Raw genomic sequence first — 130,011 nt, 5'->3', positions numbered from 1 at the left:
CATAAAGCGCATTATGGACAGAATTTGGCTTGGATATTTATGCATGCACTGACACGTATTAACAATTGATACATTTGAAACACTTTAATACACTTTTGTATGTCTTTTATAATAACCATTTTTAAATGGGCCATGAATTAGGAAGGTTACATAAATGAAGGTAGGCCTGAGTGGGCTATACAAATATGAACTGATGAAATTTCACTCTAATATTTCTTCACAGTAAAATCACCAGTGTCAATTCAATCGAATATTTGTCTAATAATATAATGTTTGAGAACATATTTTCAGCTTAACAAGCATGTGAATAGAAGTCATTTATGCAACGGCATGTATTATATAGCCTATACTGTAGACTAAAATGAATTATTTCACCCGCCTGTCTTTCCCGTAGCATATGTTGTATATAGGCTACGAGTAATGAATTAATGAGGGAAATACGTTTATATTTATCTAAAAGCAAAGTGGCCTGTTTTACATTATTATTATTATTATTATTATTATTATATTTTGACATTGATAATTTGTTACATTTTGTTGCATTTATATGTCATATTTCCAGACCATCTACGCACTCGTATGAACCTTGTATGAAGATGTCTATGAATGATGATCATTTTTGAATGATATACGAGGTGTGTGTGTGTGTGCGCACATGTGTGAAACAAGCCGATATTATTATTATTATTATTATTATTATTATTATTATTATTATTATTATTATTATTATTATTATCCTATACAAGTTTAACAACCAGCGGGATTTCAGTCGCTAAAATTACTGGGACAAGAGCAACGGCTGTATATTATGCAAATAAATAAATGAATAAACGTGTAATATAAGGTAATTGTTGCAGTATTGTCTAATCCATATAGGCTGCTGTTTTCTTTTACTTTTTTCTACTATTGAGTTAAATGTAAGCTAAAGGTATTTGTTATTTATCCGACGGTAGAAGCCTTCTTGTCCCTATTAGGCCACTACTACTACAACTACAACTACTAGCCTACTACTACTACTACTACTAATAATAATAATAATAATAATTATTATTATTATTATTATTATTATTTATTGTTGTTATTATTATTATTATTATTATTATTATTATTATAACTGCTGTCATACTGCTGCTGAAACTACCATAGCAACCCAATTTCGGATTTTGTATACCTACCATGTGCAGCACAAGTGTATATAGGCAAATGGACAACAATATTCGCACAATGCTCTAAAAAATATATTTTTATTGGATTAAAGCATATCTTACGAGTGACCTATTTGGATATTGTGCCATCTAGCGGTCATATAGTAGAACGTTATTTTATATATATAATTTAAAATGAGGTATAATATCTCGTTTCTTTATTACTTACATTCTTCCAAAATGCAGGTACAACAGTTGGAGGTCAGCCACTTTGTGGGAATCAAACGTATCCATTCCAACGACACCGAAGCAACGTTATCCATTTTCTTGATTGCAAACTTTGGACTTTGGATGACTGAAAAAATGTATAGAAAAACATTAACTATCCGTTAAGACCGTCGTGCATGTTTATTTATAATCAGCAGTACTTTATGTGATTTATTAAGTGAATACTTGTGATATTTGTACTTGTGAAGGAGTAGGTATCCAGAAGTTATACAATCCATGTGTTTTCATTTTTCACTTCACGTGTAGGCTACTTCGGGCGACGATTCTACGTTTCAGATTTCCAGTCACTGAAATTTTCAGCTGAACGTTTTGTAAATTTGTATTTAAATCACACGAATCACTCACTGGTCGCCACATCATACTATTACTGTATGCTATGAACTGGTAACCCAGATGACCTAATTTGCCCAATGAAACGCCTTAAAATTATTATTATTATTATTATTATTATTATTATTATGCATTAGAAGTACAAGATTACAATTAGAGTCACTAATTGTAATCACATTCTATCACATTCTATTGCTCATTGTTTCAATATGAGTGTATGAAACTGAAAGTACAGCCTTTATAAGGTACATAATATGTGCATTATATGTATAGTATTAAAATGCACAGCGTGTAAGAGATCTGAACTGGATTTGAATGTGTCAAGTGTGCATTGGGAGTGTATTCTTTTCTGCGTGAATCACCTCAGGCGGGTACTTAAGCTGTTCACAAAGATATATATCAGCTCCACATCTGAAGACTCACTGATGTATTTCTCAAATGCTCTTTGGTCTTCGAGCGCTGAACTGATTGCTTCTTGCCGACACCTGTGCGAGCTGGAGGGTAATCCATCTTTTGTGTAAACGTGAGATGGCTGATTTACAAGAGCAACACATTTGCCGTGGAGGGAGCGCGGAGGGAGGGAGAGAAAGGGAGAGCGAAGATTGAAATTCGGGGGCGTTCTTTCAGTACAGAACATCCCTGAATGTGTTCCATCCTCATGGACATGCTGATGAACAACACCTCGGGACTGGAAACTAAGCGTGTCGGTGCATAACATTTTACAGTCAGGGAAGCATTGTTTACCGCTAAAATGTTTTAATGACTTTGACAGTCCTGTTAGCATACATCAATCCAGAGAGAGAAAGACGGTGAGAAGTGAAAGAGAGAGAGACAGAGACAAATAGAAATCAGTGACTAACAGTGTGGTTTTGATAACCACACTCATGATGACAAACAAAAGATAAGCAGTTGGGTTTTGCTGGAAAAGTAAAGGACATCTTAAATAAGTAAATTTGTCAAATTTGACGCTTACTAAAACAATCCCGTATAAGTGCCTTACTCAAAGGAAGTTACTCTAGAATGGTCCTACTGTCTGGTGTCAAATCCGGACTGTACCAATGATGACTCAGGGGGGCAGGCTTGCGGGGTGATTGGCTCAAGTGTCACCCACGAATGGGAAAGTTTCAGTCTGCTGAGTTGACTATGTCCCATCCTGCACCACCGACCCCCACTGGTTGATTCGGGTGCTTGCAGTTCGACTGTTGAGTTGCACACAAAATGTCTTCCTCTGACTAGTGTATGTGTGAGCTCAACTTGACGACTACGGTCTGAACAGCAGCGTTGAGATCACATGCTTTTACTGCTTTTTAGAGGACATGTCTGTCTTTGGCCCCTCTGCAGCATGAGTAGAATTGGGCAGTCCAAATTTGGAATAAAAGGCGGAAAAGCTCCAGTACCGCCATGTCACACTGATGCCGCCCACGCTCACTCCTACACTCTCTCATGTGGCTACACCCAAATACGCTCTCCACATTAAACGTGGACCTGCTGCGGCTTGGAGGAAAGGGACGTACAACAGGACTTTTGTCAAGTGTACAACTGGCTCTATCATTGCCCTGAGTTGGGAAGGTTTCAGCTGGGTGGGCTGGTCATGTCTCCTCGCGCACCAGCGCCCCCTACCGGTTGATTGGGTGCTCGCGGTTCAAAAGAACTGCGTTGGAGTCATCCCAGGTAAGGGTGTTTATGAAGAGGCTAAGAATGCTGCATTGTGGTGCTCTTTTCACTTGTGAAATTTAATGCCGGTGATTTAATGCTTCTCAAGGACTAATGGCTGGCTCTCCCAAATGAAGACTTGCATTGGCGGCCACGCCCTGGCTTTAAACCATGACAACGGATCCGTATTTCCCTCTGGTTTCCCTTTGTGTTTTAACCTCTATGGGGAGAAGTGGTTTTTATGGCGGGGAGAGAGAGAGAGCGAGTGTGTGTGTGTGTGTGTGTGTGTGTGTGTTGAGCATATTGTGTTCAGATGGAAAAATGCACGACAGCGTTTCCAACTGTGTCAATTCTGCTCATTCTGAAATCTTCTGTTGTATAAGGCACTTTTGTAATGCCCTCAGACAAGTTCCACAGCGCGTGCAGTATATGCTTTTAGTTTCCTAAGAGCTCGGCGCTGCTAGCCTTTTGAAGAGAAATGATCTTCGCATGCAGTGCAATGCTAAAGAGAGCAGTGCATTTGGGCAGTGCCCTAACACTTTAATCTGAACCTCGCGAAGGAGGAGAAAAGCAGGCTGACTGCTCCTTGGAACCCGTTCAAAAGTGCTCAAAAGTGCTGGCTACATTACCAACAGCCATTCAGCAGAAAGGAGGCCCCTGCCTAAAACCGGGGACTGTCTCAGTCCAGTTCATTTGTGTAGATAGCGGGGGAATGATTTATGGCTGATTTCACAAAGCCGCTCTCCTGACAAATTATTCCTCGTCTGCCTCCTGGCACGCACAGGCTAACGCTCCCCACTAGAATGCACTTATAAACGCTTCCATTTCTCGTGTCTCGCTCTCTGACCGGTGTTGTTTTATGCTGGTTCATCAATAAAAATAAAAAAAAAGTACGGGATCCAAAGGAAATCTGGTGCATCACTTACGCGGCTGTTGATTCGGGGAGACGTTGCGGCTCTCCGAGTCCAGGTATTTTAAGGCGCTGGCATTATGCAAACGATCGCTTGGACGCCGCTCTGTGAGCTGACTGGCCGAGCGTGATTCAAGCTGAAGTACATTTACTGCTCAAAGCAACTCATCACCACAGGACCAGAAATGGAAGGTGACACTTAAATTTCTCATTTAGAGGCGGATTTATGATGGCACACATTCAAGTACTCTGAATTTACACACACACACACACACACACACACACGCATACTCAAACACACATAGACACACACACACACGCACACACGCGCACACACATACACATATGTTCTTGTGTACTCAAACAGATATAGACACACAAATACTTCAGCATGCAGGAACAAAAACATGCACACACACACACACTGCACATGTAGAATGTTCTGAATGTTTCTGCCTTTTGCATAAAAGCAGTGCACACGCTCAACCTTTACAAATACCTGTGGAGAGATCAGTGTATTGAGGCATAGACTGTCTCCAAGTCTTTTCCTTTTCATGTTTGAGCTTTCCTGAGCCACAGACAGTGTAGCAGAGAGGGGGTTGGTATAGAGAGAAGAGAGTATGATCAGAAGTCCTGCTATGTGTTTCTTCCACCCATGAACTCAGCCAGCTGATTTCACTAATTAGTTCCACCCCCTGGCTTAAGAATTGTGTCAATTATCAAAACTCCGGGCGATTGGAACAAAACACTGAGATGGACTTTTACCTTCTGAACCTGGATTTTCCTCCTCTGCATTTGAGACAGCGTAACAGAGAGAGGTTCAGTACGACACAGAGGTGAACGTGACCATGCGAGACAGTGTAACAGAGAGGTTCAGTATGGCACAGAGGTGAACATGACCATGCGAGACAGTGTAACAGAGAGAGGTTCAGTACGGCACAGAGGTGAACGTGACCATGCGAGACAGTGTAACAGAGAGAGGTTCAGTACGACACAGAGGTGAACGTGACCATGCGAGACAGTGTAACAGAGAGAGGTTCAGTATGGCACAGAGGTGAACGTGACCATGCGAGACAGTGTAACAGAGAGAGGTTCAGTATGGCACAGAGGTGAACATGACCATGCGAGACAGTGTAACAGAGAGAGGTTCAGTATGGCACAGAGGTGAACATGACCATGCGAGACAGTGTAACAGAGAGAGGTTCAGTATGGCATAGAGGTGAACATGACCATTTGAGACAGTGTAACAGAGAGAGGTTCAGTACGGCACAGAGGTGAACATGACCATGCGAGACAGTGTAACAGAGAGAGGTTCAGTATGGCACAGAGGTGAACATGACCATATGAGACAGCGTAACAGAGAGAGGTTCGCTATGGCACAGAGGTGAACATGACCATGCGAGACAGTGTAACAGAGAGAGGTTCAGTACGGCACAGAGGTGAACGTGACCATGCGAGACAGTGTAACAGAGAGAGGTTCAGTACGGCACAGAGGTGAACATGACCATGCGAGACAGTGTAACAGAGAGAGGTTCGCTATGGCACAGAGGTGAACATGACCATGCGAGACAGTGTAACAGAGAGAGGTTCAGTACGGCACAGAGGTGAACATGACCATGCGAGACAGTGTAACAGAGAGAGGTTCAGTACGGCACAGAGGTGAACATGACCATGCGAGACAGTGTAACAGAGAGAGGTTCAGTACGACACAGAGGTGAACATGACCATATGAGACAGTGTAACAGAGAGAGGTTCAGTACGACACAGAGGTGAACATGACCATGCGAGACAGTGTAACAGAGAGAGGTTCAGTATGGCACAGAGGTGAACATGACCATGCGAGACAGTGTAACAGAGAGAGGTTCAGTATGGCACAGAGGTGAACATGACCATGCGAGACAGTGTAACAGAGAGAGGTTCAGTACGGCATAGAGGTGAACATGACCATGCGAGACAGTGTAACAGACAGGTTTGGTATGGCACAGAGGTGAACATGACCATGCGAGACAGTGTAACAGAGAGGTTCAGTACGACATAGAGGTGAACATGACCATGTGAGACAGTGTAACAGAGAGAGGTTCAGTACGGCATAGAGGTGAACGTGACCATGCGAGACAGTGCAACAGAGAGGTTCAGTACGGCACAGAGGTGAACGTGACCATGCGAGACAGAGTAACAGAGAGCGGTTCAGTACGGCACAGAGGTGAACGTGACCATGCGAGACAGCGTAACAGAGAACGTGGTAGAGACGGGCGCGGAACACGAAGGCAACCCGCCTCGCCCTCCAGGCGCGGTTTTTCCGTCTCTCAGTCCGGTGCGCTCCGGTGAGCGGTGTGGACAGCGGCGCTAAACCCGAGCGGCCCTGTTCACAAAGCATAAGAGCTAACAGGTGTTTAACGTCAGAAGCGTTCTATTTGAGAAGCGGCGAAATAGAAACAGGCAGCGCTGGGGTTTTTTTTTTTTTCATCTCTCCCCCACCAGCAGATTACAGGAAAATAGCCCAAGGAAGTGGAGACACTGAAACTGCATTCTTCTGGTAAGTGTTCTTTCAAATATCACAGACCAGAAGAGGGACCAAAATGCAGGCTTTTGGGGGGGGGGGGGGGGTGGGGGATAGGGGGATGGGGGCTTTAAAAAAGACTAAAATAATGGATGCTTTCATGGAAATAAGCGCGGAGAAAAGGAAAGGAGTCAGTGGTAATGTAGATCAGACATGTATGAAGTTCTGTCTCAGCGCGGTTAGTTAAATATCCTTTAGCGTTTATCAAGGGAAGGCACTCTCCAGGAACCTAACAAGAGTCCCAATACGGCTATCTAAGAATACCCTGCTGTAATGGAGTAAAGATGTGCAAGCACCATACTGCTTTTTTAATCTTTTTTAATCCAGGACTGTGCATCTGGTATTTGGAGAACTGTAGATATTAGTGCAGTCCATTGTGTGTATACTGTTATACAATTTGTGATATTAAACTGGCTTTCTCTCTATTTAGTCACCCCTCTAGGATCAACAGACAGAACAAAATAGAATAGAATAGAAGAAACTATTTTCCCAGTGGGAACTTCAGGGGAAGTAGCCAGCATACAATAAATTAAATAAAATACAAACGCGAACACAAACGGCTGAAATGGGGTTTCTCCGTGGGGTGGCAGGGCTTACTCTCCTTGATAGGGTGAGGAGCTCAGCTGTCCGAGAGGACCTCAAAGTAGAACCGCTGCTCCTCCGCATTGAAAGGTGGTTGAGGGCATCTGATAAGGATGCCTCCTGGGCGCATCCCTCTGGAGGTGTTCCGGGCTCGGCCACCGGGGAGGAGACCCAGGGACAGACCTATGACACGCTGGAGGGATTATATCCAAAGGCTGGTCTGGGATCCCCTGGGAATCCACCTGGATGAGTTAGCGGAAGTCGCTGGGGAGAGGGACGTCTGGACTGTTCTGCTTGCCCCTTTGCCACCGCGACCTCTGACCTGGACTAAGCGGTTAGAGAATGGATGGATAGATGGACAACAAAATAATCATCTATTTTATGTCACTCCCTGGCCACCATACATAGCGAGCGGCAATAGCGCTTGTGCAGTGGCTACCATGTACCACCCACTTATGGGCTACAGTTTTATGGTATCTGAAGTGAGCCAGTACTATACACTATATACACTACCAACAGCTGGGAGAACCATGGATGATGCTATACAATGATGCCACAATCCGTGATTGGAGATAGGCATTGATGGGGCATGGATACTTACTCTTTTAACCCTTTAAGGTGTTAAAATCACAAATATGATATTAGAATGTTCTCAACTGAGCATTCAAATGCCAATGTAACAATCACTACTGGCTATTGAAAGAAATGGAGTTCTAGAACACACACAGAATTTTGAAAAAAGCATTCCAAAAAACCCACTTGAGGCTAGAGCCAAATGTTCTTTCCAATGGTCAGTTACAAGAAGATGAGATTCCTCTGAGTGGCCCACGGCTATCAACAACTGAAAGGCCTGCTGTTCAGCGGCCTGGTTCACATGGCAAGAGAAAATCAACCAAAATAACCTTCAGAAAGGTGTTAAAATAATATTTGGGATTTGATTCCTGCACCAGGAAATACCACTGGGTTGTCCCCAAAAGGACTACAGCTGGCTTTCTGCCCCAATCCTAGGTAAAGCTCGACCTTTGCTATATATAACACACACACACACACACTCACACACACACGCACACACACACAGACCCTTGTATATAAAGGAATTGCGATGCGGAGATTATATGAAACCCCTGGCTCCGAACTGCTTCGCGTGTAAATGACCTTGGTGTTCCGTTCCTGTCACTTTCGTCCACCATTAGGAGTCTGGAATGTTCTCTCCTTTTCCCTCCGGATACAGAAAAATCTGTTTCCACAATGCACAAAAGGATCCATTTGGTCTCTCCTTAAACGAGGCCAAGCCGGTGCGGCAGAAACACGTGAAGAAACAGAGTGAAGCAGGGTACACCGAGGCTCAGATAAACCCGTTAACACAGTTCAGACAATGCTCCATTCAGTTTATCCTTAAATACCTGCGTTGACCTACGCTGGTACGCTATAAACCAAAATAAACTGCATGAATTGCAGAAAAGTGTCTGCATGTTCCTCCCTGGAATTTTACTAGTTGTGTCTCTGCATGCTGTTGGACTGTTGCATGCTGTGGAAGAGTAAAGTTGTGCGCCCATTGTGTCCCGTTCCACCTCATCCCTAACGCGCTCTATCGGATTGAGATCTAGGCACTGTGCCCGCCATTGGAGTAACCTGAAGTCACAGTCACGTGAGTGGAACTAGCTTACGATTAAGTGTGCTTTGTGACATGACACATTATCCAGCTGGAAGTATCCATTTGAAAAAGGGTAGACTGTGGCTATAAAGGGATGTACATGGTCAGAAACAATGCTTAGGTATGCTGTGGAAATTAAATGCTCAATTGATATTAAGGGGCAACTGTGTGCCAAGAAAACATTCCCTACACCATTTTACACCAATCCCACCCTGCACCACTGACACAAGGCAGGATGGGTCCAAGAATTTGTGCTTTCTACCCCAAACTCTGACTCTAACATCTGCATATTGCATATTGCATCCGATCTTCAATCGTCCAGTTTTGGTGATCACATGTCCACTGCAGCCTCATCTTCCTGTTCTTAGCTGACAGGATTAGACCCTGGCATGGACTTTGGCTGCTGTAGCCCATCTGATACAAGGTTGGATTGGATTATACATTCAGAGATGCCCTTCTGCACACCATTGTTGTAAATAGCAGTTATTTGTGCATCTGTGGTCTTTACGTTAGGTTGAACTATTCTGCTCATTCTTCTCTGACATCTCTCATTAACAAGGTGTTTTCACCCACAGAACTGCTGACTGGATGAGTTTTGTTTATTGTACCATTCTCTAAAGTCTAGAGACAGCAGTGTGTGAAAATCTCAGGAGGGCAGCCGAGTTTCTGAGATGCTGGAACCACCACGTCTGGCACCCACAATCATTCCACGTTCAAAGTCGCTTAGATCACGTGACTTGCCCATTCCAACTGTTACGTTCCAGAGTTTTTTGCGCTTACTGTTTTGTTGCTGCTATGTTTCTTTCTGTTTCCCCTACAGGTTGAGATAATCACATCATGCCGTAACACTAATGTTTGGTCTAACAACTAAAACTCTTTACCGTGTCCGGATGCTTTATGCATTGAGTTTCAGCCACATGATTTGCTGTTTGAAGGAGCAGACCACAATATTTGCATTAACAAGCAGGTAAACCTAATAAAGTGGCCACTGCGTGTATGTGGTTTCTCCGTGGCATACTAAGAGCCAAGTCATTTGCCTATTTGCCGTCAGTGACACATTGTCAACTTTGAAAAGACTTGTGAAGGTGCTATTTAATTTAACGAGTTTACCTTATAGCTCTTATGAAGAACGATTCATAAATATTACAGACAAGCTGCAGTAATACTGTACATTCAGCCCAAGAATAGGCCCTGGTTTTATCAATAATCAAGAGCCAATTATAACAGTGCAGAACACCTGCAGAGGCAGAGGAACACCAGACCCAGTCACTTAAATCAACAAATCAACAAAGCCAGACTAGGAAAAGACAGATTTAATGACCTAAACAAACTGCAGTTTGTAACACTGGCGTCGCCGAGTCCCCTCCGCTGTGCGTACAGTCGCAAAAGGGAACTCGGAAAGAGCGGCGATAACGAGCGGAGACGGAAAACGAGCGCTACCTTCGGAACGTCGACAGAGACACCGGACACCTGGGAAGACCTACGGCTACTTCACATTCACAGAATGAGTACGTCCCCATGGGAACCTCAGGGTAAATATGAAACTGCATTTATATTTTTTTAAAAAACAAAAAAAACTACAAAACATAAAAGCACTCTGGGTAGTCAAATGGGAGGAGTTTACAACCTGAAACCTGCCCCATAGTGGTTCTTACATTTTGTGTATTGCTTGAACGAGCCGGTAAACATAAGCACATGATAAAACGGTAAGAAAGGGCTCCGAAAATCTACGCACGGATACGTCGAAATAAATCCTCTCTGATTGGCCCAGATGTTACATCACTCCAGAATAAGTACTGTACCTCTGATGGCCCAAAGGATCAGAGGTGGATCTGCAGTTCATTCACTCTCACTCAACACTGTCACCAAGGTTCTGTTTCCATAGTAATGCCATACCATATAAAAAAACAAAATAATAAAAATAAAAAAAATGTACACAACTTCATTAAAAGACAGTCGTCCTGAAGAGTGGACGCAATCAGAACCAAGCAAATAAACTTCACACATCCAACCAAACACTTCTCAAACACTTCACTACTGATTACATTCTGACATTTGTATGGAATAAAAAATAAAAAGTCTAAATACACAGTTCAAATTGAAAGTACTCGCGAAATGTTAATGTTGTATATTTTTCCATCGATAGAAAAACACTCAAGGCCCACTGTTCCTATGACAGCACTGGTACAGTTAGGAGAGTAAGAATGGATCCCGTGAAAGCCATGCTCCACGGTTTGGTCCTCTGGGGTTCTGGGTGGGGTCCTCTCCCCCCCCCACACGGTGCAACCTCAGCGCTTGCCCCTCTTGGCCGGCGGCTCCTCTGATTTCTGGGCCCCCCGGGTGCGTGGTGCGGGGGGGCTGGGCTCGCGCTTCCGACCCCCTTTCCCTGCCTGGGACACCTGCCCTCGCCCCCCACTAGAAAGAAAGAAAGAAAGACAGAAAGAAAGATCATTTAAATTGAGAGAGCATTATACACCTCAAACAGAAAGTGCGAAACATCTCACACACAAACGCACACACACTCACATGCGCGCGCGCACACACACACACACACACACACACACACCATACCGTGTGCTTGTAGCGGTCTCCTCTCTACCACTGAGTTTACTCAAGGCGCGAGTAGAGGGTTTACTGGGTTTATTCCTGGAGAAAAACAAAATGAAATCAGAAAAAAAGTTACTCCACAGCCAGGTATAGCAGTCATACTGATGATAAATCATAAGAAATCACACCGAATTGTTTCAAATTCCGTCATCAAAGGATGACTTGTACTTAGTGTGTCATAGTATAATTGCTTGTCTTCCAGTTCACTTTATGTTGCATCGGTTACAAGTATGGATTACCTACTACACACACACACACGCATATATATATAAATAAGTAAATAAAGGTTTTTTTGGTTGTCAGCGTGACATTTTCAGCTCTACCTCTCGGCCTCCAGACGTGCGGCGGAACGCGTTGTGGCCCTCGTCGCAGTCGCCTCCTCCCCCTCCTCTTCCTCACCCTCCTCTCCCTCCGCCGGCTCCTCCTCCGTGTCCTCGGACTTCTGGTCTTTCTTCTCAGACGCTGTCTTTCCTGATAAAACACGCAGTCAAGGACAGCCTAAGCAATGTCACTCCGAACACCAGTCGATCTTGATTTTCTCCGCTGCCATTTTGAAAAGAAATTGTGATGTGCCAACGTGTACAGAACTGAAAAATGATTCCCAGGCTTCTCAAACCCTCATTCTCTTCTCACAACTCCTACACTCCCAATATCCCCATCCTCTGGCCTTGTCCACCACGCTCAACTCCACCTACTGTCCAGTTATAGGCTCCTCCCATAAAATCCCTCCTGCCTGACTCCTCCCACACATCTTCCAGCAGCCACTCCCCTCATACCTGACTCCTCCCCTGTGGCCCCGCCCCCTTTGGAAGGCCTTCCCCTCCGTGTGACCTTGTTCTTCTGAGGCTGATTCCTGTCCTCGTCCTGAGACACACAAACCAAAAACACCATTTCCCACCATTCACCAGTCTCAACCTCCTGCGCAGCAGTTCTATTCAGGGAGATATGTTCTTAAGTGAAAAGTAGGACTTACATTATCATTGGAGCTCTCTTCCTTTACATCCTCCTGGCCATCGGACTGACTGGCTGCAGAGAGAGAGAGGGAGAGGGAGAGAGACAGAGAGGAAGGGACAGAGGGAGAGAGAGAGACCAACACAGTAGGATTCACCAATTACCATTTACCAATATTGTTTTTACCAACATCATAAAAAAAATTACTTTGAAATTATGGAGCGAGAGAGAGAGTGTGAGTCAAACATATACAAAACAGTACAAGCAAAGCGATACTGTGATAGGGGACAAGGAAAGAGATTTTGTGTTCGGGGATAAATGAAGTGATACTGTGATAGGGGACAAGGAAAGAGATTTTGTGATGAGGACAAGCGAAGCAATACTGCGATAGAGGACAAGCAAAGCAATATTGTGATAGGGGACAAGTGGAGCGATATTGTGATAGGGGACAAGTGGAGCGATATTGTGATAGGGGAAAAGTGAAGTGATATTGTGATAGGGGACAAGCAAAGCAATACTGTGATAGGGGACGAGCAAAGCAATACTGTGATAGGGGACGAGCAAAGCAATACTGTGATAGGGGACGAGCAAAGCAATACTGTGATAGGGGACGAGCAAAGCAATACTGTGATAGGGGACGAGCAAAGCACTACTGTGATAGGGGACAAGTGAAGCGATATTGTGATAGGGGACAAGTGAAGTGATATTGTGATAGGGGACAAGTGAAGTGATATTGTGATAGGGGACAAGTGAAGTGATATTGTGATAGGGGACAAGTAAAGTGATATTGTGATAGGGGACAAGTGAAGTGATATTGTGATAGGGGACAAGTGAAGCGATATTGTGATAGGGGAAAAGTAAAGTGATATTGTAATAGGGAAAAGTGGAGCGATACTGTGATAGGGGAAAAGTAAAGTGATATTGTGATAGGGGACAAGTGGAGCGATACTGTGATAGGGGACAAGCGAAGCGATATTGTGATAGGGGACAAGTGGAGCGATATTGTGATAGGGGACAAGCAAAGCAATACTGTGATAGGGGACAAGTGGAGCGATACTGTGATAGGGGAAAAGTAAAGTGATATTGTGATAGGGAAAAGTGGAGCGATACTGTGATAGGGGAAAAGTAAAGTGATATTGTGATAGGGGACAAGTGGAGCGATATTGTGATAGGGGAAAAGTAAAGTGATATTGTGATAGGGGACAAGTGGAGCGATACTGTGATAGGGGACAAGCGAAGTGATATTGTGATAGGGGACAAGTGAAGCGATATTGCGATAGGGGACAAGTGAAGTGATATTGTGATAGGGGACAAGTGGAGCGATATTGCGATAGGGGACAAGCGGAGCAATATTGTGATAGGGGACAAGTGAAGTGACACTGCTGTAAGGACAGATGAATCTCTCCTGTGTGTACTGTGAACAGGTAAAAGGGCGCTGCTCTTACTGCTGTCGTCCTGTGGGAGACCCATCCTCCTCTTCGCTCCATCGTCCTTCCCCTCCGCCTCCTCGGGCCGGACCTTACCGGAAACAAACGGCACACAAGCAATCATGAGCACCGGTGGGGCTGACACAGTATCTAAACTGAGAGAGAGAGCTGAGCAGCACAGAGTCGTCACCTCCACAGAGTCCTCCCCTTCCTCACTCCTCTTCCTCTTCAGTGCAGGCTTACCTGAGAGAAAAGCATAGTTAGAAAACTGCACCTTTCCCACAGCTTAGTGTATCCATGCTTCATACTCCCACAGCAGAATGTCAGAATAAATAATTACGCACAGGTGGGAGAAACAGTCACGGAACTTTGCACACCTGTTGGCTTGCATGATCTGGATATACTGCTATATATCAGTGTCACCTGATGACTGAGTGATAATGCTGTGTGTGTGTGTGCGTGTGTGTGTGTGTGTAACTCACGAGTGCTACTGGTTTCTTTGGAGTCAGAGCTTTCTCCATCCTCCTTTTCGCCACTCTGCTCCAAGGTCTCCTCTGCAGAGAACAGAAAATAGCGCACACTCTATTTCACAGCAGATCTCTCCCTCCCTCTCTCCCTCTTCAGTGAGCATGCTGAATGGGGTTATCTCAGTGTGCCTGAGGTTTGAGTATGTATGCTACAAACTGAATAACAATATTGGGTATGTTTTTTCAGAACTTGGTGTACTGGGGGTGCCATTTGTGTAGCTGATGAGGATGGTTGTGAGATCACCATGATGCGGGGGCAGGGGATTTCCTTTTTGATACTGTTTTTGGTTTGCTATTGTGTGCACTGATGGCTTTTATTCGGTTGTTCTTTATTTTTATTTTATCTTTTATTCTTGTGTAATGAATTGACAATGATGTTCTAATAAAGGGGCATGAAAGTCAAGTCTCTCCCTCCCTCCTTCTCTCCCTCTCCCTCTCTCTTTCTCTCTCTCCTCTCTCCTGTCTCTCTTCCCCTTGGCGCTTTGCAGGCCTCCCTCGGGCGGCCCGGCCGTTTCTTCTGATCGCTCTTCTCGTCTTCCTCTTTCTGAGGCAGAGGAAGGAAGGATGTGTGCTATGAAGGTTAGGTGTGAAAAGAGCTAAATACACACAGCGCTTCAGGCACACAGACAGCATGCAGGGTGTGTCTCTGCACACAGGAGACCATGCCACTCCAGGGCCACACTGTAAAATCCAACAGTTCACTTCCCTCAAATACTTTGAGAAAACCAACTACCCTGAAGATTTGAGTAGGGCAATGTGATCTGTTATGCAGTCACTGGTCTTAGCTTTGCACCCTTTTTAATTGCGTGATCATTTGCTCAATTTTTCACCTTGAGGATATTAAATTGATTTAGTTAAATTACACCAGGCGATTTATTGGGTTTTACAGAGCGATGAGAGCTGTCAAAGTGCTCTGCTTACCTCCTCTCGTTTTTCCTCGGAGCCACTTCCTGTTCTAGGCTCCTCCTCCTCCTCTTTCTTCTGCTGGCCACCTGCTTATGACAATGAAATCCATTGTGCAGGCAGAAAGGGGAGGATTCCACACACAGATAGACTGGACCACAGGCTTCTCTAGAGCAAGACCTCCTGGCGTGTTTTAAGGTGGGGGGGGGGGGCAGAACCATTGGCTGTGACCTCCCCTCTGCCATTTCCCCATACACCCAGAGCACCATCAAAAGCGCACATAAAATCATCAACGATCGTCATCCAGCCCATCGCCTCTCATAGCTACTCCCGTCTGGCAGAAGGCACGGGCCCATATGCACCAAAACCAACGGCTTTAAGGACAGCTTCTTCTCAACGGCGGTCAGATCACTGAACTCTCCTGACTAGCCCCTACTCGCCCCCTCAGGGCTCTGTGCTAACATTTTTTTCCAAAAAGCTCATGTGCTCCTAAGTTGGAAAATTCAGAAGCACACGAATGCATCCTAATTAGTAGTTGCGCTCCTAAGTTGTTTTTCCAACACACAGTAACATTCAAGAGCAAATGCTCCTAAAATGAGAACTGTAGAGCCCTCTTCCCCCCCCTCCCCAGCTATGTTTCATACGGAATACATGTAGCATACAGACTGTTGATCGACTGTGCTGATGGTACTGCAAGCTTGATTTTGTCCTGTGTTATATATAGGGTGTGTCTAAGTTGCTGTCTTATGGACTGTTCTGTAAGTTAGTGTTGTAACTACTTAAGCTACCTTCAAATACCACCAATCTTCTTGTGTGGCAACAAAGGATCTTGAATGTCACAGGGTCAGGCACTCACCTTCGCTGACCTCTTTGACCTGGCCAGCAGAACTTCGTCCTCTACGAATGGGAGCATCCTCGGGCTTCTCCTTCTCAGGCTGTTTCCACAAAACAAAAAAATGGAAAGTGAGACCAAGCTCTCCTGGAGAAGCAGGGTGCCTTCTGCACAAACGGGGGGAGAGCACTCTGTGGCTTCACTTTGAGAAAACCTAAATTTACTTTGCAATCATCAAACTGTTTGGAGTTCAACAGTAATGGCAGTGACATCAGAATGGGAGTCAGTGAGGTTAGTAGACGAGAATCACAGAATCACACAGAGGCTTAAAGAAACTGCTTCCCCAAATGGACAGAGTTCTCAGGTGCTGTCAGTGATACACGGATATCAACCACTTACAGCATCACTGCTATGGAGAGTGAATTCTATTGGTTCAGAGTCTGTAACTGACAGCACGTGAAGCCTCAGTTTTAAATTATTGATGGAAGAGATGACTTAACGAGGTTCACCTGTCTATTTGAAACAAAGGGTCTCAGAAGAAGATTTGGGGAAACTGACCTGTTCTTGCTCCTTCACCTCTTCCTCCTCCAGCTCTTGGGATGAGGATCCTACCACAGGAACAGAGGTCACATGACACACATTCCCACATTTTCACCGCTCTGATTGGGCCTCACCAAATTCAGTCCCTAGTCACACGACATCATCCCCACAGACAATAATTATAATGACTTTTCCCATTAAGAAATGCTCAGTACTTAAACATTGTCCCAGAAATAACATGTACCATGAAAAAGGCAGAAACACTTGAAACTCAATCTTAAAACAGTACAACCTATCTGAATTGACACAGGTCACATGACCCCGGGGGAGGGGCAGAGGGGGCAGAGGGGTACATACGCGTTTCCCTGAGCGACGGAGTCGTGCCCTTGGACCACCTCCCCCTGCGTGGAACTTTTGTCTCCACGGCCTTCTCGCCTTCATCATCCTGTACGCACACACACAGCAAAGCCAGGAAGACAGACGATAATGTACATCTTATATTCATATACTTTACACTTACAAAGTCCTGAGAAAAGTCTGGACTGAATCTGAAAAAGTTTGAGTGAAGTTGATAGTGCTGGGGTGTAGCTGATAGTGTTTGGGTGTCGCAGACAGAGTTGGATGTGATAGAGCTGATGGGCTGATAACCGTTTGGGATTAGGTTGGGGTAACCTGTAGCTTGGGTGGAGCAGATAGAATTTTGGGTGTGTCTGATTAAGTTTGGGGTTTAGCTGATAAGAGTTTGGGTGTAGCCATTGAGAGTTTGGGTCTAGCTGATAAGAGTTTGGGTGTAGCCATTAAGAGTTTGGGGTTTAGCTGATAGAGTTTGGGTGTCTGATAAGTCCATAGTGATAAGCTTGGGGTTAGCTGATGAGAGTTTGGGTGTAGCCATTAAGAGTTTGGGGTTTAGCTGATAGAGTTCGGGGTGTCCCTGATAAAGTTCTGGCATAGCTGATAAGAGTTTGGGGTGTAGCTGATGAGAATTTTGGTGTAGCTCACAGAGTTTGGGAGTAGTTTAAGCCCATTCTACTCACACTTTTAAGTGGCTGCCCCGTGCCTGGACCTGTAGACTCCTCACTGTCCTCCTTCCTGGTCTTGCCTGGAGGCGCACAAACACACACACACACACAGACACACAGACACAAGTACACACACGCGCACGTATACGTCAGTGGGCTGGCCTCTACCACCAGACACAGGACATTACAGGATGTGAGGTAGCTGCCCCTTACTTGTGTCCCTCTGGGGAGTGGCACTCTGAGAGCTCCGCCCCCTCCGGCTCCTGGTGTCCTTCACCTCCTCCGCCTCTCTGTCCTGCACAGTACGGAGGGAGGAGAGAAAGCTGGCCATCCACACGCTACACAAGCCTGCTGCAGTCAGTCCATTAAACATCTACCCCTTAACAGTACACCTCTCACAAAGATCAAGCCACTCAGATTGCTCCTTCTTCTTAATAATAATAACAATAATAATAATAATAATATTTAAGAAATCCTTTGCATACAGTCGTACTGTCATACATACTTGGTTTTGGGTCCTATACAGAAATGGCTTGGTCACCCTATGTTTTTAAGCAGCCAGTGGGACTTAACTCAGTAATAAATACAGCTCATACAGCATGTGAGAGCACAGTCAGTACCACACACAGCACGCACAAGCCTGTGATAGTCACTCACGTCTGCAGAAGGTTCCGGGCTCCGCTCCAGACTGTCTCCGTCGCTCTTCGAACCTCTGCCTATGGAGAGAGGGAGAGAGAAATACATGGTGTGATGAGCACTTTTCAGTGTCCTTCATTAAAACAGAGCACCTTTCCAGATAGGTTCACTGCAGATGTGTGAACAACATGAAATTTGCTAAATTCTTTTTGTAATCAAAGGTATGCACATGTGCAGAGTACTGCACACAAGCAAAGACACACACGTGCATGTACACACACACACACACTCACACACACTACACTCACACTCCACTCCTGCATCTACTCCACTCACCTACTCACCACCTCACACGTCCCACACACACACCAGCACATCAGACTCAACTCCCTCGATCACTCACACTCACACTCACCCACACTCACACCACACACACACACCACACACGTTGTTGACAGTCGACTGTCGCCGCTCTCGCGTCTCCTTGACCTCCAGCCGTCAGACTGCTCCCGATTTACACACCACACACCACACACACACACACACACACACACACAAACATCAGCTTCCTCATCATATAACAACAGCAAACATACTGTCCATTTCTGGAATGAAACGAAGATGAGATAAAGGCACTAAGTTGACATTTACATCTATATTTCTGAGCTTAGAGGATTACAGTTATAACTATAAGCAAGAAAAATAATTAAATAATGTCCTTAATTTTATTTTTAACATAAAAATCTTCATTGTCATGTTCTACTGTTACACGACATATTAAAAACTTCCACAACACAAACAATGCATAAAGTGAGCTCCATAAAGTTTTGGACTTTTTTTTTTTCTTCTTCTTGACTTGTCTCTGTACTCTGTACAATTAAAATGGTTGAGTAAAGAATAAAAAAATGTCTTTGTCCTAAACATTATGGAGCTCACTGTAAGTTTCAATACCACTGCAGACAAAACCAAACAATTCATCTCATTTATATGAAGTAGTCTGGAACAATCATCTTTTTTATACAAATACATGGAAACGAAAAGACAAGCTTGCAACCTCGGACTCTCCCTTCTCTTGCATCTTCTTCTCTTTACCTAGAAAAGAACATCAAAACATAAGATATTTGCATAAATTAAAAACCAGAAAAAATGCTAGGCCTGAAAAAACTACTACAACAAAGACTGCACATCTCTTTCTACATAAAATGCATTTAAAAGGCCAAACTACAGGCAAGAGGCCCATCATTGTTATAAATTGCAACCAATAAGAGACATAAAGAAACATAGGACCTCACAAACAGCTGTCTCACAATTCTCTTTTTAAAACAGAGAACCATCAGCCCTGGTGTACTGTCACCGTGGTAACGCAGGACTGACCGGTCTCCTTGGTAGCAGCTTTAGCCCGTCGTCCTTTGCGTTCGGTGACCGCCTCTTCTGTCTTTTCTCCTTCCTCCTGAAATCCAATGCATGGGAACTACTAAAGTTTCGTTTAACACCGTTTTGTACAAGCGCTAGCAGTCATCGCTCATCCTGAGCCACTTAACGCAGCACATGCAGCTGATATATATGTGGTTCTTTAACACGTGCAAAGATGTTAGCACATACAAAACCAATAACACGACCAATGATTCGTCATGGTACTTGTTTTGCACCAATCACTGGTTGCGTTATTCATTCTGCATGTGCTAAAAGTACGTGTGAAAGCGTTCAACAAATGAGTCCCTAAATGTGTAAAACGTTTTCACTCAAAGATGTTCAGGTAGTCTTCAGCACTTTGCGAAAGTAAGAAGCCTCTGTCCTTCAGTAATTAGTAAGGTAAGACAGTAAAGTGTGTAACAGGGGACTAGTGATTAAGAGAAGCACAGCAGTGCTTGAGTGTGTGACACACACCTTTGCACTTCCCTCTGCTTTTCCTGCCTGATCAGGCTGGCTCTCACCTGGAGAAACACACAGACACGGATTAAAGACTTCCTCCACAGAACCGCCAGACCACAACAAGACTTAAAGCAGGTCTTCCAATCTGAGGACAGTTTTCTCCCAAATTTCCAAGGTCCTGGTTTATAAATGAATAATAGCGGGCTTCTTTTATTGAAATCTCCACCCTGGTGTAGAGGTGTAGAGCCAGTTTTAATAAAACAAAGTCGCTGACGTCACTGAATTCACAACAGTTCTGATTTTCTGTTGCACGTGATACGTACAGCAAAAGAAAGGGAGGATTCTCATAAACAGATACACTGTACCCTCTGTGCTTGGGCCGTCACTACTGGGCACCGTATCCATGGTACTGCTCAGCACCTCCCCCTGGCTCTCCACCTTACCCTCCACCTCCTCAGCCACTGCCGACGGCTCACCTGAGAGAGAACGAGAGAGAGAAAGCGAGATGGAGAGGAACGGGAGCGAGAGAGGGAGAAGGACAGAGAGAGAAGGAGAAAGAGAGAGAGAGTGAGATAGCAACACAGTATGATTAACATTTACCAATATTGTTACATTATTAACTTGAAAAAAATGGTACATTGAAATTCTGGTCCATAAAAATCTCTATCAGTTCTTCAAATAATCTGTTCTTGTAACATTTATACCAAGAACTTCTTTCATTTAAAGTCTCATCTGTCAATAGTCAAGGTATCAATCCTTACAGCTGAATAGCCTAGAGTCTAATCTCTGGTGGAGCCACAGAAAAAGGGGAAGAAAAGAGTGACTGAGAGAGACTTACTGCTGTCTGCCTGGTCTGTGGTGGTCTGTCCAGAACACTCCATCTCTCCACTGCTGCCATCACTGGCTTCTGCTCTGATCTGCTGGAGAGGGAAAAGCACAAACACACACACATAAGCACATAGACGTACACACACGCACACGCACAGAAACAGACGCCCACATATGCACACACACACACGCATACGCACGCACACACCCCAGGGGTAAGCGGCAAAGATCATCAAAACCATCAACAAAGTCAACAACACCAAGCCATTCGATGCGGGCTGGCCCCATACTTACAGCAGTGGTGACGAGGGGACCCTCACTGTCCGGGACGGGTTCCTGCTCCTCGCTCTGCTCTAAAGGAGCGGAGACTGAGGGACACAAAGACACAGGAGCTCATTCGCACAGATTCACCTGCACTTCACTGAGAAAAGCAAACCGCCATGTTCAAACATCACCGCACTGCCCATTCCTTCCAACTAAACTAAACAGCAACGACAAGTTTTCAGCCGCTGGCTTTCAACAAAAGGCATGAGATTTAAGATAAAAAATTCAAAATAAAAGCATATAAAATGAGCGAACGGTTCCTGAACGGTTCCTCCCCGGCAGCTGTAATGGCAGCAGTACCTTCGGGACCGGCCACAGGCCTCTCCTCAGGCTGGGGTTCGGGCACGCTTCCGGCGTGCTCCGCTTCGGTTTGAGCGCAGGGCGCGGCGGCGGCGCCCTCCTTCAGAGCCGGAACACAGACAGAAAGCGATGATGTCATCAGTGCGAGACGGCAGGTAGCAGGTGCTGCACCATACCGGCAGGTTAACCCCAAATCAGGGAGGAAATAACAGAGTCGCGGCAGACAGCGCTAGCCGGAAATACGGCCTTTATACAAAAGTCATACACATCTGAATACAAAAAAAGACTAGCCAAGTGACCACCTGAAATTTGAAACCATAACTTTGACTTAATATTCAAGTGCAATTTTTTCCCCTTTGCAAATGCTTTTCCAAGCTCAGCTAGCACCAAAATCAATTCTGGTGAACTGTGGGCGAGGGAAAAAAAAGAGCTGAATTTAATATCAAATCAAAGTTAAGGACAGCGCCCTCTCGACTGAATGAGTGCGTGGAACAGGATATTTCAGCGGTCCATATACAGAATGACTCCTGAGCCACCCTCACCTGTGAGGACGGTCTCTCTGACGCAGACGAGACCTCAGACACACTGACCTCCTTCACAGCTGTGTCCAAAAGTCCTGCACCAGAAAAAAACACAGGGCTGCTAGTTAGTCACTGAGTGTGTGTGTGTGAGTGTGTGCATGTCAGTGTATGCATGCATGCATGTGGGTTTATGTGTGCGCGAATGTTTATGCATGTGCGTGTATGGGTTTAAGTGTGTGTGTATGTGTGTGTCTGTGTGTACGCATGTATGTGTGTGGGTTTAATTGAGTGCGTGTGTCTCTTTCCTTCACTTCTAGCCAGCTTTGCGTTCAATATAAATCCCACAATTCAATGTATTGTTAATTATACATTCTGTAGCAATTTATTGCAAATGCTGCTACGGCAATAAAAACACAGCTGAGATGTTAGGAGGTTCAGACAGTTATGTAAATGAAATATAAAAATGCTGTTATGGTGTCTCTTAGCTACACAACAGAGAAAACCATTCAAATAGCTTTTCTAAACATGTTCCATCAAATACTGTATAGGTGCAATACAAAGCAATATGGGACATGGAAATGCTAAAGCTTGCCATCTCGATGATACACAGATTAGCGGTCAGAACACCATGACGTGCACTTTTGCATGTCGCTTTGGATAAGAGCGTCTGCTAAATAAATAAATGTAAATAAATGGTTTGGCCTACATTACCTGTGCTAACAGCCGGCTCGCTATCAGGCGTTAGCGTTTCCACAGATCCCTGCGATAGCCCTGCTTCAGTGCCAGGCAGGCTGTCGGAGACCCGGTCTGTCTGAGGGAGGGCGCGGCTGTCCAAACCTGCCGCCTCGTCGCCGCGGCTCTCCGGTTGCCGCGGCGCGGGCGAGATCGCCTCGGCGACCATGCCGGGCGAGGTGGTGGTGTCGGGGTCCATGGACAGCAGGGTGAGAGCCGCCTCGCGCAGGGACATTTCGGACGGCGTGCACCCCATCCCGAATCCTTCCTCCCCTGGCCACGCCAGCCGGGCCTGAGCCGCCGCGACATCACTTCCTCCCGGGCCGAACCCGCCGTCCAACGGGAGCCCTCCGCTCGGGGTCTCCGTGGCGCCCGCGTCCGCGTCCTCGTCGATCTGCATCTCGCCCTCGTCCTCCGGCTCGGGGGTGATGTCACTCAGGGCGTCGAAGGCATCGTCCGCTAGGCCGACAGCAAGCGGTGCGGGCGGGGCCGCAGGCGGGGCCACGGGCAGGGCCACGGGCAGGGCCTCGGGGCCCAGGCTGGTGTCCGGCAGGGGGGCGGGGGCGGGGTTGCTGGTGTCCGGAATGGGCGGAGACAGGGAGGAGCCGGGGGACGGCTGGTCTCCCTTGGAGCCCCGGCTCGCCTCCTCGCCCGTCTTTCTCTCCGCCTCCGCGCCCTTCTGCCCCGCCCCCTTCCCGGCCTTCTCCGCGGCGCTCTCCTCGGACGCCTTCCTCTCCTCCTTCAGGCTTCCCTCTCTCCTCTTCTCCTCCTTGGAGGCGCTTTCTTTCCTCCTCTCCTTGGAGGGCTTGGTCCCTTTGCCCTTGCTCTCCGGGGTGGAGCCCTTCTTTTCTCCCCTGGGCGTGGCCGGAGTTTTGGGGTCCTCCCTCGACCTGGACCTGGATTTTTCCGCCGCCGTCCTGACCCTCGACCCCGGGTCGGCGTCCGATTCGGAGCCGGCCCTGGACCGGCGGTCTGCCCCGGCGGCGTCCCTGACCTCCGGCTGGCTCTTCGAGCGCTTGGGCGGCTCTTTGGGCTGCCTGTCCTTCTTCTTGGCGACCTCTGACCCCGGCTCCATGTCTGACCTGTCCTCGGAGGACCCGGCGGACTCGTGCGGCACCAGCAGCAGTCTCCCCTCGCTCTTCGGCGCCCCCTTCTCCGCCCTGGCCTTGTCCGCCCTGACGCCGTCGCCCGAAACGATCCTCGCCCGCTTGGCCCCGCCCTCCTCCGCCGCCCCGCCCTCCGACACGGAGGTCCGGCCCTCCCTGGCGGACGTGGAGCTCCGCCTGTCCCCCCTGCTCTTGCTCTTCCTCTCGGCTTTCTCGTCGGCGGGCCCCTTGGTCACGTGACCCGGGTCTCTCTGCAGGCTCTCCTCGGCGTAGGCCTCGCCCCCTCCTCTCTTCTCGGGTTTGGGCTTGTGTTTGGCGCGCTCGTCCGACAGGCTGCGCTCCCGCTCGCCCCGCTCTCTGGGGGGCTTGGGGTTCCTGTCGAACTTGCCCCCGGGCCTCTGGCGGAGCAGCCCTTCGGAGCCCTGCTCCAGGTCCAGGATGAAGGAGTGCGTTCGGCTCCTGTCCGCCGCCCTCCGCTGCTCGCCGCCCCCCCCTGCTGGGGGACCCTCCTCGGACACGCTGCTGCTCTTCCGCCTCCGGCCCTCGTCCGGCTCCGACGCCCTCCTGGGGCCCCTGAACGGCTGGCCTTTGGAGGGGCCGCCCCTCGCCACTTCCTGTTTGAGGAAAAAAAGACGTAGGGAGCGGACGTTATGGGAGCTGAGTTTCCATGCCGAAGGCTGCAGGTTCAAATCCCCAATGCGAGGCATAGCTGTTGTACTGTTTCAGTAAATCGCCATGTGTAAACATCAAGGGAGAGTCGGGCTTGCCCAGGTCATCCTACATAAAGCATTATGTGGGTTATGGAGCTATAATGCCAGCCACAAGGCCATTTCAGAACAGACACCACTCACCTTGCCAGACATGCTCTTACTTAAATATTTGGTAGAATTATTATTATTTTTTTTAAATAGACTGGGATCCTTTTGAAAGAATTCTTCATTTTACACAACTGAGGTATAACCAGTTTTGCATGATTGTGTCTCTCCGATTGGCCAGAAAAGCAGCTTACATCAGACTTCTTCAGTAACTCCTCTTCCACATCGCCCTTCTTCTTATTTCCAGGCTCATCCTCCTTCCTGAAAGACACATTTAGTCAAAAATAAGACAACCAGAATACCCCCCCCCCCCCCGCTGACAAACACACACACACACACACACGCACATCACGACACACAAACACACACACACACACACACACACCTGGAATCTCTCTTCCTCTTACGACTGATGGCCACCTTCTTTTCCAGAACCTTCTTCTGTTTGCGGGCCTCCTTGGCGCTCGGTCCCTGCGGCTCAAGGTTTGGAGAGGACGACTCTGACCTTCCCTCATCTACAGGGAAAAAAAATGTAACTCTTTTAATGCTATATCACACACACAGGACTGCACTGGCTGCCACACACACACTGGCAAATACATTTCCGTTACCAGTCACTGTCAGTGAGGATGGACAAAGAAGATTATTTTCATAATTTTTTAAACTGTTTTCCTTACTTACACAAGAATAATAACGGAGACAAAATCACAATAGAAGATAATAGCAGATGGGTTTAACGGTGTAGCATGTAGCACAGTTAGCGTAATGATGCAGACGTGTATAGTGGGTCTGAGTGCAATGCTAACTTGTGCAGGTGTATTTGCAATGCTTTAATGTGTAACACTGCACAGGTCTGACGTACCATTCTCCTCCTGCTGGGTGGCCTTCTGTCTGCGTTTCTCCTCCATCCGCTCTCTGTTCTGCTGTCTCTTCAGCAACCTCTCCTCTTTTTCTTTAGCCTGTGGATGGATGGACAGACAGACAGACAGACACACACACACACACACATCAGCTCCAGAAACACACACCTCCCCCTTTCCGTCGGCAGATGACGCCAATGCACTGCCTCTCGCGGACCGGCATCAACATTTCGGGAGGTTCCCATAGCGACATGCCGAGCGCCCGCCCCACTCGTTTGGCCAGGCCACCGCCACTCACCGCAGAGCGCCGCCGCTGCTCCACCGTGACCTCGTCGTCAGAGTCGCTATAGTAACGGGAGTAGAGGAAGGGCTTGTGGACGTAGGCCTGCCTCCCTCCGCGGGGTTTCCGCTCCTTGGGCTCCTCTTCTTTGGGCTTGTCTGCGGCCTTCGGCTTGCTCTCCAGCTCCTCCTCTTCACACACACGAGAAGACACACACGGTGAGAGGACCGACTAGCATCTCCCTTCAATAACACCGCACTCATACCAAACAGCATTCCCCAGAGGCAGAGGACAGTTTATGCAAGTATATAAACAATAATTACACAACACTCACCATCACTAGTCTTACCACCGATCCCTGCACTCATGACACTATGCTGACTCATACTTATATATAAGTACGCAATGATGCAGGCACACAAAACTCACAAACTAATCAGAGGAGTCACTGGTCCTTCAAAACCACAGGGCCCACATGATGCTGCCCTCCCCATTAACCATTTAAAGTGTTAAGATCACAACTAAGTGACTAGGATGTTCTTAACTGAACATTCTAATGCTGATGTAACAACCACTACTAATAATTGAAAGCAATGTAGTTCTAGAACACAGACATACAATTATGAAAGAAAAAAAAAACATTCAAAATAATTACTCTTCAAAGGATTAACAACCATAAACTTGCGTTTGCACTGTAAGGCACAATGAACAGAAATCAAATAAATACATAAAAAATTCATTATTAAGCCTAGAAATCTCAGCCACTCTGCAATCAGAAATACTTCTATAGGTACTGTGTCTCTTGTGGCGTAGCCCGTAGAGCGTTTTCCATATGGTCATTGCGGGCCGCGAGTCTGACTGCCGATCTTTGTCGCCTGTCTCTCCCTCTCTCTCCTCCTAATTCTTCTTGTCATTGTACACTAATCTGGGGCGACATAGCTCAGGAGGTAAGAGCGATTGTCGGGCAGTCGGAGGGTTGCCGGTTCGATCCCAGCCCTGGGCATGTCGAAGTGTCCCTGAGCAAGACACCTAACCCCTAACTGCTCTGGTGAATGAGAGGCATCAATTGTAAAGCGCTTTGGATAAAAGCATGTCTGCAGGTGTAGGAGAGGGTAAACGTTATGTCTGCAGGTGTAGGAGAGGGTAAACGTTATGTCTGCAGGTGTAGGAGAGGGTAAACGTTATGTCTGCAGGTGTAGGAGAGGGTAAACGTTATGTCTGCAGGTGTAGGAGAGGGTAAACATTATGTCTGCAGGTGTAGGTGAGTATAAACATTATGCCTGCAGGTGTAGGTGAAGATAAACGTTATGTCTGCAGGTGTAGGAGATGGTAAACATTATGTTTGCAGGTGTAGGTGAGGGTAAACTTCATGTCTGTAGGTGTACGCGAGGGTAAACATTACGTCTGCAGGTGTATGTGAGGGTAAACTGTATGCCCGCAGGTTTAAGAAAGCGTAGAGCACGGACGCACCCTCAGAAGTGATCTCGCCCTCCTCTGTGCTGTCGGATAGCTGTGGCTCCTCATCGCTCTCCTCCTCAAAGGAGGACAGGTCGCTGGTGTGGACAGAGCTCACTGTGATGTCACTCAAGCCATCCAGGTCAGAGTCCTCCAGAGAGTATTCTAAAACAAAAGAACATATGCTAAGCACTGAGCTAAACACAACAATAAAGCACACCCAGCAACAGCGTTCACAGCAACAGGTCTGTGCTCAACTGAATGCAAAACCAACCCCTTCAAATTTCAATATGTGCCAGAGTTGGGGCAAATTCCATTTCAGTTAAGCAAATTCAAGAAATGACTACAAATTAAATTCATGAATTGGAAAATGCCTGCATGATTCTATGGTAATGTTCACCAATTTACCAAGTTTCAATTCATTTCCCAAACTGACTCAAACAGAATAGACCCCAACTGTGTAAGATGCTAAGGAGGGAATGACCAGTAGTTCCCATTTAAATGTGTTGTTGTATTCTTTATGCTGTCAGACTGGACGCAGAAGCAAATCAGTGACATTAGTAATAACTTGTTCAGATCTATTAGTGACTGGTATTCTTATTTTTTTACAAGAATGGTAACATTTCTTGTTACACGGAAACCTAGTTCACGGCTTTTACCTTCTTTTAACCTCTCCCTGGCTTTCTGACGCATGTGTTGCTTCTCGCTGGGGGACTTCTGGGGCTCCCCATCTTCTCTGGCCTTGCCTGCAGATTTGCTGCCGGCCTTCTCCTTCTCTTTCTCCTTTTCTTTCTCTTTCTCCTTCCCCTCCTCAGCCTTCACCTCCCTGGTCTCTTCCGCTGGCTCCCTAGTCTCCTCGTCCTCTTCGGGTCCCAGTTTTTCCAGGCCGCTAACCTCCGGGGCATCCTCCACCTCAGCCTCCTGGACCTGGACTAGGGCCTCAGGACCAGGTTTCTCCTCGCTACCCTCCTCCCCATTCCCCTTCTCTTCCTGCTCCTGCTCCTCTTCCTCCTCCTCCACCAGACTCATGTCCTGCTCCCCCACTTCCATCTCCTCCTGGGTCTCGTCTTGCGATGGGTCCCTCTCCGGCCCACCATCGGGACCCAGTGCTGGGCTGACCCTCCTGCCAGCCTTGTCCCCGCTGGTCCAGATGCTTGCCTCCTGGTTCAGAGAGGTGATGGTGTCCAGAATGGACATGGCGTCGCTGGACGCCGTGGTTACAGGTGCAGACGAGGGGCCTGGAAACCAGAAGTCGTCCCATTGGTCAGCAAATGCTCTATGGCTTTTTAAAAAATATGATTTCCCCACACAAAACAGCAACACAGGTCAAAAACAAACATGGAGGTGAAGTTGGCCCAAGCACTGAAGATTGAGGTTTAATAGAAATATGTCAATTGTTTTTTTGTTTGTTCAGAAGATTATTTTCCAGCTAGCTCTGACTCATGTTAGCTTGGCACCAGCTCTACAACAGGAAGAGAGTATTGAATAACATGACTCCGCTACCTGGTGCTGGTACGTAGATGTCTTGTCTCTCCTCCACCTGATTGGGACAGGCCACTGGCTGCTCGCCCATGGTCCCAGGGGACAAGAATTCTCGCACCACTTTCTCCACCTGTGGCCTGAACGTGTGGTGGATTTTGGGGTCTACGACCTGCGCGACTATCCTGTCGACTCCCTGCTCCAGCATCCCGGACCTGAAGTGAGGTTAATCAGGCAACTCAACAAACAAACAGACACTACAGTAAAAGCCTTTTTAAAAAAGTTCAGCGCTCTCTTAAACACTTTCTGCGAAACCTAAAGACATGGGAGAACCAAGGCAGTCTACACAAGCGTTTGACAAAGCAAGATGTGTGTATTGCTTATGGATTTTCTTTGTTTAACCATTTTCATATGAACAAATGGACTGCACCCTTATGGGGGAGATGTGCGAGATATATCTTGGACTGCTGGACAATATTCACTTCCACAACCATTCAGGATGTATTTGAGTACAGTCACGGGTGTGTGTGTTCACGTACTGTAGCACCAGCTGTCTGATATTGTTCCGCAGCTGGTTCTTGTTCAGGTGTGGACTCCATGTGTGGTTGGAGAGATGATTGGAGACAAAATTGTCCACCCGTTGTCTTAAATTCAGATAGGCAGGCTGAAAGAGGGGTGAAAAATGTGTTCAGGATGAAATTACATTGACAACAGTTCAGCTGCAAAAATGTAACAAACTACATCTCCCTCACTTGTGCAACTAAAGTATTGGTAGTCAGCTTCTTTATCTTTTGATATTTTTCTACTGTCATTTAGATGTTGCAGTGTCAGCAAGCTATAGAATAGCAAGTTTCCAAACAATCTTTGGTAGGAGCTAGCAACCTGACAAAGGCCGATATAACACTGTAACTAGTGTAAAATAAAAAAATAAATAAATCTAACTAACTGATTTACCAAAGTGCGATAAACGTGCGTTAATCACACAAGACGTATCCCTAACTATTATCTCGGTAAGATTGCCAGACCTCCGGTTTTCGACCGGAATATTCAATATTCTAATTATTTGTACATGCCAGGTCTGTAGTTCCGATCCGACAATGTAATGTCTGGTCCCAGTAATAATGATGCAAAAAATGTACCAATATTTTGAAATTAATTTTCTTGTCACTGACTCCCTGGCCCGGCGTCGCTACCGAGAGTACCAACCAACCCAACAGCGCCCAGCTTCGTTCGCGATTACGTTTTACAGCTGTGTATGTGGTCAGGTGTTTTGACAAATTCTAAATCTGGCAACCCTAAATCTTGGTAACGTTGGAGTAACCATAATTGCACCAGACTCAACATCCACTTTAGCTGAATGAGCTAACGTTAGCAAGCAAAAAGCACGTTTCCCTCCTTTTCACCATAAACTATTTAGTATGGTAGTTAGCTAATCATATAACATCAGTATGCGTTCCGTTCACATGTAACAGAGAAAAAATTGCGAGAGTCAATGAAAAATAGCGATCACGTTAAAGCACCAGTATTAGCGAAAGGGGGGCGTCTTCACTTTAGGAGCAGCGGTTTACACTCATACCTTTGTGTCCACGTCTGCCAAGCAGTCCCTTCTGAACTGGTCAAAAAGACCTTGAGTTTTTAAGTGATTCACGATCATAGAGACCAACTGCGGGTCTCCGGGAGGTAAACCGGCCATCTGTAATCCTAGTCGTTCCTTTAAGCAAGCAAAAATAACAATATAAACAGAAAAACAATTAGTTAGCCTTCATATAGCAAGCCTGGCTTTACTTCCACTCTATGCTTCGGCTAAATATTTTGATTGTGAGTGACCCTGGCATGACCCGGAAGTTTAATAAAATGTAGAGACGGGGTTACTGAATTGTTTTAAAACAAGCGCCATCTTCAGGCCACAGTAGGATTTACACTCACTATTAATCTGCAGTATTTATGTGGCACTTCCTATTTTTGGCTGGACCGCAACAGCGGGGCCAGCCCTACAAACGCAAATGTCTGTGACTGAGTGACTGACTGATGAAGTTACACCATTGGTCGGCCGAGTTATGAAGTTACACCATTGGTCAGCCGGATCACGTGTGTTAGGTCCAGCCATATACTAGGTTTTAACCTGGTCTTGTTATACAATATATGGGCACTTCCCACACCGGTCGCGCCCTAATTTCAGAATTACCTTCCAAATTCACCTATATGTACTACAGGCCAAAAGTAGTAGGCAACCTGTTCTTTTTGTAAAAAAAAAAACCTTACAGAGAAGAATTCAAAAAATAATTTCGGATGCGGCTTTCCTTAAAATAATTTTCTTTGGCTTTAATTACGATTATACTTATCTGTAAATTTTGTTAAAACCACAGGTAGCCTAATCCCATTGGCTAATACCGGCAGATCGTGGTCACTGTTACACTGTAGTAAGGAGAACAGAACAGAATTCTTTCTAGTTGCATTGAGTTCTTCCTGTAGTTGTGGCGCAGTTTTAAGATGGTTTCTCTGGCTAGACAACACATGGTTTTTGTCTTCTTCCTCTTGATCTTCCTGGTCTTCTGTTAACATAAGTCTCTGTCCCCAACATTATGCAGCTCACTGTAATATAAGGTATGTACACCAGGTATATAGCCTATAAGTAAATAGTTTTTTGAGTACTTACAATATGAGGTACCATGTATGAAGAACAAGAGAACAGTCATTGATATTGATGTGAAAAGTTTATTGAAATGATTATTTGCATGTATTAAACAAGCCAAGCAGATCAGGTGGCATTATAAGAAAATGAGACGATTCCTCATTGGCCTATTAATATATTAATATCAAAATCAAAGCAAGCATATTTTGGGTAATGTTATCATTCATAAAGAAAAAACAGAGGTTAGGGCCAAGAAAAAAGTTATTTAAAATGAATCTTCAAAGGGATAACTGCTGAATAAACAGGTCCCTCTGTCAAAAAAAAACAGAACCCAAGCCTCTTCCCCCACAACCAGCTATGCAAACTCCCTTCTGTATAGCAGACACGCCTACTGATTCTGCACTGTCAGCGTTTTATCCTGAACAAATTGACAAAAATACGCACGGAAATTCAAACAGGGAAGGAGAAGACATATTTGCTCACACATTTACACAGACTGTGTTTACCCACAGTGACACGGAACTAGAAAGGAAAGAGAAATTATGCAGAAGTTCTCAGCCATTCTGTTCTCAATGTTGTCAAGGCACTGACTGAAGCTACTGCAGTAGAGACTGGTAGGTAAGGCTTTGATACCTCAAAATCTATTTGCTTTACCTTCAAGAGCAATTGATAAAGTGTGAAAAATAAAAAAGCATTTCTTCAACTATATATATATATATATATATATATATATGCAAGCAATTCCCCTTCATGCTGGATCCTTGAGCAGTTCCAAAAAGCTGCGACTTTACTAGTTTAAATCAAATTCCAACTATAGACCCACAAGAAATTGTCCCAAAAGTATGCGGTGATCATTTGCCCAATTATCATTACAATTTTTTAATGAAAAACCTTAATTGACATTACATTACAATACAGACATTTAGCGGACATTCTTATCCAGAGCGACTTGCACAATTTTTTCTATTGAAACCTGTAGCTGCTCCTCATGATAGTTCCAAAGCAAATTTTCCCCAATGGGTCTTTCCAAATAGATGCACAAAGAGTGTATTTTTGTGAACGCATTTGTTTGTCTTAAATTTCTTAAACAGCCTCTCCAGAGGCACGTCCTGGTGGTGAGGGATGGGATACGTCTTGTAATCGCAGGCTAGCCAGGTGTCGGCTACGTTTCTGTACATTAGCACACACAGCTGGTGTTCATGGTTCCCGTCATTAAGAAGGCTACACTCTTCAATTCTGCACATCCAGGACATGTTAGGGATTTGTGGCATTCGCCTGAAGCCAGACGGATGATTTAGGTAAATCTTCCATGTGGTTTTGGACTGAAAGAGCATTGTAGTGAAGTCAGTACTTAGTGATTGAGCAGAGTAGAAACCCTCTATCTTGCGAGAGCAGCCAAAATTGGCAGAAGTGTACATTCTCATGGAGAATCGCGGTGCTTGGAGGTCGTGGGTAAGGCCGATAGCTTCCATGGGCAGAGAGTTGACCTTGTAAGTCAGGGCGGACTCCGCCAGGAACGTGTCCCTTACACAGGCCGGCAACATGTCGGTGTAGGAGGCGTTGTATACCTCCAGGGGGGACATCAGCGGGAAGCGAACATGCTCCAGGACTCTCTCCAAGACTCCATTCTCCTTGACCTCATTGTGGAGGAGCCAGCGGATGACGGCTTGGAAGAGCTGGAACTCATTCTCCACCTGAAGGTTGTTACTCTGCAGCAGAACGAGCAGGCGCTCGAGCTCCAGGGAGAGCCAATCGGAGGAGGCGGCAAGGACGAGCCCGTTGAGCGTCACGAAGCGACGGCAGGCTCTCTCCAGCTCCTGGAAGCCCAATCGCTCTGCATTCCTCCACCAGGCTAGCGCCCTCCCAACGGAGCCCGCGTTGAAGTTCTGCAGGGCAAACTGCTCGCAGCACTGCCTCAGGGTCTTCACGTTGTACTTATCCGTCAGAATTAGGAGGGGGAAGAGGTTATCGGCGCGGATGGATATGGTGCCGGTGTAGAAGTACTGGAGGAAAGCGTCCATGTGCTCCACACAGCTCTCGTCCTCGGTCAGAGCCACCTCCTTCTCCTCGGCCTCTCGCCAGGAACCTCCAGAGAACATCTGGCGGAAGACGTCACTACCGAGGGCCAGGACCATCCGGTGAGCCTTCAGCCTCTGCGTCTCGTTGATGACCAACTCCACGTCACTGAAGTCCTCACTCCAGTAGAGGTCGGTGAACTTGGCGAAAAGCTCGTCCCGGTCGTTCACTACGCAGGACGGCTCCCCTCCAACCTGCTTAGTATCAAATATCATTTAATTAATATCAAATCAGGTGGAACCCATTGGCAATCTCACAGAGAAGCCATACTAGAATGCAAGAACAGACATTATTTCAAATACATGTCTTTAAAATATGTATTTGCATCTATATATTTTAGAAAGAATATTGGTTGGTCGCCTTCATTTGTAAAGGTTATACCTCTTTGTCATCTGCAAAGAAACCTATTCCAACAACCAATAAAGTTGGTTCAAAATCTCATGCAACTCATTTCCTTACTGCAGTCAGATGACTATTTCTGATTTACTTCACTAAATAATTAGTAAGTTGGTAATCCATTTGCCTTTTTGTTCTATTCCCTTTCTCCCACCCTAAGATTATGGACCGACCCAGCTCCAGCTCCCCAGTTTATGCTTCAGGCTAAAATCTGCCAATCCACTGCCTATTTGCTCCTACAGTCTCTCTGTTCTCTGCATATTGCCATGTCACTAATCTTTTAGTATTGACACTGGGCGGGCCAGCAGAGGATAGGCTTTCCTCTATATCCGGGTTCCCGATAAGATTTCTTTAAACCAGGAAGTTTTCATTTAATTATTTATTTATTTATTTATTTATTTATATCACCACAGTTTGAGCATTTTTCCTCCCACTGCTGAGTTCTTTATAAATTTTTTTAAATTATTACAATTTTTTTTTACCAAGCCTGCTGGATTTTAGGGAGTTCACGTTCAGTCTTGACTAATTTCTTGTATTTCCCGCTTCTGTAAAGCATTGTTGTGAAAGAATCTTTGTACAAAGCACAAATAAACCTGACTTGAACTGAACTCCATATTTCACAATTAGCAAATTCAATTTAAATAGCAAAATGGTTTTGTTACTCCTGTGTCTTTTTGATAGTCATAAGAAATGTTTTACATAATGAGCATATTAGTAAAATTTAGCATGTGAGCAGTGATTAGATCGACAGCCTACCTCTTCAGAGCATGGTTCTGTTTTCACCACGGTCCTATTTTTCTTCATGCTGCGTGTTGGCGTGTGTGTGTGAGAGAAAGAGAGAGTCAGTTAGTCGTGCTGTGTTAATACACTGTCATGCTCGTGTGTCAGGATTAGCCCTCTAAGAAAAATCAAAAGAAATCAAAACCTGTTCAGTCACAAAAATACACTTTCAGTTTCCTTTTAGACTATATCACCACTGAGAACAAGGGTGAGCCAAGAACTTGACTGATTTTGATAGAATATTTGAAATGGCATGATTAGATGTTAAGTAAAATTAAGTAAACTTATAAAATAACTATAAATGAAGATAAATAAATGTTCTGTAGCACAGATAAACAATTAGAACTGAAATGGAGGCAAAGTGAAGCTTTCTATATCGGCCACCAGGTGGTGATGGTTCCCACTGAAACCACAATGCCTTTATGGATTGCCGACAGGTGAAGAAACATGCATCTGTTATTATTACTAACCACAGTAACTATAAAGATATAGAAATCACATTTCAAGTGCAATATTGTACAGATGTTAAGCCCAAAACTAAAGATAAATAGACTCTTGTCAAAGTCTGTCAAAGCACAGAAGATACTCCAAAGTTCTTGCAGAGAGAGAGAGAGAGAGAGGGGAAGAGAGAGGGAGAGAGAGAAAGGGAGACAGAGAAAGAAAGAGAGAGAGAGAGAGACAGAAAGAGACTGTAATAGATTTCTCCTGATAGGCTGTGATGCTTCACATTTGAGTGATAAGGGTCTGAACCACGGTCCAATTCAAATGGCATGAAAATGCTGAAAAGGTTGGAGTGGGGGGTAGATCTGGTGTGACTCACATCTGTGGCGTTTCCCCCAAAGCACGTCAGCCCTGGTCTTACTCATAGGAAAGTCAAACATTAACTCTGCAGTCATGTGGGTGACATTGTGTTCATCCCACTTGCAGCTTCATAAGCAGCATGTATTGGACCTTTGCCTCGAATCAGTGGTCCTCCTCCACTTTGACACCACGTGGAGCACTGACTCTACGACGACAATGCTCCACACTGCTTCCACTCCTATGTAGCATGGGAGTGCGCTTCACCATTTATATTAGTAACACATTGTAGCATTGCATGTGTTCCTCTGTTTGTGCCTGTGTGTTCAAACATATAATGTGGTTGGGATGTGATTTAATACACTCATACACATGCACACACACAAAGAGAGAGAGAGAGAGAGAGAGAGAGACCACGTGCACACTTGCGAGGCCAAGGGCAGCTAGTCTGGTGGTATGCATAGAGCTTTGTGACCTCTAGCAGAGAAACTGTGGGTTCATCAACACAATGAGCCCCCTGTGTCTGTATGATCTCCACAGAAACGGCAGGAGAGTGGTGTGCTGGGTAATCTGACACTACGCAATGCATTACTGGGAAGCCACGGCACTGCTGTCATATTTTCAAGCTCAACATTTTATTATTATTTAAAATCTTCCCCAGCCTATAAGGCCTTCCTATACCCTGAGCTTTAATATAGTCTTCCGTGGACTCTGGCATATATCCTGTATGCGTATACTAAATTAATTATGTTGCATTTACTCAGAGTAATAGTGATGAGAATTCTCAGCTGACAAAAAAATAAAAATAAAAAAAATAAGCATTTTTATTGAGCGGCTAGACAGCTCACTTGGTAAAAGTGTGGCACGCGGCGCACAAGGGAACACCGTTGCCTCAGACTGAATCCGACGGTGGCCGGCAGCCCCACAGGAGCGGCGCGAAATTGGCTTCGCTCAGGGATATGGGAGGAAAACAGTTGGTCGGGCTAGCCGGCATTGTTTATTGCTCGAGTGACTCCCATGGTTAGCTCTCTGCACCCGCATGTGAATGGGTCTACTCTGCCTCCTCCGAGTGCGCGGCTTGTGGCTGCAGAGGGCAGAACCATTCCTCCGGTAGGTAGGCGTGTAGCGGAAGAACCGTGGATTGTCTACAACTCTCCCGAGCCGGCAGCGGGGGTGCATAGTCCGCGAATGGGACATTCCAGATTCGGGTGGAGATTGGACATATTTAAAAATATTTTTAAAAAAGCATATTTGTGGGGCTCAAGGGAAGGGTAACTTAAAGCACTGGTTTGTTTGTGCTGTGAGGTGCCCCACGGTCGGAAACCAAATCCCGTCAACGCTAAAACAGTGGTCAGGATTCCTGAGGGTTCAAGGCATAATCAGTCTGTGTGGCCCAGAAAGGATAGATTTTAGTTCAACAGATTTTCCCTATCACATTGCACAACAGTAAGACCCTTCGCTGATCAGACATGTGCAGTTCCTTGGCTGGCGTGGCTATGCAGGTCATTTAGTGGACTAGAAGGTAAAACAGGAATGAGTGTCTTAGCGACAAGTGTTTATAAGGACACAGATACCAGTCTGTAACCTCCCAATTGGATAGATGATGTTGCAGAGAAGGGAAAGGTTCATTAAGTCAATTTAATTTTATGTTAAAAAAAACCTGAATCACTCAACATGCCAAGCAAAATAACAAACAATTTCACAATTTTCACAAAAAGCTCCTGTTTAAAATGGGCACAACAAGTTATTTTAAGTGGAACAGGGTGTAAAGACATGACGACTGGCAGCCAAATAACAGGTATATTATTCCCTCCAGGGTGTGGATGTTCAGTCTGATCAGCAGACTTAAAACAGCCCAGCACCGTTCAACGTCTAACTCAATGAACTAGCAATATTACTGAAACAGTCTGGCAACCTTGACCACACACAGAATGACACAGAGGTAAAATGTCTTATTATTATTATTATTACTATTATCATTATTATTAAGCATGTGAGCTGGTTCTGACAACCACAAAACGGGCTGCCGAAGAGGTTGGTAGTACAGTCACAAAATTAAAAAAAAAATATCCACATCACAGAGAAACAAATATAAATCCAGACCTAGAAAAAAATTAATATAATAAGAAAATAGAACATCCCATACACAATATCCATATTTTGTTTTGCAAACCTGCACAAACCAAAGCAATTCAAGATGGCTGCCAATGTAGTGATTGACATTACATACCTGGAACAAAATAATCCATTCATCCATTTATTATCTATACCCATTTATCCTGGGCAGGGTCGCGTGGGGTGCTGGAGCCTATCCCAGCGTGCATTGGGCGGGAGGCAGGAATACACCCTGGACAGGCTGACAATCTATCACAGGGCACACATACCATTCACACACACACTCATACCTGTGGGAACAAAATAATTCCATTTGTAAAAAAGTTGTTTAATCATTACTTAACCATTTGTTACATTTAGCAGTGAAGCATGGAGTTATTTTATTGAGAAAATGTTTGTTATAGTATAATAACTGTAAAGCACTGCACAAACGTGATATGCAGAGTTTTATAAATAAATAAAAATTATTATTATTAATGATAATAATAATAATAATAATAATAATAATAATAATAATAATACATTTAAAATCCCAAGATCAGCTATATGTATTTGCAGTAATTTACCCGATTATTGGATGCAGAGGAGAATTACACAATAAAGGAAATTATTAGCTGAAAACGTTAAAAAAATACAAAAATTAAAAAATAAAAAAATAAAAAGGGCTGATGAGCTGGCTTAGGTGCTTGTCATGAGAATAATCTAGGCCCTAAAACCTAGACCTGGCTATCGCAGCTTCATTTTGGGTTTTTGTAACTTGCTGTGCGAAAAGTAGGCCAGTAAAAAGGGCCATAGATGTATTAAAATCCTCCATTGCATTAAGGTGCATCATACTTTCTGAAGTAATTTCAATAATGCCTCGTTTAAAACTAAACAGTGCAAGGTGGATTTTGCTTTAGCCTGCTTTGTGCTAGGCCACAAAGTTTGTTAATCATCCCGTGATATTTGACAAATCATCACGAGTTTCATCATCAGTCTAATTATATTGTGAAATAATTAACGAAACAAATAATATACAAGCTCTATGTGGTTTAATGTCTATTATTTACTACACAATGTGCAGTGTGTCATTTAATCCTTCCAAGAACTAAGAAACAAAATGCGCACATTAAATGGGATGATTCACACCTTTTATTCGCAAAGGTGTCCAGTAGGTTGACGCGACGTAATGCAAGAGGGTATACTGTAGCTTTAAGTGGGGTGTTCCTCGAAGCGAGAAGAATGAGGAAATCTGAGCGCTTCTGCGGCGCCCGAACGAAAGCGGGTCGGGTTTGAGCCCATTGGCTGCAGAATCCGGACTGGAAAAGAACGGTCAACAACACAAGACATCCCCTGACAGTCAAGCTGATGTAGCTACGATCCAGTCATGGCAGAATCCACGGTAAACCACGGAAACACTGGTAAGTTACTTTCATTTGGTGGCAAGCAGTTGAGACGAGAAACAATCCTCTTTCATTATCTTATGATGCAGACGGAAACTTTGAAAAAGAAGTCCACTTTGGTGAAACAATTGGACACAACCGTTGCAGATGTTTGTCCGAGCCATTTTCATTGCTTTTACCGATGTTTAGTGTCGGAGGAAATTATAAACTTACTCAACCATAACAATGTTGTGGCGTAGCCACGATTGTAAATTGGCATGGCTTTCTATAGCAAAAAGAGCTACATGGCTGCATTGAGAGAGAGAGCTACGGGTAGATTAAATTAATCTTCGTACGTGTATCCTATTGCACTTACATGTGGTTACCGGACTGTTTGTGTGGTGTAGTTTTTTTTTCAGCAGCCGATTGTTTGTAATATAATTTATTGTAGTGACAGGGTTCAACTTGGTACACCCTCCGGGCTCGGTTTGTTTAGTCATGATAAACTTAACACAATTAATTGCGAAGTGATCTGTGATCTTCCACTTACTGGGCCGCAGTATTGAACTTTGTGTTGGCTGAATTGGAGTCGATCGTTATTCAAGTGACTCTGTTAGAACGTATATGGTAACATCACCACCTGTTTAAAGATGTGTAACTTACTCTGGTTTAATTTCTGCTCTGAAGAAACACAAATGTTCCCGTCTGCTACAAAATCCGATGAATAAGAATACCGTAAAATGGTTGGGTTTGTTCCTATTTAACAGCCTGTAGGGTACTGGCTGCAAAACCCCAGGGTGTTTGTAGTGCCATGAAAGGAGTAAATAAACAAGTTGTCAGAATGTCATTGACACTTGACAGGCTTGGATCACAAGGCTGCTTTCGGTCCCACTGCGACCTAGCGAGCATCCAGAAGCAAAGAACAGCCGGGAGACTAGCCTGCTAACTGGCCTTCTCTTCCCTGGCCCCGCAAAAGCCAGAACTCCTGCAGCTGTTCTCACCGACGCCAAAGTGCAACCGGAAGAGCAGTTATGAACTTATTGAATTAGTGGCAGACGGTCTCAAATTTTAAATATAGAAGGACTCAAATTCCTGTGTCACAAGACTTTGTTTTGTTCGATTCGCATGGTCAAAGATCTTTATGGGATGCTTTATCTTATATAATGTATGTGCTGTACCGGCCACAGCATCCTGCTGAGAATTCCAGATACCAGCCTAAGATGCAATCTGGCTGTAACCAGCTTCTGCTCCAGCTGGATGCTATCTGGTATTTGGTGATGGTCCGTTGAATATACCAAGCTGGTGTACCAGCTGAACATGGTCTTTCCAGCATGGTTTGTTATCTCAACTATCGTGTTGCCTACTTGACCATCTTAAAATCAGTTAAAAACCTGCTGGTCCAGCCGGGCTGGAACTAAACTGGAATTTTCAGGAATGGAATCTTTGGACTGTGGCAGATTTTGTCCTTCCTGAATAGACCCTGTGCTTTCGCAGGCAATGTTGATGTGAAGGGGTTAGTTTTGTAACAGCATCTGGTGGTTTAGGCCTACAGAGAATCTCCTCTGCTGAGTACAGGCAGCCAGCCAAAGGCAACCAAGTGCTTGACACAAAAGCAAATCTGTGCTATTGTCATACACAGAGACACACCTCCAATTATTCTCAGAAAATTCACAGGAAGTGAATTTCAGGTTTAACAAAAGGCGTTACCGGAAATCTGAAAGTAAAGTATCAAAGCCTTGCTGCTTTCTACTCTACAGGCCACAGTGCTGGGTTTTGAATAGCTTTGAAAACAATTCAACATAAAACATATTTAGTCTAATACTAGTGCGAGTTGTGCCACCTTTTAATTTGGAAATGACATTCCTAAAATTTATACCCTTAAAACAAATTATAGGCCTAGCACGCATTAGATCAGTGGTGTCAAACTCGTTGCCATGGAGGGCCGTGTGTATGCAGGTTTTCATTCCAGCCTCAGATCTTGATTATATAATTAGTTAAATTATTTGCTGAATTAGGGATGCAGGTTTGTGCACAATGGTGACCCGACGTCTATGGTGACCCGCATTGTCTAAATAAAAATTTTCTTATATTCTGTGCTTCAATGCAGTTAAACGCATATGGCTGAATGAGTAATTGGACTCAATTAAGGCAGCATTAATTGGTTGGAATGAAAACCTGCATACACACGGCCCTCCATGGCAACGAGTTTGACACCACTGCATTAGATTATCCTTTTTTTTCCTAGTATTTTTCTCAGTTGCTTATAATTGTAAATCCACACCAATTAGTGAATTAGGCTAGTATTAATTAGGAAAGTGTGAATGTGAAAAAATATTGCCATTCTCCCTGAGTTCAGTGTTTCCTTTCAGTGTGATTGCATGTAGTGTATAACAGCATAACTGGCTGGGTCCACTTGATAAACTCCTTTTGGAAAGACAGCTCAGGTCCCGTAGTGATGCTGGCTCGACTCCCCAACAAGGCTCTGCTGCTTTGTCCTCAACTATTGTTCTTAATCCTTCCGTAATGTGTCCGGCTGTAGTAAATACTTCAGTGAGAGATTCTTACAGTGGTTTTCATGTTGCTAGTAGACCTTAAACAGCATGTGCCTAAGCGATGCCCTAATCAACAGGTGTGTTTCATGATGCCCTTTGTGCGTAGTTAATCCTTTTTTCCACTTATTTTCTTCTCATTAAGTATGCACAAATTTGGTCCTTACTTACACACATACACACACACACACAAGCATTTAGGATAATTCTAGGATAATTCAACATTGCAGTAATAAATGATACTACTTCACGGCAACTTAAGAATAATTATAATTAGTGTAGGTAGCGTTATAGTGCATTGTGGTCCCTGGATATGAATGGGAAAGAGGTTGGAAAGGAACTAGCGGTCACACTGTTCCAGGCTGCCTTGGGTAGCAGTGATCTTTCACAATTTCTCTGCTGCATCCTGATTGATCCAACTCTTGAGAAACATCGATGACGTCGCTGTGCAGTCTTTGCCATGATCGATAACCCCGAGAAAGCATTTCTTTGAGCTTGTGATGTTCTGGTAAATATGAGCACTAATGCTGAATTTCTGTTAGGGGAGAGAGGGAGGGATCTGGGATTTTGAAATGTGTCATGTTCTAGAGTGGTATAAAGGTCATGAATATTGTCATACCCCAGTGACTAATCAAAACACGAACCCTTTAAGTGAATTTGAGGCAATATCCAATCAACCATCCCTACCATCCATTGTTTTTTTGAAGATTTCTTCTCTTTCTCCCGGGGTGCAGATCTTATGATCTTCTGAAGTGAAAAGGCTTGTCTTCAAGCAGGCTCAATTAAGCTTATAGCAGGAATATTGAATTCCTCTTCAGACAGTGAGTGATAAAGCTGTCGGCCAGGGGATCGGATTAGAATTGATGTTGACTGTGCTGTAAAAGAGTCACTGACTCCAACTTTGCCTGAATCCTGCCTAATATAAGGTTTGGTTTCCACTTGGCTTTGTACATGCTGGTCTAACATGGCTCAGTGTGGTGGTTGGCTTCTTAGCCAATGATGTAAGGTGTCGTCAAAAAATATTTGCCACTTCCTGATTTCCTCTATTATTAGGCCTACATATTTGTCCAACTGAATGGTTTCAGATCTTTAGACAAAATATAGCTAATATTAGACAAAGGGAACCTGAGTAAATAGAAAACACTTTTAGAAAATTGTTTCATTTATTCAATGAAAAAAGTTATCAAACATCCTAAACATGTGAAAAAATAATTTCCCCCTTAAACTTAACTGGTTGCACCACCTTTAGTAACAATAACTGCAACCAAACACTTCCTAGCCTATATTTTGATATATGTGAAAGATTTGCAGAATATTTGTCTTTCAAATCACTATGGAGGAAGTTTAGCTCACTCTTTGCTTTAATTCAGACACATTGGTAAAATAGTTTTTTGGCTACATTCCAAAAAAGACATGTTGTAAGTTTAACTTTTTCTGTGTTGACAACACAGCAAAAAGGCTGGTCATGCCTATTTCAAATGCCATTTACAGGCCATAGGATAGGAGTGGAGACAAAATGAAAATAGCTATTGGGAGCTAAGAGATTACAGATTTGAATAGAATCAGGTTTGTATTGTTAAGATTTTAAATATATTTATTTATCACAAATCATGAAGTGGCTATTTGCACCCATGGGCTTAAAGGCTAGTACCCTTTAAGCCCATGCCAGACTTTGACATATTTTGACAAATGAAACAATAAAAACATTAGAAATTGGTTATAAATGAATTATAGACACTTCAATGAAATTAATTTCAATTATAACTAAAATGTTCTCCACTTAAGGGCCAAGTATAATTGAAAATGTCTGAAAACTGGAAGTTTGTGGGCTTAATAGGGACGTTTACCCTAACTGCTTGTTTCAGGTCCTGCCACAGCATTTACATTGAGTTCAAGTCAGAACTTTGACTAGGCCACTCTAAAACCTTAATTGTGTTTATTTTCAGCCATTCAGATATGAACTTGCTTATGTGTTTTGGATCATTGTCCTGCTCCATACATAGCCTAATTACATTTCAGCTTCAGCTCACGGACAGATGACCGGACATTCTGCTTAAGAATTGTCTGGTACACAGCAGAATTCATGGTTCCTTCAATAATGGCAGTTTGTACATGTTTTGAGACAGCAAATCATCCCCACACCATCACACTACCACTACCATGCTTGACTGTTGGTATGCTGTTCTTAGTGTGAAATGCCGTGTTTGCATTACACCAGACATAATGAGACCCGTGTCATGCAAAACGTTCCACGTTTAACTTATCTGTCAGATTGTCCCAAAAGGCTTGGGGATCATCCAAATGCTTTTTTGGAATTGTGAGCCATGCATTGATGTTTCTCTTGGTTAGCAGTAGCGTTCACCTCGCTACTCTCCCATGAATCCCATTTTTGCCTTGTCTCTTTCTTATTGAAGAATCATGAACACTGACCTTAGCTGGGGTTAGAGGGAACTGCAGTTCTTTGGATGTAATGGGATCTTTAGTGATTTCCTGGATGAGTTGTGGCTGTGCCCTTAGAGAGATTTTGGCAGACCAGTCACCCCTGGGAAGATTCACCGCTGTTCCAAGTGTTCTCCGTTTGGAGACGAATGAATGAATGAATGAATGAAGCAAGCCTTTATTGCCCCTATGGGGAATTCGCTTTGCACAAGGAGCAAGGATGGCCCTCACTGTGGTTTGGTTCAGTCCTACAGCCTTAGAAATGACTTTGTAACCCTTTATATATTTCTACAAATCTTTTCTAATCTCTTCTGGAATTTATTTTGATCGTGGCATTGTGTGCTTGTGGAAACTTTGGGGTGACTACTTCACTCTGACGGTAAGGTTCAATTAGAGTGAGGTTTACATTCAAGAGGGCTGGATGCAATCAAATCTGGCTGTGTTCTCTCAGCTGAATCTAATTATCAATTACATTTGGTTAATTGGTAATTAAGGAGTAAGGAGTAATTAAGGGGATAGTTACTTTTTCACATGGGTGATATGGGTGTGTGATAACTTTTCATTAAATAAATACAATTATTTTAAAAATATGTTTTGTGTTTACTCAGTTTCCCTTTTTTTCTGAAATTACATTTTGTATAAAGATCTGAAACCATTCAGTGTGACAAATATGCAGTCATCGAGGAAATCAGGAAGTGGGAAAAAACAGGGTTGACTGCCCAGCCCTGTTCCTGGAGATCTACCATCCTGTAGGTTTTCATTTCAACAGTATCCTGACACACCTGAATCTACTAATCAAGAGCTCAACAAGGTCTTTAGCTGTTGAATGAGATGTGCTTTCTTAGGGTTGGGTTAAAAACCTACAGGATGATAGATCTCTAGGAACACTGTTGACAACTCTGGCCTATGCCAAGTCCTCGAGAGCTGATACCGGACATTTTTTAAGAACAAGTTACCCTGGCTTAGTTTTCTTAATAGCTGGTCAAAAGCCAGTGCTGTTTTACTCCTGTAGTGGACACATTTTTCATGTGCCTTTCATGTGCAGTTTTCAGCTGTTGCTCAATATTAAAAAAACCCATGTGAACTCGTAAATTATTGAGCATATTAAATGATTAAGAACACAAGTTGGCAGGAAACAAGGTTGGGTTCTTGTTGTGCACCCCTGGTTTATTCACTGAGTGTAATTTCCTGCTTGAATTGGCATTTGCTCTCCAGCTTACGATGATGGAAGGAACCCAAAAAAGGACAGCAAGGAAACAATGGCTGGGAATGTGTAATGGGTGCAGAACTCAGCTTGCCACGTCCGAGGTCGTGGGTTCGATTTTCTGGTTGGGCACTGCCATCGTACCCATGAGCAAGAATTACTTTGAATTGCTTCAGTAAAGATCCAGCTGTGTAAACGGATTTTGCGCAAAGCTTGTCATTCGTTTAAGCTGATCTGCTTTACAGCTTGAGATGAAATGTTTATCTCCGGTCATAAATGGTTGATAGATGGACTTAAGCACACTATTTAGCAGGGAGCAATAATTTGAAATGTAAAATGACACATGCTCTGGATGAACATGCCTAAATGCCACTTGACTTGCTTAGGGCAATCAATCTGTTGCATCTGGTGCTGGCCAACACAATGTTAGCCTGAGTTAATATCCTTTTCCTCAGGTAAAGCTGACCTACAGCTTTGCCAGACAAGTGGACACAAAGCTTTTGAATACCTGCTGGCAGCATGTGACTTCTATAGATGACTTCACTATGTCCCTTAATCTTTATTTAGAAATTCATTCTGAGGAAATAAATTGTTTATCGCATATTTGGTCCAGAACTGAGCTGTAGGCCAATGAGTCACTGATAACACAGCTATTATCTCCAACATTTTGGGACTCATGCAGCCTCCTGACATGACTTAGAGGCTGTCATCGTTCACATAATGCTTATTCACAGCCAACAGTAGCTGTCTGACAGAAAATGGAAGTGTTTCTTCTTCAGACAGTCGTAGTTCAATTGGCTGTTTAACTCTTTTTTTCACAGTTCTCTGTTGTGAGTGTTGGCTATCTGCTCTGGATGTGACCGAAGGTCACGGAGACGCTGACGTGTGTTTTTCGTACCGATATGACCACAAACGAGGCAGGAACAGCTGTCGGGCTCGTCATTCAGTCCAATCATCGCTGAGTTTGTGACGGTGATGAGGTTTCCATTAGGGCTGATTACGGGCATTTAGCAGATCCAGAATGACTTACACAAGTATCTATTTATACAGCTGAATATTTACTGAAGCAATTCAGGTTAAGTACCTTGTTCAAGGGTACAGTGGTAGTGTCCTACCTGGGTATCAAACCTGCAGCCTTTAGGTTAGAAGCCCAATTCTTTAACCATTATACTACACTGCAGCCTGATTAGCCTGCATTGCTGTCATTTGGACACATATCTGGTGGTGAAATCTTGTGGTTTGGTCTTACTGTGGTGACACCCCTTTGGCCAGGGAAGTGCACTGGCCCAGAATGCGCATCTCTGATGGAAGGGCTGTTTTTAGGGTCAGCCCTTGCAGCAAATGGATACCCTTTTCATCTGTATTTGTGAGAAAAACTCTAATTGCACTTGACCCTGTCCTTACCCTAATCTGTGTGTTTTATAAACAGATGTAAAACTTAGCAATGTAAGCCATGAGATTGTCAAGCAAGTTGGCTGCATATAGACCCTATCATGGTTTAGCTTAATAGGCTGAAAATGTCACACAGACACATTATATTATCAAAATAATTACTCTGGAGTGCACTTTGATGGTAGGTGGTCTAGAATCATGCCAGATCAGTGAGGTTCATGCCTCATGTGGGAGGATACCAGGGCCTTTGAGCTGACCCAAGCAAACTCAGGCCGTGATTGGTCCAAACACAGAAACAACATTCTCACAGTAGGAGTGTTGTGCCCTGGTGTTTCCTGTAGAACTCAGCAAAGCTGAGCTGTTTGCATTTGGATTGCAGACTGTACCAGTCAGCTGCTTTTAAGATTATATTGTTCTTCCTTTTCTTTCCCTGTCAGTATACCCAAGCTTGTGACAGGGTGCACCCTCACCTTTTAGAAAGGGTTTAATTTGACAGATACTGCTACATTTAAGTGTGTTCCTTGTACCTTAATTATGGCTCTTTGTTTCATTCAATATTTTTGAGTTAATTTGAGGGTAACATTTACCCTTGTATCAACAGTTTTAGTCATTATTTGGGTTGATGCGATATGACGTCATAATCATAGCAATTACACACAAGCCGCCCCTGAAAAAGCGTTTTAAACATCCTGTCTTTCAAGGCGGAATCCTGGCACACCTCCAGCTCTCAGGCGACGTCAGATTGTGGGAGGTCTTCGAGGTGCTCAAAACGCGAATAATGAATGCGAAGGAAGAATTTGATTTATGGACGTTTATCGATTTCAAGAGGCGTGAGAAAGTGACCCCTGCATGTAGCCTAAAGCATTAGACACAGGCGCAGATCCCTGAGGCTGTGCTGATACTTGCACACACTTGAGTTCTGTTAGTCTTGATTTAGTCTTGTTGCAGTTGGGAGGTCTAGTCCTACACTACCCTGCAGTCAAGGTTTAGGCTTGTAACCGTAATCGGCTTGGATGGCATTCTAAGAAAGTCCCAGAAACCAAAGTGCACGCAAACAACAGGCGTCTTGTAGGCGTGCTCGGGTGGGTGGTGTGTAGAGGGGGGCAGAGTGCCAGGATTGTGTGCTCCTTATCTGACCTCTGACCTCCACCAGTCCATCAGGAATAGGCTATGTGGAGGGGAAGTCAGCCAGAGTGTAAGAACATTGTTGCATGTGAGACCAGATTCTGAAACAACTCGACATCATCAAATGTGCGTGTTTTATGTCAGTGTAATTTGACAGATAAAGCGCACACATTTGTTTAAGTGTCTGTGCTATTGTGTTTCCATGTGTGGACATGCACTGGTTTGTATGCGCATGTGCGTGACTGCTTGCGTTCGTGCATACGTGTCCATGCTTGACATTTAGCCTACCTGAAGCTCCAAACAGCAGTGGATTTGAGCAGATGCAGATGAAGTGCGTGCATTATTAAAGTCTTGTCAGCCGAGGGACTAACGTGAGGAGCAGCTCGGAGGAGCTGAACACAGTCAGGAAGTGCATAGGTTTATTCATGCGCGGTAGATTGGTAAGTTATGCATGCAGAGTCACTAGGCTTCTCCCTCTCTGTCTCGCTCTTGTACTCTGTCTCTCTATCTCAAATTCAAATTTTAATTCAAATTATTTGACTTTATTCGAAAAACCACTCAGGTGTAGTATTGCCAAAGAATTTGCATAAAACACATCACCAGTAGCAATAATATCAGCTACAATCAATAATAATCATATTTACTTAGTATTTTAAGAACTTATTTCGTATTAGAAATTATGTAATTTAATCAGGAAAAACAACTAAACAAGACCAGGTCAAAACCTAGTATATGGCTGGACCTAACACACTTCATCCGGCCGACCAATGGTGTAACTTCATAACTTGGCTGACCAATGGTGTAACTCATTACATTACATTACATTACAGGCATTTGGTAGACGCTCTTATCCAGAGCGACGTACAACAAAGTGTATAACCATAAACAACTCCATCACTCAGTCAGTCACAGACATTCACATTTATAGCGCTGGCCCCGCTGTTGCGGTACAGCCAAAAATATCAATAATTATTTTAGTCAGGGCTCTCTCTCTCTCTTTCTCTCTCTCTCTCTCCCTCCCTCTTTCTGCCTCACCTCGCTCCCTCTCTCCTCCCTCCCTCTCTCCTCCCTCTCTCCCCTTGTGGCTTTGGGGCGGGGAGCGGCGAGGGCGGGCTGTCGGGTGTTGGCGGCTCTGCCTCGCTCACGGCGAGGGCGTATCGTAGCGCCGCAGAACTCCCGCGCTGCTGGTGCGGTGCGAGCGCGGACCAATCGCGGTAATGGCAGCCGTCTCCCGAGGAGAGGACCTCCCCGCAGGACGTCCGGGAGGGGAAAACAGAACCCGATCCAGGGTCGCGGCCCCGCAGGGCGTTCCGCGACCCGGCAGCGCGGCGCTTCCTCTTAGCGCGTCACGTGACGGTGATCCCGCGGACTCATGCTCCGGGGGTTTCCAGTGGATGCTTGTGAAACTGGAACTTAGAATGCATTGTCTGGAGCCATTGCCCTTGGTCCCTGTTCCTGGAAGACCGACTGGATGTGCTGGTTTGCCACAATAACATTCCACTGCCAGTTCCAAAAAAAAAAAAATAAAGATTCAGCAGTCCAAAAAAAAAAAACTAACAAACAAACAAAAAAAAAAAAAAAAAAACGGGTGAGATCATTCAACTGTTTGGACTGCTTAAATGTAATATTTCTTTAAATTTTAAACTGATCATCAGCGATAGCCAGCAGATCTTCTCCAGGACCAGGGTGGGCCTCCCTGCTATACGCTGTGAGCTGAGTCATCTGCTGGTTAGGGCATTCTTCTGCATGTACTTCAGGTCAGCTGCACCCAGGGAGAAGCACCCATTTAAAGATGTGAGCTGGGTTCCCATGGTTACCCTGGTGCCAAGTGTGACTGCTTGATGCCCACGTCAAAAGATGTCTGTGTGGTTCCTGCCCCCCACCTTGCCTGAGTTGAGGGTTTCCTGTGGGATGTTAAAGCGAGCAAATGAGTCATAGCTTGCGAGGTCTCGCTCCTCTGACGGTCTGTGCGTCTGTCTGTCTGTCTTGTCTAGAGAACAACACTGTGAGCGACGGAACCCCCAGCCAGAAGACCCCGGAGTATGTGGCCTTCGTGCTGGTGCCCATCTTCTTCCTGCTCGGCCTTCTGGGAATCCTGATCTGCCACATTCTGAAGAGGAAGGGCTACAAATGCACCACTGAATCTGAGGAAGAGGAGGAAGAGGTTCTGGAGGACAAGAAAGACCTGGAGGCAGGAGGTGAGGAAGAACAGCCCTATTTTCTTTTGTGATGCTTTTGTGATATTTTGTGATATCTGATATTTGTGCTAACATTAATTTGTGTAATTTTTTTAATGACTGACATTTCTTCCTTCCATCTGAACATCTGACTGGTGGAACACATGCATGCACGCCCGCACACACTCACGCATGCATGTGTGCGCACGCGCACACAAACAAGGTCAAGGTTGCTGAAAGTTCAGTATGAAAGGAGCTGGCTTGGCTGTCCCTTTTCTTCAGAAGAGGGCAGTGTGTGCTGCAGTTACTAACTTAGAATGACCAGGAGCTCTGGCCTTCAAGGACTAGAATGAAGTGCTCTTTCTGGAAGGGAGTTTTTGAACGTTGGTACTAATAGAGGTGGGAAGTGGCAAGTTGAGGAAACAGGACTGATAGCTTGGGTTTTTGGGGGGGAAAATTATGCAGTCATTTCATTTTCATTGTTTTTTTTTTTTTTGGTTTTGTTTTTTTTTTTTTAGGACACCTTCTCCCATGCTTGGCTAGGTCACACGTACCCTCACACAGTTGTAGCACAGGCTACAGGCCTGTTCCACTTCCTCATTTCCACCTATGTGGACAGTCCAGTTAAAACTGAAGTCTAAGCTTCAGGTAAGAAGAGAAACCGAACCGGAGTGTTTCCGTTTTGTTCCCGAGCCTGTATGCAAGCCTCAGCGCACAGAACGGAAACAAAAGCACACAGCGCAGGCGTCATGGGAAAAGCTTGCATGATAAATCGTCAGGTGGTGTGTGGAAACTACAAATCTCATTGTAGTATCGATTTGTATCAAATTGCAAATTGCTGCCTATTTCTGTATTTAAACAATATAATTTGTGTTTGGGAATGGCAGCTTGCTTAGTGTGATATACTGTAAAGATTTTTTTGTAATTTAATCCCTGGTAGTAAAGGTTTTTTTTCCCAGATAGAAGGTGGCGATCTGATTGGCTTTCATGGACACACACACACACACAGAAAGGTAAACACAAGCCATCCTCCGTTGTGTAATTCTACTGCCCACTTCTAGGCTGGTACGCTGAAGTGAAGTGAGATCTGAGATATTGATTTGCGGGAGAACGGCTGCAGTTTTTATCGGCGGTTTATTGGTGAATTAACTCGTCTCTTTCGCTACGTCGTCTGCAGATTAATGGCGGGGCTCGTGACCAGGGCTACGTTTGCAGTATTTCCCCTGTTGCAGCCCTTGCAGTCGTGTGTGAAATGGGCTTACGTAACCTGCTCAGGGCACAGCTCCTTTTGTTCTGCTTGTGCAAGAGCCCACGAATCTTCCTCCTCTTTTCCCATGTACCTTAAACACATTCTTCTTGAAAAACTGGATTTCAAAAAAAAAAAGAAAAAACATTAACATAAGCATTCTATCAAATGTTACAATTATTAGCTGAGTAATACTTTATTGACTGTCAGGAAAGAATATTCGTGTAATAACGTGCACGAAAGCTACCTACAGCAATAATAAATTGTGAAGCTCTGCTTTTGATCCGTGCTGGTAGTTTAGCACATATTCTACAGACAAATCCACTGCTGTATTCACTGCAGAGTAGAACGCAGCTTCTGCCGCCTCCTCTTGCTTTAATTCATCGATCCACCCATTATCTATACCTGCGTATCCTGGTCAGGGTCACGGGATTGCTGGAGCCTTTCCCAGCGTGCATTGGGCGAGAGGCGGGAATGCACCCTGGACAGGTCGCCAATCTATCACAGGGAACACGCACCATTCACTCACACACTCATACCTATGCACATTCATATCTGTGGGCAATTAAGAGTCTCCAATTAGCCTACCTGCATGTCTTTGGACTGTGGGAGGAAACTGGAGTACCCAGAGATGGGGAGAACATGAACACTCCACACAGAAAGGCCCAGGCCAGGATTCGAACCCAGGACCTTCCCCACCACCATGCGGGCCTTTGTTCTAATTCAAAAGTCAGCTAATATCTAAAGAATGATTTAAACCCTTTAATTTCAGTGACAGGGCGCTGGATATGACATCAGAGTTCTCTTGTCATTAGACCTACACCTGGAGCATCTCTGAGCTCTTACTGGTCACCAATGTTCTGCTTAACACTCAGAAGGAAATTAAACTTCCTTCTCATTTTGCGTCCATGATGTTGCAAGTGCAAGTGATCTTGGTCAGAGCTTTTCAGCCTCAGATGGAGGTTGCTGAAATGTAAACTTTTAAAGCAAAGTTTTCTTTATCTCACTTGATTTAAAATCAAGCAGTTTTCTTGAGTAATCCAATCAGATGCAGTTTTTGCACATGATCACATCTTTATTTTCTGGCTCTGTGATCAGGGCTTATTGACCACTTAAAGATCAGTTCGTTGGTGCAGATTCTGATGCTGTTTAATTGGTAATGAGTTGGTTCACTAGTACATGCTTATATTTTCACAGCAGACATTGTAAACTGGCGAAACATGTGGTTTAAACTCATTATTTGACAATGCACTCTTTCAATGAGTCAATATATTCTACTAAACCGTATTCATTTAGTTCCCTGCTTGAGATACTGCGTGAGATTTACATTCCACCCCTTTTTTTATTTTGCCACATTCAAACTATGTGCATGCATGTGCATGTGTGTGGAATAGCATGTCACACTCCTTGGAGACAGCATGCTCCCTGTCTAACCTGCCTCTGTAGAGTTCATCTGGGGGCCAGAGTGAATATGTCTTGGGTGGGCGGGGCTTGTCACACCTGTAACTAGGGCATGATCGATTCCTCATTTCACTGATAAAATCCATTGAGGAAAAAAACATGCATGCACTCAAGGTAATCCAAACTACGATCTCTTACCTCTTGTCTATGTGTCAGTCTCTTTAATCGAGATTAGACATAAATAACTGTATGAGATCTGCAATCATTTGCGAGCTCTTGAGTGTCTGTGGGCATGCATGCATGTGTTCCACCAGTCTGATGTTCCGATGGAAGGAAGAAATGTGAGTCATTAAAAAAATTACACAAATTAATGTTAGCAAACATCAGATATCACAAAATGTCACGAAAGCATCACAAAAAATAGGGCTGTTCTTCCTCACCTCCTGCCTCCAGGTCCTTCTTCTTCTCCAGAAGCTCTTGCAGAAAATCAAGAAAATGCTGCAGTTGGGTATAAACTTGAGGACATCTTCTTGCCTCTCAGCTTCATTGAGCCCTGAGAAACAACCAAGGCATGCTGCTTGAAAACAATAATCACTATGATTTCTTAAATTGGCACATCTTAATTAAATGATTGACAAGCATCAACTTTTCTTTTTTAAAAGCTAGATTCAAATGGCAAATACTTTTTGGGGCCACTGTATTTGGACACTGAAGCCATGCTTAGAAATTTATGAATTTTATTGAATTACATAACAAAATGTCAAACCAAATAACATTTATGTTAAAGATAGATGCCTTAAGCACGCTTTTCAAGCAAAACATTTCACAAAAAGATGTTGGTTGGCTTTTAAACAATAAAACAATAGATATACTGCTGAAAATGAAGACAAAAAAGTATTTGGACACTCAATAATGCCTTCAATAAAGATCACAGTTTAAGTGTTTTAGTATTTAGTTTGCCACCCTTTACTTTGCAAAACTTCTTGACAACGTCTGGGCATGCAATCAATTAGTTTCATGAACAGCTGTGGTGAAAGTTTCCTCCACATTTCAGCCAGCAAAGCTTTCAATTCATCCACACGAGTGCATCGACGGCCTGACATTTTCTTCTCCATTGCATCCCATAGATGCTCTATAGGGTTTAGGTCAGGGCTCTGGGACGGCCATTCTAAGACTGAAATTTTCTTTTTGGCGAAGTATTCTTTCAACAGGCAGCTGGTATGTTTTGGATCGTTATCCTGCTGAAAGATCCACTTCTGTCGTTTGAATAATTTCTTTGCTGATTTCTGTAAATTTGCATCCAAAATGCATCTGTATACTTCAGAGTTCATGATTCCATCAATGCACACAAGCTCACTGTAAGAAAAACAGCCCCAGACTTTCACATTTCCACCTCCATGCTTTACAGTACCTTTAGTGCAGTCCGGTTGGAATTCTTCTCCTGGCTTTCTCCACACAAATGCTCTGCCATCAGATCCATGGAGGTTACATTTGGACTCATCAGAAAATAAGACAGTTCTCCAAAAGCTGCCATCTTTGTGCGCATGTTCTTTTGCAAATTTTACCCTGGCTTTCCTGTTCTTTAGGCTAATGAATGGTTTTCGCCGCATTACTCGCCCTCTGTACCCATGCTCATTGATCCTGTTTTGAATAGTCTGTGAACTGAGTTGTATCTGGTAATTCTTGTTGATGTCTGAGGCAATCCTTGCTGCTGTTTCTCGCCTGTTTTTCTTGATGCTACCAACAATTATCCTGTCCAATTTGCTGGTGGTCTTTCTGGGTCTGCCTCTGCGCTTTCTGTTCTCATTCACAAGTCCTTCATCTTTGAATTTTTTTACAATATACCCAACTGTGGAAGATGGGAGATTAAGTTTTTTGCTGATCTGTCGAATAGAGTTGCCTTCTTTGCGCCAACAAATGATGCTAGACCTTTTCTCAGAACTTACTTCACTTTTCTTAGCCATTTTTGCAATTACTTTCAAACAACTGCTCCAAGATCATTTATAGTGGGTAAATGAGTCAATTATCCTTAATTTCACACAGGTGCTCCAACCACAGGTGTAGTTCAGTTCATGTTCCACTAAGTTTCACAATCAGTATAGGTTTGAGTGTCCAAATACTTTTTTGTCCTAATTTGGAACAGTATATCTAGTATATATTATTTTATAATTTAAAACCTAACAAACATCTTTTTGTGAAATGTTTTGCTTGAAAGGTGTGCTTAAGGTATCTGTCTTTAACATAAATGCCACTTGGTTTAAAATTTTGTTATTTAATTCAATGAAATCCATACATTTTTAAGCGTGGCTTAAGTGTCCGAATACTTTTTGGGGCCACTGTATATACATTTGCAGGAAAGCCTAAGAATAGAGAAATTTTGAGAGATGAAGATAAAAATCAAACATTGGAGGTAATGAATACTTTTTCATACATTTAGTGAAAGTATCAGTGAGTAATTTCAATCATTGTTTTAAGTGAGTAAGTGATATTTATTTATTTATTTATTTATTTATTTATTTATTTATTTATTTATTTATTTATTTATTTATTTATTCATTCATTCATTCATTCATTCATTCATTCATTCATTCAGAAATGCTAAGCTACTAAGAATAAGCTTCTGGAACAGTCTGTTCAGTTTGTCAGCTGACCCTTCCGAAAGTGTCGAAAGGAAACTGCTGGCGGAAACCAACACAGGAAGTGATTTCCCTGTGGCAGCGGTCAAAATGCAGGCTGAGGGAGGGAATCTTGTATCGTTAGCATGCAGCAGGAGGAAAGTGTGTGTGTGTGTGTGTGTGTGTGTGTGTGTGTGTGTGGGGGGGAGGGGGTAGGGGACTGGGCGTAGGCAAAATGGGTTCTCAAATTACATCTGAAAAAAATTATACCCAGGTCAACTGGCCAGGGGTGCGTCGGTGATCTGTTTCTGGGCGTTCTCCGTTATAGCTAGAGACTGCTTATGGCTGCTTTTTATGAACACGTCATATGACCGATCTAGCCAAATTTTTATTGGCTAGATCTGTTTACAGATGAATTGCAGCTGAGTAACCAGCTTATACTGTTTAGTTAAATCAACAGAAGGTAAGCTTCTGTTAAAAGAAGACGGGCGAGTGAAGAATTGTGTGTTTGTACTAAAGACGCCCTTAAATCATTTCTCATGACTTAAGTACAACATAGACGGGAAGGTATGAAATTGGGAAAATTGAAGCGACTAGTGGTGTAATGCAGGTTGGAATTTGTGAATGAAACTGCTAAGTGCAGTATTTTGTTGTGTACTATCCTAAAGTGCTGGTTGTACTGTAAGCAGGCTGTGTATTGGAGTGACACAGCTGCCAGGTCTTAAACTGTAAATGGTGTGCCAGGCAGATGGCCATAGTTGGCACTGGCTTGCTCAATAGCTGAATACCAGATGCTAGGAAGTGTACATCACTACACTTATTCTGTGTTTGCATGTTGCAGTTTGTCTTTTTTCGTTTGCAGGTACTTGAGGCATACTGGGTTTTGTCCAATGATATGAACAGCGAATCAGAACCAGGATGTACAATTTTTTCATTTAACAGACATGCTCAGTTGTGTGACATGGTCAAATGCCTAAATCACATGTACAAGGAGGATAGCGCAGACATTGGCTAGAATACATAATACATTAAAAATTCATAGCATTGTCTGTGTAGTAATAATAATAGTAAAAATAATAGATGTTTTTTCTTCCTAATATAATGCACAGAGTTAACATCAATATTTGAGGGGAATGGAATGAATGGAGGCCCGTGGCGAAACTTGCTTTTTGAGCGAAAATCAGCAGGGGGCGACATTACATCCGGTGCTGATGTTGAGAACCGAAATCTTGCCCCTTGGATTAGGGCGACACTCAGTGCTGCCTGTGCGCATGCAGCCAGGCGTACAGCTTATTCACAGCTCAGCTCATTCATCGATGTTTGTGCCAGCTTCCTGTTTACCACTCTGTGGATGGGTTTGGTTGCGGTAACAGACAACACCACAAGAGACTTCCGTAACACTGCCTGAAATATCTAACAAAGACCGAAGATTACATGTTACAAGTTGACTCAAAATCAAAAGCAACAATTTATGGTCAAATAAGAACAATATGGCAAAAGATATTTCTCTCAACAGTTATTCTGAGCCAGTGGACCCATTCGCCTTTAGCGGCGGCGCTAGTAATTTAGCAGTGGTGCTATGGCGTTGCTGCCTCTGTGTAGGGGAAACACTGATGATGTTTGCCTTTGATGTCCTGTTCACAAAGTTGTCTCTGTTCTGCCTCAGCCCCAGATCTGGACAACACCTTCAATGACAGCAACAGCGACACCGTGAACCAGATCGTTCATTACATCATGAAGAACGAAGGTAATCCAGGGCTCTGGGGGGCTAGTGTACAGTACTGTTCCTCAGTGATTTGATACTTTACTGCATGTTTCTCATGCACCCAACTTTATAAACTCATAGCTGTAATGTTGCATTGTGTTCAACATGAAACTCTTCATAGATATGACCCTTTGCTGTCGTTTCTTGAGTTCCTTAAGCCACAAGGTAAAAGTGCTTAACTATGGTTTCCAAATTTGTAAATGTGGGGGGAAATTAGCATTTCCTTTTGATGTGAAGTATGTCTGCTCTGTATTGGATATTCACTGCAGGTTCACTTCACATTAGCAGCCCAATAAATGGATGCACCGATGATTGGTTAAAAACAAAGTCGTCATGAGTGAGGTGCTTTCAGAAAGACCTGTACCAAATCCTCCTGTTGTGGGGTGTTCAACAACATGAACCAAAAACTTTCAGGGGCTTTGTGACTTTCAGGTAAAAAAAATAAATAAATAAATGACAACTCAATAGCCCAAGCTTAATATTATAGGTTTTGGGGTTTCATGTTTAATATACCAATTTAAAAATGACAACTTTGATTGCACAGGGTCTTCAAACAGAGAGCACGTTACATGAATGTGAATCTTGCTTATGATAAAATATATTGTACTGGGGATGTGCTGGGCGCACATTTCACTATAGCCTGAACAGACTGGTCTCCTTCACTACAGAGTCCATCTGAATACTGCAGTAAGCAGGAATGTGTTGTTTATCGAAGTTGAATTTGAAGTTCCGTGTCAGGGGAAAAGGGATAAATGATCCAGTCTGATCCAGTCTCGGGGCGTTGGCGAGGTTTACCCTCAGAGTTCATTTCTGTCTTCTGCCTCAAACATCTCAGCTGATCTCAGAACAGTTTAATCTCAGGCTGCACACTTGGCTGTGTTCCTTCTTGTGTTTTGAAAGCTGGGTTTTTAAAAAAAAAATTTATTTGAAAGAAGTTTCTTAGGTTCACAATCGGGGCCAGACCGGTTTGTGGTGAAAATCCTGCCGCTTACAGAAAACCGTCCAGCAGGTGGCGGCGTTGTTCCACTGTGAATGTAAACGCTGTCTCTGCTCCTAATGCGCACGACACTTTCATAAATCTCGACTTTGTTTATTTTATTACGTAAATAGAGCTTGCTGCTTTCCACCAGATTTATAAGACACCCTGCTCGTCAGAGCTCTCTCAGCCGGGAAGGGTCGCTAGCTAGCTGAGCGGCGCACGTCTTGACTGCTGACATCTTAAAGAGGACTTGTTCGTGTTCGAGAGAGAGGGAAGGGAAATTGGTCAGTGAGTCAGAGAGGGAGTCTGGCGCATGTGTAGCATGTTTCCCTCTATTCAATCCAGATTTTTCAGTTCCTGAGGCCTTAATCAGGCCTAAACAGTAATCAGGGTCAATATACTATAGGCCTTTCCCAGCCTTAATCAGAGTCTGTGGTATAGGCCTTTCCCAGCCTTAATCAGAGACTGTGGTATAGTCCTTCTCCAGCCTTAGTCAGAGACTGTGGTATAGTCCTTCTCCAGCCTTAGTCAGAGACTGTGGTATAGGCCTTTCCCAGCCTTAATCAGAGACTGTGGTATAGTCCTTCCCCAGCCTTAGTCAAGACTGTGGTATAGTCCTTCTCCAGCCTTAGTCAGAGACTGTGGTATAGTCCTTCCCCAGCCTTAGTCAGAGACTGTGGTATAGTCCTTCCCCAGCCTTAGTCAGAGACTGTGGTATAGTCCTTCCCCAGCCTTAGTCAGAGACTGTGGTATAGTCCTTCCCCAGCCTTAGTCAGAGACTGTGGTATAGTCCTTCCCCAGCCTTAGTCAGAGACTGTGGTATAGTCCTTCCCCAGCCTTAGTCAGAGACTGTGGTATAGGCCCTCCCCAGCAAACCACTTAATTACCCCCCTTTCATTCCTTAGCCCACCATTCCTCTCCAGGTCAAATGTTAAGTTATTTTTTGATATTAATAATGTAACGGTGTTGATAAGTGTGAGTCATACTCTCACTCTCTCTCTTTCTCTCTCTCTCTCTCTCTCTCTCTAGCTAACTCCGATGCATTGAAAGCCATGGTGCATGGAAACAGCGTGGATTCAGATGAGTAAGGAGGCTGAACTTTATACCTGCTCTTAATGATAAAATGTTGGCTTAGGTTACATATATATTACTGTCAGTCTGTTTAAAGTAATGCAGCGTAAGCAAACAAATGCTTCTGACCACACTGTAAAGGCAGCTGATTGGATGTCTTTTTAATGTTCCGAACAAGGTTGCCAGCTGCTATTTACATTTTAGACACTAGGTGGTGATGTCGCCCATATTTTCTTATGAGACAGTGGTTTGAAAGCTTTTTTTTCCAGCCAGTATAAGTAGACTTGAACCTGCAGAGTTAGACCTGAAGCACACAGAGTCCTGCACCCTCTCACCTTGTGTTTTATTTGAGAGATATGGAACAGATACCAGGCAGACACAGTGACTGTGAATCGTATGCTCTGAAGAGCTCTATTATTATTATTATTATTATTATTGTTATTATTATTATATAGGATGTGACATGAGCGGTCGAGGTGCAGTTTGAAAGTATAGCAGCAGGTTGAGGGATTGCAGCTGATTGGGTATTCCGGCGACATCGCCGCCGCCATTCTCCCCCCCGGGTTCTCAATGGGCGGGCAGACTGCCAGCGGAACACTTAGGTTGGGGTGTCCAGGCTCGGGCTGGTCTAATTTATGGGACCTTGTGGGAGAGAGAGGAGCAGCGGTGGGTGGGTGGGTGGGTGGGTGGGTTTGGGTGGAAGGGGGGTGCTGCGGTTTCCACCGGTGGGTGTGGTTCCAGCTCTGCCTCTCTTCTCACTCACTCCCTGCAGTGCTAACCCAGAGTCCCCCTGCTGCTCACTCAGACACCTCCTCTCCTCCTCTGCATGTTTATCTCCTCTCTCTCTCAACTCCTCTTCTCCTTCCTCTCTCTTCTCTTACCCTTCTCTCTCCTTTTCCTCCTCCGTTCTCCCCTCTCCACTTCTCCTTCACTGCCTTTTTCTGCTGTCTTCCTCTCTATCTCTTCTCCTCTGTCATCCTCCACTTCTTTTCTCCCTCGCGCTCCTCTGCACTCCTCTTTTCAGTCTCCTCCTCTGCGCGTACACACACACACACACACACATATATTCAGGCTTAGTCACACATACGGAGTCATGCATGCATGTAGATACTGGCATGCCAACACACACACACACACACAGTCACTCATACATGCATGTAGATACAGGCATGCATGCACATGCACACACACCCATGTTCTTACGCTCGCCCCGGCTCCCCACAACTTCACGTTCATGCCTGAATCCGATGCTCAAACAGAGACGCTCCAGTAGGTTCACGGTTCGGTCCCCGCGACCGCACTTTCCCCCCTGTCTTTCGGCTTGGCGTGACCGCGCCATAACCCCCTACCCCTCCAGCACCCCCCCCCCGCCCCGCCCCCCCCCCCGCGTGGGGCCTTCCGGCTACGCCAGCTGCTCGGTCACGAACCGCCGCGTCCCGAATGGCGATTTGAGCGGATCCCCGAGAACGACGGCGGGGGGGAAACAATCGAGGCGAGCGCCGTCACGGGCGGGAGCCGGCGTTCCAGTAATTAAATTTATCCCCCCGGTCCTCGGGGAGCTGCCCGCTGGTCTCCAGCCCCGGGGGCCGGCTCGCGCGGCGGGCTCAAAGGGAAAGAGCGGCGAGCCCGTCGGACGGCTTCCTGCGCTCGCCAGCGAAGCTGCGGGCTGCGATTAGTCAGGCCGGGGCTCTGTCTGTCATAATCAGGAGGCTCGCTCGTCTGGCAGCGCTCCCTCTCGGGTACAATGGCTCATCGGGGATGGATGCGCGTTTATTGTATTGCGTTGCATTGTGTCGTAACTGCATTGTGTTGATGCATAATGTGCAGTTTAAGGGAAGGGCCGAATCTCCAAATGCATGGTCGGTGTGGTGCTCATTCCTCTCCCTGCCCCCCACCCTCCGCCCCCCCCGAACCGCCTGCAGTGCTCCTGTCTGATAATCCAGATTCTCCCACCCTGCTGCTCCCACAGTCCTGTTGAAATGCTTTCCTCCCCAAATCTCCTCACTCAGCTCCTTCTTCTCCTTAGCGTTCACCTCTTCATCCCCCAGTAATGTAACAATAACAATAATAATAATAATAATAATTAGAGTGATGAGTGTTCAACTGTGGCTAATGTGTAGCACCCACCTGGGTGATGCACGATAGCAATTTGGGGCCAGAATACTTGTTATACATCAGCTGAGGCGGAGAGGGAGAGAACTATTTTTTTAGCCAATTAAACTAGGGGGGGGGGGGGTGTGTGATTAGGTGGCAGGTTGTGAGCCAGATGGGAATGTAGCCAGGACAATGTGTGGTGTAAAGGCTGAATGCACAAGGCTGGTGTTGTGTGGCGCGTGACAATGACATCATAAGAGCGCTGCCATGTATCTCACTCCACAGCCCCAGCACCCCGAACTCTCCCAATACGCCCACAACGCCCATGACCCCCATGACCCCCACAACTCCCATGACCCCCCTGTCCCCGGGGGCTCCAGCAGGCGCGCTCAAGCACACCTGCAGTCACCTGCACACCGTGGGGGGGGCGGGCGGGCATAAGAACATCTGCGGCCGCTGCAACCAGAAGAAGTGGCCCGTGATGCGCCGGTCCAGCAGGGGCAGGGGGGACAGGCGGAGTCACCTGGGTGAGGTCACCGTGCTCGCCGTGGGCAGGTAAGGGCCCTACATGAGCGTGTGTGTGTGTGTGTGTGTATGTGCGCGAGTGTGTGTGCGCAGGTATTTTAAGACGTCAGTATGTAAGACTTATGCAGGTGAACAGTCATGAGTACATTTGAAGTGATTACTAGAACCACAGTCATTACATTACATTGACAGTCATAATTAGATTTACAGTCATGATTAGAATCACTGTCACGTTTGGAATCAGTCATGATTAGGATCACAGTCATGATTAGATTCTACTGGGGGTTTGGGACAGTTGGGATTTAAAGGATTCCAACACTAATGAACAGATACAGTGTAAAAGAATGTTCAAAACTAAGCCCTCATGCATAGTGGCACAGCTGCAGTTATTGTGGACTTTGAACAGTGATATTATCGCAGGGAATAGTGCCCCCTGGTGGATGCTAATATCCCAATTTGATCCAGATGGACCCTTTTGAAAGGAGCTAAATGTCTTTGGTCAAACCTTCAACTGTGAGAATAAGGTCATGTCCTCCCCCTGGATGCATGGAAATTTGAGGTAATCAGCTGTTACTACTGCGTCATGGACTGACACCTGTCTTGAGCTAAACTGAACATCTCTTCTGCAATGTAGATGTGTGAGTAAGCGTAACTGGGTAACTTTTTACTGTACAGTCTGGGCTTTTTTTTTTCCATTACATTACATTACAGGCATTTAGCAGACGCTCTTATCCAGAGCAACTTACACAACTTTTTACATAGCATTTTACATTGTATCCATTTACACAGCTGGATATATACTGAAGCAATTTCGGTTAGGTACCTTGCTCAAGGGTACAGCGGCAGTGTCCTACCTGGGAATCGAACCTGCAATCTTTCAGTTACAAGCCCAGTTCCTTACCCACTGTGCTACACTCTGTTTTTTTAAAGTAAGCAGAGTAAGTAATCAAACCACTCGATAGAAAATGACTTGTTTGGTGTTAAATGTTTGATTTATCTCCTGGAGGGAGGGGAGGATGCACGTTGGCTGTGTTAGGAAGTCAGTAGGGTTCCTCGTTTCCCTCTAGAAGGAACAAACGGTGAGCAGTGTCCCCCTCAGCACTAGGTTGGATGGACTAAAGTTCATAGAGTACAATCGAGTACGTACGGTCTCTGTTGACTTCGTAAATGCTATTTGAGTTGCGTTTAACACTGAGAAACGTTGCTGTGTGTAGAATGTTGCGCGTTCGTCCCCAAAGGTACGTAGCTTGTCGACGCCCGGCATCCTCGCTGCCCGTATCCGTGAGCGCGGCGGGCACAGAGACACGCCCCCAGCGGGTCATTACCGGCCCTCCGTCACCAATCGGCACGCTGCTTCGTTTCCACTGGCCTTAAATAAGAGTCCGAACGCTGAGTGCCCTTTTTCATTTGCCGTTTACGTGAAGGGAAAAGTGAAACGTGGTCATTTCAAGCTGGGCGTGAATACGAATGCGCTGATTTAATTAATCTTTTAAAGGGCCGGTCTGCTCGGGAGTTAAATGAACATTTCCCCCTGCACCTGAATTCATTTCTGAGGCAGTCCCGTCTGCAGGAAACGGAAGGACACTGAATTTGGGCCTTTTTAAAGAGTTTGAAACACCTTTTTTATCCACCAATAAAGTCATTATTATTTTATTAGAGTAGTTGTACGTCTGGTAACACTTTCTATGAATGGTCCCTCATAAGAGCATTATAAAAGCTCCTTTGTTAGCAATACATAGTAAGCACGTTCATAAATACTACATAAACATTCATAAATACTCGTCATAAACGTTTATGGACAGACTACGTTTATGGTGCGTTATGTCACCATTGATGCTGCAATGGCACGACATGCCAAATGACACACACCACATGCCTATTTGTAACTATTGCCAAAAGAATTTCCGAATTTCTGTGTAGCGCTTTTGACGGTGTTTTGTAGTGATGATAATGGCGTGCAGTCGTGCAGCTGACTTAATCTCATATTGTTTCATATTGCGCTGGTGAGCTCTGAGACCGAAATCCGTATATGCTCAGAACTTTCATTTCTGACACGTGGACTGATGCGTAACAGCTGGCTTATCGGAATTTTACAGCTAAACTGGAACTTCAGCAGAAATGATAGGCAAAGGATCCAAACCAAATTGCTTTGAAAGGCGGTTCCCTTGCACTTCGCCCATCTGCTCCGGGAGCAGCGATTGGCTGAGAGTTTAAGTGGCAGGGTGAAGGGCTTGGGTGCGTCACCCAACGCATGACCTCATGTCCTTCTGTGCCGCCTCCCCCTCAGATTCCGCGTGACGAAATGCGACCCCAAGACGGCGAAAGAGAGGAAGACTCTGATCATAACCGAGAAAAACGGGGGCGTGACCCCGTCTCCCACGGAGACGGAACCGAGGAGCAGAGCAACCTCCGTGCGGCAGGTGAGGGGGGGGCGGGGGGGTCGCCGGGGGGGGGTGCAGTCAGCTGACAGCCGTGCGTGCGTAAACTTTCACAAACACGGAGTGTTTTCTCAGGAACGACCGCTGAAAGCAATTAGCATGTCCTGTTTCTCACTTCTTCCTTTTGAGTTTACAGCTCAACAGTTTTACTCTGTTTGTTTTCAGTATTTCACTCATTCAGTCTCGTTTTTTTCCTGGTTTTAGGAAGAAAATGACAGTGCAAAGTGATTAACGCTAAGGTGAGTTTAATCGCTTTGTGCGTGTGAGAGATGCCTTGTCGTAGTATTTAATCAAATCTTCCAATGTGAACTGTGCTGTTTGTCTTCATATTTATGTCAACAGCAAAATATCTGTGATGTCTGTTTGTCATAATGTCTGTAATGTTCATATTTGTGTTAATGTCTGTTTGGTTGTCTGTTAAGCAAATGAAAAAAAAATATCTTCCATTGTGTTTTCAGGAGCTGGGCCTTTTCCCATGGTAGGACAGCTGAAGAGCATCTGGCTGCGTATCCATAGAGGAAAGCGGATGGGAAGATTTTGTATGTTTTTAACCATAAATTTAGTGAAGAGCACGTTGGCTAGCGGAGACCTGTGCTTGCATGAGGAGAGAGGACCTACGCGCCCCCCCACCTGCTCACGCACAGGTTAGTGGATGAAGATGAGGAAGACAACGGCCACCGCCAAACGGATGCTCCTCCTCCGCTGCCATCGCGAAGGTTTCACGTCACATGGTGTGAAGTGCAGGTGGCGGAAATGGGACGTGCTACAATCGGCCAGGCTCCTGAAACACTCCACACACACACACAAACACTCACTCACAGAGCACGCACACAAGCGACAACACCAACAGTCGTCGCAGGTCAACATTCCTCTAGCAGTCTGCTGCCTACTATCCAGCACATACATTCACATCTCTCTCTTTGTCTCTCTCTCTCCCCTGCTGTCTCTCTCTATTAAGCCTTTTTACAATGTGTATGTATACAGTAATATAATTTGACATAGCACTAGTCCAGTCTACAGCTTCCCTTCAATTTTCTTTCATTTCCTCCCTCTGGCCTCCCATAATGCATAGCAGATGCATGACGCCTGTACGAGAAGCTGTTCTGAACACACTCTAATAAGTGCGCTTATTCAGAAACCGAACAACGTGCCTACTGTTTCAAATCCTCTTTGGAGTGCAATCCCTTAAGCATCACAATGTCTTCATTTGCCAAAGAAGTGCATGACTTTTGCACAGTGCTGCCTCCACCAAACACCTAAAACCGATTCATTTTATCTTGTAGTCATTATATCCTCAGAATAAATGCCAATGGACAGTGTCAGTGTCAGAAAAAAAAAATCTATTTTAAACTTGTTTTTTTTTTTTAGGTAACTATGATGAAAGGCTTTGTTTTCTTTACATTTAAACTGTAGTCCTCAGAAGCCCTTGAGATGTAAGTGTGTGTGAGACTCCTCATATACCTCATGTAGCAATCCCATTCAGGGCCTAGGTAGCTTACGGCATATTTAGCCTTGTACATGATGTAATAGGATGTGACACGCCTCAGTTAAATGGGCTTGGTGACGGAACCAAAGAACTCAAAACAAATGTTGGATGTGGGAGCGTTTTCACGCACGCATGCATCTGACCATTCACTGGACCATTAAGAGGTCTCTTCTGTAGTTTGCTTGCTGTCTGTTTTTCCAGTTATTTCAAATTTATTTCTTTGTCCTGTTTACGAAATCCATTTTTTATATTAGTTTCACTGTAAGGTGTGTGCAAGATCCTGTGGAGTGGTTGATTGTTCCCTTCGTTGTGTGTGTGTGTGTGTGTGTGTGTTTGCGTGCGTGCACGTGCGTTTATGTGTAAAGCGAGAACAATCATTCACTTCATTCACAAAGGCAAAGCAACTAATCACATGGTTCAAAGATATTTACTGCATATGATCACTTCATCTTTGGGTCCTGTCTTGTATCCCTTCTTTTATTTCCATGTGACTTCCTCTTCACTGCCATATAATCCGAAAACATGAAGGCCTGTTGGCTATGCCTTAATAGCAGTGAAAACTGCATACCAACTTTCTACAGTGAATTAACGCATTATTAATAATCATATAAGAAGCTTCAAATATATTATGAGTAATATCTATTGATCATATACGTGTGAATGTATTTTATGTCTTATTTTAAACCGCAATGTAAACCATCCCAAATCCATCTGTACTTTCCTTTATTTTTCCTTTCATTTTATGAGCTTCTTACAAACGGCAAGATTTACAGTGATCCAGAATTAAAACTGATGACCTTCAGTTATGGTTTTTGTCAACAGGAACAGTCAGGTCACACTGACGTAAACAGGGACTCAGTAGGCCTTCAGTTTGTTCAGATCTGTTTTTTTTTCTTCAAATTTTCCAAAGTGTGTGCTGCTGGACCCTTTTGGCTGGGGATAATGGAAGTCTTTGGCTAGAAGTATAAGCTGAAATACAAATGCCTAGCAGCAGTTGTTGTATCCTGTAGTGGTGATGACTGAATGTAACCTTTGTCAACTGTACATGGTTCTCCATCTCTCAAACTAATGCAGCTACTTATTACAGGGATAAATATTACACACCAACCAGCAAGGTTTTAACAAAATATGCTTTCATCAAAAGAGGCCGAGACTGTAATTTATATTTTTTTAGTATTGTCTATTGGTGTAAAAGAATTGTTTATGCTCCATGTTAGTCTGTAGCCTAAAGGCAGTGCTTTCAGATCAGGTTTTCTGTCTAGTCTGAGAATCCGGGTTTCATCTGTGATCTCGCCATGACTTCTGGATTTATGGGAAATAACAATTGGAGTTAGGTGGGTGTAACATGGAACTGATTCCAGATTTATACAAAGAGCCATGTTCTGTTTTATTCAGTACTCTGTAAATGCTAACTACAAATAATAAAACAAATAAAGCTAACTTAAAGTTTCATATTTATAAGATCTGTTTGAGTAAATGTATTTCATGCCAACCGTTAAAAGTAAAATGGAGGGAGGGAGCACAATGTACTCGTTAAAATGGACCAGTGTGCCTTTTTACAATGTGTATATGCAGTAACATAATTAAGCACAACACTAGTCTACAGCCTGAATTCTGTTTTTCTCACTTCCTCCATCTATCCTGCCATCTCTCTCTCTCTCTCTCTCTCTCTCAATCTCTTTCTCTCACCCGCTCTTGCTCTCTGAACTGCTTTCCCCTCTGACCCTCTTTCCTTCCCTCAAGTTGACTAATTACCGGTGGAGCATCTCAGGACAGAGCATCCCGACTTCCTGTAAAAAATAAAAGATGCGTGCGGAACGTCTTCTTTTCCTAACTCTCCAGGCGGATGAGAGCGGTGGGGAGTAGCGTTGATATATAATCCCCTGAATATCTGGCTGTAATTCTCCTCCTTGACTTTATCAAACCCACGGCTCGCAGACTGGGGCCTGCTGTGCTGCTGTTGCCATGGCGCTCATATTTTCATACCCCCGGTGATCTCTGGAGGGGGGAGGGAGTCACAAAGGGGGAAGCTGAGAGTCAAAATTGGCGTCATGGGAGAAAAGATTTCTTTCACCTTGACAGCAGTCGTTAGTGAAGATGCACAGTGCACACACAAAAGGCTGTAGGGTGTCTTTCCATTAATAAAATAAAGCTGTGATTGACTGTCAAGGAGTCGATCGTATTAGGAACCCTAACAAAAAAAGATCATAGTCACTCAGTATAGATATGCTTAAAGAGATATCTTTCACTTCATCCTCAAATAATGGCAGAAGTCTCATTATTGAGCATATATCAGTGTCATCATGTGCAATGCAAATGGTCTGCACGCCCACTTTTTAATGAAAGCCCTGCTGCAGGAAACAAAGATAGCTGCTTTTCGTACAATCGCCCTTCACTAGAGAGGCTGTGCCTTTGGCTGCTCCCTCAATGGATGTAAGGGTTCCTGTTGTCGTAATGTCTGCCCGTGAGACCTCAGCACCTAGCGACAAGGCACCGGCGCGTGTTTCCGAAAAGCGATTGCGTGCAGGGCTTTTCCACACTGCGCTGTAATGGGACAGACTACGTAATGACATCATCACCCGTGTATCCGGCTCAGTGCGCTCTAAGTAGTAGTAGCGTGGTGTTCTCTAAGGGTTTTTCTCATTTATTGCTATGCAGTCCAATATCAAATGAGGCAAATAAAAATCAAAAAGCCAATGTGACTGACACACACACAGTATCTGCTATTGCCCATTTATTAAAAGTAGTTCCTCCCTGCCGATTTTTTCGGATGCAGACACTGGGGCAGGTTGGCTGGGACGCTCCGGGGCAGGTTGGCTGGGACGCTCCGGGGCAGGTTGGCTGGGACGCTCCGGGGCAGGTTGGCTGGGACGCTCCGGGGCAGGTTGGCTGGGACGCTCCGGGGCAGGTTGGCTGGGACGCTCCGGGGCAGGTTGGCTGGGACGCTCCGGGCAGGTTGTGGCGCTCCGCGTGCTCGCGCTGACGTGTGCGCGTGTGTAGCCGCGGCGTCGCATGCTGAGCCGCTGCTATATTTGGACTAGCTGGAGCTCGCTTGGTGGCGCGCACCCGCTGTCGCAGCGTGCCGCCTGGCGGAGTGGACGCCGCTGTGCCGCCGCGGTCGCGCGAGCTAATTTTAGCTCGCTCGCTTTGTCACCTGTGGATCGCCCAGGCACAGGTGAGCGAACTGAAAGCGCCCGGCCGACGATGGCGGTGAAAAGATGACATCACGCGGCACACTGGAGGTTTCTATGGGTAAATATTGACTAGCCCCGCTTCTTTGGCGCGTGTTTGCACGAGAAATGGGAGACACCCATGCACTCAATCTTGGTGCGCTGCTATAGTGCTCCATGCCTATCTACCGGGTATGTGTTGTCTTTCATGTCCTGGCTGACGTACTGGTGCGTACAGAAAATGTGTAATCAATGGGCGTGTTAGGAATTTTCCCACTCATAGCAGAACTTTACCTAAATAGTCAAACACAAATATACACTTGAGTGGTTATAATGTATGTATCCAGTGTGTACACACTTTGGATCAATGTGTATGCATACGTGTATACACACATGCGTGCACAATGTTAAACTTACAGAATTTACTGTTAAATATACTGTATCAGAAGAGACACAGAGAAAGTTAGTGATGAGTTAGGCCCTTGAAAACAAACCCTTCATTACCACTGATGTATGCCACAGAACAGGGGGGTATTTAACGAAGCAGAGCCCTGTTTTACAAAAAAGGGTTACGGAATTAGCTGGAGTAAAACCCGGAAACCTCCCAAATCTGGAACATGGACTGAAGTAAAAAGAACTGTTCCAGGTTTTACTCAGTGCCGTTATCCAACTAACTCAGTAATCCTGCTTTGTGAATCAGGTCCCTGGTTTCTGAAAATGGAGACCAGTTGTTCTGGAGCCACAGAGCCTGTTATGGGTTTTTAAAATACCTTTTACCCAGCGACTGATTGAGATCCAAAAAACCAGGTGTGGTGAGTTAACTGTGTAATCGGTTTCCTTAGCCCATCAGTTAGACTGAGTAGCAACAGATAACAAACACAGCTTTGTGGGTTGGATACCTCTGTACTAGCGGTTCTGAATCTGTGCAGTGTAGTACTGGCAGCAGTGTAGTACAGCATACCTGTTCAGGAAATGGGGTTGCAGGTTCAATTCTCAGTTAGGGCTACGGCGGGTGTACCCTCCCTTTCATAACATACTGAACATAAATTGGCTTGTATACATCCCACTGTACACACGGATGCTTTGCACAAGTGCGAGTCACTCTGGATAAGAACGCCTGCTACGTGCCTCAAATGTAATGTAAATGGAGGGGGAGTGTTAAGGAAATGTTCACCTGTGCTTTTGGTCACCAGCCCCCGCCTGCCCTTATTCACTTTTGACTTTGACTATAAATAAAATTGAGAGTGGTACTTTGAGAGTGGGTGTGATAGTCAATTATTAATGGTCACCAACAACTGGTCACAGCCCACCATTGACCTTGCGGTCTGGCTCTCTGCCAGAGAGACCGAGTCGGCACCAGAAAAGGCGTCTGAAGTCTGCTTCTCTTTCTGTCCTTTGGTCTGATCAGCCCAGGCCACATGACTAAATGGTAAATGGACTGCATTTATACATGTAGTACATACGTTTATACATACACATTAACATGACTAACTAGGACACAGGGAGAAGGAATATATTGTTTGTGTAAAACCAAAATCTTGCATGTCCAGTTATCATTCAGCTCTATGTGCCTTCCTGTAAACATCTCATAGACAATATTTGGTTCAAAGTGACATGGCTAAACCAAAATGACTCAAATTTTTGCGGGTTTTTTTTTCTTCTCCATGATACGGGTGGTATATGTATGTACAATTTGGTATTCCTAAATTGGAGAGAGAAATGAAAATGAGTAATTAAAACAAAAAAATGAAGAACATAAATTCATAAGGCCGAGGTAGACACGAACAACCTTTCTGTCCAATTTCTTAAAAAACCCATGAATTCAAAACTGCTTGTCTGAGAAACCATGGCAAAAGCACTGAGATAAATAAATGTGATAACAGTTGCCATTAATTCTTTCATTAATTCATTGATTAATTTATTCATTCATTCATTCATTCATTCAGACGATGTATGTGGTGGTTAATAAAATGAGAAAACCTGCATTTATTTTATCTGAACAAGGCTGCTCCTTCATCTGGGTTAGCTCTTTGCCCCAGCCGACACGCGGCTTTCTAGAAGTTTCACTGTAGATACGTGCACAGAACGAGAGCATCACATGACTTCTGACAATTAATCATGTGTGTTATCATCGGAACTGACAGGACTGTAATAATTACTCACATGACTGTAATCTAAACAGTGTCAGGGAAAAAGATGGCTGCCGCGATTCTGTTTGCCAAAAGGCATGACTCAGCTTGATGTTCCTCATGTCAATCCTGTCTCTGCTGTCTTTAAAACCAAGACTTTTGATCTTTTTTTCCTCCTTAATTTCGAGAGATGGCCACGGGACTACATGCATACAGTATACAGTAACAAAAGTGTATTCTATTTCATTGACACTGTATCCATCTGTCCTCTTTATAACTTCCTTAAGGCTGTCTTAGTTGAAATAATTTATGAAAGGATTTCCCATTTTTGCTTTAAAAATGTAATTAAAACAGAGGGACACATTGACACACTGACTGACTGATAGACTGACACACAGACTTGCGCACACACACGGTCAATAAATTAATAATGAAACTGCTGTCTGTGTCCATAAGGCTCAATGTTATTTGACCCAAATGTGTTACCCTCCTGACTGGTATCCTAGTTCATCCCTTTATGGCTGTTTCCAGAGGAACACCTTAGCTGCTGCACATATGACTGGCCCCAGACCAGGGATGGGCAAGGAGAGCCATATCCATTTCTGGATTCCATGCCAATTTTCATGCTCTTCATTATTAATTAGTCCAATCATTTAGTAATTGATATTTTAGCTACATTTCTTGATAAGCTAATGAGTGACAGCTGAAGACCTTTGCTGTGTCCCAACATAAAACATCTGATTGTGGCCTTATCTGTGGTTAAACCAGTATACGTGTATTCAGCTAATGAGCTCATCTGGCATTGGTGACAATGAAAACGTGCATACAGATCGACCCTGCAGGACTGGAATTGCTCACCCCTGGCGAGGGCACATGTAGAACAGCACCCTAACTGGCAGGTCACTAAACGAACAGTCTGTGGCATTCCTGGAGTCGCAGTCTTCTGCTTCTAGTTATTTTTCAGCACTTATGTGACACATTAAAGCAGTTAGGTGCAGAGTTACCTCACCTCACCGGGTTTCTTAGGACCAGGGATGGCCATATTTGGTCTGAATAAAAATGTCAGTGGAACCAGAAAACACTACACCGTCTCCCTCTCCAGAGAGGCCTGTGATTGGCCAAGCAGCTCACCTCATTCAGAGAGGAGTGGGTGTCCACGCAGCAGTGCTGAGATAAACAACTCCTGGATCCGGCCTCTGCTCTGATCTCTCAGAAAAGAGGGGGTGACACGCATGTGACCCTGCTAATGCCCGTGAAAAACAAAAGGCTTTTACACGAAACACAGCAGCTCACAGTTTAAAGCCCTTTTTTGAGACGGTGAGATGTGAGAAAGGGGGGAGAAGGTCACATGGCTTTTGTCTTAGCTTAAAACACACCCATAACCAAACAGCTCTGCTCACAAACAAGTAAAAGGAAACTGGACCAGTCACAGTCATGTGGAGACCAGTCACAGCCATGTGGGCAAACAAGCTTTCACAATCAAGCACGTCCTGATCCTCAAAGTGTATATTTATAGGCCGCGGTGTTTGCCAGTTCTTCATTTGCCTTTGCTTAAGAATTCCAGACTGGCCTGACTAATCGGATTACCCATGTCACAGGTACCTTTTAACTGTATGGTACATCATGGCCACAGTGACTGAAATTGGAACATAAATCACCTGCACTGTACAGAGGTTTTGCATATCCTGGAGAAAGGCAGTGTTTGAGAAGATGTTACGGAAGAACATGTTTGCTCTGTCAATTACAATATTTCCTGAAGCACCAAAAAGACTGGAGATTGAGCAGCAGAGTGGTATATTCACTTATTCTTATATATTGACTTATGCTTATCCTTAGTGATGAGTGCAGTGGAATCTTTATTATTTTTTATCTTTTAATGGCAACACATTTAAAAAGAAATATTGAAAGGAGAAATTACAAGTTTGTATATAGTGAGCTCCATAATGTTTGGAACAAATACTTTTCTTGATTTGGCTATGTACTCCACAATTTCAGAATCAAACAATTCACATGTGGTTAAAGTGCAGATTCCTGGCTTTTATTAAAACATATTTTAAAACATTTTGGTTTCACCATGGAGAAATTAAAGCACTTTTTATACATAGACCCCTATATCAAAGCACCATAATGTTTGGGACAAATGGCTTCACGTGTTTCGGATTAGTCAGGTGTGTTCAATTGCTTCCTTAATATAGATATAAGACAGCATTCAGTGTCTAGTCTTGATTCTCGCCTTTTGATTGACTTTGGAGTCTCTTTAGGAGTCTGGAATTTGTCAACATGAGGACCAGTGTTGTGCCAATGAACGTCAATGAAGCCATTATGAGGCTGAGAATTATGAGGCTGAGAAGTAAGTTTGGCTTACATATGGCTTACAACTTTAGGCTTAATAAAATCCCGTTTAGAACATCATTAAGAAGAAAGAGAGCACTGGTGAGCTCAATAATTGCAAAGGGTCTGGTAGGCCAAGGAATACCTCTACTGTTGATGAAATTATCACCGCAATGGAGAAAACACGTGGGTTATGGTTTGGGCGTGTATGGACACAGATACTGGATAACTTGTCTTCATTGATGATAAAACTGCTGGTAGCAGCAGCAGAATGAATTCTGAAGTGTACAGAAGCATCTTATCTGCTGAATTTCAACCAAATGCCTCCAGACTGGATTGGACTGTGCTTCATCCTACAGCAGGCAATTATCCCAGACATTCTGCTTAACCAACAAAAACTTTACACAAAGCCAAAAATTGGAAAACCTTAACTGGCCAAGTCATTCACCTGATCTGAATCCAGCTGAACACATGTTTCATCTGCTGAAGAGAAAAGCTAAGCAACTAGCCCCTGAAACAAGCAGGAGCTGAAGATGCCTGCAGTACAGGCCTGGCAGAGCATCACCAGAAAGCATACTCAGCACCTGGTGATGTCTGTGGGTCACAGATTTCAAGCAGTCATTACATGCAAAGAATATGCAGCAAAATAATAAACACGAAAACTTTACATAACATATATGGGACAATATGTCTCAAACATTGTGATGCCATAAAATTGAGGACTGAGTATAAACTTCTGCATGGGTAAACCAAAGTATCTATAAACATAGCCTTAAATATACACTGCGAATGTGCACTGTAACCAAGTGTGAATTGTTTGATTCCCACGAAAACTGTGGAGTACACAGACAAATAAAGAAAAAAAATGTCTTTGTCCCAAACATTATGAAGCTCACTATATATATAGTTTTTTGTCATTCAGCGTACATAGCGGGGCAGAGGAACCTTTGACTCAAAATCCACAGTAACATCATGTAAAAACCATTTAAAGTATTCACATATCCCTTGTTATATTGTAGGAACCTTATTTTGCATTGGATTAAAATCACCAACTTGGCAGGAATTGTAAGACAATTTAAATGAAAACACTGGACTAAATAAATATTTTCTTCTGGAAACAATGCGTTCCGTCATTAAAAACAATGAATGTCCCCTAAGTGTATAGATAAAATGTGCGAGAATGTGAGAAAGATGGTGAGTTGTCTTGTCTGGCACATGTAGTAGAGGATCTTTGTGTCAAGCTTACTTTATCTTGTGGCACTGTGGTTTTCAATCAGTCATTTTTTACATTGATTTTACTATATTGTATCTAATGTACATAACTATACAGCTCAAGTACTGCATACATAAACACACACATACACACACGCGTGCACACACACATGCGTACACGCACGTGAGCACGCAAACGCACATGCATGCACACACACACACATACACACACAGCACCAAAAACCAATCAACTGAGTGTAAAATCATTTTCCAACACACACACCCACCTTTGACCTCACCACTTCACCACTCACAGAAAAAACAAAAAACAAATCTAAAATCCAACATCATTCTCAACCAATAATGTGCAGAACTTTGTGACCACCAAGTGATTCATTAATTAATTCCTCAATTTTTCCTGAAAGACAAGTAACAACATGCAAAGGGATAAATAACAGTTATTTAGGTATAAAACCACAAACAGAACATCAGGATGGATATAAAAATAGAAATTTTGGCCAGAATTCCCCATGTTTGTAAGGTGTGCCGCCATTTTGGAGGAACCTCGAAGGACTGAGGAACAGGCAAGCCACGTGGCAGAAAACGTTCACAGTCTACCGCTGAGTGTCCTGTCTCCTGCTCACATGGAACAACAAAACATATATTTTAGATTTCAGGGCGATGCTTTCCTTGGCAAAAATCTTCATAGCATCTTTTGGGGTTCATTCTTTGGCGATAAAAGCTTTGCATTCGCAATTCACAACTAGACGCGAAGTCTTTGTAAACGATTGATCCGATTCATTTTAAGAACAGAAAGTTCAGCACAGAGTAGAGGACAGTTGCAGAAGGCTAAATAAACAGATGCTTTTAAAAGTCTGTGCGCATCGGATTCAAAAATAAATGTCCGAAAAGAAAATGAAAAATGAAAAACGTGCGCACATACAGTCAGTGGAATGAACCGTGGCATTGGTGGCAAGATGCGGTCCGCCATTGGTAGAGGGGATAGAACGATCAATCTTCATCGGTGTCTTCATCGGCGGTCGCTGCTTCGAGAGCCGCCAGGGCCTCGGCCACCTCGGAGTCCGTGACACTCCCGCTGTCACCTTCCTCATCCTCTCCCTCAGAGGAGCTGCCGCTCTCCGTGGCGGAAACTTCCGGAGCGGTGGAGGTTTCCCCCCTCCCGACTCTGTCTTTGGCATCGACGGAGGAGAGGCTGGTGGTGCTGGTGTTGACGTCCTCCGACCGGCCCGAGAGGACGCTCTCCGTGTCCTCCCCGCCCGCCTCCCCCCGCGCGCCCGGGAAGGGACCCCCGTTTTCCAGAGACGTCCCGTCCATGAGACGACCCTCCAGCTTTTCGACGGGCCCGCAGGGGGCGCTGGTCTGAAGCGCCAGGTGTCCCGGCAGAGGCCGGGGTTGGCAGGGCGACACGCATTTGAGCGTGCTCTCTTGCGGGTGAAGGATGTAGAGGGCGCTGTTGCCCGACTCCAGTTTTGAGGGCCGGTCCTGGGCCCCGTCGCCGGGCGGGGCGTGCAGGCGGTTGATCTGGTTGTTGTCGATCTCCAGCCTGGACGAGCCATTCTTTAGGTTGTCCCCGTACTTGTGGCTGTAGCCCAGGTTGTGGAAGCCCTGCACTTTGTGAATGTTGTCCGTCTCCAGGGGCTTGCTCTGGTAAAGGGAGCTGCTGCTGCTGGAGTCATGCCTCCTCCCGTGGACTTCTACAGGGACCGAGGGATCATAGATGTAGCTGAGAGAGAGGGAGAGAGAGAGAGGGTGAGAGTGAGAGAGTGAGAGAGAGTAGGGGTTAGAGGGAGAGAGTGAGAGAAAGACAGCCAAGGAGAGAGAGAGAGAAGGGTAGAGAGAGAGGAAAAGAGTGAGAGAAGGGTAGAGAGAGATAGAGTTAGAGGGAGAGAGTTTGAATGAAGAGAGAGAGAAAAGAAAGATGGCAGGATAGAGGGAGAGAAAAAGGAAGGCAGCAGGGAGAGAAGGAAAAAGAAGCATGGCAGAGATGGAGAGATGACAGGATGGAGGCAGAAAGAGACGGAAAGATTGCAGGGTTAGAGACAGGGAGAGAGGCTACAGTGCAAACACAAACAGTGTCTCTTGAATGCCGCACCACTCAAGCACTCCCTCTCTCAGCCCATTCTCCATTTTGAGTACGTCTCACACTTCCTGTTCCACACCTCCCTGGTCAGACGCTTTCTGGCGGCGTGCTGTCGAGGCTTCCAGGCAGGAAGGCCAGATTCGTCAAATAACAGCGTGCCCCCATTCAACAGTCATCACACACACTGGGGCTTTTATATGCAGAACGGGAAGTTGGTTATGTACACAGGCAGGCACACGCACACAAACACAAACAAACAGCCTGCGCCTGCAGTCCAGCAGAATCGTGCTCCTGCACTTCAATGAGCGCTTATGTGCACAGTCAAGGAAGGGGAAGCCAGCGTCTGTGCTACACGCCCCCCGTGATGTCGCAGGAAGCACTTTTTCTCTCCTAACTGGACATCAGAGTAAATATTTATAAATATTTAATATTGTAAATATAAGTCATTTGTAACTGCATTAGCCAGAATTTATATCAATAAAGGGATATTTATATTAGCACCGCCATTTGCAGCAAAGGTAAAACACATTCCCCCACATGCTTTCATCCACATTCTAAAATAATCTATAATATAATATAATATAATATATTATAATATAATATAATATAATATAATATAATATAATATAATATAATATATACTTTTATTTATCCCGGATGGCCAGCTGAGAACAAATTCTCATTTACAATGACGACCTGACATCCGTAGTCCATAAGCTACATGTTTTAGGACCACCAGAGGTGAATAAATCCACTACAGGTGAAGTAAAAAAAAAGTCAAATTAGTCAAATGTATCCTACTAAAACCAGTGAAACAGCACTGGCTAGGCAGAGAAGGCTGGTTTGTAATATGGTGGACTTCACTGCTGTTAAGACAGGTCAGTTTTGTTTTTTGGATGTCCTCAGAGTGGGTCTATATGCATTTTCCCCAGCGATGAGTGTCGCTGGCAGCAGCACCACAGAAGCAAGAGAGCCAGTCTTGCTTCTGGGGACATCTGGAGACGCCGCCATGGGGTTGCCAGACACGTCCTGCCGAGCACCTTCTGCCGTGCCCTTCTCACTCTCCCCGAAACCCCAAAAACCCACCCAAGTTTCCATGGCAACTGCTGCGAGGCACAGAACGTTCACATGGTCCGGCTTCCAGGAGCAACAACAACAACAAAAAAACCAAACCACAGACAAAGCAAAACTTTCAAATGCAGCCTCTGTCAATACAGAAATGTAAAACCTGAGAAGTGTCTTTGTCCTGGTTGGTGAAAAACAGATATGAGACATACATTGAGTACAACGCTTAATCTACATTGGATGATAATGCAACTGAAACAGATACATGGGGATCAAAAATATTGTTGTTTTTTTTTTTTTTTCCTTTTTCTTAAAGAAGCTAGTGGCATCTATAGCATACATAACCAGAGCTGCTGTTGAAACTGTTATGGATTTTAGAATGAAGAATAACACTGTCTAAACTGTAAGTGTGACACAAAGTGGTTACAGGGATAATAAGGATGACTCCTTTCAGAATACGCACATGTATATATCTGTAATAACGGACATTTCTCAATGCAGATAGCACTTAAACTCTGAAACGAACATTTCATCCACATTATTGAAACCCAGCCTCAACAGTTATCTTTAAGCCAGTGCTAGATTGTTTTGTGTCAGCGTTAGATACTGGTGGTGGTGGTGGTGGGGGGGGGGGGAGGGGGGGGCATTAAATAGCTCTGAGAGCACCAATGAGCCACACATCAATATTTAGGATAGGAAGACAGAGCGGGGGCCTCATGAAGCAATATTACTGACAGCTGGATAACTCCACTAAGTTAAACCCAGAACCCTCCCAAGTTTGGAACATGAACTGAAGTAAAAAGAGCTGTTCTGGGCTTTACTCAGCACAGTTATCCAGCTAATTCAGTAATCCTGCTTTGTGATACAGGCCCCTCGCTCTTAAGAAAGGGATTGACTGTTCAAAGAAATCTCCAACCAACAGGATGAGGCTCTGGATGAACAAGGAAGCAAGGAAAGCAAAAAACAAAATCATGCGTACAGAGAAATGCTATAGTGAAAAGCCTTTGAGGATGTATAGACGTTTTGACTCTGAGGTATTTCGACTTCCTGACAAAATTAACTCCCCCTATTTTAGCTGAACCAATCAAATTAAGTTCTGAGACTAAAAGCCCTTTTAAAGAGAACCAGAGAACATGCTGGGCCATGGTTCTCCAAAGGATTGGGATTGACCAGTCCCAGACAGAGTCATTTGCATATTTAGGGTCAGTTTACATCTGGCTGTGGCCTGTTTCATGATTATGCAAAATGATTTTCCAAGGCCATCGATAAAGATTGAGTAATGATGTGGCACCACTGCTTTGGACATATTATCTCTTTTACACAGTTGCACTCACATGGTGATCACAGAAAACTGCTCCTTGGGCTTAGTTTGGTAATCCTGGGAGAGCTTAGCACTGTGGAAAAACAGGGGGATGTGGTTTCCTGTTTGCATTCCCCGTGTACAGCGCTAAAACTCGTCGCTGAGCGTGGAACAGGCTAACTGCAAAGGTGTGAAGGACAACAGGGCATCTGAAAAGGCTGACGGAAGGAAAATATTTGTTCTTTTCCCTTCCTCTGAAGGTGTTTGCCTTAGTTTCCCATTTTATAGCAGCATCGACCCCAAATAATAACACACCTGATTTACCTGAGACAAGGATTCCAGAATATCACACATTCCTGAACAAATGTATTCAAAACACAGGCTCGGGGTTAGCAATTCAAGTATCAGCGGTGGTTTAGCTGCACCGTGTGTATATGACAACATACTTTCTGCTTTGAATATTACAGTTCAAAGGAAACAGGACCCTAAGGCCAAAGGCTGTGATGTATAAGGAGAAAACATTTTAAACAATAAGCTTTTACATCGCTCCCAATAAAGCCTGGTACCCACAATTCTGGAGTGCTGGTAGGAAGGGGACCACACCAGCAATCCTTATCTTAGCCTCAGGAAATTATGTACATTGTAACCATGGATGTCATGAATGCTACGATATGCTGTCCATAACTGACGCATATGAGCCAATCAAAAGACAACACTTGACATAACAACGATGACTGATTCAGATGGGTGAGTCTCTGACAGAATGCAATACTAATGCCCATTTTGGGGTGTGATGCTTCACTCTCCGTTAGCTGATGGGTCCCCGGTTACTTAGGTGACAAATTAGTCCTTTGATCACAGAGACCCCTGCCATCCAAACAGTGCAGATGCCCCACTTCACGACTGAGGAGATCAAGTGGTAGTTAAGTATGGCCTCTTTTTTACTCCGCAACTTCCTCCTTTTCGTCCTCCTATTCTTCTCATCGTGCCTCCTTCTTTCTTTTGAAACACTGGGGTCAGGGTAAGTTCCCTCTCAGTTCAGTCAATACAGAAATGAACTGAAATTGAATTAATTGGTGGAAAATTATGAGCATTTTTTTGTCTAGTCAATGAATTGAACTACAGTTAATTTCATGAATTTACTTACAAGAAATGGAATCCATCCACGACACCCTGCTGAACTAGCTATGCGTTAACCCACACCCACTCCCCTGCCCCCTCCCCCACTTGCCACCATATCTCAGAGTTTAACCCTCTGATGATTCACAGCTGCCTCTCCCAATCCTGGTCTACTGGGAGGCCCATGTGTGACATCATGTCACTTTCAGGTAACCTGGGAGTCACTGGGTGGTTGTTTTTCTTGCTCATTTCCTGGTTCCTGCCTGGTGTAGGAATTTATACACATTCTAACCAAACATGGCCATCCATGGAAGCGAGACTTAGCATGAGACTAAAAAGAATTAGCATAGGACTGAAAGAGCCCATTTGTAATGCATTAATTAGTACTGTAAAATGTGTTGGATGAGGCCATTTTTAAAAATCCAATACTACAGGTGCATCTCTACCCAGACTACATTACATTACAGGACAATCAGCAGATGCCTTTATCTAGAGTGACGTATAACTAATGTAACACAACAAATCAAACTACTGGCACAACTACATGTGCCATGACTACTACTTTTCATTACCCAGATGACTGATACTCCCATAAAATAACAACTACTACTGTAAATACTATAACATACTACCACTGATGCTACTACTATTACTGCTACCACTACCATTACTACTTCTATTAACACTACTATCACTATTTCTATAAAAAACCTCTACTATTACTGCTATAACTACTACTTTTATAAATAGTACTACTAATACAACTACAACTGCTAGTACTACCACTACTATGATCAAGCATAACAATTAACAAAAGCTGGTTAACTTTAAGCTGGTAGGGTGGAGTTGTCATAATTCTGCATCATCTCCCAATGGAAAGTTGGCTGATGCCCAGGCTCATGCCCCGCACACTTGTGTGCCAGAACAGCCCTCCTGCCTGGGACAGCAGTGCTCCACACAGAATATTAATGAGAGAATTAGGCAGGGGGTGCGTTTCAGTGGCCCATCCAGCTGTCCCCTGGACTCCCGATGATCACGCTGGGTCCTACATCCTCTTCCACGTCACATACCAGGAGCAGAAGATCCATGGTGGCTCTGCACATACACACCTACACACACAGGTGCGTCTTGCTCCCTGCTGTGTGTCATACCCTTCAGTAAGGTACTTTTTAAGTGGAAATATCGCAGCGAACATCCAGTTGTATAATGTTAGGGACAAGAAAATGTTATATGTCCAGCATTTTCGACATATTAAAACACATTTTAACAAACGTTTCTCACCCAGGTTGATGTGCTGTCGATGTACTATTGTGTACTACACAACACAAAAACTAATAAAGTTGGTTTAAAATCCCACGACTAAACTGCAAAAGTAAATTGGTAAATGGAAATTATTATTATGTTTAATCTGAATTTTTTGGAGACACAAAGCATGGGAATTATGATAAATGGATCAAACATAAGATTTAATAACACAACAACAAAAATACAAATCGAAAAAAAGTAATGGAAATGAATCAATACCTTTTTAACATCCTACAACACCGGCACCCCATCTGGCCAGCTGATTGGTGGAACTGCAACAAAAAAAAAAAACAACAAAAAAAGGTGGGTAGATGTGTGGTTAGTAACAAGAACATTACATCAAACACAATACTTTTGCTTTTGGAAATATCCACTAGCACTAGAGCTAGATATGAGATGGAAGCCATTTGGTAACACTCCTCAATTTCTATAAACTTTGACTTAACTATACATTATAATTATGCCATATGTTCAATTGATTTACAACACAACAGTTGGCCACACCTGCCATTAACTACAGTACAATTCAGAGTATGGGAAACATTTCACCCCACGCATTTGAAATATGTCTGTAAAAACCTCTAATAAAATGAATAAAAACAGAACATTCTGTCACAGAAATGATTCTTCTTCCTAAACCATTTCATTTTGTCATTCAAAATGTTTTATTTATTTTTGCACATTGGCATTTTGTTTCTTTAGCATTATTGAATAATTCAAAGGATACTACACCCGATAAGGCATATTAATCCATCATTATTTTGTTTTTAGAGCCCAGAAAGCAAAGTGACCTTTTCTCCAGCAACTTGGTTTGGAGGTTTGGCATTTCTTTTTTATTCTTTTTTTCCCCCTCCAAGGTCTGGTAAATAATTAATGGAATGACTCAAATGGATCGGTTTCAACAAGGACACAGTGTCTTCCTGATTCCATTCACAGAAAATCGGTGCAAGATATAACAGTTCTCTGAGCCATGCTCAAACAGATCCTCACTTTCTTTTTATGTTGGCAGTGATGCATTTTATGACATTTTTACAACAACCAAAACATACAGACACTTCACTGAGTGCTTCTCTTTCCCTGTATGGTGTTGCACATACTGTTTCCTGAAAGAGTTCACTGTTTTGATAATATGATGAAACATTAACAGAAATAGTATTGTACAACTGGCCAGCAGCAAGAGGTGAATAATGAACAGAACTATTAGCGGTCACTAAGACGTCCTAAAACCATTTTTAAAATGCTAAGCAGCCTTATGGCAAATTGCTACATGCAAAAAAAAAAGAACCCAACTGAAATTCCCACATGGAATTTCACCGTCCCATGTGACCTTCAAACCCAGAAAGGTCAGTGGAGGGGACCGTGTTGTGTTTGTTTCTGCACTTTATGTTAAAGTCTTTATTCGTTCAAAATTTCGCTTTAAAACAAAAGATGAAAAGGCAGTCTATCCACTTTTGTATTTTTTTACAATATTCGAGAAGGGATCACAGAGCAGAAAGTGCCATGGCAGTGGATCGAACCTGCAACCACACGACCACACGAGGAATTTGTAAATGGCTTGAAAGTCTACCACCCTATAGACTGCTACACATCACACCTAACGATGGTATTTCTCTGTGAAACAGTGTAAATCTGACAAAAATAATCAATTAAATTTTGTATGCCAAATACTCAGCTACCTTTCTTGCCAGAACGTCTTGCAATAAATGCCATAAACTGATCAACTTACTGTAATATGATTTTATTTAGTTATGGTTAAATAAACTTATAAGAGACACAAACAATGTATACAAAGATATCAGTGAATTAGTCCCATTGATGTTGAGGTGAAGAAATTTTTTATAAATGTAAGATTAAAGCAAGAAAACAATGGTGATCTACCTGTGTTCCTGTGTGTACATGTGTATATGCATGTTGGATTGTGTGTGCGTGCCTGTGTGTGTATGTGTATGTTTGTGTGTGCGCGAGTGTGTGTGTGCATTCATGCAGGTATGTGTGTAAATATGTGAGTAGGCATGGGGCATTGTGGGAGATGATGTCCTGGCATCACACTGACAGGACAGAGGGTCAGTGGGATTGGGGGGGGGGGGGTCCCACACAGATCAGTGCCATGGTGCCAGAACCCAAAATCCCCTCCACCCCCCTTCAAATATCACTGACAGGCATGCAGGGAATACACAGGCACAGGAGGGGACAGCTAGGTATGGTAGTAAATTTGGGTTGCAACCCCGCTAGGTTACGCACTACAGCGAATCAGAGCCGTCAGGCACGGCGAGCGTCTCCATTCGCCCGGTCCAACTGACCGCTGTTCCTTTAAGATCTGTTTTGTGTTCTCGGGGCGCCAGTCGCCCTCCCCCTAAACTCTGTGATCCGTGCGCAAGCAGTGATGCCATCCTGACTCGCTTCACCGCCGGCTGTTCATCCGTAGTCTCAGGTGACAGCGACTACCGCGATAAAAATCCCGTTCTGGCTCAGAGCAGCTCCGTTTCTGTTCATCTGTGCACATTTGGGATTCAGTTGTGTTCTTTTTTTTTTTTTTTGTAAAATATGGTTTTACCACATTTATCAAGATAATACTCCAAACAGCTAAAAGTATATTGTTTAATTTGTTGTTGACTACTTGCACACTAGAATAACTTGTATTGTGATGAAAAAGAATGCTGGCGGGGTCTCGGTTCCTGTAGACTATTTTAATTGAGGATGGGAGCAGAAAAGGGGGTTAATTCTCTTTGTCTCAGTGTCAGTAAGCTTCAGGTCAGCGGCGGGCGCGCAGATCGTGCTGTCATGGAAAATACCCGAGGGTGAGGGTTTGAAACGCAGAGCAAACACTAAACAGACCTCTCTGTACACACAGGCGGGGTCCTCTTCTTTTTGCAATTCCCTTAGCCGGAGCTACAACGCCCCCTCCACCCCCGACCTCACGCTGTCAACTCACAACCTGACCCCCCCCCACCCACCCACACACACACACCCCCCCCCACCAACCACCTAAATCCACAAAATACCGTCCGTCAAAATACACCTCCCCAAAACTTTCACCGCCTCGTTCCACCGAGGGCAACCTCATAGTGCAGTGACTGCACGTCCACTGTGGAGTAGCCTCTCGCCATTGCGGACTGACGTGGGGACGGATTCACTATAATTGCTCATTCCGCGTACGTGGTCAGAGCACAACACTCCAAACAATATATATTCCTGGAGCACCTGATGCATCATGGTAACCTTGCTTCAGAGTTACGGCAATGTTTCATTTACATTGTGCGTCAGACCCCGTCCGGAGTACACAAGGGTGTAACGGAGTAAGTGGTAGGATTACCGTGTGTGTGTGTGTGAGAGTGTGTGCGTGTGTGTGTGTGTGCTGTGTGCAACGTGAAAGGGAACCGGAAAGTCCGCTTTCTTGAGCGAATGACACCAGTGGCTGAAATACGGAGGGTAATCATACAAGCAGTGGTCCAGAAGAGTGGAGGTCAATCAGGTAGAACGCCATGTAACATGTAACATGATTAACGTGTGACATCATTTCGGAGAATTCTGTGGCCAGGAGAATTCCAGGGTGGTAACTAATCAGCAGTACGTTTCATTAGGAACATAAATACATAAATAAATAGAAAGGTCTTGGCTGGAGCTTGTAGCTTGTTAATCTGGGCTTTCCTCCATTGGTTTAAAATGCGGGACACTTCCCTGTTTGGTTTTAGATACGGATCACTTACAGTAGCAGCTGGCCTCTCTCTTGCTTAATCCTCAGATAAAACTTCTCTTATTGTTAGAAAACATAACTCGTCAAATAATTCCAAGCTGATTTCAAAGAAAAATCTTTTAATGGAAGACTGGCATTGATAATGGATGGTGTGTATGTGCGTGTGTGTGTGTACATGCAGAACTTTGTTCACCACAAGCCAAGGCATACAGTATATCCAGTTTTTGTATCCAACCAGCACACTCACTGCAAACTGTAGCTACTGGAGAAAAGCATTGCAGGTAGCCACTAGGCCCCTATAATCACCTACTACTTCTGTTTAGGGTCTAAACATTACATCAGAACTGTGAAGCAGCAGTTAATAACAACAGTCAAAATGAGCCATTTATACTGTGCAGCATGTGCATAGTAACCGCTAGTAATGTACAATTACAGAGAGTGTTTATATATTCAAAGCACAACTCAAGTGCTTTTTAATTTAAGTCACTGGCTGGCTCAGGAGTCCACACACCTGTCCTCCAAGGCTTAAAGTGGCAGAAAGGAAACCACAAACACAAAAACACACACAGGCACATGCACACGCAGTGACCTCCAAGGTTGGAGTTGTTCACCTCAGATTTATGTGCTGCTGTATGTTTGCATGTTTATAGTGGAAACCCAAAGTCTGGCATGGTGATTGGTGGATGCTCTAAAGATGAGAGCGAAGTTGTGTGACCGATATGTGAACCCTTGTGCACTCCCCTCAGAAGACAGGGCCCTTTCACCTGTGAAGAAGCGACTTCACGTCATTTGCGGATAATGGTCCATTGTCTGAAAGAGAACCGCAAGTCCCTCTGAAGCTACGGATATTAAAAAGTGCTCACTATGTATAAACACGACAGCTGAAATTAGACCCTTCGCTCCCGGAGAAGTTTATTAAGGAAGATGGGGTGTGGGCCTGGGAGAAGTAGGCAAACAGGTATAACTCCTTAGCTACCCACAGCCCGCACCACTGGAAACTCAATGTCTCTTTTTGCCATTCCCTGCGTGTACACAGACCAGGAGGGAAAAATGCTCAAACAACTGGTCCTCCGCATTGACATGAAGTCAACACAGTCGCCCACTTCTACTGGATCTTTTGTACTACGGTGCAAATACAAGAGCAAAATACATACCAGATGTCCTACAGAAACTGTCTGGTGTACCAAGCTACAGAACAACTCGCCTGTGTAACAGATTCAATATCTCCACTGCTACTTTGTTTTTGTTTAAAATAGATGCTCTTCTTCAATGCAACTTCAGACACCACCATAATATGACAAATTAGTGCATACCAGAGAAGCAGCAAGACAGTGAACGTACTAGAAGCAGCTAACAGTCACTAACACAGTGGAAGAGCATCAAACTAAAACAGACAAAGTCAGGTAAAACATAACCAACATAAACTAATTTCACCTAACAATAGTGCTTAAAAATTACCCTTCAGAACAACCTACTGTATCAATATAAAACTAATGCACACATATGGTCTACAAGTGACCACTGAGAACAAAATTATCTTATGCCATGGTGCTCATGTGGTCCAAAACAATGGTCCATTAGATCAGTATAAAAGCAAGTAATGGCGTATGAGAAAGAGACTGTATGATATTTTACTCGGTGTTAGGAACAATCAAGCACATTGTCATGCTTCAAAATGACACAAACATTGACAATCAGGAATTAATGTAGGCATGGCAGGAAAGACGGGCTCTCTGGTGAGCAGACGAAGGCGTGTCTCATTAAAAGAGAGGAAAATGCAATGGTCAATGGGTATGAGAAATGGCGCCACTAATTTAACTTTGTTTGTTGGCCAGTCAGCGACATATTATTACCGTGGAGATTAATGTTCCAATCCTGACAAGTCTCTAAAGAGCTGGCTGTCAGATGCTATCTCACATAAAAAATGAAAAATAAAATAAAATAGATGACCTTGTCGCCCACATAAAAAAGCTGGTGTTATAAGCAGGAATAAAGTTAAGTTCCCTTACAAATTCTATTAAAAGATTCACAGTGTCAGTAATTACCCTGCTGAAAATTCCAGCTTAAACCAGCCTAAGCTGGTCATGCTGGTTTAAACTGTATTTTTGAGACCTTTAGCAGGTCAACCAGCTGTTCACCAGCTGACCAGCCTCTTATACATAGGCAGCTAGTCTACCAGTTGACTACTAGCTTACTCTACCAGTTTAACCAGTGTTGACCAGTTTTATGCAGCTAGAGAGCAGCTTTGACCAGCTATGACTAGCTAGAAGGGTCAAAAACGCATCTTAAACCAGTTTAGAATCCCAGTTAAAACTGTGCTAGCTTATACTGTCATTTCTTTTAACACGTTTTGATAATATACTATAAATGATGCCTGTAATGAGTTGTACTGTGTGCTAGTTCGACATGACAAGTCAAAAAGAGAAAAACAGTGCACTAAGGGCAGTTATGGTGTTATACATGACAATACTGAACTCATGATCTTTACCTTTCCTTCGCCATGAAGAGTTTTAAATGGTTTGTATGACTAAACCTTGTACACAGTGCTGACATTTTATCTTTAAGGAACAGTCGCAGTTTACTCAAGCCCTATTTGAGCTGGATTAGTTTCACAAAGAGGTTAGGTGAAATAAGTGATTACCAACAGGATGCGTGATGCATTAATCCAGTACAAATCTGCAATGTTGGTAGTTTTAACAAGTCTGCAATGGATAAACACCAGAGTGCATTATATCCTGTGTTTTGCCATACTCAGAGGTCCTTCAGTAATAGCAATCCAGTTTGAATGATCCCTGCAGTAGGCCTAATGTAATTACACATGGAAAGTGTTAGCTTTGGTTTTAGGGAATCAGATTTGAACTAGCTGCTTTCCATCTTGTTATTCTTTTCTTGTGAAAGTGCAGTTAGTGAAGTTTACATCTGGGCCATCTGTGGTCATTTCGAAGAAATTACAGAAATTCTTATTCCCGTATGAATAAACCAGACAATACATCTTGAGAACCTTATTACAGCACAACCCACTGTAAAACTAATCCAGCTCAAACAGGACTTTGGAGAACTCATGCGGGTGTTCCCAAAGCACTCCTGGATTGGAGCACTGATCTAGGATCAGCCATACCTTGGCCACATCTGACCACATCCATTTTGAACAAAAATTATAAACTAATCCTAGAACAGAGCTCCTATTCCGAGACACTTTGTGAATATGAGCTTCAGTCATAAATTCAAATTAGGAGCTCCCAGTGGGGCTTTACATGCTCACAATATGCAGAGAGCCGGTAATCTTCAGTTATGACTATAGTCTAGTGTATGTCAAGTTTACCTATAGAGTACACCAATAGGAAGTGTATGTCTAATGTGTGCGCAAAGTTCCGTTTGTGTGTGGGTGTGTGTGTGTGTGTTTCAGTTAACTACGAAGTAAAGTTCACAGAGCCCAGGCGTTATACTCCCACCGCAGGCTTTCATTTGAATAGGCCAGGTGAGGCACGGCTTCCCCGCTCTGCTGCCCGTTGCCATGGCGATATGTCACGGTGACCAAAGTAAACAAAGTGCCTTTTTTTTTCTTTTGTGAGTGACCATATCGCATCCTCAAATTGCATAAAATGCCGAAAATCTCCCGCCCCCCCCCCACACTTTGCCTGCCAAAGAGCAATATTGATTCCCTATATGGTTTCAGCACACCAAATCAATTGCTACTCAACCCCTTTCAGAAAAAACAGGTACAGCTTTCCCAGTTAGGGTATAGCGTACTGTGCACAAGAAATTTTAAAATCAGAACTAGTAAAATGATATAGCAGTTTCACAAAACAGAATAATTCAGAAGGATGGAGAACAGACTCCATAATTTTTTTCATCAAAAAAACCCAACATTTTTTCATCAAAACCTTAATATTTTACTATTCTCAACATGGCTGGCCCTAACTAAGATGCACATCTTAAAATGACTAAAAACAAGCAAGTCATCAATCATTGCAATTTCAAAGCACCTTTATCACCAACTTAGATAAGAGACCAAATCCGGCACTGTGGGGAGCTGAATAACAAGCCCCCCTACCCCCCCATAACAGCAACATAAATCAGTTCTTTGTTAGTTATATTTAGAAATGAGTATAAAGGTTCTCTCATCTGCATTAAACAGAATCGCAGCAGACAGGTGCGGCACACACACACAGACACACAACCAATCATGCTTCCACAGTATGTCTGTTTTTTTAGGTGCATAATTCATTGTTTCTAAAGTCAGCATATTAACTTTAACCAATGAAGGGGCGGGGAGACAAAACCGAAGGAAAATGTCCAGGATTAAAAATAAACTCAGCAAAAACATTGCTTGTTTGATGATTAACATTTTCTTCCTCCTAAAGAAAATATACCTTCTTGTTTCCAAAGTAACCTCTTGTTAATTGGGAAGGTTAGGAGGATGGGGGTTTGGCCTTTTGGATTCAAGGTATTTACCAGTGATGATAATGGGTGAAGAACATAGGAAAAACATGGGGATCCAAAAAGAACAGAGGTTTCAGGAGAAAATGTGTTAGGAACATCTTTTCATGAATGGAGGGAGGGGTACATTTCCATTTGGCTTTTAGCCACAGAAAGGTCAGAGTAGCGTTTGTCTAAACATATCTTGTCCAACTTTGTTTCAGACAGAAATGGGACCAATGCAATGACCTGATAACACCTTCAGTAAAACTGTGAAGGGATCATAAACCGAGGTTGTTAACAACATTCATAATCATGCACCAGAGAAATATTGCGCTCACCAGTCATACGGTATTATGTTGTTTTTTCAAACCTTAGTAAAGTTTATGATTTTCAGTTTGTACTTTTTTTATATTAACTTCGATCAGGTAAAGGAACTGTCAACTCTGTTATACTTTATTGGGTGTTCAATCTTATCCGAAAAGGTCCAATGTGGGTGCAGGTTTTTGTTTTAGCCGAGCAGTAAGTCACCTGATTCTACTTAATGGTCTTGATTGAAGACCGTGTTTAGTAAATTAGTTGAATCAGGTGTCACAGTGCAGGGCTAAAACAAAAACCTGTAACCACATTGGCCCTGCTTTACAGTGACAACCAAGGCAAATAAGGTGGGTAGAGAATGGAAAAAAGTGTAGCCAATTAGATGCAGAGGGATGAACAGGTGACCAGTTTTAAAGAGCCATATTGGGATTTTGATAATATTACATATTAATACATATCAATATTTTCCTACACTGGTAGTATACATGTAGACTACTTGTTACATCAGCAATGTTAGCAAAACATTCTCTGGAGAGCAAAATATTTTTTCAAAGATTCCACATATTCCTCCACCCCCTCCCCACCCCCTCATTCTTCCTCCAACCCCCACACCTCACGATTCAGATACATACGGTGCGCTCAGTCCTGCCTGCGGCAGATTTGAACCCCGCTGGGTGGCAGATCCAGTGTGAAGCCGTTCTGGCGCAGGTTTGATTTCGGGTCCTGACTGGAAACCGCTTCAATCGGGTCTTAAATTTTTCCCTCCGGAAGCTGAGATCTCCGTGTGAACCGGGCTTAAAGAACACGCGTGACAAACGAGGTCCCCGGTCCTGACAGAAACGGATAAGGGACGGACCAGAGGACCCCTCTAATCAGATCAGCCCAGACGCACAATCGCTTGTAAACATGAAGGCCAGGCCACTGGAGCTCTGCCTGACCGGGCTCCGGGCAGAAACATCGGCGTTGCGTGCTCGCTCGAAACGGACAAACCAGGCCGAAGTAAATCATTTACGCGCTGCCTGTTTGATCTACGAGGAATGTCGATGCCTTTTTTTTCATGCCTTGTTTTTTTGTCTTTACTGGATAAAGTGGACAGTTAAAAAAAGGCAGGGAGAAGAGGCAAAACAGCATCTATCAAGCTGGCTATGACCAATATGTGACCAGTGTGGTATTACGACCAATAATAAATGCCTGCGTAGTCACAATGTGAAAGATGACACATTCGTTTAGACTTAAGGGGGGGGGGGGGGTGGACTTACGAAACATATTTGCACAAAGGTAATGCATTGTGAGAACTAAATGTTCCATTTTACTTTTCTCTTGAATAATTGCACATTTAGAGCTTATCATCCTAAATTTATCAGGAGCCCAAATTTGGACTTTCCCATGATAAGTGTGCATACATAAAAGGTGACACAGCCATTTATCAGAAGCCTTAGCTGTGTTAGCTTTTCTATTTCTTTCACTTTAATCAGTTACTGTGCTTCATTGCAATGCAAATTACCTGTAGATTGCTGTGAGCAAGCATGCAAGCATGCAAAAAGAAGACAGCCAGTGCCCTGTATCCATGAGACTTCGACTTAAAAACAGAAAGATTCCACATTTTCTTCACAAAGGGTGGGTTACTTTTTGTGAATACTTAAATACACCAAGCTGGTTTGTGAAGAAACAAATTATTTCTTATAATTGGTAGTCAAAGTTAAGAATGTTGAGTGAATCTCAGCCAATGTATTAAGTAGGCAGTATACTCCAAACAATGTGCTACCTTTTTCCAAGTTGCTTTGCACAACTCAGGATTTTTAACTCCCAACTTCATGCAAATTTAATGCCAGGAATTTTTACACATTTCTTTGACTTTAAAATCTCTGCGTGTTCGATCATAAAGATGACGATATCCTTGCTCCATCAATCCTTTGGACAGAAAGGCAGCCAAATAAAAGATTGGGAAACTACCTTTAGAAGATGATGAAACTGGTAATGCTAGGTAACTAGCTACCTACCTAGTGTTTCTAGTTTCACCATATTTTATTTGGCTACTTTTCTTTCCGAACAATTTATCAGTAGTTTGGCTAACAAATTAAGTCAAACATTCCTCCTAGAAGGAGGATTTAATCCTATCACGGTGAACCTCTCAGATGGGACACCACTTTCTGAAATCTCTTTTATCGCATCTAGACATGACCTCCTACCACAGGACAGCACAGTGACGAGACAAACGGGAAAAAGAAGTTGAACTCTACCCCTGGCCGGTCAACCGTGACAACCAGCCATGTGATGTTTGGATGAACCAATTGCAGACAGGGGGAGGTCTGAAAACTCTTGAGCTGTCTGCAAACCGCTTGCAAACAGATCGTGCAGGGGGTTCTACACACCATGCCATATTAACTCAAAACACCCCATCTCCTTTTTTTGTCTCTTGTTCAAAACACAACATTTCAAACAAAAAGTTTGGTTTCGTTTTGAGTATACTCGTGCCTTTACGTAGTGATGTCATTGATAGTGATGTCACTGGTGGTGAAGTAACAACTGTGAACAACCAACTTCCCTTTCCAAACACCCACAGCTCAGCCCCTGCCTCTTTCTAGCACTTATCAGATGTTATCCTGACCACTTGTCTAGTGTGTCATTACATCACAGGCATTTAGCACATGATCTTATCCAGAGCGACTTAGACAGCTTTTGCATTATTTACATAGTATCCCATTTATACAGCTAGATATATACAGAAACAATACAAATTAACACCTTACACTCCACTTAAAATACAGAAAAATAAATAACAATAACAAAGAAAAATAACAAAGAAATCCAAAAATTATTTTGTATTTTTTAAAATTATGTAGTGATTATGTGGACTTCTGATACTAGACGAAACCAGATTCATCGTGCCTCAGGATGTATGCAACACCAGGAAAAAAGTTTGGAGTGGATTGAACAAAGCAGTAAAACCTGACATGCGTTTTCCTTTACGCAGTGGGCCCAAATCTCCCGAAAAACCTCTCCAAAAGGCACCAAACATCTCCAGATTGGAATATGGCATATATATGTTTGCTTAGCCATATTCTACTTCCAGATGCAAATTCCATTGAGGGTGGTACCCTCAGGAACCCCACAAAACAAATACTCTTTATTTACCCATTGTCTCTTTTTGACATAGCCCTGCATTTCAGTCAAATGTTGGAGCTTTTGGAGCAAAATGTACAAAATGTGTTCATAATGGTTATCACACAAACTAAATTCACTTTGAAACAATCAAACCACTTGGTTATATCTTGCTGTGAGCTCAGACCTGCTAAGCCTTAACTACAGCTATAAGAAAGCCATAAGCTACGTCCGAAAGCTAAGTAAATTAGCTTGAAGAACTTGACACTGAATGATTACTGTAACATATATGGGGTTTTCAAGCAGGGGCTAAAGTCACAATGGGTAGATCTTAGAGAGGGTAGTAGCTGCTTGCTTTTAGGTTATTTACTCAGCACAGGAATGTCTAATTGAGATCATTTGTAAGATCAGAAGTAGTTTTTTTTAAGACTGCACTTTTCACATTTGTCGTTCTATTTACATGCATGGAAATGCTAGTTTTCAAAGGCTCATGAAAACCCTTTCAGTTCAATGGAAATTACACATAATGCATAATGACTTTTATACTAGCCTGTATAGCCTGCTAGCCTGTATACAAAGAGCAGATTGATTGCTTAGGGATCAGAGGATGATTTTAGTGATATCAATGTCATCCCTGTAGTATTAGCAGTTGTTTGACTTGTTGCAGACAGTTATTAGATTATAAAATACCATAATAATCAACCTGGGGTGTCAATTTCAGCCCTCCTCTGGGGAAAGGGACTGTCTTGTTATTTCTTTTGTTATCTCTAGTGGTGTAACTGATCGAGACAGGGTTTTTTGCATCAAAGTGTGAAGAGTCTACGCTTTACAACAGTGTATGTGTTACAGCAGTGCACCTTGAATCAGTGACCGATGAAAGCAATAATTTACAAGAATGCTATTTTTAGAGACCTGTATCTAATTGGGGTTTAAGAAATTAAGTACCCAGCTCAAGGGTACAACAGCAATAGAAATCAATCCCGCAACCTAGGTTACAAGCCCAGTTCTCTAAAGACAATACTACACTGCGGCCACCCACCTCACTCTAATCTGTATGAGAGAAACTCACCCACCCCCCTCCTTCAATTCCCTCCGTCCCCCTCCTGCTCCCCCAAAACTATACTCTATGGTGATGTACCATGCTCCAGAAACAAGCTCAGCTTCAATATCTCACCCTTTTGGTTGTTTTTTAAACTTGTCACAACCCATAAAATCTGATATATGTTTATGCTGTAACATATAAGGTACTGGTGACCTGTAATTCAATAAGCCTTCTTCTGTTTTGTGGTTATTGTTTTTTAAAAAATATATATATTATTGTGCTTTACTGTATTGTATTTTATTCTGCCAGTGTTCACTTGAACAAGAGCAGGGGTAGGCAATTCCATTCCTACAGGGCTGACATGCATGCAGGTTTCCACAGTACCCCAGTACAATGGCCGAAATTAACCGAATACACATATGCCGGTTTAACCACAGATTAGACCACAAAGAGATCCGTCTTCAGCTGTCATTCATAAATGTAGCTGAAGTATTGATTATTAATGATTGGGCTAATTAAATAATTAAAGGCAGAAGTTGACATGAAATTGAGAAACAAGTAAGGCCATTCTTGCCCTACCCTGAACAAGAGATTTCTATGGGAGTCAGGTGCCCTCGGTTATAAATAAATAAAGCGCATTTGTTAAAATTCTGAGTAACATTTGCAGAGAAGCGCGCCCAGCAACTCAATTTCTGCCTGAGCCGGCTGCTGGCATAAACACTCCATGCCAGTGATCTTCATTCCTAGTCCTTGCGAGCCACATGGGTTTGCTGGTTTTTGCTAGACGGCACTTAATCAATCAATTAGAACAGTCAATTGCACAGTTAACGCACCACACCTGGTTTCTCGGGTTGGAATTGGTTGCTGATACTAGGGTCGAAAACAAAAACCAGAAGACACCGCGGCCTGCCAAAACCAGGAATAAAGATCACTGATCAATGCGGTTGTGTAGGGCCATGACCATCCCTGGGCCACAGAATTCAAGTTTTAAACACATTTAAATTGTGTAGTATTCACAGGGTGCAGGGTATATAAATTTTTATATACTATTGCTCATTTTTGTTTAAGGCCACAAAAATCCAACAGCCAGCTCTGATTGCTGCATTAAGGACCTTCCTCAAGCTCCTACTATAGGGGTGCACAAAAAGAGCTGAACCGTTTCAGGGATTCGCACCAACGGCTGCACTTAATTATTTAATGAGCTCAATCATTTCTTGGTCTGGCATATGTATAAGCACAAGCCACTGCCACAGATTGTAAGTGTATCCAAAGATTTTACTGTGCTCAAGTATAAGAGTGACCCAGCATAGTTTATAGAGCTGAGCAGTCAGAAAACTAAAACTAACATAGCAGGTTGGAACAAAAACCAGCACAGAGACCGGCCCTCCAGGACCAGAGCTGTGCACCCCTGTCCTATTGGGAGTGATCAGTTTAAGGCCATTTTTCTGATTAAGCATTTACATGTTACGGAATAACACAATTTCTCCAATACCTGGGTGGGTTTACGTGCATTTGTTTAACAATCGATCTGTGGAACTGACATCATAATAAGCACTTGGTGTGTTTCCTCACCTGTAGGCATGCCCCACGGCAAAGATTCCAACTAATTAGACCAGAGGTGGGCAATGAGGGCTGTATCCGTTTGTGGTTTTCATTTTTTTATAAGCGCATGATTTCCAACCAAATACACCATGTTTTTGTGTCCCTATCTGTTTACTGTGATCTAATCTACAAGTGAAGCAGTGATGGTGTATACAGTTAGCTCGTTTAGCCAGGGTAATTGGAGGCAACAAAAGCCTGTATATACACACAGACCCTCCAGGACCAGAATTGCCCACCCTTGGATTAGACCTTGGGTTCACAAACTCGTGCACAAACTTGAAGGATCTGAGAGTATGCTGGTTTCAATTCCAACCACAGTGGCAACCCTGCAATTGTAACAAGCTGTTAATTGTTCTTAATTAGGCACTTTTAGCATCCATTGAGGGATGATTTACCATTTCAAGGCCCCATTATGTCAGCAACCACTATGCATGCCATAAAGAACAAATGTTCCACATTCCCATCCCAGCACTTGTAATCAATCAAAATGGCTAATTGGGCAAAATCCTTTCATTTTTCCCAAAGGAACTTTGGTTGTGCTATCGGTGTCAAAAATAAAGTATGCAATGCAAACAAACTAATGCTTTCATTTTCAATGTGTAATTATAAATGTGTACATGCTTAATGATACTCTTGGGAAGTGGTTGCCTTGTTTAATTGACTACACTATAGACGCACAGGTGAATTAAGTTTGGTTCTAATTGCTGAAAGTGTGTACACCTGGCCACTAATAAAACATTTTGAATGAATTCGTATTCATGCCTGTATTCAACAAATAATTGTCCCATATTTTGTCAGTAACAACCTGTGTATGCAGGGGTCCCCCAAGACCAGGGGTGGGAAGTTCCTGGTGGAAAGTCCAGGGGTCAGAAAGTAAAAATCCTGCCATGTGTTTCTTCTACATGAAGTCAGCCAACTGATTTAACCAAATACTTCTACCTCCTGGGTGAAGAATTGCATCAACCAGCAAATCCAGGTGATTAGAACAAAATACTGGGGATTACTTTTTGAAACTGGATTCTCTACCTCTGTTTGTGTATCCCTGGATAAAATAATCAGTTTTGACACTGATTATCTTTGACTGAAGGAGGTCCTCTTCTTAAAACCATAATACACAAGTACACATGTGGACAGTTCTTGCTTTGAACAAAGCTGGCTTGTTGTATCCAAGTGCATGACAAAGATCAACTAATCAATCAAAGGCCACAAACAACAGCACATCTGAGCTGCTGTCAAAAAAGCAGATAAATAAATAACAGTAACTTAAGGGGTATTATTTTATTTTTATTTATTTTTTTGCAAATCAAAGTTTTGTGGTGTAATTTAATATTTAGGCCAAAGGGGAAAGTGAGAGGATTAAGTGTATCTAAATTAAAAATCGACCACGGGAGTATAAACACATTATTCCTTTTAGAAGAGCATAATTTGTTAAAAATTATCCGCAATAGCCTATCAGGTAAAACTCAGTTTGGCAGGCCTTTCTTACGGTATGTTAAGCAGACACGCCTTGGATCTCATCTGACACGTCTCAGTCAGGCAGTTGTGTGTACATTTTAAATTTTGCCCGGTTAGCCACGTAACTGTCCACTGTTATTGACAGATTTATCACACCGGGAAAAAAAAAACAATTATTTGTTAAGGAAGCAAGGCCACATTTTATCGGACACTCACTACTTTAATACATGTTTTGTGGTGACTTCTTATGCCACTAACATAAACGCCCCGTCACTCTTTCAGAACAGGCACAAGACGAGTACACACGGTCTAAGCAACTCGTGCAACCATCTAACAACCATTCTGCACCACTGTCGCTAGGAAGTCTAATTTCAGAAATTCACTGCCAACCTTGTTTCTTAACAGATTTTTCCAATGTGACAGTCCCATAAGCACATTTCTTTAACATCAATTTTCAATACCACAACACATTTGTAAAGCAGTAAAACGATAGTTTCGCTTAGCAACACAACGAAATGTTGGCAAAGCAAGTAGTATGTTTACCTGGGCGCAGGTGCCTGCTTCACAATTTCATCAAGGGAATGATCACCGATTCATCGTTCACCTCTTTTAGATCTTTCCTCGGTAAATATCTGAAATGGGAATACCACTCATCCGTGAAGTTTATAATTTACGTGATGTGAACAAAGCGGTTTAGCTGCGAATGTTTTGCGAGTGCCTCCGATGAACGGGAAATTCTAACCGGAGGTCTGCAGAGACGCAAACAGGTGGGTTAATCACATGCCACTGTATATATCAACACCTGTGCGGAAACCACACAGTTAAAACTACTACTGAAACTGAATATGGTCAGAACAAATCAGAAAGTTCAATAGCCGTACTCTACAAGGATATTAAAGGAAAAGGAGCAATGATTTGCTTTACCTGAGGCGCTGTTGATAAAGGTGTGGCAGCTGCTTGCCAGAGGTGTTATTATTTCACGGACATCATATCAAACTGTTTTGCGTTGATTTACCACTAACAGTAAAAACTACTACTAATTCAGAATTAGGTCACAAATCAGACAACGTATAATGCAATCCCTACCTCTACAAGCTATTCTAACCAGTCGCAGGAGTCTAATGATTTCAGAACATTTCCTGAAGCGCTTGTGTTAACAGATGTTCATGTGACTCCATAAGCTTTCTTTCACACACCTTCTATTTTCATACAATTTTAGCAGTTTGATTTTCGCTCTGCAAACAAGAATGATTGGACAAAAAGTCAGATGTTTCCATGGCGAAACACACTATCAACACACGCTCAGAAAATGATCAGATTATGTTTCACCTTTTCTTTCTCTACAATCTTGTTACCACTCTCCGTGAAGTAGATTTCATGTGACTTTTGCTAGATGTTTTGAATCAGATGAAGCTGAGGTCCAGAGACGCAAGAAGTGTTAATGCGTGCTCGTACAGCACATGTGACCCCGGATCAAGCCTAACTGCAGCATCATCCTTACTTATATGTTTTTCAACCACTTTGCAGCCTGATGCCTGCAAACAGAGTGATGTGTAGACATTTAAAATTTTTCGTGACTCGAAAACATTAATAATGACACTCCTCATGTAAATTCATTTTTTCGGTTTTTTCTCAGTTTGCTTTCAATCTCTATCAAATAGATTTTATGAACTATGGTGGCAATCGTTTCAAAAGATCGAATGTAGTCCAGAAAAGAAAGTTGAAATGGTCTCCACTCAGCGGGGTATAGCCTAACCTGCTAATATTTTTTATATTTTTTCATAACTCTCTGACAGCCTGGATGTGCAGTATGCATGGATTTACTATGTTCTTTCTTGGTGTTTCTTTAATTTATTAATTCATATGAACGCGCACACACGATTTCCCAGTACACTGCTGCATCCTTGAGGCAACGAATGTGGGTCAGTGTCTTTGGAGAACAATTAAGTTTCAGTTACAGCTAAACTACCACAGAAGTGACATAGCCCTCGCAAACATTGTCGGGAATTTTCTTTAAAATGGATATCGGATTTTCCTCTCGAGATATTCGAGATGCTTTTCTGACTTGGAAATATGACCTGGCAGATGCTTATGACCCTCACCTTGGCACAGATGCCAGAAATTACATGAGCCATAAGATCCAGGCTCAAATCCTCCAGACACAACCTCACAAAAGATGCAGGTGCGTAACCCGATTCCCTTTAATGTGCCAGGATTTTTTTCTGTCAAGGTTTACTGATAACAGTGAAGAAGCTAATGGGAGGTCCCAAACCCAAGGAATATGGTACAACAGAGGGTATAACCCGGGTTGCACTGGGCTGGGAGTGGGTCCATGGGGGATTTAGGTAAAGGCAGGTATCCCCACCATGGTTACAGACAATGTTTCAAATTCAACACACCACCCTACAGCATTCTGGCAAAAGAATGGCTGAAGATGCAATAAGTTTGGCTGTGCTTGTTTGGCACCTGGCTGAAAGACCTCTGGCAAAATATGCTTACTGCTGAAGCTGGTGTTGGTGGGTCTGTGGGGAATCCTGCTTTATCTGGACCCGATGAAATTCAATAGCAACAGTATGGCATCGAGCCATTTGGGATGAATGCATGGGCTATGGGCCACTGTGCTGCAGGTGGTGGTGTTGTTTTGTATGATGAGTTAAAAGCCAAGGCAGAATGTACTCATTACAGATCCCATAACGCGGATCAGAACAGGACTGCTATTAACTCTGGGCGCCAAGTCAATCTCTTCCTGGCTTTGTCAGTCTGGCCACCCCACAACATCCCCCTCCCACCCCAATTCCTTGTGCTACCTACCTGTGAGGAGCAGGAGGCTTTGCAAAAAACCTTGGAAGAGGAAATGGGAAACCAGTCTGGAATCTTCGGCAAGCACGGTTGTGATAACGTCTGAACTGCAGTGTAAGAGTGAAAGGGAAAAACAACGCTTACAAATGCAAAAGTGAGAAAACAGAGAAAAGTCTGCAATTGGTGACATCACACCTGAATGTCTATCCCACAATGCTATGCAACATTTTACAATAAATTCCTCACAATATTGTTAAAGTCAAATTAATGTAAAGCATATGCGAGTGCCAGTGTGAAATATGAATACTTATTTCATTATTTAAATACATAGAGCTTATCACACACATTCTTATGCAAATCTTTTTCTTTGTGTTTTAAAGTAGCTGACTTTTTCCCTTTTGTTCTGCTTTTTTTCCCTTTAAGACACCCTTATCTAGGCAAGGCCATTGGAAACCTCCCTGCAGTGGGTGGAGTGTAAGTTTCTCGGTCTCTTGGCAAAGATTTAGAGAGGCAACATTTTATTTATTTATTTCTCCTATCTGGGGAAGGAAAACATATTACAGTGGTCCCTGTTTTCCCTCTCTGACAAGCTGGGCCTCGGAGGGAACTACCCTGGGGATTAATGTGGTTATCTGTCCTCACACGGTGGCAGCGGCTAAGTGTTCAGCTGGGAATCATGGGTAACCCCCCCCCCCCCCTCCCCCGGTCACACACGCACTTTCTGAGGGTTTTTGGTACGCAGCCCTTCCTTCTGGAATTCCTCTCTGCTTCAGTCTTAATTCCTGTTTCTGTGATGAAATGCAAATTAACTAATCAAGCTGCCTTTTCTGCTCCTGCTTGAATGTTGGAAAATATATCATCGCGCATACCAGAGTGATTTAGGTGAGATCACCCCCTTCAGTCATACTTAATCCTTTTTTTTTTTTTTTAAATTGTGTATTTTTAGCGTTAATAAACACGACGGTGATTCAATAGATACATCGTTTAGAAAGAGTCATGAAGGACAGGGAACCCGAAAGAGATGTAAAAGGCCATTAAACATGGACATTTAATACTATTCACAAAACACATGCTGCTGCTCAGTGCTACGTTTAATTTAATACAGCCTCTCCCGGTTCCAGCAGGGTTATTCAAATACAGCTTGGCCATAGAGGCGGAGCGGGGATGCCTTTAGCTCGGCCATGTTTGTTTGAAAAGGATTTACCGTGGCCCCAGAGACATGATCTCACCGAGCAACAATCGAGGGCGTGGCCGCGCACTGGCGACAGCGGAGCTGCTGTCGCCATGGAGACGGCACACATGGAAGGCAGGTCTGTGGAACTGAAGGGGTGGCCCGTGGTGATCATATCGCAGGCTACAGGTGCTGGACTCTGCCATGCGCCTGGTCACAATGCAGGCCTTGAATGCTGTCATATCCCGGGCAGCAAATGTTTCGCAGAGGCTTGACACACACATCCGATTCTATTAAGGAACCTAGACCCTGTGTAAGGTGGCGATCTTTTTTTTAAATAATATTTTTTCTAAGTTGTGCTTGTTTGGAGGTCTAATCTTTAGCTTAGCTATGTGCCACTCCTACATTTAGAGTGGGTGTGGCTGCCCTGGTGATCCACAACATTTCAATCAGACAGATTTCTCCAGGCTGGGAGTTATATATCTATAAATTTGTCATGTTTTAAATGCCAGTTTATTTTTCACCAGCTTATTGATCAATTGACCAGCAAAAATAGATTTTAATTCCCTTCAGGATAGCATACTTAACCTCCCTTTAGATTATGCTTGTATGTATGATCATTTTTGGACAATATTGCTTTAAACTCTAGTTAGAGACAAGATAATGCTTTTCAACCCAGGTGACTTAACACCTCTTATATTAATTGTTGGTTTCAAGTTTGGGAAAAAATGGAGTCTAAATGGAGTACAGTCATTTATCTTTTGAATAGTACATTCCATTGGGGAAAAATCTACTTTATATTCCTTACAAACCCTTGAGATTTCTGACTTGAGTGAACTAGAACATTGAAGTAGAAATTCCACTTGAACAAGACAAGAAACTTGTTTGTGTGTGGAATCTTTGTAAAGGTCAAAAAGTAGCGCCTGATTCGGCATACAGTACAAGGCTGCTCAAAGAACTGCAGCCGCGTTACTCCAGGCCATGGTCCAGCCCTACACCGCAACCCATGCATGTTCTACTGCCACCAGGCACCTGGCTCTTCCCTCCCTGTGGTGAGGTGGCCTCAACTCTTCTCCCTACTGACTCCCCAATGGTGGAACAACCTGTCCATCTCAGTCAGGATAGCGGAGTCCCTCCCTACCTTCCGGCATGACCTGTAGAACCATTTCTTCAGAAAATACCTCCTCCCTCTTTCCTCGCTTTGATTCACATACCATTCTTCCACATTCCCTCCCTCTATATATCCTATATTCCCCTATCCCCCAAAAATAAACAAAAAAATCCTTTCCCTTTCTTCCTTATGTACGTTGATTCTACCGACACCTATCACCAGGTTTATAAAGCCCAGCCATTGTACTTCTTATTAATTGCTACTTGGGATTTTCGTGATTTATGAATCTTTTCTTTTCAAAGGCCTTTTGTTCCTCTGCACACATTTTAAGCTGGCTGTGGATGAGAATGTCAGCTAAATGCCTACGATGTAAATATAGGTCCAAATATTAACTGTGGTACTGTTGAGAATTTCTGCATAGTTTTAATTTCTAAATTAAATTTTGATTGAAAAACATGTTTATGTAATCTTTGGGGTCAGTTGTAGAGGCTTTTGTGGAACCATAACAGTTTTTATGGTGCTATTATTTTTGACTAAAAAGGTGTCTGTGGATAGATTTGGTGTAATTGGAGGGCCAGATTACAACAGTAAGAATGAAGACGCAAAAGAGAAACTTCAAACGTTTTATTACATTAAAATTCTCCATACAAACAATGCATACACACTATTTCATATTGCTTCAGACAATTTTTAAATAATCCCAGTTATACAACTCTGTAACAAAATTTAAATACAACATTTATGAAAATATAAATCTCTAAACAGGTAAGTCAGTCCTGACAATACAAAGAATACTTTAAAAACATTCATTACCAGTATATTTTCTATATGTTGCAAACATATAAGTTATGAAAAGTCATTCAAGTTACATAACATACAATGTACGGTATACTGGCTTTCATAGTAACACATTCAAATATATTTTTAAACTGGCATTCCAATATAGTATAAGACGTAAGTGAACTTGTTGAAACTCGTTAGCAAAAATTTCTTAATACATTTTCCTCTTACACGGCTAACGTAATCACAAGGAATCATACTTAAACTCTAAACAATTCTGCCATGACAAAAAGCCATAAAACAGGGATGTTCTGTAAACAACAAAACTATTTTTTTTAAACCTTTGGCAAATATAAGATTATTCATTTCTATATTATACTCATTTCTTTAGAAAATTTGCTTTCCGAGGGAAGGTAAATCATTATATTTAAAGCTTAATACTGCTACAAGTCAAAAGTTAAACTGATGGCTATCAGAACGGAATGTCCTGACAGTCAAATGAGGCCAATAAATACAATTAGACGGAATAGCCCTTGAAAGTTGTATAAAATGATTTAAAAAAAGAAAGCCAAAGAAAGAAATATTATTTTCAATCTTGTGTGTTGAAGAAATATTAGAATGGTCCATTGCCAGTCTGCCAAACATTTCTTTCATTTGAGTTCATGCCAATTTGAATCACAGTAGGTGAATCAACATACACACTCATATCAAGTACACAATTATTATGTGGAACCAATTCGTATGTTCAAAATGAAACTAAATACGTAATTATTTTCCAGAACTTTCCATAAGCTAAACCGCCTTGTTACAGTATACTATGTTTCCGTCTACCCACACAAACACACCAACAAACAAAACATTACTGAACACACAACCAAAACAAGCAGAACCTTTAAGGCCAAAGTGGTCTTGTAGTGAGAGGCTACACCCTGTGCTCAAAGTGTTATCCCCAAATCAACTCAATTTTGCAAAATAATTCAGAAATTGATGAATAATACAAATTTCTTTTGGGCAGTCATAGTTTTCCACAATAACATCATAATTTAACATTTTCATTTTCCCGCCTTTGCAGTTTACCTCAATTAAGTCTTTTTTTCCACATCAATACATTAATCAACAACATTAACATAATTATGTTTTTTGATATCTAAAACAACCAAATCCATAATGTATGCTTGTCAGAATGATTACTGTATTTATAAATTCCCTGCATCTTCATATTTTTTTTCAAGAAAAAACATTTCAAAATCCAGGCACTCTCTTTGATTGCATTAAGCACATCATAATATTTTTTTAAGGAGTTGCACAATCACAGCAGCCAAAATAGATATTTACACATATTTATATACTATATTTTATATATCTTTTATACAGTACTGGGAAATTCTACTATGTATCTTTTGCAGCCACAAAAAATAAACATACAACTAAATAAACATACAAAAAAATAAAAATAAAATGGCAGCAACTGTATTTTACTAAAAATATATATCACAAATGTACATGGCCTTTTATATAAATTAACAGCATGTCTAAATATACACATTAAAATAAGGATGAGTGGTCAAGGACATTATATCGTCATTATAATGGTTGACTGAACACAACACTGAAAAATCTTTACCATTAAATGACAAGTTCTTCAACTGCCAAAGGCAACAAAGCGCACTTAATAGGGGAACTCATTGTTACACATCTCACTGATAAACAGTCATTAGTTGATAAAATTGACTGCAGCTCCAGTCAGTGCAAGATCATCATCATCAGCAGCAGCAGCATCATGCTCATTAGCAATTGTGTCATACAGGAAGTTGTAAACAGGAAGTGGGCTGCCAAACCCCTTACTGCAGCAATTCATTCTTTTTTGTTGGCGTCGTGGTCTCCGCCTCGCCTGAATCGGACACATTTATGGGGCTGTCCCTAGAGAAGACCTCCGTGGACTCCCTCCAGACGCAGTCGGCAATGGTCTTGAAGGCAAAGGTGCCACACTTGGGCCTGACCTTCTGGGAGGCGTTGTTGACGATCTGCCGGCTGTTGGAGGTGGCGATCTTGATTTTCAGCGCTGCATCCACGCGGTCCACCACCGTGTACGTGCCGATGCTGCCATCTTCGAAGCCGATGATGATGTTGAGTGCCCTCTGGGACAAGCAGAGGAAGGTGGGTGTCTTGTAGAGGGAGCAGGTGCCAATGCTCTTCCCATCAGCCAGTCTCATGACGATGAGGCTGGACACCACCCCAGCATCGTCATCCTCCTCACAGTTCCGGAAGCAGATGTAGACCAGGTAGCGGCCGTCCCGTGAAAGCTTCTGCCGCCAGATGATTCCCGCAGCATGAACAATCCGGAGCTTCCCACTGTGCAGGTCCAGTACATTGATGTTCTCGTCCCCCTTTGAGACAATGCCCAGCTTGCCATTAGGGGAGATCTGGAAGTCCTCCAAATTTTTCAGGAAGTTGCTGGGCAGCTGCACCCTCCGGCAGATGGACTCGTCGGCTACGCTCCAGATGAACACCGTCTCGGTGGAGGTGATGAAGACGACAAAGTCGGGGCAGTCCGGGATGAGCTTGAAGTTGACGATAGTGATGCCTTCATCGCAGATGAACTTCTTCGACACACTGCCCGACCACAGGCTCACGGCTAACAACTTGTTCTTTGTCGTCCCAACCAGGAACGTGTTGGCGGTGGTGATCAAAGCATTCTGCAGGGCTACCAGGATGTTGCAGACTTTGTGGCCAGTAGCCAGTCTCCAGACCCTGGAGGCATTCTGCTCACAGAGGGAGACCACAAACTGATCGTTGTGGGTGATCAGGAGCTGGGAGATCTTCTGCCCGTTGATGCGGAAGATGTTCTCACCCGTAGTCGTCTGCCAGATATACTGGCTGCACTTGTCATCTGATGTCACCATAAGGTCCCCAGAGGATGTGAGGACACAGTTCTCTACAATACCCTCATGCTTGAACACAGTCTCAATGAAGCCCGTGCTGAAGTTCCATTTGTGCACAGATTCTGAGCCATCCATGGTAAAGACAAAATCCTCCCTCCCGGACATCTGCAGGCTCTGGATCCGCTTCCCGGTCTTGTCAATGTTCGACATGGCGGTGATGATGTCTATGTCCCAGACAGAGAGCACCCCGCTGCTGGCGACTGACAGAAGCAGGTTGTGATGGGTGGACTTAATCAGCTTCACGATGGCCCCAGATATCTCCACCAGGCTGGCCATGCACTGACCACTGTCTCTGCGCCACACAAAAATGGACGAGGTGTTTTCCATGGATGCCACAATGCTCTGGCCGTTTTTGGAGAGGACAGCGGCGACAAATCGCTCGCTGCGCTTGGCCTTGAACTTCTCCACCATCTTCCAGAGCTTGGTGTCCAGGACCTCGATGCTCCTAGCCTTGCAGATGAGGATGGAACGCTGGTCCTCTGACAGTTCGATGGCAATCACTTCACTGTCGTCTCCCCTGCAGTCATAGTCCTCCATGAGCTTGGGGTTGGTGATCTCCTTGGTGTTCCACACCGACAGGCTTCCCTCGTTGTCGATCATCACCATCTGATGGATGGTGTCCAGGACCAGGAGAGACTTCACAAAGCCACCTGAGAACTCAGACGTGACGGTGGCCAGCTTGTCCCCACTGCCTAGATGGAAGATGGATGTGGTGTTGAGGTACTGCCCACAGAAGGCGTACATCCCGTCTGGTGAGCACTGAACGCAGGTGACCTCGTACCAGCAGTGGAACTGGTAGAGCGGCCAGCCGTAGAGCAGGTCAATGACATTGACGTCCTTGCTGGCCTCCAGCCAGGCCAGGGCGTGGTGGCTGGAGAGGGTGAAGCCATTGATGAAGGCCACCCCTCCTGTGATGCCACATTGCTTAGAGCCCTTGACCTCCACCTCTGACAGCAGACAGGACTTGTGGTTGTCATAGATAAGGAGTGTATTCTTGGTGGTGGCCACCACGAGGTACTTTTCGTCACTGGTGAGGCGGATACCCAGGACCACTGAGCGTGCTGTGTCAATCTGCCTCAGAAGCTGCCGGCTCTCCACGTCCCAGGTGCTTACGGTGCCATCCTCCAGAGCCACAATGATAATGTTGGGGGCAAATGTGGGGAGGATCTCCACGATCTGCATGTAGCTGGAGCACAGGGGCAACCTCTCTGGGCTGTAGGTCACATCCATAGCTGAGTGGAGGGGCACAATGGAACAGTACTTGGGTCCGTCCTTGTCACACTCCAGCAGAAGGTGACGAAGCTTGGGCAAGGAGGTGACAACTGGGAGGAGTCTCTGTTGGAGCTCGGCGGATAACGACGCTGGGTTTCGGGTGACCTTCACCTTGATGCTACGCAAGGTGGCAGCCAAGAATTTGATCTCCTTCTCCTGTGAGTAGCTGTAGGCCAGGTCGATGTCCGACAGCGCCTTATCGAACTGCCCGATCTTGATCATGGTGTATAGCCAGCTGAAGTTCATGATGACACCATACATGAGGTCGTCTGTTCGTCCACTCCGCGTCAAATGGTAGAGCAGCTCCGTCATCTTCCTGTGGTTGACAAAAAAGATGTCGGGCTCCAGCAGGTTACACTGGAACACCCAGGGCTGCTCCGGCGTTTGCCGGTCGTAGGAGTGTTTCTCGGTGTTCGCCTTGTCGCTGCCGTGATGCTGGTGAGGGTTCCTGTGGTGGGAGATGGCGAGGGAGGCAAAGTGATTGTTGTCGCAGTGAAATATTTTCTTTCTCCCGCCAGCCCAAGCCCCCAGGAAGTACTCAGCCAGAAGGCTGTGCATCTGATGAACATCCTCCTCATTGCTCAGATACAGCTTCTGGGCAATGAGGTGCAGGTGCCGGTTAGCCCACACCATAAGCGTCACATTCCGCACCTGCCTCTCCACCAGGTACCCTTCCAGTTCCTCCTTGAGCTGGGCGATGAGGTCATAGGAGATCCGCAGTGGGTTCTTGAAGTTGGAGCCCACCAAGATGTCACTCAGGACGCTGTTGTCCAAAGACAGGATGTCCTCCAGCTCCATCTCTGTCAGTCCGGCCCGGGCCATGGTGATGTACCCCAGCGCCCTGAACACAAACCTGGACCCCAGCTTATTCTCGATGGAGAAGAAGAGCTGCTCAATGCTTTCGTGCACCGTGGAGCACAGAGACGTGTCGTCCACATCCTTGTGCGATCTCCAGTGCAGCACCTCCCTGTAGATCAGGTTGACAAACATGGGCAGGGTGCACTTGGCCAGCGCCTCGTTGACGTAGATCTGCTGGCCCGACGTCACCTTGCGCTTGACGCCCAGGAGCTGGTGCTTGAGCGTCTGGCTGCACAGCTTCCGGTCCCGCTGCGTCAGCTCCACGTAGCGGCTCTCCTCGTGCACCAGGCACCTGAGCTTCTGCAAGATCCCGTGCTTGTTGGGCAGGGTGGAGACCACGATGCGCACCGAGCGCGGGAGGTGGGCCGGGAGCCACCACAGCTTGCGTGCCTCGTCGGCCTCAGACAGCTGCTCCAGGGCGTCCAGGATGATGACCAGGGGTCGCTGGAAGGACGACTCCCCCAGAAGGTTGACCAGGAGCTCCCTCATCTCCTCGATTTTGTGGGGTAGGAAGTGGATGAGGCAGCGGTAGTTGATGGCGATCTGCTCACAGATGCTCTGCAGTAAAGTGCGCAGGTCGGTCGAGAATTCTGTTGTGCCCATGAACCGGACGATGACCACTGGGTCTGCCTCTGGTCCCAATTCTTTTTGGAGCCAAGAATAGGCCTGGAACATAAAAAAGATTAAGACAAAGATTAATTGGTATTTTGAATAAAACATTGGAACCTGAAAGCACATAAAGGATCTGCTGGAAGATGTCACTGTGCATACTTAAAAAGGTATGTTGAACTGATCTTAGCTTTGTTCTGGAGCTATTTATGAATTTTGTGTAGGACCACTGTGATTATAATCATGAAGAAAATGGTTAATCTGATATACTGATATTCACCTGGTGATCATGAAGATGGCGGTGCCTTTTATTTTGCATCATACTTATTTGCAACTCAGTCTTGTTGTTATCATAAATTCAATTTCAGGTATGGGACGGGACTGCAAGTCACTGACATCATGAAGAATACAGTTGAGTAAAAACTGGAATCGGGTGCGGATGCGTGACGCTTAATTTAGCAGTCATCTACAAAAATAAATAAATACATTTTAAATCCACAACAGTTTCACAGGATCATCATCACTGCAAAAGCAGTGGGCTGTCAGTAATCCAGAGTTGTTGCTGCTGGCGATAAAGACCTGGCATTACGAAACTCCCAGGATACAGTTGGGCTGACTCGGGGGGGGACCCTGAGGGAATCCGGGTCTCTCAGCTCATCAGAACTAAACAAACGTTTGTGATGGAAGTCTGTCACCTCCCTGCTCCAGGCATTGCGACACGTCAACCATAGCGGAAGTTTCCACACCCCCCCCCCCGCCCCCGCCCCCCCCCCACCCATCCCTAAAGACCACACAACTAACACTGCCAGAAGACAGGGGAGGGAGGGCGGGGGGGGAAGAACAAGATCTGGTGCTTTTCATTTCTTTTCGTGCTCTGTTCTGCGGTTGACAGATAGGCTGGTCTATTGACATAAAATATTTGAGTTTGAATTATAATGTTTGCCTCAGTAATGTCACGGCGAGAAGAGGGGAGCAGCCAAAGATATCATCTCATTTGAGGGCTTGCTTTTTTTTTTTCCTTTTTCCTGAAATACCTCCTGATGTCCATTGCCTTCCTGCGTTTAATCTTTTTTTCTCCCCCCTCACCTGTGTGCGCAGTGTCCGTTCTGTCTCACCAGGATGAGTGAACCCTTAAACGCATTGAACTGCGGAACAAACGGAACGAGTTTGGCAGGTCTCCCGAATACGTGTGGTGCAGCAGAGCATGGCGCTCTGCCCATATTCCATAAAGTAAATCACTTTATCTTACAAGAGCCAATTTCATGGCATCAATTATTAAGGCCGAAGAGGCAGGGCACGGCTGGCGGCTCTGGCAGAGGGATGCTGCAGTACAGCCCTAATGCGCCCTGGAAACCAGGCAGCCCGGGAAGGACAAGGTAGCGAATGCAGCACATGCATACACGCACACACACACACACGCACAAACTCATACATACACACGCACACACATACATACACACACACGCACACACACACGTACATACAAACGCATACACTCTCTCACACACACGCACACTCATATAAACACGCACATGCATGCACGCACACACACACACACACATACACGTACACACACAAGCATACACACACGTACATGCGCACATGCACACACAAACATACACACACGTACATACACACACGCACGTACATACACGCACACACAACCCACATGCACTCACACAAACACGTACATGCATACGCACATGCACACATGTGCACACACATAATCTCTCTCACCCACACACACTCACTAACACATGCACTCACACACACAGTCGCACACACAAACTCACATTTGTGCACACACAAAGACACAAACACCCATGAGAATGCGCATGCGAGCGCGCACAGACAGTCAAGAGTAAAAATTGCTTTTATTTTTTACTCAGTTACCTCACTTTCTCACGGTCAAGTGTTTTTTTGGAAGCGTTAAGCAGTGGTTCGGGAACTTTAAAAGGTTTTTAACCAGGAGGTTCAGGATTTAAATTCCAAGTGGCCTACAAATGTTCTACCCTTCAACACATTACTTAACCTCGATTGCTTCAGTGAATATCCAGTCTAAGAATGGATAATGTATTAAAAAAATAAAACGCAAAAAAAAACCACGCAAGCTGACATAAACTCATTTCTTGACCAATTAATTTTGGAAATAAGCAACATAATCGTATCCACCCTCCTGAGACGTGCTAGAGCTAGAGGCGTATAATTGGAGGTTTTACGGATTTGGAGCTTGCCTCCAACCTTGAACAAGGTAACTGCGGAGCAAACAAACAAGGCCACGTCATGCTCGCAAGGCGGTATAATGCTCAGGAGCTTAAGTCCTACCTGTTTGGCCACCTCAGCGAGCAGGAGGGTCTTCCCTGTGCAAGGTCCTCCATACACCACCAGGGGGCTCATCCTCCCTCCTTTGCTCGGGAGGATGTACCTGTGTACCTGGCTAAGGGTCTCACACTTGTACTGGTAGAAGTTGGAGTAGGTCTTGCACAGGGACAGGTGTTGCAGGATGTCGTCGTAGAGCGGGTCAGCCTCGGTGTCAAAGTTCTGCTGGACGGTGGCTTGTATGATGTCCACCATGTCCTCGTAGAACTGCTTGCAGAGGCCCTCCACGTAGTGGCTCTCCACCTCCTGGGAGTAGCCCAGCTTCATGTCGCAGTGGGTGACGGAGGAGTACACGCGCAGGTTGGAGGTGGCCACAATGGTGGGAATGAACTCGTCGCGGATCTTCAGCAAGCGCTCATAGGCCTCCTGGTTGCGCATGACGCGGTCGCCGTTCACCACGATGTCCATGTAGCGGCCCATCTCCGGGAGCTTGGCGTGCCGGTCGAAGTTGGAGATCTTCCGGATGTAGCACACGCACTTCTTCAGGAAGGCGGGGGTCTGCTTGCCCAAGGCAAAGTCCAGCTCGTCCTCCAGGGCTGAATGGAAAAAAAATAAGCATTAAAACAGAATAAGGGACTGAAAAATCCTTACTTTTTCTATATTAACAACCAATACATTTTTGGGTCTGCTTGATTATTACATCAAAAAAAGTAAATAAAAAACCAAAACAACTTTGCATGATCAAAATAATAATGGTTGCAATTTTAAATGAGGTTTTAATAAAAGTTTAGTGTGTCAGTTTCGTGGACTGCCAATCAAAAGTGAAGAAGACGTGATTACATATTATAGAACAAACACTGGGATAGCCCTCTGGCTCTCCTGTTAGAAATAGTGTATATATGGTAAATGTAAGAATGCATCTCTATCTTGTGGCTAAATGAACACGATCATTGATATTTTAAAATAGGCATCAAGTTCTTTCTCCAAAACAGGTGAAAAGTCTGGAAACCAAGGAGATGCTGGTATGATTTAACTTGAGATTAGGTGTAGCTCCCCTGAGCCTGAGAGAAAGGCATTTTTGTCACAATCCCTTAATTCAACCCAACAGTAGCCCATGAAAGCTCTACAGAGAGGGTTTACTGATAGTCTGCCAACACCAGCAGAGCTGTATTGATGTGCTGTAGTTCACTTCCAGAATTTAGCTCCCTGGATCCCAGAGAGATTGTACAGATAGAGTTTTTCAGAACATCGTTTCACAGAAAGCCCTGATTTGTATTTGTCCTACAGTGCTGGCACCCCATAAAAGATGTGACCGTTTTTATATGTTTCAAAAATACTTGCACAAACCAAGTCAAAAAATGAAATTTTCTCAGCAAAGTGTGACTACAGTGTGGCTCTGTGGTTTTGATGCTTATTGACCACTATTTATAAATACTGTACATTGACCACTATTTATAAATATTGGATGCAATACAACAACCTTTATTAAAATGTAGCCCATTCTAATTGTCATTTTATGCTTGCAAATGCATAGTTTTAAATTCCTTCTAGTCTGGCCCAAATAACCAAGTCATGGAATGTCATTAGTTGAGCAGCAATAAATAAACTCTTGGTGGTGAAACTTTCTTTCCCACATAAAAGGCTATTTGACCTGGTATGACCTGTGTTAATTCAACCCTTAAATTTCCTAAGATTCCTGCACACATTCTTATAAATGATTTACAAAGTTGATGTGCAGTGGTAATGAAGGCAATATACTTCATGAAGCCTTCGGGAATATTACACCTTCAGTAAAAGTTTGCCCATTGACCTCCCTGTTTACGACTGCAATGCCAGAAGTACTTTTTCAGCCTGATGACTAGGCTTCAGGATTAAACTGAAGATATTGGTCTATATGTAATCTAGAATCAATTTCCACAGAGCGCTTCACAGAATAATCAATAACTGTCAGGAGAAACATTTGAACCATTTTCCAGTGTGAATGTGACTCAGGTCTGGATCAAGGAGAGGCAGGTGGGGTACTGCCCAGTCCCAAATTGTAGCTTTTGCTCTGCCCACCAAAACATAGACTATTGATTTTGAATAGTCAGTTACTTTGATCCACCCCTGGAAAAATTACATGTGTTTTCAAGTTAATATTTTTTCACCTTATTTTTCACTCCTCTCTGCAAATGCACAGTTCAAAAGAACAAATGAAATAATTTAACTTGTGACCAAATATTTTGACCGGTTGGTTGGGGAATACAAAACTTGGAAACAGACCAGGATATCACTCTATATTTGTCATAGCCTGCCTGTCACTTGGGAGACACTAATGGTAGCTCACAGCAAAATAAATAAATACATAAATAAATAAATGACATAAAGGTGATTTGGTTTCTAATTTTATAATTAAGTGTGCATTTTTTAGTCTTCCGCTGTTGTTGTTTTGTGTTTAAGGGTTGTTACTATATTTCTGAGCTTTGCTGGCAGTGGTTTTATGCAATGTTACTAGCTAGCTAGTTAACTGGAACCATTAAATCTAGCTAGGTTGCTGTTTTACTTTCAGTTATCCAATCACTATTCCCCTGCTTTCTTTTCTTTTGGTGGCTGTTGCCCAACTTGCCAGTATATTACTTTTTTGGCACATTAGGGGGAGTCCAGTGATTTATGAGATATTTGCGGAATTAACCTTAGCAGCATAATGTTATCTAGCTAACAGCTAAGGCTGCTGTGGGCCATGGCTTTCATCAGCAGTTTACAGGGGGCTTTAGGCCTAACCTGACAGCTCTCTGAAAGCACGCTTCTCAGAAATTAAAGTAATGTCTCACATATATTATATATGTATAAACTGGATATTATGTACAAATGCAAAAGCTGTATAAGGATAAGAGCATCTGCTAAATGCTTATAATGTAATGTAATTATGTGACATGTCAGATGGTTGACTGTGACTGAAAATATCTCTCTATGACCGTGTGTACAAAAAGGTCCACTAAAGGAACAATGTGCTCACCAGAGCAGAGAAACTTCTTGGCTTGGCCGGGTTTCATGGTGCCTTTCTCCTGTAGCTGCAGCACGGAAGTCCTGAAGATCTTCTTTATCTCCTCGGAAACGTTCCTCCACGAAGTGTCACTCTTGGACTTGGTGTTGCTGGACTCCATCTGAAGAGAAATTGGAAATGAAAGTATTTGGCATTACTTTAAAAAATAACACTAAAAAGAATAGCAAGTGGATGATGACACTGGTGACCATAAAGTACACTGAGGAAAATGAGGAGAGGGAGATTAGAAAAAAGGGATAGAAAGAAAAGGAAGATACAGAATGAAAGAATAAATAAAATGAGAAAAGGATTGGTGTTGTTAGATCTTTGTGAATCCTGCAGAAGTGAGGATAGGTCCTGCTGATTTCTCATTGTCCCACCTGCAATGACACAAAATAACACCTTCCCACAGGTGACTTCCATGTTTCTCTAGAACACCGTGACTCAGATATCGCACAGGGACAAAACAATTCACAGCACAAACAATTGTGTACTTTCAGATTAAAAAACCCATAACTCAAATTTTCAAAGTATATATTTTGTATATATTTATATTAAAAGTACAATTCAGAGTTCAGAGTTTAGTTCTGCTATCATTTATTTCAGACTAAGTGTTCATCATTACAGGGATAATAGAGACAAACACCACACAAAGAGATAAAGAACCATACTCTAAATTTGAAAGCCAAAATATGGGTGACATATTTCAAATATACTTTCTAGAAATGCATTCCACTGTTACGCACATTTTATTAAACTGGATATGCATATCTATGTCTATTTGTCTGGGTCGAAAGTACCGCCTTGCAACTCTAGTACTCCACAGCACTTCTAACATGTTAAGTTTATTACTTCCTGCATATACCCCAGGTGTAGACCATTCAGGTTTAAAAATGCAAAATGTGCAAAAATACACTGAAGATTCATCGCGCTAGGCTACAACACTGGCATTTGGTTTGGGAGCCCTTTATACAACAAAGAACTTCCCATGTATGATCATCATATATTATCATTCCTGATTTAATTCAAGGCTGATCTGGTAATATTTTCAATATGTAAATACTTTGCCAATGATCTATATTATAGAATAAGAAACCTATTACTGGAATACATTCCAGTATAATTGAATACACTGCATTTTCAGCAAAATATTGTTATTTGAATTGACATCTGTTTTGAATAATACACAGCAGTAATATCTGTGTATCTGAATATAACCAGCACAATGTTACAAAATAGGAGTTTGAAATATATATTTTAAGTGTCTATATTTTAAGTGTGAATATAATTGAATACACTGCATTTTCGGCAAAATATTGTTATTTGAATTGACATCTGTTTTGAATAACATACAGCAATAATATTTGTGTATCTGAATATGACCAGCACAATGTTACAAAATAGGAGTTTGAAATATATATTTTAAGTGTCTCCACCCATTAATACATATTCTTCAAAAGTGTAACAGTATATATTTTTAATATGTGGCACTGTATTGTCATTGCCTAAGGGGGACACATGAAGCCAGCAGTGGGAGGCGGAAGCTCTCTTACTGAGTTGTGGTAGTTCTTCAGCATCTGGGATTTGGGTTTGAGGTAGTACGCGGGCGGCACGGCGTTCTCGTCCCGGCAATACCACTCCTCCAGGATCCGGGTGTCCAGGCCCGCCTCCACGGCGGCGTCCAGGATCATCTCGAACTCCGCCGACTCCACTTCCCCCGGGATCCGGATGCTTCCGTACTTCTCCCCAACAAGTCCCTGTGGGGAAGGAACGAGGGGAGGGGGAAAGGAGAGAAACAGTGACAAAGAGAGAGGGATGGAGAGGGAAAGAGACAGAGAAGGAGAACAGCATTACTTTACTGTTATTATTAGAACAATTACAGTGTTTCTCACGTTTGTGCTCTTGTTTAAATGTAAATCTGTCTTAGTAGCCTACAAATTACATTGTTCTATGCAAATGAATGCATTTCTCATAAATATGGGATTTGGAATAAAAATGATTTAAATTTAACTATACTGAGATGGAAAAGGGAAAGAGGGAGAAAGATGGAGAGAGACAGATATGTGGTTATTTGATCTTATAATCTGGGAAACAAAATTCATAAAATTTATTAGACCTAAGTCATATAAAATTTAAAACACACACACACACACACACACACTGCAATCTATACATATCACATCAAAGTAAGAACATCAGTCGGTTGGGAAACTTGTTTAGCTCTTTTGGGAGAAAAAGAGGACAGTAACGCAGCTGTCTTGCATTACCAGGGCTCGCTATAATTGACCTGAATAGATCTTGTTTAACAAGACACCTGCTCCGAGTTACCTTGGAGAACAGCCTGCTACAAGGAACATACTGTATCAACAATGTGTCAGAAAGGGAACACACCGTGATACACGTAGGCACATATGACATATGCATATTTATATATGCATATTTAAATGTGATTTTTTTTTTTTTAACCTCAGGGCTAATTTGAAATATTCAGATGTTAGGTTGGATATTTCTAGTCTGCTAGTCTTTACTAGTACTAGTTTGTTTTTTTTAACTTCATTGGTTCCAATTTTTGACAAAGGCTCTGGACTTCATGCTCTGGAAAGAGAAATTAAACAATTGATGTGATTGTTTCGACTGGAAACACTGAAAAACAAAAGATGGAGGAAGAATTCCTAAAGTGGGAAAGCACCAGACTAATGGGTTATAACTCACAGAAGTCAAACAAAAGATGGTGCAAGCTTTTGACTCTATTTACAGTACATTTGCTTTATTGAGTAATAAACAATAAGGAGATGCAGTCCTGGGTGGGTTACATGCTTTCCAATAAAAACATGAGCTTTCTCTCTAAGGTTTGTTATGAAATTGTGGCTGCGCAATTTTCATTTATTTATTTAATTATTTTATTTAACGGGGACCATGTCCATCACAATTGGTGCACCAGAGTTAGCTCCATAGCTAATTTTCACCAGCAGTCCCCAGGCAGGAAAAACATTGAAGTACAAATCACAACACAAATACAGGATTTTTGGCAAAAAAAAAAAAAAAAAAAAACATTATTTACTGACCTGTGTGTTTCACTCTATGATCTTTCCTGATCATTTTCATGTTCTGTTATGAAGTGATATCCTGTTTCATTAATGTACAAAACACATATGATGGTTATACTATAACTGATCTCTCTGAAAAACAATTACCACTTGAGATTGTGTGCATTACTAATTTCAATATTCTCTCAGCGCATAACCATAACAGAACCTGATAGCATAGCCGATTTCCAGATGATCAAAAAGACATGCGTGAGAGTTATGGAGCGGTCTCTGATTCACAGCCAGAGCACCCGGCATGGACGAGACAGATCTTGGACGGTGAGCTTCATGCAAATGACTTGACCTGTCCGATCCATTCACACACATGTTAAAAACTGTCTGTCTTCGTTTTCCGCTAACTGCTCTCTCACGTCTGTTTTGACAAAGTCCAAAACGTTGATGTTTTTGCCTGTAGATTCAAATCAACACACATCAACACTCAGTCTTAAGCATATTAACTTTTATTTATTTACATCTTTTTTTTGCTATTTTCACAGATATCTGTATATATGTTTTAATGAATGTCTTGTTCTACACATCTACTGTATAGGCAGCTGAACTGTCTATTTCAAAACTGTCCCATTCTGACAATCAGAAGCCAACAAAGATAAAGCACACGATACAAATAGTATGATTAAAACAAGAGCTGACAAAAGATTTTCAGCTTGGAATCTAAAAAAGTTAATATTAAATTATAATACTACATTCCCTCAGAAACCTTCACAAATCTCAGCTGTTGACAGCTTGGTTACATTTCTATTTTGGATATTGCGGTGTTCCCCCTCCTCTGCCAGAATTCATGAATTTAAAGTGGTTTATCGTTATGAGATAAGGGCATCTTTGTGAGCGAGGGGGAGAGCGAACGACACGAGGCGAAGTCAGGCGTTTCGAAACGGCGGCTGTAATCGCTGTCTTCTTCATACGGAGCCGGCGGCGATGCCAGCCGACGCGTTTTCGTAAACCGCTCGTCCTTGATCGTTCGACGACTAACCTCCCCTGTGTTCGCCACTCACACCAAGAACAGCAATTAAATAAATAAGTAAATAATATACCTTGGAAGATTTTGCACAAGCACAGCCAACTCTCGTCTACATTGGAAAGTATGAGCGCTTGAAGCAGTGCCAAACAGACTGAGGCACCCTGATTGACGAACTAAACTTTTATTCCCCCTCAGGATTTGCTTAACCTTTCTCTGCCTGAGCACGGCAAAGCATGACTGGGACATAAAAGCCAATATAAAAGCTAAGCCCCTAAATGTCCGCTTTCAATGTCAATGCATTAGGCCTGCCCATCTCTGAAGTGGTTTTTTGATCCTGAAAGGCCACCGTATCCAAGTACTTCTAAATCCTGGTCCTGTGGGGAAACTATCCTGGTTTTCACTCCAGTGGAGCACTTCATTAATTACATTTGATAAAGCTTTTCGCCAAATGCTGATCTTTATTTAACATCTCTATATTCAATCTCCCGTTTTAACTTCTTTGTAAAATTAAATGAGCAGTAGGTTGGGTTATTACCGTTATCTTTTGCTCTCTTGAGGTGGTTTATGGTTGTAATTCCGCAGTTTAAATCAAAACTCCCAGAGTAAAGGTGTACGATTTGTATGGCTACATCTTTTAACGTGAACAGGGTCATACTGAAAAGATATTACATTATCTGCCCTTTTGCATGCGATGCGTCTGTAAGACTAATAGGTGCTATTATATTTCCCACAGGAAGTCAAGAAATGTACACAGAAAAAAAGGAAAATGTGGAAAAAAATGCAACAATGCACTCTCATGACCTTAGGGAAACTAGGCTTTAACAATGTATAATCTCACACAGTTCGACAAACTGGTCTTTTAATTATAAAGCCTTCTTGTGACGTCAGTAACACCTCGCTATTGGCAGTGGAGACTGTGCTTGAATGAATAATCCCCTCACTGAGAGACAAGCAAAGTGTCTGGGGCTTCAGACTCCACTGTGCAGACCCTGAGAAGTGCCACTCTCCACTTTAACTATGTGTTGGCTTTTAATTATTTTATTTATTTGTTCATTTTAACCAGCATTTCCAAATGTCTATGATTTTATCCCCTGAAATATTCCAGGCAATTATGCCGAGGGATGGGTTGGGAATACAGGTGGTTGTATTAAATGAGCTAGGTTTGAAACTTGGCTTGGTACCTCAGAGAAACCCCTTGATTTTTGTTTTAAGTGCCACTGGGATTTCAATGACCACAGCAAGACAGAAAGACCTCGGTTTCATGAAAAACACATTATATAAGTCCCCTTCAGTGCATAATGAACTTTTTTTCCCCTTCTGTTTGGTCCAGTGGGAAGATCGCCCCCTACTGGCCCATCCAACACCACTTCCAACATCAGCTTTGTATTTTCTCTACCAGTGCTTACCAAGCTCAGCCCTGCCAGGTGGTTTCCAAAGATCAGGCCGCATGAATATAATGTAAAGTGTGTTTATGAAGGGTCTGAAGCTGAAACAACACAGCAGTATTGGCAGCAGTGTGCACGTTGAGCTAGAATGATCTACCTTGTACAGAGACATGGGGGAAAACGTTGCGTATTAGGATAAATAAAAATGAAAAGAAAGGGCTGTCACCAAATTTAAAAAAGGACTTGATGCATTGATAACAGCCTTCATGCAAAAAAGAAATGAACTTTTACTCGCAATGAAGGCCGCCCATGAACACAGACATGTAGCTTACCTCCTCTATCCACCCGTCCTCTCAAAATCTCAGAAGCGAGAGAGCCAAACATTCAAAGCAGTAAAAGGAGGGTTTAAACAATGCACCTAACCACTGTTACATCCACCCACACAGGCCATGACCTTTGCCTATTCCACTGAAACTATCCACTCCGAGAACAACCCTGAATGAATTCTGAATTGTCTATAATTTTAGAGAACCTTCATATCAGCCCCTTTGGGAGCTCTGGTAATGACACTAAATACCTTACATGTCTTTATCCAGATAAAAGAAAATGGAAAAATGGTTCTGTAGTCCACAGTGCTGTGAAAAAGGCTTTGCCCCCTTCTTGATTTCCTCTATTATTGCATATTTAGATAGAATTTCAAAATGCTGAATATTTAACAGAACAAATATAGATGACTGATGGTAGAATGTGTACAGACAAACTAAAGTGGAAATAGCTTACTAGTATTTTCCCAAACCTTTCAATATAGTACTGTATTTAATGAATGCTTTCCACTTGTCAAACCAAATACGAAAAAGCCTTTTGGTTTCAAAAAATCATGGTTCACCCAATGTTTGCAAAGATCTGTAGTAAGTCAAATAAAATTATATAAAGTGTATTTATTATCCAACACCCCTGAGTTCTGCAAATTACAAGATGTACACAAACAAATTCACAAATCTTCTAAGGACATCTAAAACATACTATTCTTACAAGATTAAAGAATCAGCTTATAATATTAAATCCATATGCGGAATCATCAGTCAACTTTGAACAAAAATAAAGCCTTTGCCCATCTGTCATCTCAAAGGATCAATGGGAATACGTTGTCTGATCCTTTTGAAATTTTTTATGAATTCAACAACTTTTTAGTAAATGTAAAAAATGTAATTGTCAGATGGATGTCCTCTTGGTTACATTAAAGGTCATTACTTCACACTAAAACTGTTTGATCCACTCAGTGTGTAGCATGTGAAAGAAACTACTTCTAACTTGAAGAACTCAGCAGCAGGTCATGATGATATAGGTGCATACTTGGCCAAAAGAGTGTGTTTCTCAATTGTTAAAACATTGACATATATTTTTAAAATATCTATGGCAGGGGTGACAAGTCAATCGCAGGGGCCATGCTGGTAGATCACGTCATTTAAAAAAATGTATCGATTGACATTCTAATTCTTACCGTTTTCATCCCTCTTCCATATGGCTTCTGCCTGACAAACAAACAAACATTTATTAATGGGTCAATTGCAATGTACTTAGCTGGAGTTTAAACCTCAGCTTTCGAGCTCTAGACCACAGAACTGCATAACAACAGCCACATCTATCCAAAGCTGTGGAATAAGGATTAGCTGTTCCAGTTGAAATGCAGTTCTGTGGTCTAGAGGTTCAAAGCTTGAGGTTTAAGCTCCAGCTAAGTGCAATCGACCAATTAAGTCAGCCTGCTTACACACCATCATATTTACAATGGTGCAACAGATAAGACAGTAGCCTATAAAATCTGGTTGCGCAAACTGTTGGCAAGTCTCCATGTGGCTTTAGAGCTCACATGACTTGACTACCCCTCAGCGAGAGACTTAGCTTTACACAGGCGCAAGTTTTTCATGGAAAGCAGGTGTATGTCGTGCCCCTGTGGACTTACCCTAGCTCTTTCCACCTTAAGAACATGGGACAGTTTGACTTGCGGGAACAATAAAGGAAACCTACAGTAACCAAAGCATCTCCACAAAGAATACAGGTTGTAGTCTCCCCACTGGGGAGAGCAAAACGGGAAAAAAGATCCTGCAGGCAGGATAAAAATCACAAAAGCTGCCTCCCACCAAGGAGTACCACAGAGTACTGTGAGGGACACATCACCGCAGTGACAGCTAGGATGATATGATGTGTTCCCACACACGATGGAATCAGGAAGAATGCAGAGTCCCAGTTTTCAGTCTGACATCAATGAGCTGAGACAATGATTGCTAAAATTATGACATTAAGGGATTATTATGACAATTTTTTCCTTGATCTCATTAATGTGTGCACTAAAGACGAAGTAGAATGGCACAAAAAAAACACAAAAAACTTCAGAATGACACTGAGTAAAGCCCTCACAGCCCACATCGAAATGACAGAAACAAAACTGAACGGACATTTTCATAACAACAGGCTTTGAGTCGGCTGAGTGGGTCTGTCGCATCTTTAACTATGGACTGAAGATCTGACACGTTGGATCTCGGAGACAGCAGCCATCGGCAACCGTTCTAAAACTCGGCAGTTCACACCAACCAAAATTTCTCAGAACTTTATGATCCTGACCAGCCTTAAAAGAAGAAACAAACAAAAAAAAAAAAACAACACTGTCGCAAATCCCTTTGCTGGAAGGACAGACCATGCAGTGCAAGAGTGCTGTGGTTGGACCAAAGCGAGTGAAATTCAGTAAGGGGTATTTTCACGTTTTCCATAAGTCTGCCATTTCCACAGTGTTTCAGCCCCGCCCCCCACTCTGACTCAGGAGGCCCTAGAGCCACAACAGCTGTCAGCAGCGATTCCCTCACATCCAGGAGAATGTCTGCGATGGGCCTTCCCTTCTCGCGTCTGAGCAGACGGAGGGAGGGAGGGAGACAGAGAGAGAGGAGAAAGGAGAGAGAGAGACATTAAGGGAGAGAGAGGGAAATAGAGCAGGAATCTCCGACCGCTCACTGACAAGAAAGGTAGAGATAGTAAGAATCCAAGAGCCGCACTGGGGGCGGGGCAGATATGGTGTTCGTGAAGCACGACATCATTGTTGACGATAAGAGTGCTTACTGTGGGCTTTCAAACCAAACTGCACAGCAATGCATGGAGTCTATTATTAAGCGTATATAGATTGAGACAGATAGAGAGAGAGAGAGAGAGAGAGAGAGAGAGAGTGAGTGAGAGTGAGAACGAAGCTATATTTAAGGTACTCATTGCTACATGAAGTGGATCAGAAAATGTGAGCCAGCTACATTTGTGGAATTTTCTAGATTAATGGCTCAGTTTACTAACCTGAAAGAAAAGCCAATTTTTCTGCTGTTTCAGCCCAGTGCGTGACAGCTAACCCCCCCCTTTGCATCCCTCATTTCATTAAAAGCAGCCGTTAATGCAATAAGATCTGACGCTGTTTCTCTGATTGTGCGGTTTGCAAAAACGCCACTACAGCCGGCTCTTAAATGTACTCTGATGCATACACAGGGTGATTGTATTACCCTGTCAGGGTGAAAATGAGGTACAACAGTAAAACAGGACCGAAACATAACGCCCTGCGTTCGTTTGTGCGTCTGTCATTGTTTCGAACCGCATCCTCCATCTTAGAGCGGGAGAGCCTTTTCCTTTTTCAAACGGCGCAAACACGGAGAGCTGTGGAAAAAGAAAAGCCATACGACGGAGGCAACCCCAAACTGTCAGCGGCTGTTCAACGACGTTGAGTGACAGATGGGGGAAGGTAACCGCGGGACAGCTGTCGGCTGTCAGAGCCCGCCCAGCGCGTTACGGCTTTCTCAGAACAGGAGTACCCGTTTCAGTCGCCAAGCAGCTAGCGTGTACAGCAAAGATATTAATGAGACTCCAGGTCTTTTGAGTACTAGTCAATGTCCCTCTAAATCTCAGTGTTTTTACACATAATTTAAAATGATAAAACTATACAGGACATCTATTACACTGTAAGAGTGTTTCAACTGGATTAGCCATTGTTACGACCTGGTCTGGGGTCTGACCGCAACAGGGTGAATTAGAAACAATGACAACCAAAATGAAGAAACATATGCAAAGGTACCAAATGTAAACACAACATGAACGGAAACTACTACAGTCTAAGTCAATCCTGAGAGTGTCTTACCAAGGCTTCCCATTAGGGGGCAGTGTTTTTTCAGCTGGGAGGGGGTGACACTGTACGTAGCATGTAGCGCTCCAAGCACAGCCCTATCTGGAAAAATCTGACCCTGCCGTCACAAAGAGAGGAAGCTGTATTTCTTGTTTGCTGCAGTGTCTATTTTTTCAGACCTTGTTTGTCAACTGGCGACACTGGCTACACCATTAGTTAGTTATTTTGGAAGCTTCTTTTTCTGGTTTTGTGTGTGGGTGGTGAGGGCAGGAGGGTACAGCATGCACTTGTTGAAGAGAGGAAGAGTCGTGTGAGGGTCTTACAGAGTAGTTCATACATGAAAATGAGATAAATACAATTTCCCATGAATAGATATTATGCAAAATGACAGAAACGATTGCCTGGTCACACTGCAGTGCTATTCATCAGTGCTGCATCTTATGCAGCTGAGAAAGTGCCGGTAATGTAATGACAAAGTCGACTACATATGATTTCTCGGTGCTGACACTGGCTGGTTCCCGATTGCTAAGTGCCTGGTGCACCATGAAAATATGGGTCTATGTGCTTCTCTTCTCTTTTCTCGCAGAAAAGCCAACCACAGTCTCCAGCCTGCACAGCGACACGGTCACCGCTTTCTGCAATTATGCTCCTTTTAATGAAGTCGCACTTCAAATGAACTTTCACCTTTAAAATCGAAAGACAATTATTTATGAGCCACGTCTATCTGTGGCACATGATCTATTGATTCCTACTCTCCACCTTCGTAAGGACTTGGCTGACCAATCGGGTTTAACGGTCCTTTTATAATGGACCATAATGATTTTCTACTTGGTCCAGTGGAAAGATTGCCCCCTACTGGCCCACCAACACCGCTTCCAACATCAGCTTCATATTTTCTCTACCATTGCTTACCAAGTTCAGCCCTGCCAGGTGGTTTCCAGAGATCAGGCCGCATGAATATAATGTAAAGAGTGTTTATGAAGGTGCTGAAACTGAAACACCACTTGTACTGGCAGCAGTGTGCCGGTGAAGCTAGAACACTACACCTTTTACAGAGACACAGGGAGCAATGGGATTAAAGCAAAGGATGCCAAAGCTGTACCTCCGTATTACGAAAAATAAAAATGAAAAGAAAGGCCTGTCGCCAAATAAAAAAATGACTTGATGCAATGATAACAGCCTTCGTGGTGGCAAAACAGCTCAATCCTAAACTGATTTTGTCCCTCCTATTTAACTGCAAATTTTACTACGATTTACTTAACTTCACGATTTACTTGCTCCACTATCGTAATTGCGGTGGCGCAACAGATAAGCCAGTGGCTTATAAACTGGTTGTGCTAACTGACGGAAAGTCTCCATGTGGCCTGAGGGCCGACATGCCTTGACTATCCCTCAGCGAGAGACATCTTTACACGGACACAAGTTCTTTTATGCATCTTCAGTAACATGCAAATGGGGATGTTTTTGACTGATGTCGACCGTCTTTGATGATTAATGCCAAAGCCCCCAAGCAATCCCTTCCACTCCGTTCCAGCTGGGCTGAAGTACAAACGGCAACCTCTGTGCCTTGAAGCTGAACTCAACCCAAGGGGGACACACAGTAATCAGCTCCTTAGGGTGTTAATGGTTCTTTTTTTGGGGATTTTGAAGTTGGTGTGTTTCGGTGTATTGACTGTGTTTTGAGGGCAATGTCTTATCTACCATTGCTGTGGAGGGATGGCCTGCATCCTTTGAGCTCAGGGCTGCCCCCTGCTGGCCACCCCTGCTGAAGGAATCATGTTAAGAGGCATGTTTATGTGTGTGCATGTGAGGTTGGTTACAAGCGTGTTTGAGGTAGTAACAGGCAGTGTGTGGAGCAGCCGGAGGCATGTTTGATCACAGCGAGGTCTGTTATCTCTGCGGTCGTGAGTATATTTTCCCTTCTTATTGTAGGAGAGCAGATTACAGCATCTGGGGAAGGGGACTGGGGGGAGGGGTAGTCAGGTCAGGGTTAGGATGGCAAATGAAGCCTCGAAGGTAACAGTAATGTGCCTGCAGCTGTGCAGCCAGTGGTGTGTGGCTCGCTATCTGTGGGAAAAGAGCCAGCTCGTTTCATCTCCCTGTGACTCTGGGGCCAGGAAAGGGCTTTACTTCCCAACACAGAGAACAGGAGAAAGAGATACCTCGCAGAGATGGATAAACCAAGGGGAGGGAGGGAGGATAGAGAGAGAGAGAGAGAGAGAGAGATGGACGGGGAGAGGGAGAAGGGGAGAGAGTGAGATAAAGAAAGAGAAGGGGCAGAGTGAGAGAAGGGGAGAGAGCGAGAGATAAAGAAAGAGAAGGGGAGAGAGAGAGAGAGAGAGAGAGATGGGGACAAGAGAATCTCGACCAGCTCTTTCTCTGAACTCAGGTTCTATTTCCATCAACTTCCACTCACAGAAATTGCTCATTTACATTTTAATCGTTTTAATCATTCAGAAATCAATTCCACACCCGAGGGTTTATTTTTTTTAGAGCATGATTCCGTTACAAGCGCTTCATCAATAAATTACTAAGCACTTCATTCCTAATATCCCAGTTGCATATTTCCCCCCTTATAAACGGAATTCGTAATCGCCACACCATCTGCACACAGTCCGGTTTACAAACTCAACAGTTCTCCTGCTCCAGAAACCACCAAACACAATTACGTTGATGGGGAGGGGGGAAGACAAGCTTTCACAGTGAAAGAAGAATGACTATGGATCTCTCATATTGCAGCAAATTTGACAGACTTGGCTGTGTAAGATACACCTGCCAGGTAATTCTGCCTGTGGCCAGATGCAGAGAGAAAGTTTTGCGGTAATCTGAGCAGGCGTTCCCCCTGCTACTTCCAAAGCGCTACGGGAACTTTCACAACCCCTCCCCCCTGCTGTCTCTCTGCGCCCCCCACTCGCTACACTAACCCAGCCCTGCTTAGCTCTCAGGAGTTCAAACATGACATGAGGAGGGTACAGGTCAGTTGGGCATAATAAAAGCGCGGGGAATGGTAATGGGTGAAACGGGGTGATTGGGAGGAAAGAGGTGCAAAGTGACGTTGGGTCATTGCCAGCAACAAAGCATGGACTGGAGGTCTTCAGGCATTCTCCAGGAGCAACCATGCGCTGGTCGGAGCTGTCCCACTCCTCCGAGCTCTCCATACAGTCCCCAGCCGGGATGGTCCACCCACAGTCGATCACCGCCTGCAGTACAGACAACACCGGATAGGTAACACACACAATTAAGGCTGATATCAAACTCTGAATAGGCCTGCACTACAGAAACACCAAAGACAGGTAACACACATGGTTAAGGCTGATATCAAACACTAAACAGACCTGTACTACAGAAACACCTGAGACAGGTAACACACATGGTTAGGGGTGATATCAAACATGAAACCATCTTGTACTACAGAAACACCGGAGACAGGTAACACACATGGTTAGGACTTATATCAATCACTAAACAGGCCTGTACTACAGAAATACCAGAGATAGGTAACACGCAGGGTTAGGGCTGATATCAAACATTAAACCATCCTGTACAACTGAAACATATGAGACAGGTAACACATGGTTAGGGCTGATATCAAACTCTAAACATTCCTGTACTACAGAAACACTGGACACTATAGCACACCACATTCGGACTCATACAACACATCACCCCACGATGTTCACAGCTACAGGGCTCATACCACAAACCGACCAATCAGAATGAGAGTTTCAGTAATCACACTGCCCAGCACACAATCAAGAATCAGTGTGTAGTACTCCCATTACACACCACACAATCAAGGCAAATGTGTCAGTACTGACAATACAGACCACACAATCAGAGTCATTGTGTATCTACTGCCATTGCACACCACACAATAAAGGCCAATGTATCAGTACTGCCACTATACACCACACAATCAGTGTTGAGGTGTCAGTACTGCCACTACACACTACACAGCCAAGGCAAATGTGTGAATACTCACAGTACTGACCACACAATGTCATTTGGCCTAATTGGGTGTGTCTACCCCCCCCCCCCCCACCCACACACATACAGTTCAGCAGCCCTCCCCGATTCCCTGCGAAGATACAGATCCTTTTGTTGGTTGAACAGCTAGAGACCCAGATAGAGACTCATTCCAAACCTGTAAGGTGTATGCTACAGTTAGTCACTTAGCAACGGGAGTTCCATTTCCAAACTTAAAGCCCATTTCTGAACTTAAAGTTCAAAAAAACCCCTGCTGTTCAACACTACACTGTGGGTCACTCCATAAAAGATTCACGCAACATTATCTGGGTTACCATCTGGAGAGGCACATTAATATCTTGGTGAATGTTTGAGACAGGACCAATACTGGTGAAAGATATTCAACAATTCAGTAATGGGTCAGGATCTGGCAACCATCCCCAGTAAAATCAGGCATGTTGAACAAAACCATATTGAGTGCTGAAAAATCAACCAAGACAAAGGCATTGTCTGAAACAGCTTACTTGCCTACTACTGAGTACATAAGTTGTATACCATAGTAGGCAAGTAAGCTATTTGGATATGGCAAAACTCTTAATTTCAATCCCAATTATTGTGATTATAAACACAGACATAAACATTTCCCTTAACTTTGATTTACAAATGTTACGATGTGTTACAAAGTGTTTTTCAATAAAAATAAAGGTTTTTCATTATTACAGAGATCAGAGCCTGGCCAAAAAAGTGTTGTCCACAAAAAAAGTTAAGCTGAAATGTGCAGTGAATCCAGTCCAAGGTTCAGGGCAAATGCTGATTGAATCTAGACTAAAGTAAATGATGAATGTTTATTGATCCCAGACTATGGTAAATGATAAATGCTACTAGAATTCATACCAAAGAAAAATGACAAATGCCGACTGAATCCAGTGAAATGATACACGTTGATTGAATCCCGGCCTCACAGTCTTTCTGCCTCCGGTTCTGATGCGTGTGAGCGACGCGCGAGCTGTCCCTGATTGAAACGGTGTCAGTGTCGACAGACTGAAAAGGCGGCGGCTCCGCGCGAGCGAGGCGACGGCATCGAGCGAGCGTTTTTAATCGCTTTAGCGCTCGATCCCAGAACAAAAGGCGCCGGGAGAACCTCATCTCAGGCAAATTCTGAGAAGGAAGCTGAAAGGAAGGACGAGCTCTCGCCGCGGCGTCTCAGTCAAATAATGACTGAGAGAACCAATAAAAAAAAAGCCCACAGACCACATTAGAGCTGGAAGGAGAAGGACTGGAATAATGGGACTCAACCGGAGGGACTGGGTGGAATACAGAAGACCTTTTTTTTAATATCAAATCCAATCCTCTCACTTTGTAAGCCCTGTTTACGGTTTTATTGCAGGTTATTTACGGTATGGCGCAGGACTGCGACGGCTGGTGTCTGAACAGGCCTGGGTTTCTGAGGTAAATGAGATCTCGCAGCGCGGTAAAAACCGGACGGGCCGGAGCCATAAATCACCGGGGCCAACCGCCACCGACTCGCACCTCAGCGAACGGGCCCACGGTCCGACCAGGCGCGCCGCCAGGTCACACGAAGCCTGTCGGGGCCGCGGTGTGCCGCCACTGCGTGCTATTCATTTTCCCCGCGAAGCACCGAGGCGCTGAATTCTGCCCAAACTGTCAACCCCGGTGAAGCCCCCTCAACTACCTCCCATGATGCATTTCTCAGAAGCCTGCATCGCCTGCAGGGCGATTAAAACGGTGAGCGAGCCTCTGAGGAAATTTCCCGATCAAAGCCGCGTGACGCATAGTCGGGCGTCTGAAATGAATATAGCGACTTATAAGTGCACCTGGTCTATGATGACATTCGTCGCTGTCAGACTCTCGACAGGCTTTACTCGTGAGGAGTTTCAGGAGCTGCCTTAAAGCCTGAAATCTCAGATGGAAATCCAAATCCAGAATCTGGCTTTACACTTTTGAATGCAAACAATTTAACAGAAACCCTCGTAAAATAATGTTGATGACATGATGTGATGGTTTTCTTTCCTTGGAAATCCTTCCAAGGAAAGAAAACCATCACATCATGTCATCAACATTATTTTACGAGGGTTTCTGTTAAATTGTTTGCATTCAAAAGTGTAAAGCCAGATGGCTATCAGGTAATAGGTGTAGGAACCTTTTATTTGGGTACTATGACACCAAGGTGCTAATACACATGGTGAAAATACATTCATTACCTGCCTTTTGAGGACAAAAAACACAGAAAGGCTATTTACAGTCATCTAGTTTTCACATCGTTCAGTTACCCCACAAACCCAAAGAGACTGTTTGTTGTGATGCTGTGTTTGCTGCTCACTGCAACTGTTTTGATGCAAAGTGAAACAGCATTGGCACCTTGCCTCATCATTTTTTAAACAGA

The 130,011-nt window shown here is 43.7% G+C and overlaps 7 protein-coding genes and 1 long non-coding RNA gene across 18 annotated transcripts; 2 read left to right on the top strand and 6 right to left on the bottom strand.

Annotated features, from left to right (window-relative positions):
- Positions 1 to 10,420: 10,420 nt before the first annotated feature.
- On the bottom strand, positions 10,421 to 14,720 carry LOC135259442 (biorientation of chromosomes in cell division protein 1-like 1). The gene is made up of 8 exons (XM_064343854.1): positions 14,590 to 14,720; positions 14,298 to 14,350; positions 14,126 to 14,198; positions 12,703 to 12,755; positions 12,506 to 12,593; positions 12,053 to 12,200; positions 11,694 to 11,768; positions 10,421 to 11,537 (listed from the first exon to the last, which is right to left on the bottom strand). Exons 3-8 carry the CDS (start codon positions 14,148 to 14,150, stop codon positions 11,411 to 11,413), a joined length of 516 nt encoding a protein of 171 aa, XP_064199924.1. The 5' UTR covers positions 14,151 to 14,198; positions 14,298 to 14,350; positions 14,590 to 14,720; the 3' UTR covers positions 10,421 to 11,410.
- Positions 14,336 to 18,728, bottom strand: LOC135258577 (cilia- and flagella-associated protein 251-like). The gene is made up of 10 exons (XM_064342045.1): positions 18,586 to 18,728; positions 18,142 to 18,223; positions 17,944 to 18,008; positions 17,267 to 17,354; positions 16,928 to 16,977; positions 16,394 to 16,472; positions 15,556 to 15,626; positions 15,125 to 15,178; positions 14,590 to 14,661; positions 14,336 to 14,350 (listed from the first exon to the last, which is right to left on the bottom strand). Exons 1-10 carry the CDS (start codon positions 18,670 to 18,672, stop codon positions 14,336 to 14,338), a joined length of 663 nt encoding a protein of 220 aa, XP_064198115.1. The 5' UTR covers positions 18,673 to 18,728.
- Positions 18,729 to 19,248: 520 nt separating this feature from the next.
- On the bottom strand, positions 19,249 to 30,963 carry bod1l1 (biorientation of chromosomes in cell division 1-like 1). 5 transcript variants are annotated; one of them, XM_064343849.1, is made up of 18 exons: positions 30,713 to 30,963; positions 29,676 to 29,800; positions 29,161 to 29,351; positions 28,317 to 28,895; positions 27,673 to 27,822; positions 26,221 to 26,393; positions 25,925 to 26,021; positions 25,448 to 25,577; positions 25,257 to 25,323; positions 23,121 to 24,861; positions 22,425 to 22,504; positions 21,889 to 21,985; positions 21,559 to 21,632; positions 21,275 to 21,356; positions 20,802 to 20,912; positions 20,452 to 20,498; positions 19,939 to 20,014; positions 19,249 to 19,656 (listed from the first exon to the last, which is right to left on the bottom strand). In XM_064343849.1, exons 1-18 carry the CDS (start codon positions 30,827 to 30,829, stop codon positions 19,580 to 19,582), a joined length of 4,014 nt encoding a protein of 1,337 aa, XP_064199919.1. In that variant the 5' UTR covers positions 30,830 to 30,963; the 3' UTR covers positions 19,249 to 19,579. The 5 variants fall into 5 exon arrangements, with proteins under 5 accessions (XP_064199919.1, XP_064199922.1, XP_064199921.1 ...); XM_064343852.1 differs by having other exon boundaries at positions 19,939 to 20,011; XM_064343851.1 differs by having other exon boundaries at positions 21,275 to 21,353.
- An 872-nt stretch (positions 30,964 to 31,835) lies between these two features.
- On the bottom strand, positions 31,836 to 35,417 carry LOC135259439 (BTB/POZ domain-containing protein 17-like). 3 transcript variants are annotated; one of them, XM_064343846.1, is made up of 2 exons: positions 34,997 to 35,417; positions 31,836 to 34,041 (listed from the first exon to the last, which is right to left on the bottom strand). In XM_064343846.1, the coding sequence occupies exons 1-2, from the start codon at positions 35,042 to 35,044 to the stop codon at positions 32,755 to 32,757; spliced, it is 1,335 nt and encodes a 444-aa protein (XP_064199916.1). In that variant the 5' UTR covers positions 35,045 to 35,417; the 3' UTR covers positions 31,836 to 32,754. The 3 variants fall into 3 exon arrangements, with proteins under 3 accessions (XP_064199916.1, XP_064199917.1, XP_064199918.1); XM_064343847.1 differs by having other exon boundaries at positions 31,836 to 34,038; XM_064343848.1 differs by lacking the exon at positions 34,997 to 35,417 and adding an exon at positions 34,226 to 34,521.
- A 3,696-nt stretch (positions 35,418 to 39,113) lies between these two features.
- rell1 (RELT like 1) lies at positions 39,114 to 67,240 on the top strand. Its single transcript, XM_064343845.1, has 8 exons — positions 39,114 to 39,333; positions 49,998 to 50,201; positions 57,109 to 57,189; positions 59,216 to 59,270; positions 61,637 to 61,906; positions 64,164 to 64,296; positions 64,519 to 64,553; positions 64,773 to 67,240. Exons 1-7 carry the CDS (start codon positions 39,300 to 39,302, stop codon positions 64,540 to 64,542), a joined length of 801 nt encoding a protein of 266 aa, XP_064199915.1. The 5' UTR covers positions 39,114 to 39,299; the 3' UTR covers positions 64,543 to 64,553; positions 64,773 to 67,240.
- A 5,695-nt stretch (positions 67,241 to 72,935) lies between these two features.
- zgc:194930 (uncharacterized protein LOC557813 homolog) lies at positions 72,936 to 98,156 on the bottom strand. Of its 5 annotated transcripts, XM_064343840.1 has the most exons (4): positions 98,089 to 98,150; positions 97,708 to 97,796; positions 81,752 to 81,804; positions 72,936 to 76,386 (listed from the first exon to the last, which is right to left on the bottom strand). In XM_064343840.1, exons 3-4 carry the CDS (start codon positions 81,781 to 81,783, stop codon positions 75,654 to 75,656), a joined length of 765 nt encoding a protein of 254 aa, XP_064199910.1. In that variant the 5' UTR covers positions 81,784 to 81,804; positions 97,708 to 97,796; positions 98,089 to 98,150; the 3' UTR covers positions 72,936 to 75,653. The 5 variants fall into 5 exon arrangements, with proteins under 5 accessions (XP_064199910.1, XP_064199911.1, XP_064199909.1 ...); XM_064343841.1 differs by lacking the exon at positions 97,708 to 97,796 and having other exon boundaries at positions 98,089 to 98,156; XM_064343839.1 differs by lacking the exon at positions 98,089 to 98,150 and having other exon boundaries at positions 97,708 to 98,056.
- LOC135259437 (uncharacterized) lies at positions 96,555 to 102,713 on the top strand. Its single transcript, XR_010331278.1, has 5 exons — positions 96,555 to 96,685; positions 99,250 to 99,346; positions 99,850 to 100,117; positions 100,387 to 100,437; positions 101,085 to 102,713. It is a non-coding gene; the product is annotated as an uncharacterized LOC135259437 (long non-coding RNA).
- Positions 102,714 to 102,854: 141 nt separating this feature from the next.
- Positions 102,855 to 120,223, bottom strand: LOC135259433 (NACHT and WD repeat domain-containing protein 2). The gene is made up of 4 exons (XM_064343838.1): positions 115,601 to 120,223; positions 114,021 to 114,168; positions 111,032 to 111,621; positions 102,855 to 108,763 (listed from the first exon to the last, which is right to left on the bottom strand). The coding sequence occupies exons 1-4, from the start codon at positions 115,736 to 115,738 to the stop codon at positions 104,867 to 104,869; spliced, it is 4,773 nt and encodes a 1,590-aa protein (XP_064199908.1). The 5' UTR covers positions 115,739 to 120,223; the 3' UTR covers positions 102,855 to 104,866.
- Between the last annotated feature and the right edge of the window lie 9,788 nt (positions 120,224 to 130,011).

This window comes from Anguilla rostrata, chromosome 7 (assembly GCF_018555375.3).
Source record: "Anguilla rostrata isolate EN2019 chromosome 7, ASM1855537v3, whole genome shotgun sequence".
Classification (NCBI taxonomy): domain Eukaryota; kingdom Metazoa; phylum Chordata; class Actinopteri; order Anguilliformes; family Anguillidae; genus Anguilla; species Anguilla rostrata.
The sequence above is the reverse complement of the archived record's forward strand: the minus strand, read 5'-3'. Positions and strand labels throughout refer to the sequence as shown.

Excerpts from the sequence above, each read along its gene's own strand:
- LOC135259442 (XM_064343854.1), bottom strand. The coding sequence starts at position 14,150 with ATGGGTCTCCCACAGGACGACAGCA. Across the intron at positions 12,756-14,125 it reads TCTCCCACAGGACGACAGCA|CCAGTCAGTCCGATGGCCAG; the intron begins GTAAGAGCAGCG and ends CTCTCTCTGCAG. Across the intron at positions 12,594-12,702 it reads AAGAGAGCTCCAATGATAAT|GACGAGGACAGGAATCAGCC; the intron begins GTAAGTCCTACT and ends TGTGTGTCTCAG.
- LOC135258577 (XM_064342045.1), bottom strand. The coding sequence starts at position 18,672 with ATGTATTTCTCTCTCCCTCTCTCCATAGGCAGAGGTTCGAAGAGCGAC. Across the intron at positions 17,355-17,943 it reads CGGGGCAGCCACTTAAAAGT|GATGATGAAGGCGAGAAGGC; the intron begins GTGAGTAGAATG and ends GTGTGCGTACAG. Across the intron at positions 14,662-15,124 it reads GGCCGGGCCGCCCGAGGGAG|AGGAGACCTTGGAGCAGAGT; the intron begins GCCTGCAAAGCG and ends TGTTCTCTGCAG.
- bod1l1 (XM_064343849.1), bottom strand. The coding sequence starts at position 30,829 with ATGGCCGGTTTACCTCCCGGAGACCCGCAGTTGGTCTCTATGATCGTG. Across the intron at positions 24,862-25,256 it reads AGTTACTGAAGAAGTCTGAT|GAAGTGGCGAGGGGCGGCCC; the intron begins GTAAGCTGCTTT and ends TTCCTCAAACAG. Across the intron at positions 22,505-23,120 it reads CGAGCCGGCTGTTAGCACAG|GACTTTTGGACACAGCTGTG; the intron begins GTAATGTAGGCC and ends TTTCTGGTGCAG.
- LOC135259439 (XM_064343846.1), bottom strand. The coding sequence starts at position 35,044 with ATGAAGAAAAATAGGACCGTGGTGAAAACAGAACCATGCTCTGAAGAG. Across the intron at positions 34,042-34,996 it reads CAGAACCATGCTCTGAAGAG|CAGGTTGGAGGGGAGCCGTC; the intron begins GTAGGCTGTCGA and ends TTTGATACTAAG.
- rell1 (XM_064343845.1), top strand. The coding sequence starts at position 39,300 with ATGGCAGAATCCACGGTAAACCACGGAAACACTG. Across the intron at positions 59,271-61,636 it reads AACAGCGTGGATTCAGATGA|CCCCAGCACCCCGAACTCTC; the intron begins GTAAGGAGGCTG and ends CTCACTCCACAG. Across the intron at positions 64,297-64,518 it reads GAGCAACCTCCGTGCGGCAG|GAAGAAAATGACAGTGCAAA; the intron begins GTGAGGGGGGGG and ends TCCTGGTTTTAG.
- zgc:194930 (XM_064343841.1), bottom strand. The coding sequence starts at position 81,783 with ATGGGGTGCCGGTGTTGTAGGATGTTAAAAAG. Across the intron at positions 76,387-81,751 it reads TGTTGTAGGATGTTAAAAAG|CTACATCTATGATCCCTCGG; the intron begins GTATTGATTCAT and ends CCTCTCTCTCAG.
- LOC135259433 (XM_064343838.1), bottom strand. The coding sequence starts at position 115,738 with ATGATCCTGGACGCCGCCGTGGAGGCGGGCCTGGACACCCGGATCCTG. Across the intron at positions 111,622-114,020 it reads CAAGAAGTTTCTCTGCTCTG|CCCTGGAGGACGAGCTGGAC; the intron begins GTGAGCACATTG and ends TTTTCCATTCAG. Across the intron at positions 108,764-111,031 it reads TCGCTGAGGTGGCCAAACAG|GCCTATTCTTGGCTCCAAAA; the intron begins GTAGGACTTAAG and ends TTTATGTTCCAG.